The sequence below is a fragment of the Pongo abelii genome, chromosome 15 (genome assembly GCF_028885655.2).
Source record: "Pongo abelii isolate AG06213 chromosome 15, NHGRI_mPonAbe1-v2.0_pri, whole genome shotgun sequence".
Classification (NCBI taxonomy): Eukaryota; Metazoa; Chordata; class Mammalia; order Primates; family Hominidae; genus Pongo; species Pongo abelii.
The window spans coordinates 48,324,761-48,455,858 of NC_072000.2; the positions used below are offsets into that span (position 1 = coordinate 48,324,761).

At 37.4% G+C, this 131,098-nt stretch overlaps 1 long non-coding RNA gene across 5 annotated transcripts; it reads right to left on the reverse strand.

Moving 5' to 3' along the window:
- Positions 1 to 28,839: 28,839 nt before the first annotated feature.
- Positions 28,840 to 108,253, reverse strand: LOC129049759 (uncharacterized). 5 transcript variants are annotated; one of them, XR_010136970.1, is made up of 7 exons: positions 108,213 to 108,253; positions 106,336 to 106,462; positions 46,196 to 46,246; positions 44,931 to 45,099; positions 31,045 to 31,344; positions 29,911 to 30,040; positions 28,840 to 28,999 (listed from the first exon to the last, which is right to left on the reverse strand). It is a non-coding gene; the product is annotated as an uncharacterized LOC129049759 (long non-coding RNA). The 5 variants fall into 5 exon arrangements; XR_010136971.1 differs by lacking the exons at positions 106,336 to 106,462; positions 108,213 to 108,253 and adding an exon at positions 82,647 to 82,764 and having other exon boundaries at positions 31,242 to 31,344; XR_008513067.2 differs by lacking the exons at positions 106,336 to 106,462; positions 108,213 to 108,253 and adding an exon at positions 82,647 to 82,764.
- Positions 108,254 to 131,098: the final 22,845 nt, after the last annotated feature.

A 131,098-nucleotide genomic window follows, 5' to 3' on the forward strand; every position in this document is an offset into this window, starting at 1 on the left:
GGATTCTAAGTCAAACTTTAAAATATGTCTGCCAGAATGACGTCACTCTATTTTGAAACTTCATTTTAGCATTTTTAGTCAATTATAACCATTGTTTCTACAATCATCTGATATGATGACTTGAAACAACAAAAAGTGTGGCTAGGCAAATGTCCTATCAATTTTTTCCCAGTACTTGCCATTTCTAAGTGTAAAAACTTCCCCAGCAACACAGAGAGGTTAGAGAGTCCAAATAATGTGAGCTGTGAATAAATGGGGAGAACTACAAAGATTTTTCCCCAAATAGCCTCTCAGCTGCAGGTCTCTGCTGAGGCACAGCTCAGGTGAAGAAAGAGAATGTTTTATATAGGGAGTTTTGTCAGCCACAATCAGGAATTACCGTAGGCCACTATACAGAAGGAAGAACTAAAAAGAGAAAAAGAATGAAGATCAATGCTTCCAGCAGAGAACACACTGCAGAGACTGACTTCCTGCCATACTAGATCTTGAACAGTCTATTCCAAAAAGAAAAAAAAGAGATTTCATTAAGCCAGCAGGAAGAGACGACACATCAGCGAGCACTCGTCCTTTTGGCTCATTTATTTTAGCTGAAAGATGTTTCCAATGAGAAAGAAAAATCTATATGAAAGTCTTAAAGTAAGAAGAGTAAATTAATTTTGGAAATAAGCAACTAACATATAAACATTAGGCTTCCCTAAAACTTAGCAAGGAATAAATATCCATTAAAATATTTCTGAGAGTGACTAGAGTAAATCATAATGAAGACAGAGAGAAGACCCGGATTTATGCCCATTCCTGCTCCAGCTACGCACCACAGTGCTATAAATTTCCCTCTACACACTGCTTTGAATGTGTCCCAGAGATTCTGGTATGTTGTGTCTTTGTTCTCATTGGTTTCAAAGAACATCTTTATTTCTGCCTTCATTTCATTATGTACCCAGTAGTCATTCAGGAGCAGGTTGGACAGTTTCCATGTAGTTGAGTGGTTTTGAGTGAGTTTCTTAATCCTGAGTTTGATTGCACTGTGGTCTGAGAGACAGTTTGCTATAATTTAAAAGAGGGAATCCTCCCTAACTCATTTTATGAGGCCAGCATCATCCTGATACCAAAGCCTGGCAGAGACACAACCAAAAAAGAGAATTTTAGACCAATATCCTTGATGAACATTGATGCAAAAAATCCTCAAGAAAATACTGGCAAACCAAATCCAGCAGCACATCAAAAAGCTTATCCATCATGATCAAGTGGGCTTCATCCCTGGGATGCAAGGCTGGTTCAACATATGCAAACCAATAAATGTAATCCAGCATATAAACAGAACCAATGACAAAAACCATATGATTATCTCAATAGATGCATAAAAAGCCTTTGACAAAATTCAACAACCCTTCATGCTAAAAACTCTCAAGAAATTAGGTATTGATGAGATGTATCTCAAAATTATAAGAGCTATCTATGACAAACCCACAGCCAATATCATACTGAATGGGCAAAAACTGGAAGCATTCCCTTTGAAAACTGGCACAAGACAGGGATGCCCTCTCTCACCACTCCTATTCAACATAGTGTTGGAAGTTCTGGCCAGGGCAATCAGGCAGGAGAAGGAAATAAAGGGTATTCAATTAGGAAAAGAGGAAGTCAAATTGTCCGTTTGCAGATGACATGATTGTATATCTAGAAAACCCCATCGTCTCATCCCAAAATCTCCTTAAGCTGATAAGCAACTTCAGCAAAGTCTCAGCATACAAAATCAATGTGCAAAAATCACAAGCATTCTTATACACCAATAACAGACAGAGAGCCAAATCATGAGTGAACTCCCACTCACAATTGCTTCAAAGAGAATAAAATACCTAGGAATCCAACTTACAAGGGATGTGAAGGACCTCTTCAAGGAGAACTACAAACCACTGCTCAATGAAATAAAAGAGGATACAAACAAATGGAAGAACATTCCATGCTTATGGGTGGGAAGACTCAATACCGTGAAAATGGCCATACTGCCCAAGGTAATTTATAGATTCAATGCCATCTCCATCAAGCTACCAATGACTTTCTTCACAGAATTGGAAAAAACTACTTTAAAGTTCTTATGGAACCAAAAAAGAGCCTGCAATGCCAAGTCAATCCTAAGCCAAAAGAACAAAGCTGGAGGCAAACTATACTACAAGGCTACAGTAACCAAAACAGCATGGTACTGGTACCAAAACAGAGATATACACCAATGGAACAGAACAGAGCCCTCAGAAATAATGCTGCATATCTACAACTATCTGATCTTTGACAAATCTGACAAAAACAAGAAATGGGGAAAGGATTTTCTATTTAATAAATGGTGCTGGGAAAACTGGCTAGCCATATGTAGAAAGCTGAAACTGGATCCCTTCCTTACACCTTATACAAAAATTAATTCAAGATGGATTAAAGACTTAAATGTTAGACCTAAAACCATAAAAACCCTAGAAGAAAACCTAGGCAATACCATTCAGGACATAGGCATGGGCAAGGACTTCATGTCTAAAACACCAAGAGCAATGGCAACAAAAGCCAAAATTGACAAATGGGATCTCATTAAACTAAAGAGCTTCTGCACAGCAAAAGAAACTACCATCAGAGTGAACAGGCAACTTACAGAATGGGAGAAAATTTTTGCAATCTACTCATCTGAAAAAGGGCTAATATCCAGAATCTACAATGAACTCAAACAAATTGACAAGAAAAAAACAAACAACCCCATCAAAAAGTAGGCGAAGGATAGGAACAGACACTTCTCAAAAGAAGACATTTATGCAGCCAAAAGACACATGAAAAAATGCTCATCTTCACTGGCCATCAGAGAAATGCAAATCAAAACCACAATGAGATACCATCGCACACCAGTTAGAATGGAGATCATTTAAAAGTCAGGAAACAACAGTTGCTGGAGAGGATGTGGAGAAATAGGAACACTTTTACACTGTTGGTGGGACTGTAAACTAGTTCAACCCTTGTGGAAGTCAGTGTGGCGATTCCTCAGGGATCTAGACCTAGAAATTCCATTCCACCCAGCCATCCCATTACTGGGTATATACCCAAAGGACTAGAAATCATGCTGCTATAAAGACACATGCACATGTATGTTTATTGCGGCACTATTCACAATAGCAAAGACTTGGAACCAACCCAAATGTCCAACGATGATAGACTGGATTAAGAAAATGTGGCACATATACACCATGGAATACTATGCAGCCATAAAAAATGATGAGTTCATGTCCTTTGTAGGTACATGGATGAAGCGGGAAACCATCATTCTCAGCAAACTATTGCAAGGACGAAAAACCAAACACCTCATGTTCTCACTCATAGGTGGGAATTGAACAATGAGAATACATGGACACAGGAAGGGGAACATCACACACCGGGTCCTGTTGTGGGGTGGGGAGAGGGGGGAGGGATAGCATTAGGAGATATACCTAATGTTAAATGATGAGTTAGTGGGTGCAGCACACCAACATGGCACATGTATACATATGTAACAAACCTGCACGTTGTGTACATGTACCCTAAAACTTAGAGTATAATAATAAAAAAAAAGAACACTAGGGTAGCTACTTAGTCACGGAGTCAGTCCAAATTAATTTTTCCTTTCAATAAAAGCTAGAATATCTGCTTTTTGAGAAGGAAAAAGAAAAAAAGAATATGTAAGACACACTTTAAACTTGGATAGGTAAGATTTGGGAACACTCCTGTAAAATCAGTAGCTAATGATCACACCAACTTTAAAACCAAATTAATGTGAAAATTCTAGTTGCTCACTCTTTTAATGGTTCAGTTCCAGAAGTTTTGTTCAACTTGGTTTTATATAATTCAAAAAATTATATGTATTAACCAAGGCCTTCAAATAAACATGAATTTTCTGAATGCCAAACAAATAATTATTTCAGTTTTCAGTGTTCTGCTATATTAACTTCAAAGACTATAAGCCAGTCTTGTTCTTACAACTTAGCATTGTTTTCCTTTTTTTAAGAAAATGATTTTTTAAATAATCAAGTTTAACTTAAGTTAAATACACCTGTGCTATACTATAATTCTATTTTTTTATTTTAGGATGTAATTCAGTATTTTTCACATCAGAACAAGTAACCTCACCATTCACTTTTATAACATAAAAATTGGCATGAGATTCAAACCTATTGTACAAGCCATGATTAATTATCAATTTTGATTAATATTACTGCATTTTTCACTAAAGCATCAAAACAGTCTTGTTTTACTTGAATTAGCATTAGACCAGGCAGCTAACTATTGTATATCTGATCCTACATTCACATTGTATGAAAAGAGCATGACATCAGTAGACTAATAAGTTATGGATGGATAATGTAATACCTAAAGCAAACACTAAAAGATTATACAAAGAGATACACACAAAACATTACAGATAAGCAGAAAGTGAAATTTTAAAAAATGTTTAAGTATCCCACAGGAAGACAGAAAAATGATAGAGAACAAAAGAGGATAAACAGAAAAAAATTATAAATTTAAGCCAAAACATGTCAAAAATTACATTAAATGTAAGTTGTCAAAATATACCAATTAGAAAATCAGGGTAGATTTTTTATATGACTCAATAATGTGCTGTCCACAAGACATTCACCTCAAATATAATGATATAAGCACATTAAAACTTAATAATAGAAAAAATACACCAATCAAAAGAGTTTAAAAGACATATGAACATTTTTTTCAGTGGGCCATGTTAAACTATAGTGTCTAGGGATCTACACTTATTTGGTAAAACTAGAAAGAAATTCAAGGAAGTGATTGCTTTAAATGTCAAGATAGTGGTTGAGTTTGAAATGGGGCACTTGGTGGCAGAGGGGCTATCTGTGATGGTGGCTCTATTCCTTTCTGCTATCAATTTCTACTTCTTCCCTGGATGGTAGTTATAAGAGTGTTCACTTTATAATAGTTTGTTTTAATTTTCATGTGATTTTCTGTATTTGTTTTAAAATAAAAAGGTCAGTTTTCTTAAAGAAAAAGAAATATAGGATAAAGAATAATCTTATAATCAAAAGAAAATGCAAAAGATCAGGATTTTAAAAGTATAAGAATCACAGTGACTCAAGGAATTATGACACTTCAGTGAGACATTTTTTCACCATGCACCCTATGATTAATAATCTTCAACTGTTTTCTATTATAAGATCATATGACTCAGAGTTACATTTCTGGAGGAGAGGTTCTGATTGTCTTATCTTAGGTAAAATAACAAGTCTTTTTCCAGCAGGCTAGAAGACACTTTGATTAGCAGTTACAGTAAGATTGCACAAAATGAGATACGGGTACTTCCCTAGAGAAATCATGTTTCTCTTACAAGAATAAAAGAAAATAGAAATGAACTCCACAGTATCTTATAAATTGTAGAAATTAAGTGTGAGTAAAATATTACCCAGTCCTGCAAGATTTGTAATCTAAGTTGTTAAAATCTATTGCTAGCAAAATTCTTTGTGTCATCTTAATAATATCAAGGACTGTTAGAATGTCTAAAGGTATTTTATATTTATCTTCTAAACTCTTGCATTTTAAACTGAAAAACAACTAACCCTAGAACTATAGCAGTGTATCAGGAGAAACAACAGTAGACAAGTGGTGGCATTTTTCTAGATTTCTCCCACCAGCAGAATAAAGATATGATTGAGATTTATTTGGAAATTGACTACATTCTATATCTTATGGAATGGGGAAGGTTGAGGATAGATAAAAGTCTTTGAGTACAAAATATTATCCATAATATTACTTCAATGTAAATCCCCACATAAAATGTTAAACAAAAACCTATCTAATATCTCTGGAATAAAATCACAAGTTATAATACTTCTATTAAAATATAGACATGAATATGTCTTCCAAACTAACCAGTTAGTATACTTTCTCAACTCTTGTTTATTTTTAAATAAGAAGGGAAATGAAACTGCATCTTAGGAATTTTAATATAAAACATGTATTCACTATGAAATTCATTGGCAAAAGTTGTTCAAAATTCTCCTTCAAAAACCACTTGGCAAATAAAACTCTTATCTGCTCTTCTCACAAAAGAAACTAAATTTCTGTTCTCTCCTGCCCTTTGAAAACAGATAATTGAATGAGAGATTCATAATGGAATTCTTTTGCAGTGTGCCTAAATATTTGGCATCAGGCCAAACTGAAAGAGCTCTAAGGACTTTTAAACTGAAAAATTAACCTTAAGTTGAAAACAGGTGACTTTTGAAATGTTTAAAAGTATCTGAGGTGCTTAATATCATTCTATTCTCAATAAGTCAATTTTCCAAATATTAAAGAAACTTTAGAATTCTAGAGTAGTCCTAAATTCATGTTTCATGAAGGGAAAAAGGGCAAGCTAAAAATGCATTTCATGGTTAAACTACCTGATATGTCAGGACATCAAAGATCTATCTAACAGCCCTAAGGGAGAAGTGGTTAAGTTGAAAATACAAGCTCCATCTAATAAAACCAAAGGAAATAAAAAAAGAAAAGACACGACATTCTGAAGAAAGAGAAGCTGTGACCTGCCAGTCACTCAACAGAAACTACTGACTACTTAGCCAGCAAAAAATGGAGTCTGACTCAGAGAAAATGTTATCCTCTTAGCTTGACTGTCAGAAGAGGTGATGAAGCACCTAGAAAAAGAAAACAATTTACTGCATTTAATTGGGAATAAAACTTATCATCCAGTGTTATAAAGTAATAATATAGGCTACAAGACAGTATGTCCATCTATGGATGGATTGAGCTTTCAATGACAGTCATGGAAATATCTGTACATCTGTCAAGTCATGTTTGCATATAAGGAAGAGAAATTTCAAATTGACTCTAAAAATGGACTTGTAAAGAGATACAGATCTATCATAATCCTAGAAAAATCTGAACAATCTAGGCATCTGATTGACACAGCTTAGCCTATGGATTGATTTCTTTGGGACCAAGTATCTACCCATAGTCCAATAAGCTTTGGCCAGTGGTAGACAGATTCATGTGGCAGAAATAGTACAAAGGCAGGAAGAAAGCAAAGTTGGAGTGGATTGATCAGAAGTGGAATGAAAAAGACTGTTATGATCTGCTTATCTAGTACATTAAAACCTCTATGCTTGCCTTTCAAATATACTGCTCCAAATACTCAATAATTTTCTCCCCTAATATGATCTAATGACTACATTTGTAAGTGAAAAGACACTCTTCCCTCTGAATAGAATAGAACATAACAGATCACAGTGAATGGAACTTTATAAGGGTTAGTATTGTTTCTGGAAACTTGTTTCTGCTTACACATACACACACCCCATACAAATGTGTATGCTAAAGCCGAGGTAAAATGTGCTTATTATACATCAATTTCTGCAATTTCTTTTCATCAGTTTTGGTGCACCAGCTGCAGGCAGAAGGGAACTCCTGCACCATGGTTATAAAATGTGTTTCCTTTTGCTCCATAAGCCAAATATTTGGGGACATGAGTTTATCTGTCATGCTGTAATTCACCCAATGCTCCAAAAGGAACCATTCAACCTTACCATTCTTGTATTTTCCATCCGTTTAACTACTCTATAATAGTAAAAACGCAAGCATCGAAAGCCTGACCCTCCAGCTGGCACATGATCCTGATAAATCATCAGATCATAGTTTATCCATAAAGAGTGTTAGCTTTGCATTTTCAGATAGGAAGAGATGTTTCCTTATCCTTTATCCCAATAAAATCCAATAATAAATCCAAACATTGGATCTTCTCTATGTCCCTTACTCCCCATGATTATTCTCTGCCTTAGTCTCTCTTCACAGCAAGATATGAGTTTCTTAGCAGCCTTGAGCAAACAGAACAACCAACCCTTAGTAAGAATGGAGCCTGAAAGGCTGCAGAGAAATCGAATCAGGATTTTATGCACTTTCTCTTAAGAGACAGATTTAATGTTTAATATTCAATGTTTAACAAATTCTAAATTTTGAGTAGTGGTTAAAAAAAGAGGATTATCAGAAATTAGTATTAGTCATTCCAGTGCCAAATACAATTAAGCAAGACCATAAAATCCAAAACTGAAATCAGTGATCATTTCTCTCAGGAAATTTTAACCACAAATTTCCCTACGTCTTAGCAAGCAGGGACTAACAGATATTATTAGAAACACAAAGGATATAGTATTTATAGTCATTGTATGCCTTTATTATAGCACTTAACCATATTATAAAGAAATTTATACATATTAGTGTACATATTAGTGTACATATTAGTACACTGTGTACATATTAGTAACTCCTGCTAGACTATAAGTTCCTTTGGGCCTTATTCATCTTTGTTTAATAAAACACCAAGTATGTAGTAGGTGCTCTGTACTATCATTTATTCTAAATACTAAATAGCATATTCACTCTTAGGTAATCTATTTGCTGTACTTATAAGCCTTTGAACTAAAGAATTCTTTCAGATACCATTATAACTACATGCCTGGAACAGGTGGACCACAATTGACAATTCAATTAAGATTCTGATGCCCACAGAAGACAAACTAAATAAGAACACTCCTATAGAATGCCTATTGAGCACATCTTAAACTCCTTAGATTGACTTACACAAGTATAATAGCACCAGTAACCATGTTTCATCTTCCAAAGTTCAGGAGTCTATGATCTCCAAAGCAGCACATCACAGTTAAGAGGCAGAAAAAGAAAAAACTAGGTTCGAGTTCTAATTCCTTCACTTTTCAGCTGAGATAACAACTTGACCCTCATTTGGTTTCTTTATTTATAATAAATCAGGTATAATTAACGTTTATATCATACAATAAAATAATGTTTCATGCATGTAGCACAATATCTGACACATAGTAAACAATCAAATTTATAGTTTCTATCAGTATTATTACCACCACTATTAAAAGAGACGAAAAGGAAACAGAGGAAAGTACCCATATTATATTTTAAAATAGGTTAAGCAGTTTTTTAAAGAACAGTCCATGACTTTAGTAACTACAAAAATCTTGTTGGCATTTCATTAGAAAAGTTTGTAGTTATCAACATACACTATTATGAAAGAAATTATTGGTATGAGAAAAATTGTTGCTACAAGTACTTTCTTTTCAGATTCAGTAGCAACTCATATACTGATTATAGAGTGATATTTTCTTTAAAAAATACAATTAGCTATTTTCTAATTAAGCCTTTTATTAAGTCTAAAAACATGTTTTTGAAAAGTGAAGTTGTGAAACATTTATATCCAAATTGCCACAGTGACCAGAAGGATAGTATAATAGTTTTAGAAATTATATACAGGATTTGGAGCTCTCCAATAGACCACCAAATTATGAGAAATTCTACAGATATAAGATTATTCCCTGTACTCACAATCTTGAAACAAATAAACCTCAATTTCTTTTTGAATTCAAGGGATAAACAAACATATTTTAAGGTAGGCAATAAAATGGAAACTGAAATAGTTCTAGAAAAAAAACCTAAATATGAGCAAAGGTTATGAATAGGTATGTCACAAAATTTTGCAAATGGTCAATTAGCTCATGAAAAGATATGAAACTCACCTGATATGGTTTGAATTTGTGTCCCTGCCTAGATCTCATGGGAAATTGTAATCCCCAATAATGGAGGAGAGGTCTGGTGGGAGGTGATTAGATCCTCATAGGGACAGACTTCTCCTTTGCTGTTTTTGTGATAGTGAGTGAGTTCTTACAAAACCTAGTTGTTTAAAAGTGTGCAGCACTTCCCGCTTCACCCTCTGCCTCCTGTTCTGGCCATGTAAGATGTGCCTTCTTCCTTTTCACCTTCTGCCATGATTTTAAGTTTCCTGAGGCCTCCCCAGGCATGCCTCCTGTACAATGTGCCAAAATGTGAGCCAATTAAACCTCTTTTCTTTATAAATTACACAGTCTCAAGTAGTTATTTATAGCAATGCGATATGGCCCAACTGTCCCATAGAAGTGATGTTTATGGTTTCTTTTGAATAAATGTAGAAATTGACTCTACCAGTCTTAAAACTTGAGAAAGTTACATTTTTCTTATCTGAATTCCTTTCTCAGGAAATCAACCATCAAACTTCCTAGATACTATCAAGAAACTGAAACTTACCACAACACCACATCTGGTCAATGAGATGCCAGATTCTTCACTAATCATGATTGCCTCACTTCCTGTTCCTGCTTCCCTTCCTGCTTCCTGTTGACCAACTCCTCTTCCTTACCCCAAAGGAAGGGGTCAGAGGACTTGGTTTTCCCATACATTATTACATTTCTTCCCTGCTGAATAAATCTCTAATTTTAGTCAGAGAGGGAGATTTGAGACTGATTTCCCATCTGCTTGACTGCAGCACCCAAATAAAGCCTTTCTCCCTGGCAATACTCATTGTCTCAATGACCAGCTTTGTGTTGGGCAAGCAGCAAGACCTAGACCTAACTCTTGCTGTTTGGGTAACAAATAATATCATTAATAATTAGGTAAATGCAAATGAAAACTGCAATAAAATATTTCTACACACACACTACAATGGCTAAAATTAAAGCTAACAACACCAAATGTTGGTGATGATCTGGAGTAACTGAAATTTTCATACATAATTGATAGGAAAGTAAAATGATTCAAGCACTTGGGAAAAGGTCTAGAAATTTTTTACAAAAGTGGACATATACCTACCCTATGAACTAGTAATTCCAATGCTGGGTATCTACCCAATAAAAATGGTTTTTATAAAGGTTGCAAAAAAAAAACAAACCTTATTCAGGAATGCTTATAATAACTGTATTCATGATATCAAAAGATAGAAACAGCCCAGATATCCATCAATATGCAAAAGAATAAACAAATTGTTATATATTTATACAAGGGAATACTAATGATAAAAATAAACAATTTTTTAATACACATAAAATATAGGTGAATCTCATAACATTATGCTGTGTAAATGAAGCCTTACCCAAAAGAGTACACACTGTATGATTTCATTTATACTACATTCCATAACAAGCAAAATTATTCTGTGGTGAAAAAAACATAGCAATTATTAGTTTGCCAGGAGGTAGGGTGGAGTATTAGTCCGTTTTCACACTACTGATAAAGACATACCCAAGATTGGGCAATTTACAAAAGAAATAGGTTTTTGGACTTACAGTCCCATATGGCTGAGGAAGGTTCACAATCATGGCGGAGGGTGAAAGGCACATCTCACATAGCAGCAGACAAGAGAAGAGAGTTTGTGCAGGGAAACTCAGATCTCATGAGACTTATTCACTATCACAAGAACAGCATGGGAAAGACTCACCTCCGTGGTTCAACTATCTCCCACAAGGTCCCTCCCACAACACATGGGAATTATGGGAGATACAAGATGAGATTTGGGTGGGGATAGAGGGCCAAACAATATCATTCTGCCCCTGGCCCCTCCCAAATCTCACGTCTTCACATTTCAAAATCAATCCTGCTTTCCCAACAGTCCCCCAACGTCTTAACTCATTTCAGCATTAACTCAAAAGCTACAGTCCAAAGTGTCATCTGAGACAAAGCAAGTCCCTTCCACCCTTAACTCATTTCAGCATTAACTCAAAAGCCATAGTCCAAAGTGTCATCTGAGACAAGGCAAGTCCCTTCCACCCTTAACTCATTTCAGCATTAACTCAAAAGCCATAGTCCAAAGTGTCATCCGAGACAAGGCAAGTCCCTTCTGCCTGTAAGCCTGTAAAATTAAAAGCAAGTTAGTTACTTCCTAAATACAATGGGAGTACAGGCATTATGTAAATATAGCTATTCCAAATGGGAGAAATTGGCCAAAACAAAGGGGCTACAAGCCCCATGCAAGTCTGAAATCAAGCAGGGCAGTCAAATCTTAAAGGTCCAAAATTATCTCCTTTGATTCCATGTCTCATATCCAGGTTATGCTGATGCAAGAAGTAGATTCCCATGGTCTTGGGCAGCTCCTCCCCTGTGACTTTGCAGGGTACAGCCTCCCTCCTGGCTACTTTCATGGGCTGGCATTGAGTGTCTGTGGATTTTCTAGGCACATGGTGCAAGCTGTCAGTGAATCTACCATTCTGCGTTTTGGAGGATGGTGGCCCTCTTCTCACAGCTCCACTTAGGTGGTGCCCCAGCACGGACTCTGTGTGGGGGCTCTGACCCCACATTTCCCTTCTGCACTGCCCTAGAAGAGGTTCTCTATGAAGGCTCCACCCCTGCAACAAACTTCTGTCTGGGCATCCAGGTATTTCCATATATCTCCTGAAATTTAGGAGGAGGTTCCCAAACCCTAATTCTTGGCTTCTGTGCATTCATAGGCTCAACACCACATGGAAGCTTCCAAGGCTTGGGGCTTGCATCCTCTGAAGCAACAGCCTTAGCTTATCTTGGCCTCTTTTAGCCATGGCTGGAGCAACTGGGACGCAAGGCACCAAGTCCCTAGACTGCACACAGCAGGGGGGTCCTGGACCTGGCCCATAAAACCATTTTTTCCTCCTAAATCTCTGGGTCTGTGATGGGAGGGTCTGCTGTTAAGACCTGTGACATGCCCTGGAGACATTTTCCCCATTACATTGGTGATTAACATTCTGCTCCCCGTTACTTTTGCAAATTTCTGCAGCCAGCTTGAATTTCTCCTCAGAAAATGGGATTTTCTTTTCTATTGCATTATCAAGCTGTAAATTCTCCAAACTTTTATGCTCTGTTTCCCTTTTAAAACTGAATGCCTTTAACAGCACACAAGTCACCTCTTGAATGTTTTGCTGCTTAGAAATTTCTTCCACCAGATGCCCTAAATCACTTCTCTCAAGTTCAAAGTTCCAAAAATCTCTAAGGCATGGGCAAAATGCCACAAGTCTCTTAGATAAAACATAACAAGAGTCACCTTTGCTCCAGTTCCCAACAAGTTCCTCATCTCCATGTGAGACCAGGTCAGCCTGGATTTCATTGTCCATATTATTGTCAGCATTGTGGTCTAAGCCTTTGAACAAGTCTCTAGGGATTTCCAAACTTTCCCATATTTTCCTGCCTTATTCTGAGCCATCCAAACTGTTCCAACCTCTGCCTATCACCCAGTTCTAAAGTTGTGCCCACATTTTAGGGTATCTTTTCAGTAGCACCCCACTCTACTGGTACCGATTTACTGTACTAGTTTGTTTTCATGCTGCTGATAAAGACATACTTGAGACTGGACAATTTACAAAAGAAAGAGGTTTATTGGACTCACAGTTTCACATGGCTGGGGAGGCCTCACAGTCATGGTGGAGGGCAAAAGGCACATCTCACATGGCAGCAGACAAGAGAAGAGGGCTTGTGCAGGGAAACTTCCATTTTTAAAACCACCAGATCTCGTGAGACTTACTCACTATCATGAGAACAGCACGGAAATACCCACCCCCGTGATTCAATTATCTCCCACTGGGTCCCTCCCACAACACGTGGGAATTATGGGAACTACAAGACGAGGTTTGGCTGGGCACATAGCCAAACCATATCAGGTGGAATTGACTGGGAAAAGGGATAAGGAATCTGTCTGGGACAAAAGTAATGTTTTATATCTTGTTAGGGGTTTTGATTACACAAGCATACATATTTGTCACAACTTTGTTGATATGCAATTAAGACTTGTGTATATTTTATGTAACTTTGCATCAAAAGAAAGATTCTAAACAAATAATGAACTCTATTTCATTATATGCATGCTGAAGTATTTAGGAAAAACTGTAATAATGTTGCAATTTCCTTTTAAATGTACCCCAAAATAAGATGGATTGGTGAAAGTTTACAGTGATAGACAGGTGGATAAATAGGCAATAAAGCAAATATTGGTAAAGTATTGATGAAAGAATCTTTGTGGTGAGAGTACAAGTCTTCCCAATAACATTTTTTAAGCTTGCTAAATGATTGACATATTTCATGGTAAAATATTGGCAAAAAAAGACACTGCTTAAAGTTTAAATTTCATTCTTTTTTCTAGTAAAAATCAAATGTCAAATTGCTTGTTGTTGGCAGCAATTCACCATAAATGCACACTCGCTATAACTTTACAGTAATATACATCTTAAAAGAAAAGTAAAAGATATTTTATTTACAAATTACACCTGATCACTAACATATCACACTTGTTATGGTCAATGAAAGTAATATGTAAGTCAACAGAAGAGAAAAAACACCTTTTTTCCAATACTGAAAAGCTTTCAAACATCAACTGAACTTTCCCTTTGCCAGTACATGTTGGACTTTGTCCAGTATAATTACATACAGTCTACAGGCAGATTCAAAATACTTTAAAATTATTATCATAGTTTAAAACTAAATTATAACAATTACAAAACACGATTCTTAAAATTTTGTCTTATAGACAAAACATGAAGATGTTTTCCTCATACAGTATAAGGATCTACATAACAACTTCATGATTATAAAAATTAGCAACCACTGACAAAACTATTTTTTTAATGTGGCAAAATTTTGCCTTGATGTTGCATTGGCATTATAATTGTGTATTTACATGCTCATAAACTCCTATGGTGGTGTTGCACAACTTTTCCTTAGTTCAGCTAAAGACAGGGTTCTTTGTCCCATGGCCACAAAAATTCAGGCTCACAGACAATTTGAATGGTGAGTGAGACAAGGTTTTATTGGGTGAAATGGAAGAAAAGTGTGAAACAGGAACTCTCACTAGGCCAGAGTTCCTGCTAGAGTACTTACCTCTCACCATTCAAATCCCAAGTTCCACACAGGAACAGGAGGGGCCAGATTCCTCCCTGCTGAAAATGTTGTGAAAGTTATAACGCTCCACCTCAGTGGGCAGGCTGGCTGGAGGTTCTCTGGGGAACCCCTCCCACCTGGCTGTCTCATCCCTCCCTCTAAGGAAGTACATCTGACTGCCATTAGATTAGGATCCAGATGAAGACCGATCTTAACTGCTTCCTGCTGACAAGGTGCAGTTTTGGGGAAATGGCAGTCAGAGCTTCCCTAGAGTCCTATTTAAGGAGCCACCATCAGAGGCTCCAGTTGCAAGACTGTTTGGAGTTTGATGGCCTGAAGGCAAGAAGATAAGCCGGGTTACTAGAAAACATGTATCAAAACAAAACAAGCAGAGGTATAAAGACAGCTCAAAAATTCTGAGGCCTTTTACCAGTTTACACAGGGAAAGGGAGGCCAAAAGCCTGACTGGTTAAAAAAAAAAAAAAACTTTACCCTTTTGCTGCTGTGTTGGGCTTCTGGGTTCCCTTCACCTGAGCTCAATCCTAAGCCAACCAGTTTAAGGTTTAGAAAATTAACTCTTTCCAGATGAGGATGCATCTGAGGGGAGTACCTCATAGTATGAAGACATAATTACCTATTAATGAAGAGAGAATTGAGAAGGAGAAAGGAAAAAAGAAGGCGTTCTTTCAAGGAAGTCTCAGGTGTTCAGGATGCATTTGAAAGGGGTACAGACTGAAGATGAATGACTGCCCATCTAGAAAGAGGGGAGCAGGCATCCCTGGTTCCTGTCTCTTTCTAGCAAATACCCAGAGTACGTGAGGGAGAGAGGGAAGAGCATCCTCTTTCCTTTTCCCATTCTTGCATGCCCGAGTTCCAGCAACCTTGGCAGGCACTACCATGGGTATTAAAGTGGCTTGCACCCATGAAGCAGGGAGGCCTAGAGAATAGGAATTACCCACTCTCACCTATGTCTCTTTCCCACCTACTGTCAGTAGGCTTGGAGTTTCCTTTACCTCATTTATGCCATGGATATTAACGTGGCCTTTATCAATGAAACGGGAAGCTTGGGGTTGGCTTAATTGGCATGAATCAGCCACGCTCACCTGCGCTGTGCCTTGTAACCTCTGTTGTCATTTGCCTCTGGACCCCTCAGTATAGTTTTCCTTCCTAGGGCTTTGACCCCGAAGCTTGGAATTGATTTTGGGACAAAAATGTGTCTTGGGTGTTGCATGGACTCCTTATCATAAACCAAATGCTAAGGTGAAACTGTGAAACTGAGTCCTCCTCCAAAAAGGGAGAGGAAAGGATGTCTTGTGACACACCCAAATAAGTGGTGGCTATAGTTATGCTTGTTAAGATTTGGGTGCATGGTGCTTGGCTTTGGTTAGCTCCCTTGGCCTTACTTTTCCAAAAGGAAACCTCTGAATGATGGGCATCCTATTCATTCCCATCACCTAACACGATTTGCAGGATAATTGTTCAGAGCTAGAATACTGATCAGAATTTCTACATTACCTATCCCTCTTATTCTTTCTGAGCTGCAGCCAGGGATTGCTGGTTGGTTCACAGAAGCAAGTAGGGTTAGTCTAAAATGTAGGCAAAAAACTTAAAAACAACTAATGAGTTTAGAATTTAATGACAAATATATGACAAGTTTTGAAACATGATTTCTCTCTCTCCAGTCCTCATGTTTGTTAAAAAAACAAATCATCATGGGACTGAATAGGTTTTTTTTGCAAAATAGACTTTAGTCTTATACTTGGCCTGATTATTTGCATAAAGTGCAGCAAGAATAATGATTTCTACATAGACCTTTTGGATTGATTGGCTTTGATGGAAGTTTGTTCCACAAGGAATCTCAGATAAGACCTTTTAAAGCCTAGCCCAGCTATGGTTTATTCTCAAATACCTGTGAGTTGGGTGATCCTCTCCTCTTAAGGTCCCAAGATAAACTTGGAGCTCCTGGACCTGTTAGAAAGTGACATTCTTTACTGACCACAGATCAGGAACCCTGTACAGGACTGCATAGACGAGAGTATGAGGCCAGTTTCTCCCATGGGGCTTTTATCAGCTCTGCAAGTTTAGATTGACTCCTTAAAGGGGAGCATACCCTTTCAGTCAATGCCTTGGTAAAATAACCACTTTCTCCAACTGTGTCCTGTTCCAAAAGACAATGGATTCTTATTGCGCTGATGCAAACAAGAATATTGTCATAATAATACTCACAGATAGTTTCCAAATTCTAGAGGAACCAAGCAGAGAGAAAAAACATGCTCCAAATCTTGATCACAGGGGTATACCTACTTAATTATTAAGGCCATAAATAGTTCAAAGTTTCCTTGACTCCAAAAAACAAAACTTGGATCAGCAATTTTCCAAGCAAAGGTTAAAAAGATTTGCTTCAGTTTCCTGAGTTCAGTCCATTTATTTAACTCTTGTTTTGCTGGATATTCATGAGCATTTCAGCTCTTCATGAGTCTTGTACATTTTCCATTATTCCAATGTTACAATCTCTAAAGTTATCAGAAGGCTGTATTTAAGAGTATCTCTTAAACTTCTACAGGTCATTATGAGAGGTGACAGCATGCTGGCAGCCCTCACAGCCCTCACTTGCTCTCGGCACCTCCTCGGCCTTGGCGCCCACTCTGGCCGCACTTGAGGAGCCCTTCAGCCCACCGCTGCACTGTGGGAGCCCCTTTCTGGGCTGGCCAAGGCCGGAGCCAGCTCTCTCAGCTTGCGGGCAGGTGTGGAGGGAGAGGCATGGGCGGGAACCGGGGCTGCACACACTGCTTGTGGGCCAGCGTGAGTTCCAGGTGGGCGTGGGCTCAACGGGCCCCACACTCAGAACAGCCAGCCGGCCCTGCCGGCCTCAGGCAGTGAGGGGCTTAGCACCGGGGCCAGCAGCTGCTGTGCTCGATTTCTTGCCAGGCCTTAGCTGCCTCCCTGCAGGGCAGGGCTTGGGACCTGCAGCCCGCCATGCCTGAGCCTCCCTCCTCCACCCCCCACCGTGGGCTCCTGCACGGCCTGAGCCTCCCTGATGAGCACTGTTGCCTGCTCCACGGCACCCAGTCCCATCGCCCGCCTAAGGGCTGAGGAGTGTGGGTGCATGGCGCAGGACTGGCAGGCAGCTCCACCTGTGGCCCTGGTGCGGGATCCACTGGGTGAAGCCAGCTGGGCTCCTGAGTCTGGTGGGGACTTGAAGAACCTTTATGTCTAGCTAAGGGATTGTAAATACACCAATTGGCACTCTGTCTCTAGCTCAAGGTTTGTAAACACACCAATCAGCACCCTGTGTCTAGCTCAGGGTTTGTGAATGCACCAATCGACACTCTGTATCTAGCTACTCTGGTGGGGCCTTGGAGAACCTTTATGTCGACACTCTGTATCTAGCTAATCTAGTGGGGACATGGAGAACCTTTGTGTCTAGCTCAGGGATTGTAAATGCACCAGTCAGAACCCTGTCAAAACAGACCACTCGGCTCTCTGTAAAATGGACCAATCAGCAGGATGTGGGTGGGGCCAGATAAGAGAATAAAAGCAGGCTGCCCAAGCCAGCAGTGGCAACCTGTTTGGGTCCCCTTCCACACTGTGGAAGCTTTGTTCTTTCGCTCTTTGCAATAAATCTTGCTGCTGCTCACTCTTTGGGTCCACACTGCCTTTATGAGCTATAACGCTCACCGCGAAGGTCTGCAGCTTCACTCCTGAAGCCAGCGAGACCATGAACCCACTGGGAGGAACGAACAACTCCAGACACGCCGCCTTAAGAGCTGTAACACTCACCGCAAAGGTCTGCAGCTTCACTCCTGAGCCACCGAGACCACGAACCCACCAGAAGGAAGAAACTCCAAACACATCCGAACATCAGAAGGAACAAACTCCGGACACGCTGCCTATAAGAACTGTAACACTCACCGCGAGGGTCCACGGCCTCATTCTTGAAGTCAGTGAGACCAAGAACCCACCAATTCCGGACGCAATTATAAACCATCTTTTAGGAAGGATTAAAACAAGAAAACAATTGTCTGTGAATAGGAAAATGTCCAGGTTAGTTACAGTTAGAAACACAACTGACAAAGAAGTTTGGTTATCTCCATGGTTTATCATAACAAAATAAAAACCTTAATTATGATTGGTAGCATATACTTACACATTAGAATTTTAGAAATCCCATACAATTCTGGAACACATATTAGCATTATTCACCAGGATATAACCTAAAGGAGATTGAGCATCATTTTGACAACTTCATGTACCTAAATATGTCAAATAATCCTGTTTACCTCTCTTTTCTGGACATTCCAGGGGCCCTCTGGACTATCCAAAAAGTCAGGTGTCAGGAAAGACAGTTTTGAAACTGAAGTTTAATTTTGTGAAGGCTGTTAAATGTTCAAGGTTTAAAATACTTGATATTATGAAATAGAATTCCAGATTACCATAAGTTATTTATTTTACCAAAAACTATGGCTCAGAAATTTAAAGAAGCAAAAACCTTTCATAACCCCTTACAAATTTTGCCAAAGAGCAGATTAGTGCCTTAGGAAAACCTTGCTATGCTTTTATTTCAATACTAAATTTACAGAAAAACCATATGATACCCTTTTTTGAACTTAGTATGTTCACACAGAGAACCTCTTCTGCAAGATTAATTCCCACATTTCTTCCACCACTTCTTTGAACCTTTAGCTTTTTCCTAATTTAACTCATAACAATCCTTTAACTGGAGGCAAAAGTTTACGTTTCCATGCCTTCTTATAACTTTTATTAAAAAATACATTTTACTGTTCTTACACACTCTGCATGTAAATATATTTCTAGTAGCTTCAATTAACTCCTAGCAATTTTGAACTTTAAGGTAAAACTTGGTAAGTTGCTTTAATTGTGTGCTAACTGCAGCCAAGGTTTGCCTTATTAGTTAAGGGGTGGTTACTTCCATATGTCCCCAGGCCTTACCAATTGTAAAGCCAGCAAGTCGAATAGATCTCAAAACCCAAAAAGCAGTTTGTAACCTCAAAATACTTAGCAAACCTTGCACTTGACCTGCATTTCACCAATAGTCTTTAGGGCTCTTTTTATTTCTTAAAATCATCAACTGAAAGTTTCCACAGCTTTTAACTTCCCTTTAAAAAATATTAGATCCAACTGCATGTCTTTCTTTAGGCCAAATTAATTAAAGCTCTTTTGACAGAGATTACACACAGTATACACACACACAGGCTGAAGAAAACCCAGTTGCTAGGTGGGGCCCTTTAAGAGACAGGGCTAGGAAAACTTGCAGATATCAAACCAGAAAGAAATTTATTCCCTAAGGCAGGATTCCTAAACAAAGCCTTGCCAAGCAGTTACAGGCCATGCCCCCAGTGTGTAAAACAAGATGGAGGCTTGCAACACAAACCATACAGACATGCAAAGCTCACCGGACTGGCCACAGCCCAAGACTAGCCCCACAAACCCTTTTTCACAATTAAAGCTTTACAGAAAATATAAACAGGGATAGCTGGGAGGCCTGGCATAGCAAAACATCTTCTAAAAGGAAAAAAAAAAAAACTTGCTTAAAAACTGCTGATGGAGTGGAGAAGAGGAAAGGAAAAAAACAGTTTAAAAATGCCTAGGGAAGAACCTCTTAATCTTATGCAAGTGGTTCCTTCACCAGGGAAACTAGTTCAATTACTGCCCAGTGGAGTAAAACCCCTTGGCAGGGGAAGGGGAAGGCTCCTGCAAAAGCAGGTGGCTGGGACTGCCAGCCTGCAGTGCCAGATCCTTGGGCCATGCATCCCAGCCCCGGCATGGAGGGGAGAGCTGTGGGGAGCTGCTGCTTGCCAGTGCAGCCTGAAAAAGGAACGAAAAGACCATAAGGATGAAAAGGCTCAGAAGGGAGAGGGAAAAAAAATTGTTGGTTTGCATCTCACTCACCACTTCTCGAGCCCCCACGCTGCGCACCAAAAATGTTGCAGGACTTTTCCTTAGTTGAGTTAAAGACAGGGTTCTTTGTCCCACTGAGAGGTGACAGTGTGCTGGCAGTCCTCACAGCCCTCACTGGCTCTCGGTGCCTCCTCCGCCTGGGCTCCCACTTTGGCAGCACTTGAGGAGCCCTTCAGCCCACCGCTGCACTGTGGGAGCCCCTTTCTGGGCTGGCCAAGGCCGAGCCCACTCCCTCGGCTTGCAGGGAGGTGTGGAGGGAGAGGCGCGAGCGGCAACCGGGGCTGCCTGCGGCGCTTGCGGGCCCGCTGGAGTTCCGGTGGGCGTGGGCTCGGCAGGCCCTGCACTCAGAGCAGCCGGCCGGCCCTGTTGGCCGGGCAATGAGGGGCTTAGCACCTGGGTAGCGGCTGCAGAGTGTACTGGGTCCCCCAGCGGTGCCAGCCCACCAGCGCTGTGCTCTATTTCTCGCCAGGCCTTAGCTGCCTTCTGGTGAGGCAGGGCTCGGGACCTGCAGCCCGCCATGCCTGAGCCTCCCACCCGCTCTGTGGGCTCCTGTGCCACCGGAGCCTCCTCAACCAGCGCCACCCCTGCTCCGCGGCGCCCAGTCCCATCGACCACCCAAGGGCTGAGGAGTGCAGGTGCACCGCGCGGGACTGGCAGGCAGCTCCACCTGCAGCGCCGGTGCAGGATCCACTGCGTGAACCCAGCTGGGATCCTGAGTCTGGTGGGGACTTGGAGAACTTTTATGTCTAGCTCAGGGATTGTAAATACACCAATAGGCACTCTGTCCCTAGCTCAAGGTTTGTAAACACACCAATCAGCATGCTGTGTCTAGCTCAGGGTTTGTGAGTGCACCAATGGACACTATGTATCTAGCTACTCTGGTGGGGCCTTGGAGAACATTTATGTCTAGCTCAGGGATTGTAAATACACCAATCGGCACTCTGTATCTAGCTCAAGGTTTGTAAACACACCAATCAGCACCCTGTGTCTAGCTCAGGGTTTGTGAATGCACCAATGGACACCCTGTATCTAGCTACTCTGATGGGGACTTGGAGAACCTTTGTGTCGATACTCTGTATCTAACTAATCTGGTGGTGAGGTGGAAAACCTTTGTGTCTAGCTCAGGGATTGTAAATGCACCAACCAGCGCCCTGTCAAAACAGACCACTCAGCTCTACCAATCAGCAGGACATGGGTGGGGCCAGATAAGAGAATAAAAGCAGGCTGCCCGAGCCAGCAGTGGCAACCCGCTCGGGTCCCCTTCCACACTGTGGAAGCTTTGTTCTTTCACTCTTTGCAATAAATCTTGCTGCTGCTCACTCTTTGGGTCCACACTGCCTTTATGAGCTGTAACACTCACCACGAAGGTCTGCAACTTCACTTCTGAGCCAGCGAGACCACGAGCCCACCAGGAGGAACGAACAACTCCAGACGTGCCGCCTTAAGAGCTGTAACACTCAACGCGAAGGTCTGCAGCTTCACTCCTGAGCCAGCGAGACCACGAACCCACCAGAAGGAAGAAACTCTGAACACATCTGAACATCAGAAGAAACAAACTCCAGACGCGCCACCTTAAGAGCTGTAACACTCACCACGAAGGTCCGCGGCTTCATTCTTGAAGTCAGGAAGACCAAGAACCCACCAATTCCGGACACACCATGGCCACGAAAATTCAGGCTCATAAACAATTTGAATGGTGAGCGAGATAGGACTTTATTGGATGAAAAGGGGGAAACAGGGACTGTTGCTAGGCCAGAGTTCCTGCTAAAGCACTTCCTGCCCGCATTCAAATCCTAGGTTCACACAGGAAGAGGAGGCACCAGGCTCCTCCCTGCTGCAAATGTCTTGAACTTCCCAAGGCACCACCCCAGTGGGCAGGCTGGTTGGTGTCTCTCCAGGGACCCCCTTCCTACAAGGCTGTCTCAGTGGGACCAGAATTTTATTTTATTATTGGTCAGTTTCAGTTCCAGATTATAAAATCAATAACTGAAATTGGAAGGATCTGCCTCCCACATCAAGAAAATACCATAGAGAATTATACCTTACAATGAAGAATATCAGATTATTATACACAGTGAAAATTATTTATGGGTAAGTTCACAATTTACATCAGAAAGATTTAATGTGATGAATCATTTTAGGAGGGATATCTTTTCAGCTTTTTGCTTCTTACTCAGGTATTCAAAGAGACCAGCTGAGAAACGTATGTGATAATTGGACATCTTTTTTCAATAACATGTGATTTCGAATTCTGAGTAGCTCCTCCTTGCCCAGATATTTCAAAGGTTGAGGCTTAAATATGACTCATGTATTAATCAGCTTTGCTGAAGTAACAAGCAACAACCCCCAAATCCCAGTGGCTTATAAAATTATTTTTCACTCACATTGCCCCTAAATTATGAATTGGTTGTGGTTCTGCTAGATGGGACTTCTAATTCCTGAATCAAAGCAGGACTAGCCCCACTTTTAGATATGCCACAGGGAAGAGTGAGAGACCTGGCCAAAAACGTGTGCTGCCTTTTAAAGCTTCTGCTTCAGAAGCTCTGGCATATCACATCTACTCGTATGCAACATATAGAGAGAACTAAAGGACTCAAATGTGAAAGTCTTGAGGCCAATATATAATCAAAGGAATAGACAGCCAATAGTTTTTAAAGAAAAAACAAATTTTCTGGGTTTAGGGAAGAAATCTAATATAGAAAAAGAACTGCCATGAAAGCAATTTCTGATTTTCTTGTTATATCTCTGCTAGGATGCCAATACTATAAGAAAAAATAAAATATTATTGCCCCATAACATAGAATAGAAGGCAAAACATCAATAGGAGGAGTAAAAACCAAAAAAAAGTGAAAATAAATAAATAAAAGGAGACAGTGCTACAAGGCAGAAGGTAAGTATACAAGAAAAACAAGCTGCAGGAGATAGTACATGTATGGAAGAAATGTCATTTTCTCAAGCCTTAGAGATCTCCACTAAACTAAGCTCTTTGAAGAATAGACCAAAATTTTGAAGAAAATGAGCTCAATTAACAGTGAGAAGAATGGTGTAGACTGTATTGCATAGTAAGAAACTCCAGCCCTGTTACATGCAAAATCAAAATTTTAGATTAAAAAAAAGATCAGAGAAAGGCAGTCAAAGAAAAAAATGAGTTCTTGAAATACACCTCACATAAAAATCACTGACTTTCAAAACTCCTCTCAGAAATCTATAAGAAGATATCAATTATTCTGTTAACTGAAATAATTCAGTTATTTATTTTAAAATATATGTGTTAAGTACTATTGTTTTTCTTTTTCTTTTTTTTTAATGTACAGATGGGCTCTTGCTATGTTGCCCAGGCTGTCTTGAACTCCTGGTCTCAAGGAATCCTCTGGCCTTGACTTCCTAAAGTGCTAGGATTACAAGTGTGGACCAGGGCATCTAGCCTGCTCTTTTAAATAAAGATTTTAATGCCAAAAATAAAATTCTACTCTATATTTGAAGCTGAATTTGCAGCTTATCAATAAAAGAATTAAAATATAATAACTAATAAAAATGGGAGAGAGAGAGATTGAAAGAATGAAATGTTAAAAGAGTAAATGAGCCCCCTTCATTATCAATTTTAGAAAGTCTATAAATATTGCTTAAATTGACAATCAAGAAATAAAGTGTAACTCTATTTAGTGTTATAGACATAACCACCAAAAGAACTTAAAATACCATAAGTTGCTACTTCTGAGGAAGGGACTGATGGTGAGAGAAAGTAAGGAATCTAAAAATACTTTAACTTTTTATTAAACAATTTAATATTTTATGCCATTTTGGTCAGTTTACATTCTTATTTCTACACACATGTATTACTTTTCAAATAAGAAAGCATTAATTGGCACACCAGATTGGCCACAGCCGAAGACTAGCCCCACAAACCCTTTTTCACAATTAAAGCTTTACAGAAAATATAAACAGTGACAGTTGGGGGGCCCGGCATAGCAAAACACCTTCTAAAAGGAAAAAAAAAAAAAAAAAAAAACTTGCTTAAAAACTGCTGATGGGGTGGAGAAGAGGAAAGGAAAAAAACAGTTTAAAAATGCCTAGGGAAGAACCTCTTACTCTATGCAAGTGGTTCCTCCACCAGGGAGACTAGTTCAATTACTGCCCGGTGGAGTAAAACCCCTTGGCAGGGGAAGGGGAAGGCTTCTGCAAAAGCAGGTGGCTGGGACTGCCAGCCTGCTGTGCCAGATCCTTGGGCCATGCATCCCATGCCTCTAATTGGAGGCATGAAATTTTATCATGATATTTGAACAGAATGAATGCGTGTGTCTCAAATTGGAGCAAAAATACTTCTCAGTACCTTACACAACATCCCTTGGACAAGATACCAAAACACAATCTGAGTTTAAGCCCAGTAAATTAAAAAAGAAAACCTAATATCCTAATGCTTTCTCTAGTCAGAAATTAAAGTTCTGTTCTTTTGTAAATTTTTCCTTTTCTTCTTGGCTGACGGGAAAGTTAGAGCAAAGATCAGTGCCCTAGTTCTATCAACTCATGTTGGGTGTCTGTTCACCCCATTCCCTCTGCTATAGTTTAGATGATATCTGTTCATTCTATTTGTAACTCTCATTTTGTATTATGCCTAATCTCATAAGCCACTTCAATTTTTTTGAAAAACAGGAAGGATGTAAATTCTAAACAAAAAAGATAGAACAAAATATTTTGAAATTTTAGAAACTTTTAAGAAACTCTCTAATGAACTAAATGTAGCTGTTTTAGTTAAAAATTTGTAAAATACAGGAAATTTATATTAAAAATACAAAATGAAAAAGAGTAGCAGTGCTCATGTGCAATTATATAATCATTAATAAATTATAAATAATTTAATAGATATAATTATAGATTATATAATAGATACATAGATTATAAATAAATAAACAGCAAAATCAATATAGTGTTTTCAAATACTTTTTCAAAGTCACAATAGAAAAGGCCTACACATTAATTATTTTAAAAAACAAATTAGGTTAAAATTTACTAATTCTCTCACTTCATATATGTATATACACACACATATATACACACACACTTCTTTTCTTCACTTATTTTCTTCACTTATTTTCTTCATTTGCCAGAGCCAGTTTTTAAATTGAATTAACTATATTTGGGTTTATCTCTTTGTCGTGCACGCCATTAATAGCCTCACTACTGAAATAAGTTAGTTCTTTATTATTCCCTAAGGCAACAAGAGGCTGTAATTATTTTGTGAATCATTTTATCTTTAATTAATTTGTGTTGTCTCTTACATTAAAATTTAGTAGCGATAAGGTTGAATTGGAGTTTCTGTTTATAGGTTTTGTAAGCAGAGCTATTGACTCACAATTTTCTGATTAATTAAATGAAATATTATTAGGTAATGATTCACATGCTGGAAAAAATAAAGTTCTGTCCAAATATAACTGCTACTCTTTAAAAGTATACCACAATTTATTATTATTGCCATTTTTCAGAAATGATAAGCTTTGATTCTCATTCACTATGTTATCTTTAAAAATAGATCAGCTGAGCTTAAGAAAAATTCATCATTATTCAACACCTCTTTGGCTAGAACGATTTTAGTCCTATTCAGGCAAGCTCAGAAAGCACTTCCACTGCAGGAAATTGAAACCTTAGCTTGTGTTTAAACTCAAAAACTAAATCACCCTTGTAGTAATCATTCCAGTCTTTCCCCAATTAGTCACACAAACGATTGTATAAAAATCAACCAGTCTATGCAATAATTTCATAATTTATCAAAATGATAAAATGACCAGAACTAAATCAACTATACATAAGGTCATTTTTAGCTAATGTAGATTCATACTATTATAAGTATTAATCTATTAAAAATAATGCAACCAAGGATATTCATAAATGTATATATTATTTACATTACCTTCAAATGTAAAACTTAGTTCTTAAAAATTCAGATATAGGCCGGGCGCTGTGGCTCACACCTGTAATCCCAACACTTTGGGGGCCAAGGCGGGTGGGTCACCTGCGGTCAGGAGTCCAACACAAGCCTGACCAACAAGGTGAAACCCGATCTCTACTAAAAATACAAAAATTAGCTGGGCATGGTGGTGGCACCTGTAATCCCAGCTACTCAGGAGGCTGAGACAGGATAATTGCTTGAACCCGGGAGGCGAAGGTTTCAGTGAGCCAAGATCACGCCATTGCACTCCAGGCTGGGTGATGGGGCAAGACTCCGTCTCAAAAAAAAAAAAAAAAGAAGAAACAAAATCAGATTACTAGAAATTAAAGAATATGTAAGTAAAACAATAAAATTTATTCTTTTATGCAATTCTATTGTTTTCCTATCAAAAGTATATAATACAATATATTTAAAAATCCAATGAATATTTTTAATTACTTAACAGGATGATTGATAGTTGTTTTGAGTCTCTCTGCAACATCTAACAAATCAGTCACCAATTGCTACAGAAGTTCATGGTAGGAACTCAACATTGGCAAGTTACCAATTACTCCTTGGCATCCTCCTAGTCCTCTCCTTCTAGCTGGGGCTACCAACCCACAACCCTCTAGTTCAACCCCAACCCAGTATCTTGAACCAATTCTGATCTCAAGCAGAATAAGGCCTATCCTAACATTCTGAAATTTAGTATAAGATTATTGGTGCCATTTATTTTGCAACTCAGAATTGTTTTAGGCTTTTCCTTATAACCCAGAATTTTAGTCTTGATTATCCTGCATGGTTTCCTGTGTTTCTGTACATTTACTCTTTGATTTGGTTAACTAGGACACTACTGATTTGATTTAGATTCTACTCCTAGTTACTGACTCTCCACCATACACCCAGTCTAGGCTCCTTTGCTCAGACTCCTTTAAGAAGGAAGAATTAGATAATAAGGGAAGTAGACAAATGAGATATTTTATCCATTATTGATAGATTCATAAAGATACCCATCCCAGGTCCTTTGCCCATCTTTCTCTTAGCAGGGAGGATTGTATAGTAAAGGAAGGAGACCTATGAATAATTTTTCATCACTCTTATTAGACTCCCAAAGATCCATGACCTTGAGTGGAAACAAGGCACTTGTTAGGTAAGCAGCATCTAGGCAGCTGTTTAGTGGGTACATTCCAAAACAGTACCTTGTTTTCTCCTTGTCATCATGTGCAAAGCAAGTCTAATTAGGTGACATAGTACTTTAGGCAGACTGTATTACCTAATCATAACAACAATAGCTCCCATTCCACATCCCCTTGTGCAATATGAACTTGGTACTCCCCCATTGAGAAGTAGAATCTATTTCTCCACCTCTTTGGGTCTGATCAGGCCCTCTGCTACTTTGCCCAATAGAATACAATGGAAGTGATACTGCTCCAGTTTCACCATAGCCCTTAATTGGTCTAAAAGGGTCCAATTTGTGCATCTTGAAAGTCAGCTACTGTGTTAGCAGTGTGAGCACCTTGTAACACCATGCAACAAGAAGCCCAAGCCATGTGGAGAGGCCAGGAAGATGAGATACAGTGTGGAAAGAGAGAGGCCAAGAAGCTCCAAAGCACTAGATATGTGCATGAGAAACCTACCTTGGATGGTCCACGCAAGAAAAAGGAGTTTGCAGATGACTCTAGTTCTAGCTGCTATCTGGGTGTGGCAACGAGCAACACCCTGAGAACTTACCACCTAAGCCCAGGCAATCCACAGAATCATGGGATATAGTAATGTTATTGTTTTAGGTTACTATGGGGGACGTTGTTACATAGATAACCAGAACTGTGCTATTCATACATTCAAGGTTTTATAAAGTCTTACTCTTCATTGCCAAGGCTTCACTGAATATTTATAGGTTAAAATATTTGAAATTACAATTTCCCAAATAATGTTCTAAATATAAAGCCACTGAGCAATATAAAGCCACTGATGACTGTAGATGGACAGTCATCAAAAGATGATTCAGAAAAATGACATAGAACAATAAATTTTAGTGGCTCTCCACCTTCTTCAGCTGGAATACATCTGAGGGATACAGCACATTACTATCAATTGCATCAATTACTATCAACAACAACAGGAGTTTTAGTTTAAAAAGACCCAAAGACTATTTACTATCAGATCCTTCAGTTAATCATCATGAAAATATTAAATAAAAAATAACCATATTCACACTTTCTTGTCCATAGTGAACAGTGCTTGGTGAGTTTAAAGAGAGACTTTTCAGTGATACTCATTTATATAATTTCTTAACAAGATGATGGTCATCTTTAAACCAAACTTTATTTTCAGATGTTTGACTAGCTCTACCCATCGTGAAATGTAGTTTGTGAAATTGTGATGTTCACAGTCCCAAATCCACTTCTTTCCAGCTGTATGACCTTGGATAAGTTCTTTAATCTCTTTGTGCTTTAGTTTCTTCATCTGAAAAAAAAGGAATAATAATGGTATCTACCCCCTAAAGTGGTAAGGAGGATTAAGTCAGTTAATAATGCATAATAACAGTTTCTGGAAGTAGTAAGCATGATGTAAATGTTAGCTTAATTATTTTTTATCTCATTCATTATATTAGGAACACCTGATTGTAGAATGGCCATAACAAATCCTGGTATCAAATGGATTTCACTAGACAAATAGCCTAAATTCTCCTTAGAGTTAGATAAATGGAAAATACTTATTAAATAGGATTCTAAGTAGTGATTACTCCTATCACTCTTTTGATCAGTCTTATCAAAAGCAAGCAGAGCACTTTAATTCCAACTTATTGTGTAACTTTTAAGGAAGATACCCTAACCCAGAAATGTCAAATTGAGCTGACTTAATGAATTAGTACATTGCCTCATCCAAAATGAACACCATGATCCCAGCTAACTTGATGAGGAGTTTTAGCTGGACTTTCAGATTTACTCCCCTTTTAAAGGGGAGTAAAGCTGTTCATTGAAATTTACTTTGCCTGGTCAAATATTTGATGCAGTAAAAAGCAGTCATAAAAGCTGAAACTAAGACTCAGATTCATGCCAATCATTCTAAAAAAGCAAGCACCAAAGACTGTTTGCTAGAATTTTGCCATTTTTTAAAGAGAATATCATACAGATGCTATATTTGTAGTTTATGCTTCATGATTCAGTGCTTTTTCCTGCTAACTACTGAAGCTGAGAAGCTCAACATTCACACACACACACACACACAAATACTACTAACAATGACAGAATTGAAAGTTCTTTATCCAACATCTATTCTCCCTTCAGCCTTAGTAATTGAATTACAGTTTAAAAAACAGCAAATATGTATTATAAACATTTATTTTCATTTAAAATGTATAAGCAAAGACTAACTTATTCTACTGTCTTTTGATGTAGTGCCAAAGTCTTTTCTTTGCATGTCTCCATCAATTGCAATTCTCCATTGTCTTTCTTTCATAAATCACTCTCATAATTCATCTTCTACAATGTCCAGTTTCAATGTCTTTGAAGAGAAAAGAAGACATTTGTTAGGGAATTAATGCATATCGTTTCATAGTTTGACACCTTCCAGGCTTTCACAATTGCCTCCCCACATCTAATTTGGCAATATTTTTAAAAAATAAAATTTGCCTTCATTGTGTATTTCCAAAGAATAAACTTTATTTTCATTTCAACTACTTTACTTTTTACTAACTCTAATATTGTGGGTTTAGATAATATTTGTAAAATCACATAATTCTATCAAAATGTCTGAAATACGCAGGTTTGGGAACAAATATAACTGGATCTTACCAAGCCAAAAAAAAAAAAAAGTACTGAATAAGTGGGAATAAAAATGAGCAGTCACATTTGAGATGAGCCTCATAATTGTCAGGATTCAGCATGCACATTCATCATCAGAATATCTGATAGACATAATGTAGAGTTTAGGTTTATCTCTTAGTTTGGTGCAAAAGTAATTGTAGTTTTTGACATTACATTATGGCAAAAACCGCAATTATATTTGCACCGAACCAGTAGCAATGATTAAGTAGAAGTTGCATATGAGAGATTTCACCCCTAAAGATATTTTATAGATTTTTCAAAAAATATTCACCACCCTCTTCTTAATCATAGAAAATATTTTTAAAATATGTTTATTTCTAAAGCAGACTATCTTACTGTTTTTGATGTTGGTGTTTATAAAGAATAACAAACTATTGAGACATATTCACATGTCTTTATTCCTAGGAGGATAATCAGCTATTAGTCACTGTTATGGGTTAAATTGTGACCCTCAAAAAGTCATATGTTGAATTTCTAGTCCCAGTACCTCAGAATGTGACCTAATTTGGAAAAAAGATCATTGCAGGTATAACTAGTTAAGATGAGTTCATAGTAGAGCAGGGTAGGCCCTGAATCCAATATTGCTGGTGTCCTCATAAAATGGGGAAACTTGAAAATAGACACACACCCAGGAAGAATACCATGTGAACATAAAGGTAGAGATAGAAGTGATGCACCTACAAGCCAAGGAATGCAGAGATTTCCATCAAACACTGGAATCTTGTTTCAGCCACTCAGTTTGTGGTACTTGGTTACAGCAGTCCTAACAAACTAATACAGTCCATCTTTAGATCAATTTATCCTTAGCTCACAGTCATATTAAGCTTAAATCTGACTTCATCTGGTTTCTATTTATGTCCTTCTCTGCAGCTTCTTACAATTTGTCAGGTCTTCTCTTTTCTAGGTAGGTAGCCTCTTGACTTGAAAATGTTTCTTCATATGATATTATTTCACTATCCTGGTCTCTCTTCTAATGCATTCCTAAAAATACAGTATTATGCATAAAGTTAAAAATAGCATGTGGCCTGCCTAATGCAAAGTAAGGCAAAGAATAAATCAGCTTTCTTCCAAACATGAGTTTTTTGTAATGACACAGCCCAAGGTGCAATAATGGCAGCACATTAAACTGCTTACCCTCACTGAACGAAAATCTTAGTTTCCACACATGCTTTTTCTAAGCCATGTCTCTTCTGTGTTCTTTGTTGGAGCTGATTTTTTTGATCCAATGATAAAACTTTAATGTTTAATCCTGAGAAACTTCATTTTGCTGCTCTGCCACATCATTCTAGCACATCAAGTTTAGCTTAGAACCTGATTCATTTAGTTAAGTCATTAGGAAAAAAAAAGTTGAAATGTACAGGGAAAGGACAGATTCCCTAAGCCACATTACCAGAAACTTTCTTCAAGCCAAGTTGATCTGTTACGTAGCAATCTGGGATATACCTTATCAATCAGTTTCCAAGAAATGTAGCTGTACTAACACCAAGTGCATATCTCTTCAAAAGTTTAAAGAAAGGTTCTATTACTTTAACATATACAAACAAATTATATCTCTATCCTTCCCCTGATCTACCAGCCTAACAATTCTGTCAAAAAAAGGATATGAAGCTAATTCAGCATCACTTGTTTTTGGAGAAACCAGGCTGGGTCTTAGTGATCTCTGCTAAGTAATGTAACACATTTCTTCATTTCTTAAGAAATTGACTTCCAAATTTAGCTGAAATCACATTAGAATTCATTATATGACTTTTTCTTCATAAATCTAAATGAACTGCAAAGTTTAACATTTCAATATAATCATGATAAAATTAAATCTTAGTTCATTTTAGAAACTTAACTTGAAATTGCCTAAAGAATGAATAGAGTGCATTTTTCAATGAAAAATGTTTCTAGCTTGCAGTAATGCAGTTTTTTCAGTCATATAAATAGAAGCTACCAAATATGCTTTTGAAAAAATATGATTTATTTCAGAATCGAATTACTGACTTAGAACTTCAGTGCTGTCTTCATTATAGACATTTAGCATACTTTATCCTAATCTTACTTCTAATCCTTCATTTGTACTTTTTCCTTTGATTCATTCCCTCAGCTCCTTCTAGGACTTTGTTCAAAATATCTCCTGCCCCCTCCCTTTAAAATGCACACTCTATCATTTCCTATCCCCTTCCTTTATTTCCTTTATCACACTTATCCCTTGGCATTATTGATATTCATATAGTTTCCATCTTACTTGCTAGAATTTAAACTACACAAGAATAGGAAGTTTATCTGTTGCTTTAACAGCTACATACCCAGGTTTAGAACAGTACCCAGCACATAGTGAATTCTCAACAAATACTTGTTGGATGAGTGAATGAAGCAATGGAGAGAAGTCCCAATTATACTATTAAGTAAACATTTCACAACCAGAATACTAAGAGAAGAATGTAGGCAAGAGGTGGTAACTGAAAACACCAAGTCACAGTTGAGATAAAACTCACCTATACATGCTACAGATTTAATTAAACATAACATTGTGTAATTAAAATTACATCTAATATTTTAGATACATGTTTAGTCTTTTAGAATTATAACCCACAACTACAAAATAATAGTTCAACAACTCTAAATATCACATAAATTTCCTAATAAAATGCAGCCAAAATGTCACTATGTTTGTAAAAATAACTGTTTATTTTCCCACTCAATATATAATTTCCTTCTTTAATTCAAATATTCAAATAACCTGATGAGGGAAGAAGCATAGTCTCTGCAGCCCATTCTTGCTATCTGTTTTCCCATTTACCCGTTATTCCCATTCTCATCACCCCATCTTCACTATGCTGGAATTCACTCCCTTCTATACATCTTTATTGTCTATGCTATGAATAATTATCTTTTAAAATCAGAAAAAGGAAGCAATTATTTAAATGAGTAGTTATTTAAATAAATGTCTGTTTTTTTTTTTTTTGAGACGGAGTATCGCTCTGTCACCCAGGCTGGAATGCAGTGTCATGATCTCGGCTCACTGCAAGCTCCGCCTCCCGGCTTCATGCCATTCTCCTGCCTCAGCCTCCCGAGTAGCTGGGACTACAGGCACCCGCCACCACACCCAGCTAATTTTTCGTATTTTTTTTTAGTAGAGATGGGGTTTCACCGTATTAGCCAGGATGATCTTGATCTCCTGACCTCATGATCCGCCCACCTCAGCCTCCCAAAGTGCTGGGATTACAGGCGTGAGCCACCACACCTGGCCAAATGTCTGATTTTTGTTTGGTTTTAGTTTACAACATTTTTCTTTGCTTATATTGTTATCATTGTTTTTAATATTGATTAGAAACAAATAGTGCCTTGAACAGTAGATATTTGACTACCATTCTGCTACTGAAAAGGCCTCCCAGTGTCCAATGGTTCATTTAAAATAGAAGAAAATGTAGTTCTACTAAAGATTTCCATAAAACTATTTATAAAAAATTAGGATGTCTTCAATGAAATGTGTGAAAATATACAGAATTTACTTTAATGCAGTGCTTAAATTGAACCAATCAGCCAAACTGACTTCTAAATAAGCAGCTGATGGATATATATAGACAGAGATAGATATGTAGATATATAAATACATAATTTATTAATCAAATGACTGCAGTGTTAAGTAAACAACTAGTACTTTGCAATGTAAAAGCACATTACGGTTTACAAAATACGCCTACATAGCTTCAATTCCAATATGAGTTACTATGTCACTAAATGCCACTTTTGGAATCCAAATTTATCCACAATTTCCCCAACCTTTGCATTAGCAAAGCAGTTCTTACAACGTTGTAAGAGATTAGCCCTCAAAAAGCCTCATCTGCCACAAATAAATCAGCTCTTCAAGACAACAGAGCAATATGACTGAGCCACAGCTAGTATGACACTGAATGAAGAAAAACCGAAAGCCTTTCCTCTGAGATCTGGAACAAGACAAGTATGCCCACTTTTACCACTGGTACTGAACATAGAACTGGAAGTCCGAAGTAGGGAAATCATACAGGAGGCAAAAATGAAGGACATCAAAATTCAAAAAGAAGAATTCAAGTTATAGTTGTTTGCAGATGATATGATTTATATTTGGAAAAATCTAAAGACTCCACAAGAAAACTATTAGAACTGATAAATTCAGTAAATTTGCAGGATACAAAATCAACATACAAATATCAGTAGCATTTCTATATGCCAACAGTGAACAATCTACAAAAGAAATCATGAAAGTAATCCCATTAACAATAGCTACAAATAAAATGAAACTCCTAGGAAGAAACTTAATCAAAGAAATAAAGATGCCACAATGAAAACTATAAAACACTGATGCAAGAAATTGGGGAAAACACAAAAAAAGTAAAGATATTCCATCTTCTTGAATCAGAAGACTGAATATTGTTAAAATGTCCATGCTACCCAAAGCAGTCTACAGATTCAATGTAATTATTGTCAAAATACCAATGACATTCTTCACAGAAATAGAAAAAAAATTTCTAAAATGTATATGGAACTGCAAAAGACTGAGAATAGCCAAAGTTATCTTGAGCAGAAAGAACAAAACTGGAGGAATCACATTATCTGATAATATGGTTTCGCTCTGTGTCCCCACTCACATCTCATCTTGAATTGTAATCCCCATAATCGCCACATGTCCAGGGAGAGACCTGGTGGAAACGATTGGATCATAGGGGCAGTTATCTGGATGCTGTCTTCATGATAGTGAATTCTTATGAGATCTGATGGTTTTATAACTGTTTGACAGTTCCTCCTTCACATACTCTCTCTTGCCTGCCATCATGTAGGATGTGCCTGCTTCCCCTTCTTCCATGATTGTAAGTTTCCTGGGGCCTCCCCAGCCATGCAGAACTCTGAGTCAATTAAACCAATTAAACCTCTTTTCTTTATAAATTACCCGGTCTCAGGTAGTTCTTTATAGCTGTCTGAGAATGGACTAATATACCTGACTTCAAATTATACTACAGAGCTAGAGTAACCAAAACCGCATAGTAATGGCATAAAAACAGACAGATAGACCAATGGAACAGAATAAGGAACCCAGAAATAAATCCATACATCTACAGTGAACTCACTTTTGACAAAGGTGCTAAGAGCATACATTACGAAAAGGATGGTCTCTTCAATAAATGGTGCTGAAAAAACTGGAGATCCATATGCAAATTAATAACATTAGACCCTAGACCCCATCTCTCATCATTTACAAAAGTCAAATCACAATGAACTGAAGACGTAAATCTGAGACCTCAAACTATGAAACTAATAAAAGAGAACAAGGGAAATTCTCAGGGACATTGGTTTGGGCAAAGATTTATTGAATAACACCCCACAAGCAAAGGCAAATAAAGCAAAAACGGACAAATTAGATCACACACAGTTAAAAATCTTATGCACAGCAAAGGAAACAGTCCACAAAGTTAAGAGACAATCCACAGAATGGAAGAAAATATTTACAAACTATCCATCTGAAAGGGAGTAATAACAAGAATATATAAGGAGCTCAAACAACTGTACAGGAAAAAATATAATAATCTAAAAATCTGATAATCATTAAAATAGGCAAAAGATGAATAGATATTTCTCAAAAAAAGACATATGAATGGCCAACATGTATATGAAAAGATTCTCAACATCATTGATCAGAGAAATACAAATCAAAACTACAATGTGATATCATCTCACCCTTGTTAAAGTGGCTTTTATCCAAAGGACAGGCAATAATGAATGCCTATTGTTTGGATAAAAGGGTGTGGAGAAAAGGCAACCCTCATACACTGTTGGTGGAGATGTAAATTAGTACAGGCATTATGTAGAACAGTATAGAGGTTCCTCAAAAAACTAACAATAGAACTATAGTATGACACAGCAATCTCACTTCTAGGTATATACCCAAAAGAAAGGAAATCAGTATATTGAAGTTATATGTGAACTTACGTGTTTATTACAGCACTATTCACAATAGCCAAGATTTGGTAGCAACCTAAGTGTCCATAAGCAAACTAGCAGATACAGAAAACATGGTTACAGATACCCAATGGAGTACTATTCAACTATAGAAAAGAATAAGATCCTGTCATTTGCAATAACATGGATGGAGGTCATTATGTTAAGTGAAATAAGCCATGCACAGAAAGACAAACTTAGCATGTTCTCACTTATTTGTGGAATGTAAAAATTAAAACAATTAAACTCATGGAGATAGAGAGTAGAAGAATGGTTACTGGAGACTGGGAAGGGCAGCAGAGGTGTGGGAGACAGTGAGGATAGTTAATGGGTACAAAAATATAGTTAGATAGAATGAACAAGGTCTAGTATTTGATAACACAACAGAGTGACTACAATCAACAATAACTTATTGTATATTTTTAAATAGCTAAAAGAACATAATTGGAATGTTTGCAACTTTAATATAAATGCTTGAGGTCATGTATACCCCATTTACCCTGATGTGATTATGCACTGTATGCCTGTATCAAAATATTTAGTATACCCCATAAATATATATATACCTGCAACGTACCCGCATTTTTTAAAAAAAGAAAGACAACAGAGCACTCACATTCTTTGCTCATTTGCATTTCATGGAAAAGGGAGATGAAGGGAAGTCTATGTCATGTGGAAAAAGTGATATAAGGTCCAGGTAATGAAGGTGATCAACTGACTGCAATGAGATAAAAATCGACCCCTGCCCCACTTCTAGTTCCTTCTCTGCCCATTTTGACTGGGAACCTCAAGAACATATTGGCTGGTACTTGCATTATTGACAATTCAAGGACACCAGTTGTTCATGAACCCCACTTTAAAAAACATTGCGATAAAATGGTATTTAAGAGTGACTAACTGCATTATAACTAGAGAAGATAGAGGGATGTGAATATACAAATGCCTTCACCCACAAATTTTTTTATATAAAGTCATAACTCTTTTTAAAACACAGGAATCAAGTTCACATTTTCCATGCTGCAGAAAGGATTAAACACGTAGGACAGTTTATAGCTATTTATTGCCTCCTGAACATCAGCTTGATTAATGTTAGTATATTAACCCAGGTAAGTAAGTTTTAAAGCAAGGAAAAAAAATGGTTTTGCTATTGTCTATTTTACTCAACCACAGCAGAAAAAAGAGGGAAAAATTATTAGTATTGCGAAGTGCTGAGGAGAAAACATATTTACCCATCTATAAACCCTTTTTCAAGGTTTTTGGGTTTTTTTTATTTTAAAACAGCATTATTGATCAGGTTGTACTAACTTTGCCTTTTGGCAACTTATTTAAAAACAGACATTTCAGTTGCCATGATCTAAAGTAATGTTTACCACTATGGTTTACATTTAACATATTGTAGTAGTTATTTTAAAAATTATTTTATTTTGTCATGTAGAGATACTGTGTTTTTTTTTTATTTGAACTGGTTAGCTCTATAAATTCCTCACTTAAGCTTTCCAAATGGACCATTCTTTTTAAAAAGCCTATAAACAAATAAATAAATAACCTAAGAAGAATAAAATAATGAGCTCAAAGTGAAATAAGGAAATAAATATTACAGAAGGTTGCAGTAGATCACCAGTGAAATAAAAGTGTAAATTTCAGTTTCCCAGCCTAATAAAAAATTAGTATAAATGCCTATTTTACTGATCTTTAAGACTCTAAAATACTCTAGAGGAAACTGAATCCAAATTTTATTCCAAAAGTAAAAATAATAGAGTTAGTAAAAAATTTACCAAACATGATAGTAGAATCTCTCATTTCTATTTTTGGGAAGAGGAAAAGTTTATGGTTCATTTTAATTTTACATTGTTTCCTATCAATATGTATCTCATTTTTTTTGGAAATGATTTGGATTCTATGGATATGTTGTCATGAATGAAACTTTTCTTGATGGAAAGTGAAGTCATCATGTTAGAAGAGTCCCTTTGAGGAAATCAGTTATCTCCCTACTTGCAAGTAGCATACATTTTCTAGATTTTCTTAAAAGTTAGGCTTAAATATTTCCAGAAATAGATATTTCACCCTAGCAACAACCTCCCTTGCAATCAGTGCTACAAAAGGGAAGAACACAGTCTTTAGAGTCAAAGAGATCTGAGTGGCTGGAAGGAAAAAATATTCCAACAGGAAATAAAAGTGAAACATGTGGGAAGAGATAGGATTGAAAGAAACGAAGGTAAAGGAAAGAAGAGAGAGAGAGAACAGAAAAAGATATGTATGTGTTGTTATGAAACTAACAAAATCTAATTTTAATATTTATTTATATTTACGTTTTTCCCAAAAGCTTTACTAGGGCCAGAATATTTAGAACTATTAATGCCTATTAAATTTTTAGGAAAAAATAACCTGTTGAGATTATTACTGGCATTTCAAATAAAACTAGACTTACATTTCATTCATATTTAAAAAGTAAGGTAAACTTTTATAAAATAATCTACCACTCTGTTTTAGAACTCAACAGCTTATGGATGAAGAAATGGTTTATCACATGATTTTCTTGGAGAAGGATAAGCCAAACCTTAATGCCTTATTAAAGTGATTTTCTTAACTAATTTAATTGCTGCACAGTAACTTTTTAATCTCTCACATCAGAAATTATCCACAAATCCAGTAATATAGGAATCTGCCAGTCAATTTTTACTGTATTTTGACAATTTTCTCTTTTAGAAATGTGACAATAAAACTACATACTCTAAGGAAGACTGCTTCTAGTAGCATATTTTACCTACACTGGGTAAATTATTGCCTTTCCAGTAGAGAGAGAATGAAAAATCCTTTTGCTTAAAATATCACCTGCAGTCATTCAACCTTGCAAAATCCCTTCCTGGATGAGATGTATTTATTCAGGTTTTCACTGTAGTGAATTAAGTTAGGATTAAGAGTTCTACAGAAATTTCAATGACACAAAAAGGCATGTTTCCTTATCCTTGTAGAATCATGCAGTGACATGTAGTGGTGTTAGTTGTAGGACCTTGTAAACTTAATTTCTAAAATTGGTGAAGTGCTGGTTTTGTGTCATGTGCTTAGGGCATAATAATAGGCTGTCTTCACCTTTCAAGAACTCTGAGCCTTTCACATTTTAGTTGTGAGTGTGTAAGTGTACTTGTGCATGAAGGCTAACTACACTGCATGTCTTTATAAAAGAGAACTAGAAGCCAAGTAGAAAATCATTTAAATTTATTTCCTGGAGACACAGTAGGGAAGCATATAATGCCTAAAAGCTCTCCTGTCTTCTATGCTGTTGCATCATATTAAATAAATTTTAGGAGCTGACGAGCGCTTTTCAGTGCCAATCAACAATCAGAGAAAGAGGCGTTGCTATTGACAGCTGGGAAAGTTGTGGTGCTGAATTGCAGAAGCTGTCTTTTAAAGGGTTCCAGCCGTCATCATCACATCAGTGAAGCATATTAATCTGCTCCACATTGTTTGAAAAGGTGTAGGTAATTACCTTCTCTATTCCACAATGTTTTCACGGAAATCTTTTATGAGATGATATTGTTTAGTGGGAAACAATAGCTAACTTTTCCAACTAGGGGGGAGAAAGGATATATATGGCTCATAAAAAGCTGACATCCTTTTAGTTAGTGGTTTCCAGAATTTGAATAACCACCAAATATGTAACTCATGTGCCTTATGCAGTAAACAACCTGAACAACCATACTTGCCAGCCCTAGAGACTAACTTGTTACGATTACTGTTGTTGTTATTATTTAACAATAGGAGGCAATTTTTAAAAAATACCTTACAATTTCATAAAGACAATTTGGCCATGAACACCCAAAATAGGAAGTACATAATCTCAGAATGAAACACAGACTTACTTACTTTTAAATTAAATAATTTTAGATTCAAGAAAAACTCACTGCATTACCCTTATAGCATATTGTCATTACATGACAAACTAGTAAAAGAAAGTTATTATTATCTTTCATAAATTCGAGTTTGGAAAATAAAATTTGCTTTTAATTATTATTTTATAGAAAGCAAAAAGGCCTTTTAACATTTGGTGAAAATCAAGGTTTATCATTTCTGTAGCATGTGGCTATGTCCCTAAAAGAGTGACTTAACCTGCGGCTGCCAAAATCAGTGACAGATTTTGACACAAGCTGTGAAAGAAGCATCTGTGTGACTAATGGCCTGGCTCATACATTCACTTGGTGGCCGGGTGCCAGTATTTTATCTGGATGGTTTGCTTCAGACTCAGATGCTTCCACTTTAATAACTCCTGAATGAGACTCTGAAAACAAAGTAATTCCTGTGGATTATATATCGTTATCATCTCCAGAATGTATCTCCTTCTCACTCATCCCATTGACAAATGCTTCTCTTTTCAATTCCCCAGAAAGACTCTTCCCTTAGTGGAGGCCCAGAAGAAATAAAAAGTGGGTCACTAGAGGTGGAATGTCTGAGCCCCAGACAGACAATGACACAAGACTGAGACATGATAATATGACCTGGATTTCTATGAAATGTCATTTAAGCATGGATTTAACTGTGGACCCAAAGCATTATGCTCTACAAATCGAGTGAGTTCCCCTTCTTTTTCCAGGAACTACTGTCCTTCCAGACCTGACTGATCAGCTTTCCTTTGAAGATTTTCCTTATCTTTCTCCATCCAACTGAGAACAAAGGGTAAATCAGGTAAAATCAAACAAGGTGAAGCCAGGCATGTAATTAGCTCTCAAAATATATGTTGTAAACTCCTGCATGCTTTCCAGAAATGGTTTACAACTTTAGTTTTATACTTGCTAGCAAATAAAGGCATTGGCAGGATCAGTAATGGTTCAGTGTCTACATGCTTATAAATATACTGCAAAGAAGAACACGCTCATGGCTGGTACTGACATGAGAGAGAAGTTTCTCCTGTGGGCCCTCTTAAAGAAACAAGTGTGTAATACAGTGAAGAATCATTAAACGACAGCCTCATAGTAAACACAGTGGCTTTCAAAAATCTGTTTCTTCTAACATCACTCAGCATAAGCTTATGGCAAAATGCCACTCCACAATTTAGTAAGCACATTCCCACAGGAACCAGAACAGTGTTACAGAATTTTTGCTTGCCTGGCTTAGATAGGATAGATTTAAGAGGAGCTAGGTGAATGGACAGACACCACGTCCTTCAGACAATCTTTCATAAATATTGTTTCTCCCAGCTGAGCTTCTGATAAATGTTGAATGGCAGTGAGTTGAAGATCATATTCCCTGACAAGTACCTGGAGTGAAGCTATTCTGTTTTTCCGGTTAAGTGCAAAGCCATATGTTTTAACAGCTCCTCAACCCAGAGGCCGGATTGACATTTTCTTATGAAAGTTGACAAGTCTGACAAGAACAAATGCTTGAAGAGAAAGCCACTCCATCTGCACATAGAGATAAACAAGGGAGTACCTACGGGAAGGGCCAAGATTCTTTTCAAAAAGCAATTACTCTCCTGCTCACAAATAAAGGAATCATCAGAGTGCTGAAGATCGTTGCCATATGATAAGAGCATAATAATTTTAAGCTCGATTAATTTTAACGTTTTAACAAAATACCATGCACATTTGCCAAAAACAAATTTTGTTTCACCCTACTATTGCCATCTGCCTCCAAAAATATTTTATATCAATTTGTTCCAAAGAGAGGAGAGTGTTCCTCAAACAAACAAAAAAATAGATTTTTTGTCAATTATTCTAATGAGTGGGGCATTCATCATGATAAGGAAGTGAAGACCAGAAAAATGGCTGACTGTCTTCTTATACATGCTTGCTTAGGTTGCATATTACCCTTCTGAGAGAATCCCACCATTCCTCTCTCTTTTTCTTCTAAATCTTTCTCCCATACACCTGAGGTAGGAGGATCTGAGAGAGTTTTGGCTAGTACTGTTGCCCCCATAAAAATCCTGGTAGATTAAGCTGGCTCTTCTCTTGCTTTAAGGAAAATATATTTTACTCTTCCTACTGTCACTATAAATGGGCCAAAGGAGCTATCCATTTATCAAGTCTAAGTCATCAAAGTTCAACCAGGGATTTCGAACAAAAGCCTTTGCTGGGGGCTGGCCCTTTACATACTTATTGCCCACAGAGCCTTAAAGACAATATATAGAGATATACCTGGGAAAATACAATCATAATAGTGTTTGGCAGTGGTGAATAGTGAAATAACAGTGCCTAGGACTTCTAACCCCTTGGGAAAAGGCAAACTTATAATAAATGTATCAAGAAATAAAGTAATATAATTATCTATAATTTGAATGGAGTAAAGAATCATCCTCAATAAGCATGAAGTGATGCCCTGCTTTCAATAACGGACAGAACATTCAGAAAGAAAATCAATAAGGAAACAATGAACTTGAACACCACTATAGACCAAATGAGCCTAACACACATATGAAACATTCTACCTAGCATAAGCAGAATACACATTATTCTCAAGCACATATGGAATATTCTCCAGGACAGACCACAAAACAAGCCATAACAATTTTAAGTAAATATATTTTGAGAGATTGAAATTATATCAACATATTTTCCAACCACAATAATATGGAACTAGAATGTAATAACTTCAGGAAAATTATAAAATTTACAAATACATGGAAATTACACATTACACACCTAAACAACGAATAGGTCAAAGAAGAAAACAAAAAGAAAATCTGAAAAGATCCTGAAATAAATGGAAATAAAAATACAGCATATTATTACTTACTTAATAAAAGCAGTTTTAAGTGAAGTTTATAGCAATAAACAAAAAACAAACAAAAAACTATAATTAGATACCACTTCACAGTGTTATGATGACTGTTATCAAAACCAAACAAAGATAATAAAGGTAGGGGAGAATGTGAAGAAACTGAAACACTTTTATACAGTTAGTGGGCATGTTAAATGGTGCAGCAGCTATTTAGTGCAGTATGGAGGTTCCTCAAAATATTAAAAATAAATCTATCATATGATCCAGCCATTCCACTTCTGGGTATATATTCAAAAGAATTGAAATCAGGATCTCAAAGAGATACCTACACATCCATGTTCATTGCAGTATTATTCATAATAGCCAAAATATGAAAACCACCCCAAGTGGACATGGACAGAAGAATGGAAAAAGAAAACGTGGTATATGTATACAATGGAAACTTATTCAGTCTTTAAAAAGACAGAAATCTTGCCATTTACAACAACCTGGATAAACCTGGTGGCTATTACCCTAAGAGAAATAAGCCAGGCACGGAAGGACAAATAGTGCATGATTCCACTTCTGAGTTATCTATAACAGTCAAACTCATAGAAGCAGAGAATACAATAGTGGTTGGCAGGGGCTAGGAAGTGGAGAAAATGAGGTGTTCATTAGATATGAAGTTACACTTATGCCAGGTAAATAAGTTCTAGAGTTCTGTATTACATATTGCCTGTAGTTAATAAGATGGTATTGTGCACCTCAAAATTTGTTGAGTGTATATTTCTTATTAAATGTTCTTAACACATGCACACGCGCACACACACACAAGGGATGTAAGGAAACTGAGAAGTGTTGAATATGTCTATTACCCTGATTATGGTGGTGGTATCAGGAGTACTTTCCTATATCCATACCTATTAAAGTATACACATTAAATATGTGCAGTTCTCTGTGTATCAATCACACTTCAATAAATCTGTTTTTAAAATGAAGGAATGGAACAGAGATAAATCCCATCAGATGAGATCTACTCAGACAGTTGATAAAGTTTATCTAATTTCTCTATACCTCAATAAAGCTGTTTTTAAAAATGAAGGAATGGAACAGAGATTAAATCCCATCAGATGGGCTCTACTCAGACAGTTGATAAAGTTTCTCTAATTGACAAGACTATTAGGATTTATGAAAGCTTGGTCAGAAAAACTTTCACTGAGGTTATGTTTAGCTTGGGGTTTTAATTACTTATGTAATATGAAGTATTATGAAGACATAACCAGAAAAGAAGCTGGGGTATATAAAGTCTGGCACCATTCAATTTGGTTGGAAAAGTAGGGGGTAGAGAAGTTTCCTATTTTTTACAAATAAATTAATTTTAGAATCTCCCCTAGTAGACTCACAAACAGAAAAGCCATGTTCTAGAATTTGTCTACAGTACCAGTTTCATCAGCTAAACTCAGGTCTTACCACATAAATTTACCATACCAAAGTATTATAAGAAAAGAGAATTTGTAATGAAAGAAGAAGATGTTTATACATATATAACTTACCATTTCTGAAAAGATGCACAAAAAAATGGTACCAGTAATGGAAACTAGGGAACTCTGGCTAATGATGCTTAATTTTAGTGATGTTTAATTTTTGGCAATATTTAGTATTTATAGCATGCATATATGACCTCCAATATTATTTAAGATTTTACAACAGGAATTAAATTTGAGGCTAAAAATTTTAGTTCCTTCGTCTAATTTTAATTTCACAAATGACCACATTAATGAAACCAGAATTGAGTGGGGTTTTGTGCATGGTTGTTATTGTTTGTGGTTCTTATTTTGATACACAACCTTTATCAATTTAGAGATTAGGATGCCACATTTCAAATTTCCTTTGCCACAGTATGGAAAGAATTAGTTTACCTTTATTGACAGTCTGTGAATAAAGAAGGAAATAAAAGTCTACTCTTCACAGGGGCCGGACGCGGTGGCTCACGCCTGTAATCCCAGCACTTTGGGAGGCCGAGGCGGGCGGATCACGAGGTCAGGAGATCGAGACCATCCTGGCTAACACGGTGAAACCCCGTCTCTACTAAAAAAAAAAAATACAATAAATTAGCCGGGCGTGGTGGCAGGCGCCTGTAGTCCCAGCTACTAGGCAGGCTGAGGCAGAAGAACGGCGTGAACCCGGGAGGCGGAGCTTGCAGTGAGCCGAGATCGCGCCACTGCACTCCAGCCTAGGCGACAGAGCGAAACTCCGTCTCAAAAATAAAAAATAAAAAAAGTCTACTCTTCACAATACCCAAGACAGTTTAAAAATTCCTCCCTCGTCTCCAACTCTCCACCTTTGGGAACACTACCTAAAGTCTTCAATAGAGATTTTCTCAATGTCTCATTGGCAACACAAAGTACGTTCAGTTTGGTGGTATATGCAAAGTGAAACATGTAGGAAAAAGTCTGTTTATTGACGGGGAAGATTACAACCCATGGGCTGGGCTGGGGAAATAGTAAGCCCCTCCCATGCTACCTCCCTTTATTTAAATTTTTACATGAAGCCACACACTGTAGGACAAAAAAAAAAAAAGAAAGAACTTTTACATGGATCATACCATCACAGCTGAGTCAGGCGAGGTCAAAAATCAACAGGCAAGGTCAAAATCCCAGATTATTTTTTTTTTTTTTACTTCTGTTTAGCATACTTATGATTTAGATCTAGAAATCTCTGAACTTTCTTGGAATAACTGACTGATGTCACAAAGTGAATCCGCACACAAGGCTCTACATTATAGATCAGTCTTCTCTACATCAAAAGAAAACCCCCAAATTTACATACTTTATAAATAAATGTGTGTATATGCATATCTCTATATGTGTGTGTGTATTACAACATATTTTGTCTGCCTTTAAGTTTGGTCATAATCATATCAAAATGTTCATTCTATCCTTCTTTTTCACTTTCCATAGGATTAAGTTATTCATCTTTTCTTCGTCTTATCTCATTTTCTAAGTTACTAGAAAATTTGATCCATGGGTAAAATTTTAAAAGATAGGAAAATAGCTGCAAATTTCTATAAGCACTAGAATAATTTGCAGTCACTTTGTCAGTGATAGATCAGTTGTAGTCAGTTACCTCATGCTAAGGCATAAGGTAGGCTGTGTTAAACTGGGCTGTGGAATATGCACAATACCTGAGTTTCCAACTGTGGTTCCACTCGTTTCTTTACCATTCAAGAAACAATCTGCAATGCAAATAAGGGAGAATGACTTTACAGAGAAAACATGACATCTGCTTATTTGAAGACTTCAGAATTAAGTTCATATCAAAACTATGTAGAACTTCCCTCCCTGCAAAGACTATTTGTACCATTCCTTTCCTGGCTCTTGGCATGCTATTGGCACGTTACATTTGAGAAACTCCAAAAAAATAGATTTGAAGCATCTGCCATGTACATTTAACTTTTTACTTGAAAGAGTTTACTGACTATGAGAAACAGCATGTAGAAATAAGTTATACTACAGAATATGTTGCTTATATACCATGCAATGCAAGGGAGTAATTTCTGTTTCAAAAGTAGTTTATGTTACTGGAAAAACATAATGACATGTTGTCCTAAGAGCATCTCCATTTAACTAAGATGTGATAAGAAAATCACCTTATAATGTGCGCCTACTGCTAACCACTAGCTTGAAAGAAGGAATTTGACTCACTGTAAGAGTCAGCCTATCCATTCTTCATTCAATTATTCTCTATAATTATTACAAGGCATCCATAAAAATTAAAGTGCTTCTAAGTCACTAAAAAAAAAATGCATGTTACGATGAACTTCTTGGAAAATTCATTAAGTAAAGGATAGAATTAAATTTACTAAAAGATTGTTTCATATATTATAAATATAAGTAGCCAAAGTGGTATTAATCAGAATATTTGTTTCCTTTAAGAGTTATGTCACGTATAAAAATGGGACACAGGAAGGGGAACATCACACTCTGGGGACTGTTGTGGGGTGGGGGGTGGGGGGAGGGATAGCATTAGGAGATATACCTAATGCTAAATGACGAGTTAATGGGTGCAGCACACCAGCATGGCACATGTATACATATGTAACTAACCTGCACATTGTGCACATGTACCCTAAAACTTAAAGTATAATAATAATAAAATAAAATACAATAAAAAAATGTGGTAAGACAAAGGTTTTCTTTTCTCACCAAAACTAAAAATACTCTAAAATGTTTTGTCAATTAAGTATCAGCACATAATCAGCCAGAGGTCAGGTATCTCTAAATCCACATAGGAGCATAGTATTGGAAGAATTTATCTCAGTGCATCAACTTTGCTTTTCCTAATGCTCTCAAGAAGGAAAAATTGTATCTTCTTTAAAAATAATGTTAGAAAATAATCCAAACATAAATTAGTTATGGGAATTAATAAACATAGATTAGTTACAGGGATTACCCCTGGTGATAAAGTAGCATAGATGGAAGCAAAGAAATGAGGTAGGAAGGTTGCCATCAAAAGAGACTTACTCTTCATCACTGTCACTTGGATTTTTTTATTAGATGTACTTTTGTATTACTTGTATAACTGAAAGTAAACTTAATTGGGAAATATTAAATGAACACATACAGATACATGTATGAAGGAAAGAAAGATGGGAGAAGGAGAAAAGCGTGAACCTGTACTTCAGGCAAAGACCCAGGATGAAAGAATAGGGCAGAATTCCTAATTAGAATTATGTGATGATGTTACAGCAATTTTTTATAAAATCCATAACACCATTATACATTTATCCAAATAGAGAAATAAAATACAAAAGACAATCTTGTCTAAATATGGTCACTTTTCTCAAATAACCTTTCTGGACAGGTGTTCAGCTTCCTTTCATTTTCTCTTCCAAGTTTTTTAATTACCCCCCACTTTAATATCTCTCCTAATCTATGGAATCTTTTAAAAATCTTATTCTTCATTATCCCTAATGAGTAATCACTCTATAGCCATGTGGATCAGCCTATACTATTTATCTCACACTTACTTATAAGTTTATGTGTCTCCTCCAATGTTAATGATTGTAAAAGAAATAGACCCCTAGGACTCAGCTCCCATTGTAACTGGTGTATTACGTAGGAATAAGGAACAACTTTCTAACCAGGTTGCTTAGACAAGGCTTCAGATTTCACATATTAATTTAATGTGGACAACTTTTATCTCTTGGAATGCTTAATCAAGGTTTTATAGTTGCCTTTTAACTAAGACCTAAATTTAATATGTTTTTTGGAGTTAGGACCATTCCCCTCTGGCTTAAAGAGCAAGTGATCTTTTTTGTTTACAGATATAACATCCCACTTCTAAATCTTATTTTTAAACTGTTTATTGGTCAGATTCAGAGGTATTAACTATAAAGGACAATTTTGCACATTTAGAAAACATTTTGAAAGTTATTTTAACTAACAGATAACTGTATCCATAATAAAATAAGGAAAAGTGTTTTTTATTGGTGTATCCTTGGAGATGCATTTAAATGTTCTATAGATTTAGGAATACAAAGAATCCAGAATATTCATGTAATTCTCTCCTGAAATCATAAAGCTCCATATAATTTGCACGATGCATTCTAGCAATAAAACATTTAACATTTACTAAGTATTTAATATATGCCAGGCACTGAGCCATTGAGGAGGGATTCCAAAAAGCAAATTACAACCATAAGAATTCTTCCAAATGGATTTTAGGTAAAATCAACAGAGGGCATGAGCTTTCTAACCTGCCAGGCTAGAAAGAATTAGCTTAGAAGAAAATATGAATTTTGGGATTTACCTTACCACTTGTCCATGGCAGCCCTTCTGGCTGACAAAAATATTTTTGTTAGCTAGTCTACCGCTTTTACCTCCTTTCCATTCATTTCTCTTTAACATAGAAAGATTATATTGAGCCTCTAATAGACCCTAAAAATAAACAAACAAAACAGTTTCACGATGTTTCTGTACTGCTAAATGTTGCTCTCATAGCACTTAATCTCATTATATTTTACACTTTGAAAAGAAAAACCACCTTCATTAAATCCTTTTAGGACCAAATAAGAGTAGAAATGAAATAAATATTGTGAATTTGCAATCACTGTTGTTTTCCAAGTCTTGTACTTCTCTCTTTGCAGTTGTTATATCTAAAAGTTTTGGGTGTTCATTGTTCTGCAGGATTACACAAATTAAAATAAAATTAATAGTATAAGAATAAGAGAAGTAAGGCAGATTAAGATGGCCAAAGAGAAGCCTACACCAATCATCCCCTCCCCCACAAGAACACCAAATTGAACAAGTATGCACACAATGAGAGCACCTTCATAAGAACCAAAAATCAGGTGAGTGATCACAGAGCCTAGTTTTAACTTCATGTCACTGAAAGAGGCACTGAAGAGAGTAGAAAAGACAGTCTTGAATTGCTGATGCCACCACTCCCCCATCCTACAGCAGTGGGCCCCATGGAGTATAGAGATAAACTGTGCACTTAGGGAAGGGAGAGCACAGTGATTGTGAGACTTTGCATTGGAACTCAGTGTACCCTGTCATGGCAGAAAGAAATATCAGGCAGAACTCAGTCAATGCCCATGGAGGTTGAATTGAGACCAGTACTACACAGAGAGGAATCACTGATCTCAGTGGTCAGAACCTAAGTTCTGGCAATCCTCATCACTGCAAGCTAAAATGCTCTAGGGTTCTAAGCAAACTTAAAAAGGCAGTCTAGGCCAAAAGGACAGCAATTCCTTGGCAAGTACTGGTACTGTGCTGATCTCAAAGCCAGTATACTTGTGGGGCATGTGACCTGTAAGACACAAGCTGGGGCAGCCAAGGTAGTGCTTAGTGCCACCTCTTCCCTAACCTCAGGCAGTGCAGCTCCCAACTCTGGGATAGACTCCTTCTTTCTGCTTGAGGAGAGGACAGAAAAGAGTAATGAGAACTTTGTCTTACAACTTAAATATCAGCTCAGCAACAATAGGATAGGGCACCAAGCAGAGTTTTGAAGCCCTTATTCCAGGCCTTAGCTCCCAGATGACATTTCTAGACACCCTCTGGGCCAGAAGAGAACCCATTGCCTCAAAGGGAAGGGCCCAGTTCTGACACAATTTATTACTTGCTGACTGAAGAAACTTTGGTCTGTGAATAATCACAGCAGTAGCCAAGTAGTACTTGCTGTGGGCCCTGTGTGAGCTGGTTCATCCTCCCCCGGCTCCAGGAAGCTCAGCACAGAGAGAGAGAGAGATAGAGAGAGAGAGAGAGAGAGAGAGACTCTGTTTGAGAGAAAGTAGTGGAAGACAAAAAGAGACTCTTCCTGGTAATCAAGAGAATTCTTCCAGATTTTATACAAGACCTCAAGGGCAGACATCTGTGAGTCTGTAAGAACCACAGCATTACTGGGCTTGTGGTGCCTGCTAATACAAATATGGCTGCAGTGACAAAAACTTAGATTATAACACCCAAGTCCCTTTGAATAACTGGAAAGCATTGCCAAGAACAATGAGTACAGTCAAACCCAGACTGTGAATACTACAATAAATACTTAACTCTCCAATGCCCAGACAGTGGTCAAACATCCACAAGCATCAAGTCAATCTAGGAAAACATGACCTTACCAAAAAAACTAATAAGGCACCAGTGACCAATCCTGGAGAGAAAGAGATATGAGGTCTTTGAGAGAATTCAGAATATTTAAAATAGCTGTTTTGAGGAAATTCAATGAAATTCAAGATAACAGAGAAGGAATTCAGAATCCTATCTGATATATTTAACAAAGAGATTGAAATAATTAAAAAGAATTAAGCAGGAATTCTAGTGCTGAAAAGTTCAAGTGACATACTGAAGAATGCAACAGATTCTCTTAAAAGCAGAATGGATAAAGCAGAAAGAATTACTGAGCTTAAACACAGGCTGTTTGAAAATAAACAATCAGAAGAGACAAAAGAAAAAAAGAATAAAAAACAATGAAGCATTCCTACAGAATCTAGAAAATAGTCTCAAAGGGGCAAATCTTAGAGTTATTGGTCTTAAAGAGGAGGTAGAGAGAAAGAGAGTGGTAGAATATTTATTCAAAGGGATAATTAAAGAGCACTTCCCAAACATAGAGAAAGATCTCAATATTCAAGTACAAGGTTATAGAACATCAAGTAGATTTAACCCAGAGAAGATTACCTCAAGATATTTAATAATCAAACTGCCAAAGGTCAAGTATTAAAAAAGGATATTAAAAGCAGCAAGAGAAAAGAAACAAAATATAATTGAGTTCTAATATATCTGGCAGCAGACTTCTCACTGGAAACCGTTCAGACTACGACATACTTAAATTACTAAAAGAAAAAAACTTTTATCCTAGAATAATATATCCAAGGAAAGTATTCTTCAAACTTAAAGGACAAATAAAAACTTTTCCAAAACAAACAAACAAAAAAGTGAAGGAGTTCATCAACACCAGACCTGTCCTACCAGAAATGTTAAAGGGAGTTCTTCAATCTGAAAGAAAAAGACATTATGAGCAACAATAAAATATCTGGAGGCCAGGTGTGGCAGCTCACACCTGTAATCCCAGCACTTTGGGAGGCCGAGGTGGGTGGATTGCTGGAGCTCAGGAATTTGAGACCAGCCTTAGTAACATGGTGAAACCCCATCTCTACTAAAAATACATATATTACCCAGGTGTGGTGGCACACACCTGTGGTCCCAGCTACTGGGGAGGCTGAGATGGGGGGATCACTTGAGCCCAGGGAGGTCGAGGCTGCAGTGAGCAGTAATCATGCCACTGCACTCCAGCCTGGGCGACAGAGTGAGATCCTGTCTCAAAAAAAAAAAAAAAATTATCTTGAGGTACAAAACTCACTGGAAATAGTAATTACACAGACAATCATAGAATATTATAACGCTGTAATTGTGATATGTATACTACTCATATCCTGGGTAGAAAAACTAAATGATGAACTGATCAAAAATAATATGTAGAAGTTCGGTTAGGGTGGTGGGAAAAGTTGAAAGAAAAAAAGTTACAGGGAAAGATGCAAATCTTCTTGGAAGGCCGGGAGGTTTTGCCAAAGCTTCGGGAGAGGATTATGGCTGAAGGCAGCCAAGTTCTCTCATCTGGGGGCTGTGAGCAAAGGGCAGATAACAAGGGAATGTGAAGGAACTTATCTAGATAAATCTGTTTACTTATGTCTCCAGAAACCAACCTTTAATCATTCACGCACAGGACTGCTCTCTACTCAGGGGGTCAACAATGTTTATTACCCACAAATTGTGTTTGCTCCAAGCCTTTGTCATTAAACCTGTACTAAATAAATGCAACCATTGCTGGCTTAGGGGGACTGCTAACTCTCTTTGGACCCTAGTGCCGGCAGTCCCCTAGCCCGCTCTTTCACTGGATATCTGTGTCTGAGTACTCCTCTCATCCATCGCTCAGCCAGAGTCTACGGGACAGACTCAGCGGCAGCCGAGTGAGTGTCACCGTGTGAGGAACACTGCAACAGATCACAATAGAACCCTCAAAAATGAAGGTGAAGAGACTGCACAGTCAGTAAGTCATTGATGCCCGCTCGGGATTTCCAAGTCCGAGGGAATTGTTCAGGCTAGGGTTTCATCAAGGGACAACAGTTATCAGCTCAACAGCAACAGTATATAAAAGTATTGAAACAGCTGCTTAAAGCTAGTGGAGCCTCGGTTTTGCAGGCTCAATTAAGGGACCTAATGCAAACTGTTGTTTCCCATAACCCATGGTTTCCAGAAGAAGGTACACTAGACATAGAGCTCTGGGAACAAGTGGGGAGAAATCTTAATCATGTGCAAGGGCAATGGGTCCCAGTAACATCTTCAATGTTATGGGCTTTAGTTAGGGCTGCTTTGGTCTCACTCTACACAGAAGAGCCTAAAAAGGTAAGGGAGGAGGAACTGTCACCTACTTTACCACCACCTCCTTCTCCCTCAGCCCTGCCATTAAGGGGGAAAAATAACCAAGTGGAAATGGAGGTTTTGTCTGAGCCCTCTCAAATAAATTGGAAAAAAGACAAGGGATATGCTACAACTATGGGACCCTGTCTTAGGCAAGCAGCATTAGAAGAGGCGCTCTTAGCCTGCCCAGTAATGCAAGATTGACAAGCCAATCAGGTGTATGAACCCATTTCTTTTGAAGCTTATAAAAAGATAAGAAAAAGCATTAGAGAAAACAGAGCCATTAGCTCATTTACAAAAGGGTTAATTGAGGTCACTCTGCAGACCTCTTTCTAATTTTGGCCACTGTTATTATCCCTCCTCTACCTCTGACATGGCTCTCTGAAGATCCAATTTGGGTAGAACAGTGGCCTTTAAAGGGAGAGAAATTACAAAGAGCCCATGAACTAGCTGAGGAGCAATTAAAAGCCGGCCATGTAGAACCATCAAACAGCCCTTGGAATTCACCCATTTTTGTCATTCCCAAAAGATCTGGCAAATGGAGGCTTCTGAATGACCTATGGGCTATCAATGCTAATTTGCAACCTATAGGGTCCCTTCAACAGGGCCTCCCTTCCCCCATGACGATTCCTCAAGATTGGCCTGTAGTCATTATTGACTTAACTATTCTCCTTGCAGAACATAACGGAGAAAAAATTTGCATTTACAATATCAGCTATCAATAATGAAAGGCCAGCTCAATGATTCATTGGAAAGTACTTCCTCAAGGGATGCTGAACAGTCCTACCATGTGTCAGTATCATGTAAATCAGGCTTTGCTCCCCAGTAGAGAAGAATTTCCTAATTTCAAGATTATTCATTTTATGGATGATATTTTACTAGCACCCCCAACGGAGCCAGTACTTTTAAGTTTATATGCCTCTGTCGTAATGAATACACAGTTAAGAGGTTTAATCGTAGCACCTGAAAAAGTACCATTGTCCTCTCCTTGGAAATATCTTGTATACATACTAACTTCCTGGTCAGTAAGACCTCAAAAGGTTAAATACTAACGACCTACACACCTTAAATGATTATCAAAAATTACTGGGCAATATTAATTGGCTTCACTCCACCTTGGGCATAACTACTGATAAGTTACAAAACCTGTTTTCTACCGTAAAGGGCAATATAGCCCTACATTCTCCCAGGTATTTAACTCCTGCAGCAAAAAGGGAAATTGAGGAAGTAGAGCAAGCTCTTCCTCGGAGGCAACTAGATCGCATAGAGCCATGATATTCAGTTCAATAGTTTGTTTTTCCTACTAAACATTCCCCAACAGGATTAATAAGACAGATGGCCCCAGGGCTATGCTTCCTAGAATGGGTTTTTTGCTCACATACCAGGACTAAAACACTATCTCCCTATATCCAGCTAGTTAGTAAAGTTATCTATACAGGCCACAGATGATGCCAACAGTTGCTAGGTTATGACCCTGAGGTCATAAGAATTCCTTTGAGTAAAAAGTAATTCGAAGCAGTATTGCCCTTATCTCTAGACATGCAAATAGCACTCTCTGATTACACAGGCCATATAGAGCATGCTCTTCCTGCTGACAAACTAGTTCAGTTCTTATGTCATACTCCTGTAGTTGCGCCTACAAAAGTAGTTCACTCCCCCCCATACCTAACGCTTTAACACTTTTTACTGATGGCTCTGGTAAAAATGGAAAAGCAGCTGTTTGGTGGAGACCACCTAATTCCCTCACTTGTTCTGGATTTACTAGTCCCCAGAGAGCTGAAGTTGGAGCCTTAATATTGGCCCTGGAGACCTTTTCTGCTCAGCTTATCAATATTGTTAGTGCTCTGCTTGCTCTGTTTATTTATTGCAGAACCTTGAAACAGCCCTCATTAAGTCCACTCTCAAGCCCACCCTATGTGCACTTATTCTTCTACTTCAGCAATTGCTGAATCAATGTACACATCCTATTTTTATCACACATATTTAGCCCACAGCTCACTGCCTGGCACTTTGGCTTATGGCAATGAACAGGAAGACCTGCAAGTTATGACGTCACTGCTTGACCAAGCCACTCAATCTCATCAATTTTTCCACCAAAATTGGAGGAACTTAACTAAACAATTTCAACTTACCCAAAGACTAGCTAAATAAATTATCCTGCAATGCCCAGATTGCCAGCTCACAGGCACATCCCCTCCTTCAACAGGTGTTAACCCTAGAGGACTACAACCTAATCAGTTATGGCAAACAGATGTTACACACATCCCTGAATTTGTAAAACTAAGATATGTAACATGTATCTGTTGATACCAATTCTCACCTAATTAGCACACATGCTCTTCCTGGCGAGTCCACCCGATATGTCATTAAAAACATCTTCTCTTAACTTTTGTATTTATGGGGCAGCCCACAAAAATTAAAACTGATAATGGTCCAGCTTATGCCAGCTCACAATTTCAACAATTTTGTCACACATGGAACATCCAACATTCCACAGGCATCCCATATAACCCCCAAGGACAGGCCATAGTAGGATGTGTCCATTCCACTCCTAAAAATATGCTCACAAAACAAAAAATGAGGAATATGAGTAAGGACCTTGCAACACTGCTAGCACAAGGCTTATTTACCCTTAATTTTTAAAACTTAGATGATAAATTTCAATCAGCTATAGAAAAGCAGTTTGCTAAAACCTCTCAAGACATAAAACCTGCAGTTCTATGGAAAGATGTAAACAGTAATGTATGGTGTGGTCCAAATGAATTGCTAACATGGGGAAGAGGATATGCTTGTGTTCACACCCCCTCAGGTCCTCTTTGGATTCCAGCACGACGCATCAAACCATACCATGGCATGCCTAGGACCCAACCTGGTACCGGAAATGAAGGAAATGCCTCTGCAGAACCTGCAGCCCCAGACAATTCAGCTTCCTCAAATGACACAGGCCCTAGACATTATGCTGAAGAAGACGACTCAGAAAGCTACGCAAATCCTGCTCCAGACACAGACACCATTCACTCCATATAATTTGTTCCTTGCTATGCTTTATTAACCTTTTAAAATTCTCTCATTCTACCTGCAACTGGTACCTGCTACACTATATTGGGACCATCTTCTAAATCCACCTTTCTTCCGCACTGCTACCTGGGTAGGCACCACCTTCCTAGCCTCTAATAATGTAACTGCTTGGCTGGAAGGGGTTAACATACCCCCAGTGGGGTTCCTTAGTAATGGCACACATTGAACTGAGGTGCCAAGTAACACTCCTTGATTGGAAAAGAATGTTACTGATTATACTCATGTTTGTCTTATGTTATTTACTAATTCTAGGATGCAAAGCCAGAATACAAACAGTGACTGCAACACCAGACAAACCTGTTGTTGCACACATCTGTACTCTTCTATCAACAAAACCTGATGCAAAAAAAAAACAGAAAAGGGGGAGATGTAGGAGTTCGGTCAGGGTGGTGGGAAAAGTTGTAAGAAAAAAAGTTATAGGGAAAGATGCAAACCTTCTTGGAAGGCCAGGAGGTTTTGCAAAAGCTTCAGGAGAGGATTATGGCTGAAGGCAGCCAAATTCTCTTATCTAGGGGCTGAAAGCAAAGGGCAGATAACAAGGGAATGTAAAGGAACTTATCTAGATAAATCTGTTTACTTATGTGTCCAGAAACCAACCTCTGATCATTCGTGCACAGGACTTTTACTCCGGGGGTCGACAATGTTTATTACCTACAAATTGTGTTTGCTCCAAGCCTTTGTCACTAAATTTGTACTAAATAAATGCGAGCGTCGCCAGCTTAGGGGGACTGCTAACTCTTTTTGGCCCCTAGTGCTGGCAGTCCCCTAGCCCACTCTTTCACTGGATATCTGTGTCTGAGTACTCCTCTCAACTGTCACTCAACCAGAGTCTGCAGGACAGACTTGGCAGCAATAATAACCACAACTTTTCAAGATATAGACAGTACAATAAGATATAAACAGAAACAATAAAAAGTTAAAAATCATCCAGGCACAGTGGCTCACACATGTAATCCCAGCACTTTGGGAGGCTGAGGCAGGCAGATCACGATGTCAGGAGTTCAAGACCAGCCTGGCCAACACAGTGAAACCCCATCTCTACTAAAAATACAAAAATTAGCTGGGCATGGTGGCACACACTTGTATTCCCAGCTACTCAGGACACTGAGGCAGGAGAATCGCTTGAATCTGGGAGATGGAGGTGGCAGTGAGCTGAGATCACACCACTGCACTCCAGCTTAGGCAATAGAGTGAGGCTTCATCTCAAAAAAAAAAAAGTTAAAAAGCAATGGGATAAATTTGTAAGTAGAGTTTTTATAAGTTTTCTCTTTGCTTGTTTGTTAGTTTCTGCAATCTAGGCTAAGTTGTCATCAGATTAAAAGAATGAATTATAAGGTATTACTTGCAAATCTCATGGTAACCACAATTCAAAAAAAATACAACAGATACACAAAAAATAATAGAGAATAAATTAAAACACACCACCAGAGTAAATTCCCTTTACTGAAAGGAAGACAGGAAGGAAGGAAAGAAGGAATAGTAGACCACACAACAACCAGAAAACAAACAAAATGGCAGAAGTAAGTCATTACTTATCAATAATAACACTGAAGGTACATGGACTAACCTCTCCAATAAAAAAAATACAGTAGTTGAATAAATAAATTTTAAAAAGAACCAACAATTTATAAGGAAATGCATAGACTAAAAGTAAGGGGATGGAAAAAAATATTCGATGCAAATGGAAACCAAAAAAAAAAGATGTAGTTATACTTACTTCAGAAAAAAAGAGATGTCAGACAAAAACTACAAAAAGAGACAAGGAAGGTCATTATAATGACAAAAAGATAAATTCAACAAGAGGATAAAACAGTTTTAAATATATATACCTCCAACACTGGAGCACCCAGATATATAAACAAAACATTAATAGAACTAAGAAGAGAGATACACCATAATACAATAATAGTCGGAGTCATCAACACCCTTCTTTCGGCATTGGACAGATCATCCATACAGAACATCAACAAAGAAACACTGAATTTAATCTGCACTATAGACCAAATTGACCTTATAGGTTTTTTACAGACTATTTCATCATCCAACAGCTGCCAAATAAACACATTCTTGTCCTCAATACAGGGAGTAATCTCAAGAATAGACCATATGTTAGGCCACAAAACTAATCTGTAAGATTTCCAAAAAAATGAAATCATATCAAGTATTTTCTCTGACCACAACGGAATAAAATTAGAAATCAATTGCAAGAGGAATCTTGGAAACTGTATAAATACATGGATATTAAACAATATGCTTCAGAATGACCAGTGGGTCAATAAAGAAATTAAGAAGGAAATTTAAATGTTTTAAAACAAATAATAATGGGAACACAATATGTCAAAACCTACGGAATACAGTGAAAGCAGTACTAAGAGGAAAGTTTAGATCTACAATGGCCTATATCGAAACAGTAGAAAAACTTTAAATAAACTACCTAACAATCTTAAAGAACTAGAAAAGCAAGAGCAAACCAACCCTAAAATGATTAGAAGAAAAGAAATTAAAAGGATCAGAGCAGAAATAAATGAAATACAAATGAAGAAAAATATACATGATCAATAAAATAAAAGGTAGTTTTTGAAAAGTTAAACAAAATTGACATATTTTTAGCCAGACTAAGAAAAAAAGATAGATGCCTAAAATAAATGAAATTTGAGATAAAAAGAGGAGACATTACAACTGATACCACAGAAATTCAAAGCATAATTAGAGGCTACTATGAGCAACAATATGTCAATAAATTGGAAAATGTAGAAGAAATAAATACATTTCTAGACACATACAACCTATCGAGATTGAACTATGAAGAAATTCAAAATGTGAACAGGCAAATAGCAAGAAATAAGATCGAGGCCATAATAAAAAGCCACCCAGTAAAAAAAAAAAGGCTGGGAAATGATGGCTTCACTGCTGATTTCTACCAAACATTTACAGAATTAATACCAATCCTACCTACATTATTCTGAAAAATAGAGGAGGAGGGAATACCTCCAAACTCATTCTACAAGCCCAGTATTATCCAGATACTAAAATAAGAGGCACATCAAACAACAAAAATTACAGGCCAATATCCCTGATGAATATTGATGCAAAAATCCTCAACAAAATACTAGGAAACTGAATTCAACAACACATTAAAAAGATCATTCATTATTACCAAGTGGGATTTATCCTAGGGTGCAGGGATGGTTCAACATAAGTAAAGCAATATGATACATCATATCAACAGAATGAAGCACAAAAATATATGATCATGACAAATGATATTGAAAAAGCATTTGATAAAATTCAACATCCCTTCATGATAAAAATCTTCAAACAACTGAGTATAGAAGGAATGTATCTGTATTAGTCCATTTTCATAATGCTATAAAGAACTGCCCAAGACAATGTAATGCATAAAGTAAAGAGGTATAATTGACTCACATTTCCACATGACTGAGGAGGCCACAGGAAACTTACAATCACGGTTGAAGGAAAAGCAAACATGTCCTTCTTTAAATGGTTGAAGGAGAGAGAAGTACCAAGCAAGGGGGAAAAAGCCCCTTGTAAAACCATCAGATATTATGGAACTCACTCACTATCATGAGATATGGGGGGAACTGCCCTCATGATTCAATTATCTTCCACCAGGTCCCTCCCGTGACATATAGGAATTATGGAAATTAGAATTGAAGATGAAATTTGGGTGGGGACACAGTCAAACCACATCATTCCATCCTTGCCCTTCCCAAATCTCATGTCCTCACATTTCAAAACACAACTATGCCTTTCCAATAGTCCCCCAAAGTCTTAGCTCATTCCAGCATTAACTTAAAAGACCAAGTCCAAAGTCTCATCTGAGACAAGGCAAGTCCCTTCTGCCTGTAAAATCAAAAGCAAGTTAGTTACTTCCTAGATACAATGGAGGATACAGGAATTAGATAAATACACCCATTCCAAATGGGAGAAATTGGCCAAAATGAAGGGGCTACAGGCCTCATGCAAAATCAAAATCCACTGGGCAGTCACTAAACCATAACAAAATATCTCCTTTGACTCCATGTCTCACACCCAGGTCACAGCAATGCAAGAAGTGAGCTCCCATGGTCTTGGGCAGCTCCACTCCTCTAACTTTGCAGGGTACAGCCCCTTCCCAGCTGCATTCATGGCTGGTGTTGAGTGTCTGTGACTTTTCCAGGCACATGGTGCAAGCTGTTGGTGGATCTACTATTCTGGGGTCTGGAAGATGGTGGCCCTCTCCTCACAGCTCCACCAGGTAGTGCCCCAGTGAAGACTCTGTGTGGGGGCTCCAACCCCATATTTCCCTGCTGCACTGACCTAGCAGAGGTTCTCCACAAGGGTCCCATCCCTGCAGCAAACTTCTGCCTGTACAACCATACATTTCCACATATCCTCTGAAATCTAGGCTGAGGTTCCCAAACCTCAATTTTTTACTTCCGTGCACCTGCAGGCTCAACACCATGTGGAAGCCGCCAAGGCCTGGGGCTTGCACCCTCTGAAGCCATGGCCCGAGCTGTACCTTGCCCCCTTTTAGCCATGACTGGAGTGGCTGGGATGCAGGGCACCAAGTCACTAGGCTCACACAGCAGAGGGGGGCCTGGGCCTGGCCCAGGAAACAAATTTTTCCTACTAGGCCTCCAGGTCTGTGATGGGAGGGGCTGTTTGAAGGTTTCTGACATGTCCTGGAGACATTTTCCCCATTGTCTTGGTGATTAACATTTGGCTCCTTGTTACTTACACAAATTTCCACAGTCATTTTGAATTTCTCCCCAGAAAATAGTTTTTTCTTTTCTATTGCATCATCAGGCTGCAAATTTTCCAAACTTTTATGCTCTGTTACCTCTTGAATACTTTGTTGCTTAGAAATTTCTTCCACCAGATATCCTAAATCATCTATTTCAAGTTCAAATTTCCATAGATCTCTAGGGCAGGGGCAAAAAGCTGCCAGTCTCTTTGCTAAAGCATAGCAAGAGTCACCTTTACTCCAGTTCCCAACAGCTTCTCCATCTGAGACTACTTCAGCCTGGACTTCATTGTCCATATCACTATCAGCATTTTGGTCAAAGCCATTCAACAAGTTTCTAGGAAGTTCCAGGCCTTTCCACGTCTTCCTGTATTCTGAGCCCTCCAAGTTTCTAGAAAGTTCCAAACTTTCCCACATTTCCTATCTTCTTCTGAGCCCTCCAAACTGTTCCAACCTCTGCCTGTTACGAGTTCCAAAGTCACTTCCACATTTTTGGGTATTCTTACAGCAGCACCCCACTCTCAATACCAATTTGCTGTATAAGTCTGTTCTCACACTGCTATATAGAATTGCCTGAGACTGGGTAATTTATAAAGGAAATAAGTTTAATTGACTCACAGTTCTGCATAGCTTGGAAGGCCTCAGGAAACTTATAATCATGGCAGAAGGGGAAGGAAACACATCCTTCTTCACATGGCAACAGGAGACGTAAGTGCTGAGCAAAGAGGGAAAAGCCCTTCATAAAACCATCAGATCTCATGAGAACTCACTCACTATCATGAGAATGGGGGAAATTTCCTGACACCAGCTTCTTCCCTCGACACATGGGGATTATGGAAACTACAAAATGAGATTTGGGTGGGTACACAGCCAAACTATATCAAAACTTCAGCACAATAAAAGCCATATAGAACAGACTCACAGCTAGTATCGCACTGAATGTCGAAAAACTGAAAGCCTTTCCTCTAAAATCTGAAATATGACAAGGATGCTCACTTTCATCCTTGGTATGCAACACTATACTGGAAGTCCTAGCTAGAGCAATCAGACAAGAGAAAGAAATAAAGGGCACCCAAATTAAAAGGAGAAGTCAAATTATCCTTGTTGGCAGATGATCTTTTATTTGGAAAATCTTAAAGACTGTGCCAAAAAAACCTATTAGACCTGATAGATTTAGTAAAGTTGCAGTATACAAAATCAACATGCAAATATCAGTAGTATTTCCTATGTCAACTGAACAATGTGAAAAAGTAATCAAGAAAGTAATCTCATTTATAATAACTACAAAGACAATAAAGTACCTAAGAATCAACATAAGCAAAGAAATAAAAGATCTCTACAATGAAAACTAAAACATTCATGGAAGAAACTGAAGATGACACACAAAAAATAGAAATCTAACTCCATGTTCATGGATTAGAAGAGTCAATATTGTTGATATGTCCATAATATGCAAAACAATATACAGATTCAATGTAATTTCTATTAAAATACCAGTGACATTCATCATAGAAGTAAAAAAAAATCTAAAATGTATATGGAACAATAAAAGACCCAGAATAGCCAAAGCTATAAGAATAAAACTAGAGGAATCACATTACCTGACTTCAGATTATACTATAGAGCCATAGTAACCAAACAACATGATACTGGCCTAAAAACAGACACGTAGACTGATGGAACAGAATAGAGAAACAAGAAATAAATCATTCATTCATAGTAAACTAATTTTTGACAAACGTGCCAAAGACATACATTGGGGAAAGGACAGTCTTCTCAACAAATGGAGCTGAGTAAACTGAATATTCATATGCAAAAGAATAACACTAGACCCCTACCTCCCACCATATGCGAAAATCAAATCAAAATGGACTAAAGATGTAAATCTAAGACCTCAAACTATGAAACTACTAAAAGAGAACATTAGAGAAACTCTCCCGGACATTGGTCTGGCCAAAGATTTCTTGAGTCGCACTCCACAAGCACAGGCAAACAAAGAAAACATGGACAAGGGTTATCATGGCAATTTAAAAAGTTTCTGAATAGCAAAGGAAACAATCAACAAAGTGAAGAAATAATCCACAGAATAGGAGAAATTATTTGCAAACTAACTATCTGACAAGGGATTAATAACCAGAATATGTAAGGAACTCAACTCTATGGGAAAAAAATCAAACAGATTTTTAAATGGGCCAAAGATCTGAACAGACACTTTTCAAAAGAACTAATACAGATGGCAAACAGGCATATGAAAAGGAGCTCAACACCATTGATCATCAGAGAAATGCAAATCAAACCACAATGAGATACCATCTCACCCCAGTTAAAATGGGTTCTATCCAAAAGACAGTCAATAACAAATGCTGGTGAGGATGTGGAGAAAAGAGAACCCTCGTAATACTGTTGGTGGGAATGTAAATTTCTGCAACCACTATAGAGAAGAGTATGGAGGTTCCTCAACAAACTGAAAATAGAACTACCATATGATCCAGCAATCCCATTGCTAGGTATATACCCAAAGGGAAGGAAATCAATATATCAAAGAGTTATCTGTAATCTCATATTTATTGCAGCACTATTCACAATAGCCAAGATTTGGAAGCAACCTAAGTGTTCAACAACGAATAAATGATGAAGCAAATGTGGTACATATACACAATGGAGTACTATTCAGGCACAGGAAAGAATGAAAGCCTATCATATGCAACAACATGAATGGAACTGGAGGACATTACGTTAAGTGAAATAAGCCAGGCATGGAAAGACAAACTTCATGTTCTCACTTGTTTTTGGAAGCTAAAAATTAAAAACAACTGAACTCGGAAATTGAGAGTAGAAGGATGGTTTTCAAAGGCTGGGAAGTATAGTTGTGTGGTCTGGGAGTGGGGAGGAGTGGAGATGGTTAGTGGGTACAAAAATGTAGTTAAATAGAATGAATAAATTCTAGTATTTGATAGCATAATAGGGTGACTACAGTGAACAATAATTTCTTGTATATTATAAAATATCTAAAGGAGTATAATTGGATTGATCATGACACAAAGAGGATAAATGCTTGAGGTGATGAATACCTCATTTACACTCATGCAATTATTATGCATTGTATACCATATCTAGCTGTCTCATGTTCCCAATAAACATGTACACCTACTATGTAACCACAAAAATTAAAAATTAAAAAAATTAAAGTTAATAAAAAATCAATGTGTTTAAGAAAAGACTAACAGAAATCAAATTTAGCAGAGTCTAGTAATGAATCAAGATATAGAACAGTGAAAGTGAATCTCCAAACAGATTCCATTTCCTTCCTAGCCATTGAAACTCTTTTCAAATAAAGATTAGTGTTTGGTTGCAGCTGTAGTTTGGCAGCTTACAATTTCTCTCTTCCTGAATTTTGCAATTTACACAGGAACCTTCTTTCAGAAAATATTGTCAGTGGAATTGAATGGACATTAATTTTCAATTAAACTAACATGAATTTCCACTTGTCTATTGACAGTTTTCTAGCAAATAGAAGATTCCAGAGTGGGGAAAAAACTTTTTCAAGTTTATTACTGACAAAACCATCAATGTCAGTTATGGCCCAGAAAATCCAATTTAGGATTTGTCTGAAAGAAAGATACTGTCTCCTCCTCAGAAAAAGGTGAGCCCCATGGTGTAATTCATGATGCATACCAATGACTGAAGCAAAAATACATATGAATAATGCACTGTGTGCTGCCATCCATCGCAGGAAAATCTCTTAATTGAAAGGGGCCACAAGGTTTTATAGGGACTGTTAAGCCAATCTATTTTTAGCTGAGTAACTCTTCATCTGCCCATGCTAGGAAATTACAGCCTTGACATTAATTATGGCTACGGAAGTGTTACCTGAAAAATTAATTTTATGCTATGCAAACAGTTAGGTAGAAAATCCACGAAGAAAGTGCCACTGATAAGACAAGTAGTTCCTCTAGAGTCCAATGAGACCATCTGTGCCTTTTCCTGAGCTTTTTCCTTTGGTTACATTTGAGCTGCTACATCCACTAGTACAAAATGTTCTTATTTCAAAAAGGAACACCAGGGAAGAATGAAATAAAGTATTTTTACCTTGCAACTGTCCTTATTAGTATGTATGCCCAAATGCATCAAACTAATGAGGCAGTGTCATTACATGGAAAAGCTGTATTGGGTATTCTGAACGTTTTAGTACATTGGAAGGATAAAACAAAATAAAAGCTATTAGTTAAACACATGTGGTCATAAAGTAATAATGAAGATAGTCACACAATATGTTGACTTCACTAATAACTACTGCATGTGGTGTAAACGGTAGAATTTTAAGATATTCAATTTTTCCCCAAAAGCATAAAGTACCAAAAGCTATATTCCAAACACAGTACATGGTATAAAAACTCTTTACAATACAAATTGTGATTCCAGCACATTTAAGTTCTCCATTTTTATTTAGAAATAGGGCAAAATAAATATGAATTTCAATATTACCTGTATGATGCTTAATTCATTTGCTTAATCTAAAGGTTAAAACAAATAATATCACCATTTTGCACATTAAAGTAAAAATCTACTGAAAAATAACAAACTTTGGAGAAAATAAAACAAAAATCCTTAATCTTTATCCTCAGAATATGATGGTAGTAAAATTAAACATATTAAATCATACCATGAGCATTCTAAAATTAAGCAGAAAAGACAATTGTATAATTAGAAATGGGAAACAAGAAACATTTAAATTCTTCTTGGCATTGTGGCTTAATATATTCCATTATTAGTTGAGTTTTTAAATTGAAATAATCATACAATCCCTTCTGGTCCCTGTAAACACAGCCTACCTAGTATAACATCAGACACAGCTCAGTAAAATCTCAACACCAAAACTCTCCAAATCTACCAAACGTGGGAATAAGAACAGTATCTTTTCATTCCACAGACTTGAAATTTTACAGAGTTTCACCCTCAATCACAGAGGATTGGAAGCCTCTTTCAGTGGAACTTTCCCTGATATAGATAGAATATGCTGAGGGTTATTTCTCCAGAAACTGTATCTATATCTACTATCTGAATATTTAAGGAACAAAATACCCATTTCCAACCTATGCAATACAATGTACTACTTCAGATCCTCTGAATATGCTAATCTTCAGCTTTATCATGATGTCTCTAGTTTTTTTTTCTAAAAGTTCAGCATGGGCAGGTCTAGACAAAACTGTGAAGTTGGTAATTTATTGACACTACCTCCACCTAAATTCCTATTTTGTATCCCACTTTCGCTTTCCCCTACTACCCCACCCAACTCCCTCTAAACCTTTGAACCCTCATATTCTTCCCTGAATGTGAGAGTTGTCTCATCCCAGATTTTATATCCCAGTTTGTTTATTTATTCAATATTGATCAAGCACTTACTAACAGAGCAGGAGCATTGCCATCTTGGACAAGCCCCTCATTCTAAAGTTCACCTTAATAAAAAACCACCTAAATCCAAAGGGCATCAGTATAATGGCTAAGGTCAGCATGACCATAAACCACAAATAACATCTCCAACCAGAAACATTCCAAACTCCTCCCCAACCAGAGACATGCTGGCCCCTAGATAAGCCCCTCCAGCTGGGAAGATGCTAGCCTCGAGATAACCCCCCTTAGGACCTGAAAGATGTCTGCCCCAGATAACCTCCCCTCCTCCCAGAGAGATTCCAACCCCACTATAAACTTCTCCACACAAATAAACATTCCAAGCTTATGATAAACCCCCCTCACCCTAAAATCAATATATACTCTTAGTCTGTAAGAGAAAGCACTCCTGACCTCAATCGGCCAGGAGCACCTCTCAGGTTTTAACTAAAGAAAACCTGTCTTTGACTGCCAAGCCACGTTTCGTGTTTCCTTCTTTTTTTTTTTTTTTTTTAGTTCATCAAAGAGTGTTTATTTAACATTTTCTCTTTTTTTTTTATTATACTTTAAGTTATAGGGTACATGTGCACAACATGCAGGTTTGTTACATATGTATACATGTGCCATGTTGGTGTGCTGCACCCATTAACTTGTCATTTAACATTAGGTATATCTCCTAATGCTATCCCTCCCCCCTCCCCCTACCCCATAACAGGCCCCGGTGTGTGATGTTCCCCTTCCTGTGTCCATGTGTTCTCATTGTTCAATTCCCACCTATGAGTGAGAACATGCGGTGTTTGGTTTTTTGTCCTTGCGATAGTTTGCTGAGAATGATGGTTTCCAGCATCATCCATGTCCCTACAAAGGACATGAACTCATCATTTTTTATGGCTGCATAGTATTCCATGGTGTATATGTGCCACATTTTCTTAACTCGAAGGATTATAAATCATGCTGCTATAAAGACACATGCACATGTATGTTTATTGTGGCACTATTCACAATAGCAAAGACTTGGAACCAACCCAAATGTCCAACAATGATAGACTGGATTAGGATTAAGAAAATGTGGCACGTTTCGTGTTTCTTACCTCTTTCTTTAACTCTTACATTTGGTGCTAAAACCTGGGACGAGTGCTGGGGGCAGAGGCTCCCTTGCAACCCAGGAAGCAGTGGGCAATGGCCGCTCATCCTAAGTTAACTCCTGGATCTTGAGGGTCTCTGGCCACCTGCCCTGTCTTTTCTCTCACTTCACTTTTCCCTCATCCTCCCTTTCTCTCTCTCTCTCTCTCTCTCTCTTTCTCTCTCTCTCCCTCGTGCAGCTGCAGTCCAAGAGGCCCTTTGCTGATTCCAACCGGAACATCCAACATCGGACACTAATTCAGCTGACTGGTAAGATCTGCCCTCCCCTGGCTTTCTCACGGTACCCGGGAAAAGTCAGGTCCACTGTCCATGTCCTCAGAGGACCAGCGAGACTAAGCTAGAAGAAATCTTGGGGTTGCCCAGTTTTCTTCTCAGTTTGACCGTCCTCTTTAGAAAGAGGATTCTGGGTCTCTGTCTTTTGTCTGGGGATGCCTAGAACAAAAACAGACACCCTGGGATGCTTCTCACCAATCCACATAGATGCTAAAAAATCCCACATTCCTATACCCTCTCCACTGTGCTGTCTCCTTCATGACCTCGCCAAACTTGGCTTAAGTGTTTAGTCTTTTACTGTAACACGGCCTGGCACCAAAACACATTAGATAATGACAGCCAATGGCCTGAAAATGGCACCTTTAACTTGCAAATTCTCAGGAATTTAACAACTTTATAACCAGGAATGGCAAATGGCAAGAGGTTCTCTATATTCAGGCCTCCTTCTGCTTTTACCTTAAATATCAACCCTCCCTGTGTCAAGCTTGCATCTCTCATAAAATCTTTCTTCTTAATAAAAACCCTCCCCAGGTCTCTCCTTCCTCCAAAACTCCCTTTGACCCTGCAGATAAACCCCCTCTGTATTCTTATCCCCCTGCATCCAATCCTTACCCATCCAAATCCTCCACCCTGGTGGCCCCTCCTGCTTCCAAGCATTCAGCCCCAAACCCCACTCCTCCTCCTTCTCCACCTGTTACCCATTCAAAAACCACCTCTGCCATTCATACACTAGGACTGAAATTGGGCTGGAATACAGAGGTGAGGTCAATACTCTGAGGACTGACTCAGCTGCAGAGAAAAGTATGTGAACCCAGAAAATCTGAGACAGGTCTCAGTTAATTTAGAAAGTTTATTTTGCCAAGGTTGAGGACGCACCCATAACACAGCCTCAGGAAGTTCTGACGGAATGTGCCCAAGGTAGCTGGGGCACAGCTTGGCTTTATACATTGTATACATTTTAGGAAGACATGAGACAATATATGTAAGAAGTACATTGGTTCAGTCTGGAAAGGTGGGACAACTTGAAGCAAAGGCAGGAAGACTGGAAACAGGGAGGTAGCTTCTAGGGCACAGATGGGTGAGACACAAGTGGCTGCATTCTTTTGAGTTTCTGATTAGCCATTCCAAAGGAGAAAGAGACATGAACACGAGCAATGCCTTTAACCCCAGCCACTTCCCAGAGAGGGAGAGTGGTTCTGCTTGGATGTTATAGCATTTATGGTCCTGATAAGAACAAGAAGGCAGGCCAAATTTAGCAATTTGAGGAAGGTTTGTTTACAAAGTGACTATTTACAAAGTTGTAGGGAGGGGATGGGGGATCGAGGGTAGTTAGTACAATGACTCTGGGTCAGCAGCACCAGAGCTGTTAAGACCTGCAGGTCCAAAACGGTAAGGGGAAGAGGCAGTTACTAGAAACTGGAAGGAGAGAATCATATAGATGAGGCCACCAGGAGAATAGTGGTAACATGTGCTCGGGTAAGTAATACAGAGAACCTGAGAAAAAAATAGGACTGTGAGGAAGCCAGGAGAATAGATCTAAAAACTTCACTTTCCTTCCCTCTCCCATCTGTGAGCTCCCCATTGACTGAACATAATCGAGAGCCAAAGGGCATAGAGATCTACCAATGAAATGAACATAGATCAGTCTATTGGAGAATAGGGTAAAGGAGAAGAGTAGAAGAGGATTCTGGAAAACAAAGAGAAGTTATTCACTGATGTGTAATACGTATCTCAAAATGAACATTTCTATTACTATCACACTAGTCTTTAAGTAAAAAAAATAATAATAACATTTCTGAAATTCAGTATTTGCCCTGAAAAAATGCTTCATCTTTAGTCTTCCTCTCTCACAGGATGGTGACTCCATCTTTCCAGTTGCTTAGGTCAAAATCCTTAGGGTCATTCTTGATGCCTGTATTTTTCGTAAACTTAATCCAATTGTCAGGAAATCCTGTGGTCTGTACGTTCAGAATATATCTGGAATGCTACCACTTCCCGGCACCTTTGCAAAACCATTACCTCCTGAGACTGAATTTCTGCAACAACAGCAAAGTAATATTGTACAAAACTTTTTGTCTCTAATTTTCCAAAACACCTGATGACTTATCTATGTAGGCATATAAATGTGATCCCTAGTTTCAAGACTTATGGTAAAAATTACGTGCAATTCTGCCTTTTGTATGGGATTCCTGAGCCAATCTATTACCTATCCTTTTTTTAAACACACACACAGAATTAATACAAGTGAGAGACTGAAAACTGCCCTCAATTACATACTTACAGGTTCACATAAAGATTTGAAAAGGTCCAGAGAAATTACATGTCTGCCTCAGCAAGTTCGTAACAGCAAATGAGGAATTGGGGCAGATTACTAAAAATAAATTTAAATAATCCTGTTTTGTAAACTATACTAAGCTTTGCCTGTTTAAGTCAATTTTGGCAAAGAAATTCTGACTATCACAGTGAAAATATGTGAATTTATTTTGAAACTGTTCCAACTCCAGAAAATGCCAAGATAATTAACAAGTTCACAAACTTTAGAAAAGGTACCACGTTTTCTAAAACAGTACAGTAAATGTAACAAAAATCCTTTCCACCTTACTGCTTGTCTATTTTTGGAAAGCAAGTTGCTGTAACTCTTAACACAAATTTAAGTGAAATAATCAGTTAATTTCTTCATAAGAAACAGTTATCACTTCAACTGCACATTAAATTGGAGGTGTGTAAAATAAAGACAAAATTAATATTATTCAGAAAAAAATCAACAGCCTATATATATTTGGTGTATTACATTAAATATAAACTTAGCAGCTTTATGTATACTTATTAAGCTTTAAACATATACTTAAGCTGAAACTGAAGTTAAGAAAGGAAATGGCCTTTAAAAGCCAGCTACCAAAATCAGTCCTCCTTGGGCTTTAAAACAGAAAATAAAAATACTACATCATAGGAAGGTGCAGAGTATGTCAACTAGTGGCAGGCCAGGTCTCGCTAATGCAGGCCTCCATTACAACTGTTTTAGCACTGACTGAGTAGTTAGGTTAAATGTTAACAGCTGATAGAGCCAGTGCCCTCATACAAAGGCTGGAATGTAACAAAAGCCCACCAAGAGTTTGGCTTTGGCCTTTCCTGGGCCTTGAAACGTGACAAGATAACAAAGGAATTATTAACAGAACTCGTTTAGGATTAAAAAAAATTTTATTGGTGATCTGAAGGAATTCCCCAGACCTCCACAAACAAGCTTTATTGGGGACTAAAGGAACGCCCCAAACCTCCATGATTTAGCAGGAGACAAGATAAGGGTAATCACCCCTGGCGCCTGGACCCATCTAGATTAAGTAAACTTACTGGGGCTCCAGAGGAAGGCCTTCAGGACTCAGATCTTGGTTTTAGATTAGAAGAAGTTAATCACTTATGTCTTTAGATTAATGCACACTTACATGTAGACATGTAGCTTAGAAGATATACAAGCTCTGGAAAACTTTGTAATTTTGAGTTGGTCTGGTGATAATTTCCAGGCCTTCTCCCTGTAACCAGTTACAGAAATGAAAACCTCCCTTCTTTCCCAGTTCATCTACATCTCATTATTGGGCTGTGAGAATAAGCAGCCTGACCCTCGGTTTGGTCCAGGAACAAACTTACATCTTCACTATGATACATCAAACTCCTTTGCAGTCATGCATTCATTAACAGTGATATGATAGCTCCTTTCTTGTCAACTATCTGTTTTCTATTCAAAATTCATCAAATTTAATTGATTTAAAAGAAATGTACAAAATAAAAACAGGTTGATCCTTCACGTTTATGACTGCAATTTTAGGGCTGATTTACAGTAAGATTATTGCTCTCTCCCTAGGCTCTCTGGAAATTTAGTTAAATAATTAGCAGTTTATTTATGTTACATATGAACTTATTACTATAAAAATATTAAAAATAATAAACTTTATTAATTGCCTGTTATTTCTCAGCCATAATGCAAACCAGTTTAAGTACATTAGCCACTTAATGGTTATAACAACCCAGTGAGGTAGATATTAATACCCCCATTTATTTCAAAAGGACTTTAAATAGGAGTTATCTACCAACAGGCTATTTGAGAAAAGTGTTGGTTATGTTCATGAGGGCATGGTTAAAATAATGATTTATTAACTAACAATTTCTGTTACACTACTTTCTGCAAAGAAACTACTTGCCCAAGGGGTATACACTATTTCTAAGTGAATGACAGAATGGTGAAATGTCCACGTTTTAACAAGTGAGTCATAACTGACAGATGCTCTGAGAAAGAGCAAGTTCAGAAGAGTGTGGTGTTCTCAGTCTCCTCGGGGAGTGATGCCTCCACTCGGAATTCTCATTTCAGTTTCTGTTACTAAGGAAGAAACGCAAAACCTGACAGCACAGCCATGGAGGAGAATGAAGGAGAAACAGGGCTGCGAATTCTTAATTAACGGGATGTTCAGGGATGCCAATGCAAACTTTATAAAAGCGCTGTGGAAGGTTGCGTTTAGAATAGATACAGAAGCTACACACTGCTATCACCAACTTCGGGAGTTAAAATGGCAGTTTCCAAAGTTCTAGTCAGTGGTGAGAAGGGAAATTATTTTCTCTGGATCTATCTCCCTGAAAACACTTTCATACTGCTAAATGACTTGGTTAATAGCATGGCTCAGAGGTCCAAAACTCAGTTTCTGAAACTAATTCAAAATGTGCACTCAAGAAATGAAAAGAAACAATCATAAGCAAAAATACTAAAGTCCTAATGATTTCAACTAATGTTACATTCCCAGAAGAATCAGGGAGCTTCCTAAATATTTCAGGAAAAGTAAAAGTAACGTAGGGTCTCCTTTTTTCTAAGAAAAAATGTCTAATAATTTAGTGACATTTTCATTTTATTATTTATCCATGGAAACATATTGAAATTTTAACAGTGCTAGGCACAGTGTTAGGCACAAGAGCTCCTAAAAAACAAAGGCATATCTCTGAAATTAAAGATACCATAGCCTATTTGGAATGAATACCAAAACCTCCTATGGTTTTATAAGGTTAGCCAAAGAAGCCAGAAGGCTTTACAATAATGATTTAAGGAGGTAAGCAGCACATGTAATCAACAGTGTTATGACTCTCTCAAGATGTACACAAACTGGAACAAGCATAAAATATCAATACTTAAAGAAAGAGAACAATCGAATTTTTAAAAAATACGCCAAGATATATTTTCACAAATAACATTTTTTGTAAGGTGGATAAAAATTGCTGGAGACTAGTTTGCAGTCACAGTTGTCCTCAAAGTTTTGATGACTTGTCAGAGATTAGTCTTGGTCAGTGTAATTGTGATACGTTAACATTATTGGGGCAAGTAAACGATTATGGTAATTGCAAGGATAGATATACGATCAAGCTGTGATGAGAGCCTGTCTTAGTCCATTCGGCTTACTCACTACTATAAAAAAAAAATCCTATATACAAACTGGATGGCTTATGCACAACAGAATTTTTTTTCTCAGAGTTCTAGGAGGCTGGAAAGTCCAAGATCAACGATCAGCAGATGCGGTGTCTGATGAGGGCCTGCTTTCTTGTTCACAGATGGCGCCTTCACATTGTGTCCTCACAGGGTGGAAGGGGCTAGCAAGCCCCCTTGGGCCTTTTTTATAAGGGTATTAATCTCATTTATGAGGGCTGTACCCTCATGAGCTAATCACTTTCCAAAAGTCCACCTCTTAATATCATCACCTTTGGTGTTATGATTTCAACTTATAAATAAATATGTGGGGAGACAAACATTCAGACCATAGCAGAGTGAAAAGAAGAAACTCTACAACTAGGGTATAAATAATGAGGAGACTATCAGTAGCTCAAAGTTAAAATGCCTTGCTGTATATCAGAACTGTTCAAAAGAGGAATCATTAATCCTGCTGTACAGGGATCCATTCGAGCTCAAGAGATGTTAAGGCAGAGGCCAACTGTCAACACATTGTAGAAAAATTCTAAAAGATGAAACTAGGAAATAATCAAGACTTTCCAAATGGATCTAATCCAGAATTTCCAATTCTGGTTTCCAGGCTTCAGCACAGACTTGCCCACAAAGGATGTAAAACTCTCCATCGTGGAACAATCTATACTGGGACAGCTGGGCCCTATATCATCACATACCAGGCAGCTCCATGGCAGTCATCAAGGTGACCTTCCCTTTTGTAACATGACTTTCCTAAAGATGAGAATTTTCATCACCCTCATAAACTGTGCATACTTTTCCAGCCACATTAATTTTAGAGGCATCCTAACAATTGGTCTTTACTCTTCAATACTGATGTCTGGCACAGTTGGCAATTTCTTTCCTACTGTTTGCCCTATCATAAGTTTTCTTTAATCACAACCCAAACCTTTTGTTTTTCAGAAAGTCATCCCAATTTATTACATTTATTCACAGCCTCCCACAGCAAATACTGACCGCAAAGATGTGAAATCCTAAAAATTTGGACAGGGACATGCTTTTATCTTCAAAATCAAAAGTAGAAGAGGGAGATCTTTTTCCAAGCCTGCATGCTCATCTTTAATGGTAATAAAACATCATTTATCAAGTGGTCTCTCTATGCCTAATACCATTCTATACACTTTACAGGAATAACCTCATTTAATCTGCTCCACTGAGTGTGAGTCAAATACTGTCAATATTTCCTTTTGACATAGGAAACAGAAAGGCAAATGACTTGCCTGCAACTGTCCATCTATGTAACAGAGCAAGGGTTTAAACCTAGGCAATGTGGATTTAAAGACTTAACCATTACTCTATTCTCTCTCCAGTATATGACAGTTCTTACTATTATGATCCCTGTGGGCACATAAACAAGGTAATTTATTCATTAACTAGCTCTGGTTATAGGAAATAAATCAGAGACGATGGAGGAGAGGAAGGACTAATTGCTAGATTAGCAATGATAATCCCATAAATTAGATGCTAGAGCTAGTCCAGACATGGATCTACTTGGAGAGAGAATGAAAAACACATAAAGTAGATCCACTCTGATGCCACAGGTTTAAGAGAACTAAGCAGAATAACTGTAATCCCAAAGAGACTGACAGAGAATAATAACTAAGCCGATAAGATACGTGGATTCTTTCTGATGTGAAGATGGCATGGGAGAGAGAGCGAAGCCCTCCACATGTGAACGATGACCACCTTTTAAAACTACACAAAAATATACTGCTAATGCTTTCACAGCAGTATATTTTGTCTACACTATTATTATGACCTACTTATATAATGTAACATGGATGCTGTTCCACTCTATTAATATCCACCCATCTATCATTGTTCCCAAATTTTATAACTAGCAAAAATTTACATATAACTAACATAAAAAATTTGAGGAGAGTCCATGTTTTGTCCTTTCCTTTTATCTCCCAAAATCTCCTGGAACAGCATCTTGGCAATAATAAGCACTGAATATGCTGAAGTTAAATCTATTAAAAATGTAGATACCTTTCATGGGAGGAAATATTTTCCCAGAACATTTGGAAGAAATTAGATGAAAGAGGAAATGGAAAAGTTGATTTTAATTAACTCAGAAAAATGGCATACAGCAAAGAAATGAAAGATATTAATAATTCTAAAAATATTAAGAGAAAATTTTAGAAAGGAAAAGTATCATCATGAAATAGGAAATGAATCAGAGAATGCAAAATTTATTTCAGACGGATACAAAAGAGATGGATCTTTAAAATGCAAAGTTGCTTTAGAAACAAAATGACTTTTTATAAAGCTTCTAATCTTTTATTTTTATTTTATTTTTATTTTTTATTTTATTTACTTATTTATTTATTTTTTTTTTTTGAGATGGAGTCTCATTCTGTCACCCAGGCTGGAATTCAGTAGCACGATCTCAGCTCACTGCAACCTCTGCCTCCCAGGTTCAAGTGATTCTCCTGCCTCACCCTCCCAAGTAGCTGGAATTACAGGCATGCACCACCATGCCAGGCTTTTTGTATTTTTAGTAGAGGCAAGGTTTTGCCATGTTGGCTAGGCTGGTCTCCAAGTCCTGACGTCAGGTGATCCGCCCACCTCGGCCTCCCAAATTGCTGTGATTACAGGTGTGAGCCACCGCACCTGGCCTAAAGCTTCTAATCTTTAACCCCTGGCACAAAATCAAACTGGAGGCTGGCTTTTGGGAGAGGATATATCTTGGCATCTATGCTGTTGTATTTTAACATTTTTAGAGCTACCTGTTGTATCATGCACCTGTCTGCTCTCAAGTGATTTACTAAAATCAAGAGTTTATGTGTATTTTCTAGCTGCCTGAATTTAGCCTCCTCTTCTCAAAAGATTTGAGAGAGAGGAGAGAGAGCTCTTCATTCCCATTCCACGCCCCATGCCCTCAACAATGATTGCTTTCTCAATTTCATCCTACAAATTTGAAAGTAGCCAATGTAACTAGCATGATACAGTGTTAGCAATCTGTTCTCTGAAGAGAAAAATTGCCCTAGCCAGATAAATTGGCAATACTTGGTTGGCTTTTGTTCCATCATCACATGATAATTACACCATGTATCTCTAAGAGCTTACTTTGCAAAATGAACTTCTTATCATTGCACAGCAAGCGTAGGCTACCATTGAGAGAAAACAAGACTTTTCTGGAAAACAGTGATGCTTCCTTTGCTTTGAAAGGAAATGGAGGATATGGGAAATAATTACAAGTAAAATTACAAGTAGAGTATGGATTATTTATATCCTTACAAACAAAATATAGGCCCACCCCACCCTTCTTAAAATTATCATTAGCATTTGCTAAGTAAGGATATATATCAAGCTAAAAAACAATGTTACAAATTATTTTCAAATGACTCTTTAAGAATTAAAACATCGTGATACCAATGCTTATATTTTAAAAAGACAGTTTGAAACTATTTCAGGGCTCATCTTAGGAAATTGCTGTTTCTAGTTTACGAATGGTAAGGGCTAACCAAACATACGGCCCACAAGGACCAGCAGAGTTCCAAAGTGTGGGATTTATTGATTTAGAGAAGGAATTTGCAAATGCCTGTAAAAGACCAGAGAATCTCTCAATGATTACTACAACTATACTAGTTAACATTTCTGAAAAAGAATGTATTTTAGGCTTTATAGGTCATAAATTCTCTGTTGCAAGTACTGAACTCTGCCATTATAGCACAAAAGCAGCCACAGATAATACATAAACAAATGGGTATGCCTGTGTTTCAGTAAAGTTTTATTACAAAAACAGATGGTGAGTCAAGTGTGGCTCATGGATTATAGTTTGCCGATCTCTGATTTAGAGTCACAAAGACAGCTGACAGAAATTGGACATCAATATCACCATACATGGCAACAGAGAGGATATTCCCTCTGAAAATAATAAAGGGAAAAAAAGTGACACATAGAGTTTCTAAGCTGAAATTAATATATAAGTGGTATCCTTGGTATATTTCTTAGATTTTACTTAATGCTATCTACATAGGCAATAGTTAAATGATTTATTAAAGGTCAAAGTAATTTATTTACATGAAATGCCATCACCACAACAAAAATTCAATAGGCATGGTATTTGCATATAATGCCACTCACTAAAAAATATTTGGAGGGAAGGGGACCCTGGGAGGAATCTCTCAATGATTACTACAACTGTAACATTTCTGAAAAAGAAAAATTTGTTTTTATTTATTATAATGACATAACCAATTATGTAATATAAGCTAAATTATTTAACATAGTCCCATCAGTCTTCTGAGCAACATAACAAAACCAAAAGTGTGTATGTGTATACATATAGATATACCCCTATCCACACACACACATATTCTTTGTAACAAAGCAACCAATTACAATGATGCTGCTAATGTTGATGATAGTGATGAAGGTCCTAACCATGTAGTTATCAGTGAGAGTACTTTCCTACCACATTTTGGGAATTATGCTAGACCATTTTACACAATTATTTCTAATCACTGGTATTTCTATGAAGTAGACACTATTACCCCAACTTACACAGATGAGGAAATGCCAACTCTAGGTTACAAATAATAATAAGTTAGCCAGGCATGGTAGCATGCACTTGTGGTCCCAGCTGCTCAGGAGACTGAAATAGAAGGATCCTTGAGTCTGGGAGGTTAAGGCTGCAGTGAGCCATGATTGTGCTACTAAACTCCAGTCTGATTGACAGAGCAAGACTCTGTCTCAAGAGAAAAAAAAATACTAAACATAAAAAGATGCAGAAAAATGTAACATGTAAGTAAAAGAAAACTAGTCAATAGAAATAGACCTAGGAATGACAGAGCTTATGGAATTAGTAGACAAAAAGTTTTGAAAAGCTATCATAAATATGTTCAGAATTTTTTAAATGTGAAGATAATGAGGAGACAAAGGGAAAATTAAAAAAAAATCTAGAGATGAAAACCATAATATTTGAAATTAAAAAACTACTGCATTTGCTTGACAACAGATCGTATACTGCACAGAAAAGATAAATACAAAACACTGCTGAAAGAAATTACATATGACACAAATGGAAAAATATTCCACGCTCATGGATTGAAAGAATCAATATCATTAAAATGGCCATACTTCCCAAAGCAACCTACTGATTCAAAGCTATCCCAATCAAACTACCAATGGCCTTTTTCATAGAACTGGAAAAACTATGCTAAAATTCATATGGAACAAAAATAAGTACAAGTAGCCAAGGAAATCCTAAGCAAAAAGAACAAAGCTGGAGGCAGTTTTATATATATATATATATATATATATATATATAACTTCAAACTATGCTAATGAAGCTACAGTAACGAAAACAGTATGGTACTGGTATAAAAACATATATACCAATGGAACAGAACAGAGAACCTAGAAACAAAGCCACACACCTACAATCATCTGATCTTCAACAAAGTTGACAAAAAAAGCAAAGAGGAAAGGACTCTGTATTCAATAAATGGTGCTGGGATAGCTGGCTAGCCATATGCAGAATAAAGCTGGACCTCTACCTTTCACCATATACAAAAATTAACTTAAGATGGATTACACAATTAAATGTAAGACCTCAAACTATAGGAATCCTAGAAGAAAACCTAGGAAACATCATTCTGGACGTCAGCCTTGGGAAAGAATTTATGACTAAGTCTTCAAAAGCAATTGCAACAAAAACAAAAATTGACAAAAGGGACCTAACTAAACTAAACGGCTTCTTCACAGAAATAAAAACTATTAACAGAGTAAACATGTAAGCTACAGAACAGGAGAAAATATTTGCAAACTATGAATCCAACAAAAAACTAATACCCATAATCTATAAGGAACTTAAACAACTCAACAAGCAAAAGCCAAACAACCCCATTAAAAAGTGGGCAAAGGACATGAAAAGACACTTCTCAAAAAAAGACATATGAGCAGGCAACAAACCTGAAAAAATGCTCATTACTCATTGTTAGAGCAATGCAAATCAAACCCACAATGAGATACTATCTCATGTCAGTCAGAATGGCTTTTGTTAAAAAGTCAAAAAATAATAGATGCTGGTGAGGCTGCAGAAAAAAAGGAACACTTATACACTGTTGGTGGGAATGTAAATCAGTTCAGCCAGTGTGGAAATCAGTTTGAAGATTTCTCATAGAACTTAAAACAACTACCATTTGACTCAGCAATTCCATTACTGGGTATATACCCAAAAGAAAATAAATCACTCTACAAAAAAAACACATGCATTCATGTATTAGGGTTCTCTAGAGGGACAGAACTAAAATTGTGTGTATATATATATGCCCTTTTATTTATATATATATATGCCCTTTTATATATATATATATATATATATATATATATATATACGCCCATATTTATATATATGAATGAAGGGGAGTTTATGGCTGTCATATGTAATATATATATATTTTATATACATAAAGAGGAGTTTATTAAGTATTAACTTACATGATCACAAGATCCTACAATAGGCTGCCTGCAAGCTTGAGGAGCAAGGAGAGCCAGTCCGAGTCTCAAAACTGAAGAACTTGAAATATGATGTACGAGGGCAGGAAGCACCCAGCACAGGAGAAAGATGTAGGCTGGGAGGCTAGGCCAGTCTCCCTTCTTCACTTTTTTTTGCCTGCTTTATATTCACTGGCAGCTGATTAGATGGTGCCCACCCAATTAAGGGTAGGTCTGCCTTCCCAGCCCATTAACTCAAATGTTAATCTCCTTTGGCAACACCCTCACAGACACACCCAGGATCGATACTGCATCCTTCAATCCAACCAAATTGACACTCAGTGTTAACTATCACAACTCATGTTCAGTGAACCACCATTCACAATAGCAAAGACAGGGAATCAACTTAGATGGCCATCAATGGCAGATTGCATAAAGAAAAAATGAGGTACTTATAACAAAATCATGCCCTTTACAGCAACATGAATGCAATTAGGGGTCCTTGCAACTAGTCAAGGTTCTCCTACCAAAAAAGACATTGGTAGTTTGATTGTGATAGCATTGAATCAGTAGGTTGCTTTGGGAAGTATGGCCATTTTAATGATATTGAGTCTTTCAATCCATTATCCTAAGTGACTTAATGGAGGAACAGAAAAACAAATACTGCATATTCTCACTTAGAAGTGGGAGCTAAACATTGGGTACACAAGCACATGAAGATAGAAACAACAGACACAGGGACTACTGGAAGCAGGAGGGAAGGAGGAGTGCAGGGACTGCAAAACTAACTATTGAGTACTATATAGTACTCACTACCTGGGTGATGGAATAATTTATACCTCAAACCTGAGTATCATGCAATAAACCCATGTAACAAACCTGCACATGTACCCTCTAAATCTAAAATAAAAGTTGATATTATAGTACTCTAATGTACACTCATGACAATCCTAAGGCTTAAGTGATTATAAATAAAAATAAATAAACATGAAAGCAATAAAAAATAAAATACATAAGCCCTAAAAAAAAAACCTATAAACCCACAGACCCTCAAATATCAACAAACCTCAAGCTGGATAAAGAGACAATATTAAGGAGCCGGAGAAAAAAAGACAGTTTAAATACAGGGAATAAATATAAGACTTTATTTAAACAATATAAGTTGGAAGAAAACAGAATAACACCTTTCATACATTAAAGGAAAAACAAGTTGGTAAGCCAGTTTAAAAAATAAAAACTCTCTGGAAATTAAGGCAAATAAAGATATTTTCAAACAAATAAAGACTTAGAGAATTCATTGCCACCACACCTGCACTATAATTAATGTTAAAGAAAGTTCTTCTGACTGGTGGAAAATTATACCAGATAGAAATTTAAATGTGCACAAGGAATAAAGAGTGCTGAAAGTGGTAAGTATGTGAGTAAATATCTTACTCATTTTAAAATTTACTTAAGTGATAACTGTTTAAAGAAAAATCTATAAATTATGTTTATAACTTGTGTAGAAATAAAACACTTGATAATAATAGCACAAAGGACAGGAGGTAAGAATGAAAACATACTGTTCTTATACTATGAAGTGCTAAAATATCATGTGAAAAGTTAATATTACATTATGATAAGTTAAAGATGTATATTGTAACCCTCTAGAAACTACTAAAAATAAAACAAATAAGTATAGCTAATAGACCAACAGTTGCTATAAAATAAAGTACTAGAAGATACTGAATCCAAGAGAAAGCAGGATAATACGGGGGAAAGGAGATAATGTTGGACAAATCAAAGCTACTGGCAAGATCAAAAATTATCCCCACTATTTTGATCATCCAATTAAATGTAAATGGTCTAAACACCCCAATTTAAAAAGCAGATTGTCAGGCTGTAGAACAAAGCAGGAGCAACAAACTACATGCTATCTACAAAACAAACAAACAAAAAACCCATAGAAACACACACATTTTTAAAATAAGCAAATAATAAGGTCTAATGATATTAAACAGTCGCCTCCAGAAACCCTAAAACCAACGAAAGGACTCCATCCTTAATACTCCGTTCCTCTAAAACCACCCCTGCAACCACAATCTGTATTAGTCAGGGTTCTCTAGAGAGGGTTATCTAGTTCTCTAGTTCTCTAGTCAGGGTTCTCATAATTAGTTTGTGTAAAGTGAATTTGAACATTCATTTTACAAATGAAGATATACAACTGGCCAATAAGCCATGAAAATATACTCAACATCATTAGTCACCAGGAAAATGTAAATTAAAACAATAATGAAATAACAGTACACACTTATTTTAAAAGACTGACAATACCAACTGATAGAACTAAAATTCTGGTACATTGCTAAGTAGAATGTAAAATAGTAGTATAACCACTGTAGAAAACAGTTTGCCAGTTTCTTAATAATGTTGCAAATATACAAACCATATGACCTAGCACTTTCATTCTAAATATTTCCCCAAGAAAAATGAAAATCTATTCCCATAGAAATACCTTAGCACTAGGCCTGGCACAGTGGCTCATGCCTGTAATCCCAGCACTTTGGGAGGCTGAGGCGGGCAGATCACGAGGTCAGGAGATCGAGACCATCCTGGCTAACACAGTGAAACCCCATCTCTACTAAAAATACAAAAAATTAGCTGGGCGTGGTGGCGGGCGCCTGTGGTCCCAGCTACTCAGGAGGTTGAGGCAGGAGAATGGCGTGAACCCGGGAGGCGGAGCTTGCAGTGAGCCAAGATCGCGCCATTGCACTCCAGCCTGAGCAACAGAGCAAAGCAAGACTCCATCTCCAAAAAAGAAAAAGAAGAAAGAAAGAAATACCTTAGCATAATGTTTGTAGCAGCTTTTATTAATAATAGCCTAAAATTATAAACAACTCAAATCATCATCAGCAGGTAAATAAATTAGCAAACTATGGTATATTCCTACAATGGAATATCACTCCATAAATAAAAAATAAAAATGTACACACTACTAATCCTTACAAAAATATGGAAGAATCTTAAAACATACTTAATGAAAAAGCTATATACAAAAGCTTACATACTGTATTATTTCAGACAGGCAGGATAATTTATAGTGACAAGTGATTTGCAGTTGCCTAGGGTTGGGTAGGGAGTGAAGATCAAAGCAAAGGAGCATGAGGAAACTTACTGAAGTGATGAAGCTGTTCTATATCTTGATTAGAGTGGTGGTTATAAGGGTACAGTTGTTCCCTTTTATTCACAGTTTTCTCTTCTGCAGTTTCAGTTATCTACAACACTGCTTTCTGAAAATCGTTAAGAATGTATAAGATATTTTGAGAGACATAAACCATGTAATATAGTATATTGTTATAATTGTTCTTTTTTAAGTTATTGTTAACCTCTCACTGTGGCTAATTTATAAATTAAACTTTATCATAGTAAGTATGTATAGGGAAAAAACATAGTATTTATATGGTTTGGTTATATCTGCACTTTCAGGCATACACTGGGGGTCTTGGAACATATTTCCTGTGGGTGACGGGGGAGTACTGCATACTTTCGTTAAAACTAATCTACTGCAAACTTAAAAATCTTGGCTGTATGCAAATTATAGTAATAAAGTTGATTTTAAGAGAAAAAAGGAGATACCATTATTATAGAACTCCATCTGCTTGCTAAATATACACAACCTTGGAAAAGTTTTGTATTACTGTAAGTACCCTCTTATGTAGTATTATGTAAAATAGGTCCAATAATAACCCCTAATTCTTATATTCTCCCTCTACCACTTGTTAGTTCTCATCATGGTTATACTTTGTACTTTTTGATCAATGCAAGACAGGTGGAAGTAATTGCCAAATTCATAAAAAGCTGATATACATCCTAACCATCCCCCACTTCAGAGCTTTTCTTTTTTTTTTTTTTTTTTGAGACACAGTCTTGCTCTGTCACCAGGCTGGAGTGCAATGTCATGATCTTGGCTCACTACAACCTCTGCCTCCCGGGTTCAAGTGATTCTCCTGCCTCAGCCTCCTGAGTAGCTAGGATTACAGGCATGCGCCACCACACCCGGCTAATTTTGTATTTTTAGTAGAGACAGGGTTTCACCATGTTGGTCAGGCTGGTCTTGAACTCCCGACCTCAGGTGATCCACCTGCTTCAGCCTCCCAAAGTGCTGGGATTACAGGCATAAGCCACCACACCCAGCCTAGAGCTGTTAACTGTAGGGATCTCATACTAATAGTAGGATCCAAAAAAGTAATGTAATGTATGATGGGACCCAATATTAGACAATAGAAATAGATTGGGGACCAATATCAAGATAACTTTTCAAAAAATTTAAAAATAACTTACATGCTGTCCAAAATAAGCAAGTTTTTTTTCAAATGCTAATAAGAAATTTAGTATATAAATTCTATTTTAAAGCCAGATTTTCAGGAATGATTAGTCCAAAGAAAATGCATATATCTAAAGTAACCAAAAAGATTCCCTATAGGTTATATTAAATTATGGGTTTATAAGTTATTAATAAAAAAATTTGAATATTTAACTATGAGATTATGAGAAGGAAATGAAGTCAGGTGACACTAAGGAAAATAAGACTTGAGTCAGCCTATATTTGAGTTCTTCATAAAATGTAGATGAAAAATTCAAAACAAAAAAGAGACATTTTAAGCTGGGCATGGTGGCTTACACCTGTAATTCCAGCCCTTCGAGAGGCCAAGGCAGGAGTCACTTGAGGCTCGTTCAAGGCCAACCTGGACAACATAGTAGGACCCCATTTCTACAAAAATTTAAAAAATAAAAAATTATCTGGGCATGATGACACACAAGGCTAGTCCCACATAATTGGGACACTGAGGCAGGAGGATCACTTGAGCCCAGGGTGTCCAGGCTAAAGTGAGCCATGATGATGCCACTGTCCTACAGCCTAGGTGACAGAGTGAGACACTGACTCGAAAAAAAGAGAGAGAGAGAGACATTTTTGTCCTGATTTTGAACTTGGTCTAAATGATTCGGACGACCCATCTCTCTTATCTCATGTCTCTTTTATATCACTGCAGGAAGTATTCATACAAAAAACAACAATAGTAAGTCATCCTTCCAAGTATACTATGAGTCTAGACTTCAGTTTCCCTGTGATCTCTGATTCCCTGCTGCTGACAATGGCCACATCCCAAAGTCCTGTTTCATCCACAATAGGAGGGCTTAAGTTGCATCGCTTTGTTTTCAGAAACTGCAGTGCCTTTGTAGAAGCAACTAACACAGAAAAATTAAGAAGTTCAAGGTTACATAAAAAACAGGTGGGTGCTCTGGAAAAAAAATACTGATCCATTAATAACTGAGAACAAAACACTGCAGGTAAAAGAGAAATCTTTGTTAAACACCCCAGGTCAAAAAACTAGCTTCCTTAAAAATAACAGAAAATTACATTTGTGTTTGCTCCTACGTGATCTTTCTTGTACCTAGATCTTATTTATTTTGCACTATGAATCTTTTTGGAATTCATTTATTTGACACAATTATGAAGCCATTTGCTAAACATTTCAATTTTAGGCACTGTACTAGACATAGGTAAGAAAGAAATGAATATGAAATTGTGGCTTCTGTGGCTTTTGTGGCTTTTGCCATTGAGAAGCTAGAAATAACCATTGGCAGCCCTGCTTACCTAGTGCAAATTCCACATGCTAACATTATCAATCAATATGACTTAGGAACACTGAAATCAGTCTTTTCAGTTTAAAAGATTTGGGAGCTGCCAGAATATCCTGTTACACCTTAGGCTGGTGACTGTGAAAGAGCACAAAACCCATTGCACATGGGTAGGAATTAGGAATAATTAAGGTGCCTTTTCAGACCCTAGCAGGAAACATTGATACGACCTTAAGGATAAATACCCACCAACTCCTGCTGAGATACAAAAAAGCACAATATGTTTTAGGCAAGGCATCAGCACTCAGCTATTGTTACAGGCACAAGTGGCAGTTCATTCACAAGGACTCAAATATGGAAGTATGGAGTCCTTCTCAGGCCATATTTAGTTTGCTTTAACAGTGGATTCAAAGATTTTCTGATTGGCAATTGTCTAAAAAAGTTAAATTATTATCTAAAGACCTGATTCAATAGAAAGGAGTGTCTGGGTTAAGACCATGGGTTGTGGGCTGGGTGCGGTGGCTCACGCTTATAATCCCAGCACTTTGGGAGGCTGAGGTGGGCAGATCACCTGAGGCCAAGAGTTCGAGATCAGCCTGGCCAACATGGTGAAACCCCATCTCTACTAAAAATACAAAAATTAGCTGGGCATGGTGGCAGACACCTGTAATCCCAGCTACTCGGGGGGCTGAGGCAGGGAAGCGGAAGTTGCAGTGAGCCAAGATCGTGCCATTGCACTCCAACCTGGGTGACAAGAGTGCAACTCTGTCTCAAAACAAAGAAAAAAAAATAGATAAGGGATTGTAGAGACCAAAGTCTTTATTATAAAGATAAAGTCTCACAGGTGGCTGCCCTTAGAGGCAAGAGATACCAAAAGTTTCCTATTCCGAACTTTAAAAAGTGTTAGACTCTCAGCTAATCTCTTCGGGATCAGAAAAATACCTGGAAAGGGGATTCTCTACAGAGCATAAATATCCTCCACAAGAGAGTTTTGTGAAGCCATTTCAAAATATGTCAAAGAAATAAATTTTAGGGTAAAATACTTTGATTTATTTCAGGGCCTGCTATCTGTCATGTGATGCTATACTAGAGTCAGATTGGAATTTTTTATCTTCTTACCACAAACAGTCAGTTTTGTCACTCTAAAGATCCCTGTTTTAATGTTAGTGCTGGTTGGTTGTGTCTGAATTCCAAAGGGAGGAGAGTATAATGAGGCATGTCCAACCCCCTTCCCATCATGGCCTGAAATACTTTTTCAGATTTCTTGGGAATCCCGTTGGCCAAGAGAGGAGTCCATTCAGTCTGTTGGAGGGCTTAGAAATTGATTTTTGGTTTGCAGAAGAATGGAGAGAAGCTGAGTTCTCAGTTAAAGGAGGGGATGGAAGGCATTGGGGAGTGTATGACAGGAAATACAAAGATAGGCTTCTGGATAAGTTACTACAGGTAGCAAGTTAAGAGTAACTACTACTCATGTTGTAGAAAATCAGGAGGGCAAGGGAGACCTCAGGGTATAGCAGGAGAATCTTTTATTGAGTGCACTCCAGGCCAGCTGACTCAACGTCCAAAAAACTGGGCCCAGAACAAAAACAAGGTTTTGCTTATATACCTACTCCTAAGTGGTGGAAATGCGAATGTACAGAGGCAAGACAAAGGCCGTTAATCAAACTAAGACAAGCTTGTAACTCAGGTTTAGTATACTCCTTACTATGCAGCCCAAATGGTCGTTATCTGGTTAGTTCAAAGAAGTTTCACAAAGACTCATCTTGCGACCCCTACCATGGCGCCTAGCTGGCTACAAGCTAGACCTGCTCAGGCTATACTGCTTAGATGAAGAAGCAGGAACCTACAATCGTTAATTATAGGAAAAACAGAAACTCCTAAAACTTACAGAGCAAGGAGCAAGGTATAGTTTACATAGCAGAGGGGATGGGATTCGAGGGGGAAGTTTACTTACACTAAAGGAGAGATGGGAAAACTTATCTCTTCACATCCTTATGTTGAGGGAGTGTTGGGAGAGTCTTCAGAGCACATTCCTCTGAGCTGTGGCTCTTAGATAACGTTATCGAAATTTTGCCTGTTACTGCCTTTGAAATGAATCAGCCTAACACAGGCAGCTTGTTTTTTTCTCTTTTTTAATCTCTATTTTCTTTCTTTCTTTAATTTTTTTCCCTTTTTTTCCTCCTCACTTATTAAATATTTATGACACTGTTAGAAATGCAAAATGCTTGCTCCTTGGTGCCATGAAGATATAGCACTTGAACGTAAATTTAATTCTCTCAGCAAGGCAATTTTTACTTCTATAGAAGGGTGTGATTCACGAATGGAGTTGTGGCGAAAGCACACCTGGACAGGGGAGGGGAAGGAGTTCTTATTCCTGACGCAGGTAGCCCCTACTGCTGTGTCGTTCCCCTACTGGCTAGGGCTGGACCGCACAGTCTTAGCTAATTCCAATTGGCTATTTTAAAGAGGGCAGGGGTATAAGCCAGAGTGGTGGGGTGAGTAGTTTGGAGGGAAGGATGGTTAGGAACAGGTAACTAGAGGTGACTTAGGTTAGAGCAGGTGACCAGGAGTGACTTGGGTCAAAGCAGGTGACTGGGATGAGTCAGGACGGGGCAGGTGACCAGGGGTGACTTAGGTCAAAGCAGGTGACCAGGATGAGTCAGGACAGAGCAGGTAGCCAGGGAACAGATGTGAACTACTGATTAGGACTGGCAGGAAAATTGTTTACTGAAACTGGAAGCAAGGAGGTAAGAGAACCAGGAAGTTAAAATGGAGAATCAAAGAATAAGAGAGCTGAACATACTAACACACTGATTCTTTGAAGAGAAACTTGAGGATCATTATATTTAACTGTCACACGCATCCATGTGAAGAGACCACCAAATAGGCTTTGTGTGAGCAATAAAGCTTTGTAATCACCTGGCTGCAGGCGGGTTGAGTCCGAAAAGAAAATCAGCAAAGGGTGGTGGGATTATCATTAGTTCTGATAGGAATGGGATAGGTGGTGGAGTTAGGAGCAATTTTTTCGTGGGCAGGGGCTGGATCTTACAAAGTATATTCTCAAGGGTGGGGAGAATATTACAAAGTACCTTCTTAAGGGCGGGGGAGAATATTATAAAGTACCCTCTTAAGAGTAGGGGAGGATATTATAAAGTACCTTCTCAAGGGTGGGGAGGGTGTATCATGTAAAGTACATTCACAAGGGCCGGGGAATATCACAAAGTACATTATTACATTATTGCAAGGGCCTGGAGGGTGTATTGTCACAAAGTCAATTGACAGGGTGGGGAAGGAACAAATCACAGTGGTAGAATGTCATCAGTTAAGGCAGGAACTGGCTATTTTCACTTCTTTGGTGGACCTACAGTTGCTTCAGGCCATCTGGATGTATACGTGCAGGTCACAGGGGATACGATGGCTTGACTTGTGCTCAGAGGCCTGACATTAACAACACTGTGTTTGCTGAGTGTTATATACTTAATACATCCTCTGAGGAAGGCACTATTAATTATTACTATTGTCAAAGAAACAAAGCTTCTATCATGTTTGGATCTGAATACACTGGAAGTACTTTATGTTATTGCTATTGCTTGCTGAAGGCCCTCAGGGAAACTCAGGTTGGAGCCCATTCTGCTTACCCAAGGCTGGCAAGTTCATTTACAGCTCAAAGGAAGAAATGTCATTTCCTAAACCAAATTTATCTGATAAATTAAATGAAAATATAAGGCTTCCCAGTGCTTGCCTATGAAGGTTAAGTTCCAGAAAAATTAAACAGGGAATTGTAAATGTCTTAAGAAGAATTTGTCTTGTCTTCTTAAAAAGGAAGCATCTACATTCCTTCTCAAGGTTATATCAAGAGACAGAGTCCATATATATTTAAAGTTAAGTATGGCCTTTTCCCCACATGTCTGCTCTTATAGAAGTAATCATCTTTGACTGTGTACCCCTGTGATATCTTTGACTGTGTACCCCTGTGATACCCCTGTGATATCTGTTTGGTCTGTATCCCTGTTTCCTGGTATACAACTTTAAAAATCCTTGGAATTTACAAAGTGCTGTCTTTTTGCATGCTAATGTTGGCTAATAGCTTCAGGGTGGGGATGGACAAAGGTATAATTAAAGGGTTGGGACTTTCAGCCCCAACCCCCAGACTCCTGAGAAAGGTAAGGACTGAAGGTCAAGTTGATCAGCAATGGCCAATGGTTTAATTATTTAGGCCTACTTAGTGAAGTCTCCATAAAAACCCAAGAGGACACAGTTCAAAGAGCTTCTGGATAGGTGAACATATGGAGGTTTCCGGAGGAGCGTAGGCCCAGGGAGGACATGGAAGCTCTGTGCCCCTTTTCCCATACTTCATCCTATGAGTCTCTTCATCTGTATTCTTTGTAATATCCTTGACAATAAATGATAAACCTAAGTGTTCCCTGATTTTTGTGAGCCAATCCAGCAAATTAATTGAAACCAAAGAGAGGGTCATGGAAACCCCAAACTGAAGACCATCAATCAGAAGTTCCAGGCCAAGTGTGGTGTCTCACACCTGTAATCCTAGCACTTTGGGAGGCCAAGGCAGGTGGATTGCCTGAGCTCTGGAGTTTGAGACCAGCATGGGCAACATGGTGAAACCTCGTCTCAACTAAAATACAAAAAATTAGCCGGGTGTGGCAGCGTACACCTGTAGTCCCAGCTACTCGGGAGGCTGAGGCAGGAGAATTGTTGAACCCAGGAGGTGGAGGTTGCAGTGAGCCATGATCGTGCCACTACACTCCAGCCTGGGTGACAGAGTGAGACTCCGTCTCTAAAAGAAAAAGAAGTTCCAGAGGCCAGAGGCCTGGACTTGTGACTGATGTCTAAAGGGCAGTCCTGGGGACTGAGCCCTCAACCTGTGGGATCTGACACTATTTCCATGTAGATAGTGTTAAAACTGACTTGGAGGATACCCAATTAGTGTCTGTTGTAGAATTAGTTACTAGCTTGGTGGTGGGGAAAAAAACCACATATTTGGTCACAAAAGTCTTCTTCTGTGTCGATGATTATTGTTATGGTGGTGTGACAGGAGAAGAAAAGCAAGGATTGAGAGTTTTTCTGAAACTACTTGTGATCACAGAATATAATTTTTTTTTACACTCCTTGCTCCACCCCTTGTAGGATGGGGAGCACAGGTGAGCAGGTGCAGGAGTGAGGGCAAGCACTTTTGGGCTCTGGCAGGGGCAAAACCCCATGCGTGCCCTGCAGCAGCATCTAGTGGGTTGCTCATGACCCCTGAAGCCCCAGAAGGAGTGTTACAGTGCCTGTTTCGCTTTTCTGTCCACAGACAGCTTAAGTGTTAACAGCTCAATGGAGGGTTAGTGTGACAGCCTTTTGCACCTGCACTCGTGGCACCCAAGTTCTTGTGCAGTGTCCAGGAGGAATGAGGTCGCGTGAATAAACTGAAGATGGTAAACACGGGGGATTTTATTGCTGATGAGAGTGGCTCTCAATGGGAAGAACAGAGCAGGAAGGTAATCTTCCTCTGGAGTCCAGCCATCCCCGGACTCCTCTCTGAAGCTACACCAGACTCATCTCTGAAGCTACACTGTCAAGCTGTCCCTCTGAAGCCAAACTGCTTCTCTCCAATGTCCAACCATAGTTTCTGTCATCCAGCTGCTTCTCCTGTCTCCTGGCTGAGTTCTGGGGTTTTTATAGGCACATGATGGGGGCAGAGTGGGCTATGGGTGGTATCAGAAAAGACAACATTGAAGCAGGAAAACAGGGATGTATGTTCTCACTTTGGGCCGAAGTATTAGGCTTTTCGGCTTGAGGGTGGGGCCCTTGTCCAGGACTAGCCCTCTTGTGCCCAGAATTTCCCTGCCTCCTGTCTCTATCATTATCTCATCAGCACATTACTTGTATTTCCAAAATTATTTCCTCCTAAACCTTATTCTTTAGCATTATTTGTGAAATGTGGTTTCTTTTCTTTTTAGCCAACACTGAATCAAGTTTTCTGTTTCATAAGTTCTATTTTCTCAGCACATTACATATGAAAAAATTGAAGCACAGAGAAGGTGAATATACCAAAATTCACACATATCTTAACTACCAGGTTAGAACTGCAACCCAGACCTGAGTCCCAAGTGATTCCCTGTCCCATTATATGACTCTGCCTCCCTCAAGTGCTGGTAGAACAGCTAAAGCAATGGGAAGTTTAATGTGAGAAAGAAGTGCAAAAGAGCCAACAGGCTGGATATGTTTCTACATGGGAGCTGGCTGTTCAATTCCAAGCTTTGGAACACAAGATATGCTAAAGACTCCAAGTTTGTTTCTGTACCTAGAAGGTACATGAAAAGTTTCAGCAGCTATGCAAAAATATCTGGCATGAGAAGGCTGTGCCACTATGACTCATCTGAATAATGCAAGCCCATTAACAGTATAGTCAGGGCACATCTGGCAAGGTGAGGAAATGATCAAGAATAAATGTATGAAGTCCGTCAGAGGCAGCATTGTGTAGTTGTTAGGAAAGCAGATCTTGAAATCAAACTACCTGGGTAAGAATTCATTGTTCACATCATTGTATTCTTGTGACCCTGAGAAAATTATCTAGTATCTCTCTGCTTCAAATTATTTACAAGTAAAATAATAAGAAGAATAGTATCTACCTCACAATTTTGTGTGAGGATAAGTTAATATACCTAAATTGTTTATAAACCTGCTTACTATTTAGCAAGCCCTCAACGAGTTATTCTTATTGTCAATGAGGAAAATGAAAGTAGAGATTCATCTACCTTTTATTCTCCTTTTACCATCTTAGACTATCACGCTTGAGGTACTGTAAATGGGTACATTGAATAATCAATAAAGTAGTTAGCAAAAAGAAGAGGTTTTAAAAATGCACAGATGCTATAGCAGGTAAGATAAGTATGGAAAGGCAGATGCCCACAACTAACATCTTTACTCAAAGCCTGGAAAACCTGACAGGTAATCTACCTAACTTTAAAAAAAAAAAAAAAAGGCAAATTCTGAATGTATTTCCATAACGGATTAGGGTCAGAATGGTTCAATGGTCACACAGGTACTTATGCTGAACAAGCTGAATACTTGGATTCAAGGCAGCAAGACTCATCCCGTGTAGACTGACAGCATTGAGGCCACTAAGAATCACTCAGACTCTTTTAGGATATGCTTAGTTCAATGCACATTTGGTATATTTCCCACCAAGCTTTTACTGGTGTTATTTGGGGTACCACACCCTGAATTTCTTTAGAGAATGACACCCAACTGATTCTCAATCTGTCTGGTTCCAGTGGTGAGCCAACCTCAAAAAGGAGGCAGAAACCCATGCCCTACTAGTTCTTTAGCTCAAGGTTAGACGTGTACCCAGGTTGTTCCAATCAGAATGAAGGCCAGGATTTTATCAGAATACTCAGAAAAAGACGCTTTCACTTCTAATGGGATTTTAACCCAGGAAAATGTAGGTTTAAAACTTCTGTGTGACAACTTCCTTCTCCCACCCCTGAAGACTAAGAATGAAACCAACAGGGAAAAAGATAAGAAATAAAGAGGAGAATAAAATCTTGATCACATTGTTTGAGCCTATAACTAGGCCACACTTAAAATGAAACTATCCTCTGGATTTTCAAGTTATATAAGCCAATAAATCCCCCATATTTTTAAAATCAGTTAGTATTCTGTCTTGTGCAACAGAAAGAATCTTAGCTGATACACTTAAGAACTGAAAGGGAAGACTTAGATGAAGGCTGATTTCTGTAGCTGGCAAAAACTAGAATAGAAAAGTCATGGAGTGACATCAGTGAAATGCCAACTAGAGTTACCTGGCTTTCCCCACCTCAACAAAAAGGGACCAAAACAAAAAACAAAAAACAAAAAAAAAAAACTATATTTTGAGTGGAGTGACTAATCAAGTACCCTAGAGAATGCCAAGGAGTGGTAAAAACCCTGTGGACCACAGACACTTAGGATACCACCATAGAGGGGGTGCAAGCTACCCCGCCACTTTACAATGTCTCCCCCACCAGGATAAGCTCGGAGATGGAGGGATTTCTTCTTACAGGAAAAAGAAAAGTTGAACCAGGAGTTCCATTATCATCACAGATGCTGGTGGTCCTTTCTATAGAAGAATCCCCTAGCCCTCACAGGACCCAAACTCACTTTGGAGAGTTGCTAGAAGTTGGCACACCTGCATTGCTCTGCAATAGGAACCCACATTGTGAATTCCCCACTCTTGTGATGTAAACTGTACTACATAGCACCATCTTAACACCAGACCAACTGCTAGAGTGTGTTCTGCCCTGGGGGCCAGAACACATTGCCTTTATCCATTGCCTAGGTCCCAACATAATTCTTTCATGTTCACATGCATGCCTGAAACACTATGACCCTGGGTACTAGTAGTATAGGCTGGACAAAATGATTAAAACCCCAGTGTTTGAAACCATATGGCAACCAGCTCCTCTGGGAAATAAGCAGACTTGAACAACAGGGACACCATCAAACTACCAGCCAGGTTACTGCTCCCACATGTGCCCCCGTCAGGCAGCCAGGCAGTTTACACTACATGTGAGAGCCTGTGGACAGTTTAACAGCCACTTCAGCAGAGCCCTGCTTTGCCAGAGGGTCCATCACTAACAATGGCCTAACACATCTGTGCCCACACTGACAGCCAGTCTGTTGGTAACCCAGCTCTGGGAGAAACTGCCACACTGCTGGCCGACCAACCATGCCTGCATGTGTCTGTCCCTGCAACCAGCTTGGCACCCCTTCCCCCAGCAAAAATGCATCCTTGCTGTCACAAACTCCCACAGCTAAGGCACTGAGGCAAACACAAATATCAGCCAATGAGAAATACAGTTAAAGAAACTACACAGAGACCACACTACTGCGTCCACACAGACACAAAGCCAATGCACCATACTCAACTGACACCCAGGATCCTCTATGGAAAAAAAAAAAAAACTTCCACCTACAAAACCATTCCATAAAATTGGAAAAAGCAACCTGTTCCACTAGATGTGTAGATATCAGTAGATGTGAGAAACAAACAAACAAAAAAATCCAGGAAACATGATGCCCCCAAAAGAACACAATAATTCATGAGTAGTAAAACCCCCACAAAGGATATTTACAAAATGCCTGAAAAGAAATGCAAAATAATTATCTTCAGGAAACTTAGCAAGATACAAGAGAATACTGACAAACAATTCAATGAAATCATGAAATCAGAAAAGCAATTCATGATCTGAATGAGAAATTCAATAGAAAGAAATAAGAAAAAAAGAAAACAAAAATATTAGAGCTGAGGAATTCAAAAAGTAAATTAAAAATACAGTAATACAATTAAGACCTTCAACAACAGACTAGATCAAGCAGAAAAAAGAATTTCTGAACTTGAAGACAACTCTTTTGAAATAACCCAGTCAGAGGGAAAACAGAAATAAGAATAAAAAAGAATAAAGAAAGCTTATGGGACTTTGGGAACACCATTTACAAACATATGTTCACATTACAGGAGTTCCAGGGGAAGAGAGATGAAAAAAAGGTACAGAAAACCTATTTAATAAAATAATAGCTTAAAACTTCCTAATCTTGTAATAGATATGAATATCCAGATCTGAGAAACCCAAAAGTCCTCAATTAGACTCAACCCTTTTCAAGGCACATAATAATTAAACTTTCAAAAACAGAGAATTCCAAATGCTGCAAGACAAAAGTGTTAAGTTACATATAAGGGAATCACCATTAGACTATCAGAAGATTTCGCAGCAGAAGACTTACAAGCCAGGAGAGAATGGGATGATATATTCAAAGTGCTGAAGGACATAATTGTCAACTAATAATACCATATTCAGCAAAACCATCCTTCCAAAATAAGAAGAAAATAAAAGCCTTCACAGATAGGCAAAAGCTGAAGGAATTCATCACCGCTAGACTGGCCTTATAAGAAATGCTTAAGGGGCCAGGCATTGTGGCTCATGCTTATAATTCCAGGACTTTGGGAGGCCAAGGTGGAAGGATTGCTGAAAACCAGGAGTTCAAGACCAGCTTGGAAAACAGAGTGAGACCCTGTATCTACAAACAATAATAATAATAAGCTGGGCATGGTGGCATGTGGCTGCAGTTTCAGCTACTCATTAGGCAGAGGTGGAAGGATTGCCTGAGTCCAGGAGGTCGAGTCTGCAATAAGCCATGATCACACACCACTGCACTCCACTGTACACTCCTGGGTGGCACAGTGAGACCCTGTCTCAAAAAGAGAGACAGAAAAAAAGAAAGAATGAAATGCTTAAGGGAGTTCTACAAGTGTAAGCAAAACAACAATAATTACTATCATGAAAACATGTGAAGGTATAAAACTCACCAGTAGAGGAAAATTCATATTCAAACTCAGAATATTCCAGTACTGTAATGATGCTTTATAAATCTTCCAATTTACTAGTATGAAAGGCTAAAGACACAATATTAAAAAAAATAGCTAGCACATAAAAATGTAAATTTAAAAATTTTAGGGCAACAAAAATATAAATTGTGGGGCAGAGGAAAAAATTCTAAAGTATTTTCGTGCAACCAAAGTCAAGTTGTTATCAGTGTAAAATAGCCTATAATAATTACAAAGACTATGTTAGTCCGTTGTAACTACAAATAAAAAAAAGTTATAACTGATGCACAAATCAGAAAGAGAAAGAAAACAAAGTGTAGCATCACAGAAAACCCAGAAACCAGAGGTACACAATAAGAGAAAGAACAAAGGATTTTAAAACAACCAGAAAACAATAAACTTGGAGAAGTCTTTACCTACCAATATATTTCTAAATGAAAATGAATTAAATTCACCAATTAGAGAAGCCAGGCATGGTGGCTCATGCTTGTAATACCAGCACTTTGGGAGGCCGAGGGGGGTGGATCATGAGGTCAGGAGGTCGAGACCAGCCTGGCCAACACAGCGAAACCTCATCTCTACTAAAAATACAAAAATTAGCTGGGCGTGGTGGCAGGCACCCATAATCCCAGCTACTTGGGAGGCTGAGGCAAGAGAATCACTTGAACCTAGGAGACGGAGGTTGCAGTGCGCTGAGATTGCACCACTGCACTCCAGCCTGGGCAACAGAGCTAGACTCCATCTCAAAAAAATAAAAAAGAGTGGCTAAATAAATTTGTTAAATGCCCAACTACATGCTGCCTACAAGAGACTCACCTCATTCTTAAAAACAAACAGTGAAAGTGAAGAGATGGAAAAAAGACATTCGTCATACATGAAAACCAAAACTAAGCAGGAGTGACCATAACAGATAAAATGAATTTTAACTAAAATACTGTAAAAATAGGCAAAGTCATTTCATAATTATATAAGGATTGATTTAATAAGAGGATATAATAAATGCAAATATATATGCACCCAACACTGGAGCATGCAAATATGTAAAGCAAATATTCTAGTACTGCAAATGTAAGGCGTTATGTTCAGCTTAGTGCCTCAGAACTGTTTTCTCCCTAGCTGAAGCATATGCCAGTCCATTTAAATAACGGACAGATCATCTAGACAGAAAATCAGCAAAGAAAGACTGGACTTACACTGCACCACAGATCAAACAGACCTAATAGACATTTACAGAACATTCCAACCAACAGCTACAGAATACACATTCTTCTCAATTTCACATGAAATGTCCTCCCATATAGATCATATGTTTGGTCACGAAACAACTCTTAACAGATTAAGAAGATAGAGATCTCTCTGATATGATTTGGCTCTGTGTCCCGACCCACATCTCATCTCAAATTGTAATCCCTATATGTCGGGGTAGGGGCCTGGTGGAGGGTGACTGACTCATGGAAGTGGACTTCCCCATTGCTGTTCTCATGACAGTGAGTTCTCATGAGATCTGGTTGTTTGAATGTGTGTGGCACTTCCCCCTTCACACTCTCTCTCTCTCGGCTGCCACCATGTGAAGAAGGTCCCTGCTTCCTCTTCACCTTCCACCATGACCGTAAATTTCCTGAGGCCTTTCAGTCACGCTTCTCATTAAGCCTGTGGAACTGTGACTCAATTAAACTTCTTTTCTTCATAAATTACCCAGTCTCAGGTAATTCTTTAATAGCAGTGTGAAAATGGACTAACACAATTTCCTCTTTTCTAAGTAAAACCATGTACATCTGGAAATCAACAAGGTAAATTTCAAAAACTTTGCAAATACATTAAAATTGAACAACATGCTTCTTAATAAGCAATGGGTCAATAAAGGAATTACAAGAGAAATTTAAAACTTCCTAGAGAAGTGAAATGAAAACACAACATACCAAAACTTGCAGGACACAGCAAATTCAGTTGTAAAAAGAAAGTTTATACCAATAAATGCCTACATATAAAAAAATTATAATAAAAAAACCTAAAGATGCACTTCAAGGAACTAGAAAAACAAGAGCAAACTAAACCCAAATGGTAAAAGGAAATAAATAATGAAGCTCAGAGAAGATGTAAATAAAATAAAGACTTAAAAAATTCAAAAGATCAATGAAATAAAGAGTTGGTTTTTGGAAAGATAAAAAGAATAAATTTTTATCTAGGTAAAAAAAAGAGAGAAGGTGCAAAGAAATAAAATCAGAGATGAAAAAGGAGACATTAGAACTGATATGACAGAAATACAAAGGATTATAAGATACTGTTATGAAAAACTATACACCAACAAATTTGATAACGTAGAAGAAATGAGTTAATTCCTGGACACATACAGCCTACCAAAATTAAATTATGAAGAAATAGAAAATATGCACAGACTAATAACAAGTAAGGAGATTCAATCAGTAATAAAAAGTCACCCTTCAGAGAAAAGCCCTGGGCCTGACGTCTTTACTGCTAAATTCTTCAGAACCTGTAAAGAACTCAGCAATTCTCCTCAAACTACTTCAGAAAACTGAAGAGGAGGAAATTATTCCAAACTCACTTTACAGGAATAGCATTACCCTGATTCCAAAACCAGACAAAGACATAACAAAGAAACAAAACTACAGGTGAATATCCTTGATAAAACATAAATGCAAAAATTCTCAGCAAGATTTTAACAAACCATATTTAATAGCACATTAAATATGATCAAGTGGGATTCATCCCAAGGAGTCAAGGATGGTTCACCATACACAGATCAATAAGTGTTATATATTACCTTAATGGAAAGAAAGGCAAAAACCATGTGATCATTGCAACAGATGCAGAAAAAGTGTGTGACAAAATTCAACAACCCCAACAACACTTCATGATAAAAACTCTCAACAAACAGGGTAGAGAAGAAATATACCTCAACACAATAAGGGCCATATTTGACAAACCCACAGTCAATACCATACTGAATGTAGAAAAATTGAAAACTTTAAGATTAGAAACAAAACAAGGATGCCCACATTGCTATTCAACATTGTACTGGAAGTCCTAGACAGAGCAATTGGGCAAAAGAAGGAAATAAAAGGCATGCAATTTGGAAAGTAGGAAGTCAAATTGTCCCTGTTTGCAAGTGACATTATCTTATATGTAGAAAACCCTAATAACTCCACCAAAAAAAAGCATTAGAACTAATAAAGGAATTCATAAAAGTTTCAGGATACAAAATAAACACAAAAAAATCACTACCATGATAAAAATAAAAGATCTGAAAAAGAAATCAGGAAAACAATTCAATTTACAATAGCTACAAAAAATAACCTAACTAGGAATAAAGTTAACTAAGGAGGTGAAAGATTTTCACATGAAAAACTATAAAATACTAAAAGAAATTGAAGAAGACAGAAATAAATGGAAAAAATATCCCATGTTCATGTGTTGGGACAATTAGTGTTGTTAAAATAACTACACTACCCAAAGCAATCTACAGATTTAATGCAATCCCTATCCAAATACCAATAACATTCTTCACAGAAATGGAAAAACAATCTTAAAATTTATATGGAACCACAAAGACCCCAAATAGCCAAAGCAATCTTTAACAAACAGAAAAAAGCTGGAGCCATCATACTACCTGACTTCAAAATATACTATATAGCTATTGTAACCAAAATATCATAGTACTGACATAAAAACAGAAACATAGACAAATGGAACAAAATAGAGAACTCAGAAATAAATTCACATGCCTAGAGCCAACTGGTTTTCAACAAATGTGACAAGAACATACATTGGGAAAAGACAGATTCTTCAATAAATGGCGCTGCGAAAATTGGATATCCACATGCAAAAGAATGAGATTAGACCCCTACCTCTCACCATATACACAAATAAACTCAAAATGGGTTAAAGACTTAAATGTAAAGCCAGAAACTATGAAACTATTAGAAGAAAATATAGGAGAAATGCTTCATGACATTGGGCTCGGCAAGGATTTTGAAATAAGAACTCTAATGCACAGGCAACAAAAGCAAAAACAAACAAATGGAATTATATCAAATGAAAAAAGCTTTTGCACAGCAAAGGAAACAATTAACAGGAGAAACAACCTACAGAATAGAAGAAAATATTTACAAACTGTACATCAGAAAAGGGGTAAGTTTCCAAAATATATAAAGAATTTAAACAGTTCAACAGCCAAAAAGAAAACTCATTAAAAAACGGTTGAAATACTTTATGAGACATTTCTTCAAAGAAGACATACTAATGGCCAATAGCTGTATGAAAAAAAATGCTCAATATCACTAATCATTAGGAAAAGGCAAATCAAAACTATAATTAGATAATCACGAATCACTGAGATGTTGTCACAGTACATTCTTGTTTAATTATGCATAATCAAGTTTTCCTTTATTTTATTATAGTGTAGTTTAATATCTCATTTATAGATACTTGTAAGAAGAAATTTTTGTCTAATCTCCCCAAAGCCTTGCAGTGATAGCACTGAGGGAAGCCGGTAGACCTAGAGGCCACTACCAAGTTCCCCTCCATGTGATTTGCTGAATTCCAGGTGGGTGCTCTAATTTTTTTTTTCTTTTTATTATTATTATTATTATTATTATACTTTAGGCTCTATGGTACATGTGCGCAACATGCAGGTAAGTTACATATGTATACATGTGCCATGCTGGTGCAGTGCACCCACCAACACGTCATCTAGCATTAGGTATATCTCTCAATGCTATCCCTCCCCCCTCCCCCCACCCCACAACAGTCCCCGAAGTGTGATGTTCCCCTTCCTGTATCCATGTGTTCTCATTGTTCAATTCCCACCTATGAGTGAGAATATGCGGTGTTTGGTTTTTTGTTCTTGCGATAGTTTACTGAGAATGATGATTTCCAATTTCATCCATGTCCCTACAAAGGACGTGAACTCATCATTTTTTATGGCTGCATAGTATTCCATGGTGTATATGTGCCACATTTTCTTAATCCAGTCTATCATTGTTGGACATTTGGGTTGGTTCCAAGTCTTTGCTATTGTGAATAATGCCACAATAAACATATGTGTGCATGTGTCTTTATAGCAGCATGATTTATAGTCCTTTGGGTATATACCCAGTAATGGGATGGCTGGGTCAAATGGAATTTCTAGTTCTAGATCCCTGAGGAATCGCCACACTGACTTCCACAAGGGTTGAACTAGTTTACAGTCCCACCAACAGTGTCAAAGTGTTCCTATTTCTCCACATCCTCTCCAGCACCTGTTGTTTCCTGACTTTTTAATGATCGCCATTCTAACTGGTGTGAGATGGTATCTCATTGTGGTTTTGATTTGCATTTCTCTGATGGCCAGTGATGGTGAGCATTTTTTCATGTGTTTTTTGGCTGCATAAATGTCTTCTTTTGAGAAGTGTCTGTTCATGTCCTTCGCCCACTTTTTGATGGGGTTGTTTGTCTTTTTCTTGTAAATTTGTTGGAGTTCATTGTAGATTCTGGATATTAGCCCTTTGTCAGACGAGTAGGTTGTGAAAATTTTCTCCCATTTTGTAGGTTGCCTGTTCACTCTGATGGTAGTTTCCTTTGCTGTGCAGAAGCTCTTTAGTTTAATTAGATCCCATTTGTCAATTTTGGCTTTTGTTGCCATTGCTTTTGGTGTTTTAGACATGAAGTCCTTGCCCATGCCTATGTCCTGAATGGTATTGCCTAGGTTTTCTTCTAGGGTTTTTATGGTTTTAGGTCTAACATGTAAGTCTTTAATCCATCTTGAATTGATTTTTGTATAAGGTGTAAGGAAGGGATCCAGTTTCAGCTTTCTACATATGGCTAGCCAGTTTTCCCAGCACCATTTATTAAATAGGGAATCCTTTCCCCATTTCTTGTTTTTGTCAGGTTTGTCAAAGATCAGACAGCTGTAGATATGTGGCATTATTTCTGACGGCTCTGTTCTGTTCCATTGATCTATATCTCTGTTTTGGTACCAGTACCATGATGTTTTTGTTACTGTAGCCTTGTAGTATAGTTTGAAGTCAGGTAGCGTGATGCCTCCAGCTTTGTTCTTTTGGCATAGGATTGACTTGGGGATGCGGGCTCTTTTTTGGTTCCATATGAACTTGAAAGTAGTTTTTTCCAATTCTGTGAAGAAAGTCATTGGTAACTTGATGGGGATGGCATTGAATCTGTAAATTACCTTGGGAAGGATGGCCATTTTCATGATATTGATTCTTCCTACCCATGAGCATTTGTTTGTATCCTCTTTTATTTCCTTGAGCAGTGGTTTGTAGTTCTCCTTGAAGAGGTCCTTCACATCCCTTGTAAGTTGGATTCCTAGGTATTTTATTCTCTTTGAAGCAATTGTGAATGGGAGTTCACTCATGATTTGGCTCTCTGTTTGTCTGTTATTGATGTATAAGAATGCTTGTGATTTTTGTACATTGATTTTGTATCCTGAGACTTTGCTGAAGTTGCTTATCAGCTTAAGGAGATTTTGGGCTGAGACAATGGGGTTTTCTAGATATACTATCATGTCATCTGCAAACAGGGACAATTTGACTTCCTCTTTTCCTAATTGAATACCCTTGATTTCCTTCTCTTGCCTAATTGCCCTGGCCAGAACTTCCAACACTATGTTGAATAGAAGTGGTGAGAGAGGGCATCCCTGTCTTGTGCCAGTTTTCAAAGGGAATGCTTCCAGTTTTTGCCCATTCAGTATGATATTGGCTGTGGGTTTGTCATAAATAGCTCTTATTATTTTGAGATACGTCCCATCAATACCTAATTTATTGAGAGTTTTTAGCATGAAGGGTTGTTGAATTTTGTCAAAGGCCTTTTCTGCATCTATTGAGATAATCATGTGGTTTTTGACTTTGGTTCTGTTTATATGCTGGATTACATTTATTGATTTGCGTATATTGAACCAGCCTTGCATCCCAGGGATGAAGCCCACTTGATCATGGTGGATAAGCTTTTTGATGTGCTGCTGGATTCTGTTTGCCAGTATTTTATTGAGGCTCTTTGCATCGATGTTCATCAAGGATATTGGTCTAAAATTCTCTTTTTTTGTTGTGTCTCTGCCAGGCTTTGGTATCAGGATGATGCTGGCCTCATAAAATGAGTTAGGGAGGATTCCCTCTTTTTCTATTGATTGGAACAGTTTCAGAAGGAATGGTAACAGCTCCTCCTTGTACCTCTGGTAGAATTCGGCTGTGAACCCATCTGGTCCTGGACTTTTTTTGGTTGGTAAGCTATTGATTATTGGTGCTCTAACTTTTGGACCATACTCTGAGATTGGCATCTTACAAGGCCAAGATGGTAGTGCCTGTCCTTGTGCCTGATATAGACTTTGGTTTTGCTATTTTATATCAATTATTTGATGCAGTCTCTTCCTAGTCTCGATGGTCTTTACATTTTGGCATGATTTTGCAGCGTCTGGTACCGGTTGTGCCTTTCCATGTTTAGTGCTTCCTTCAGGAGCTCTTTTAGGGCAGGCCTGGTGGTGACAAAATCTCTCAGCATTTGCTTGTCTGTAAAGGATTTTATTTCTCCTTCACTTATGAAGCTTAGTTTGGCTGGATATGAAATTCTGGGTTGAAAATTCTTTTCTTTAAGAATGTTGAATATTGGCCCCCACTCTCTTCTGGCTTGTAGAGTTGCTGCTGAGAGATCAGCTGTTAGTCTGATGGGCTTCCCTTTGTGGGTAACCCGACCTTTCTCTCTGGCTGCCCTTAACACTTTTTCCTTCATTTCAACTTTGGTGAATCTGACAATTATGTGTCTTGGAGTTGCTCTTCTCGAGGAGTATCTTTGTGGTGTTCTCTGTATTTCCTGAATTTGAATGTTGGCCTGCCTTGCTAGATTGAGGAAGTTCTCCTGGATAATATCCGCAGAGTGTTTTCCAACTTGGTTCCATTCTTCCCGTCACTTTCAGGTACACCAATCAGACCTAGATTTGGTTTTTTCACATAGTCCCACATTTCTTGGAGGCTTTGTTCATTTCCTTTTATTCTTTTTTCTCTAAACTTCTCCTCTCACTTCATTTCATTCATTTTGTCTTCCATTGCTGATACCCTTTCTTCCAGTTGATCAAATTGGCTATTGAGGTTTGTGCATTTGTCACATAGTTCTTGTGCTGTGGTTTTCAGCTCCATCAGGTCCTTTAAGGACTTCTCTGCATTGGTTATTCTAGTTAGCCATTCATCTAATTTTTTTTCAAGGTTTTTAACTTCTTTGCCATTGGTTCGAACTTCCTCCTTTAGCTCGGAGTAGTTTGAACTTCTGAAGCCTTCTTCTCTCAACTGATGAAAGTCATTCTCTGTCCAGCTTTGTTCCATTTCTGGTGAGGAGCTGCGTTCCTTTGGAGGAGGAGAGGTGCTCTGATTTTTAGAGTTTCCGGTTTTTCTGCTCTGTTTTTCCCCCATCTTTGTGGTTTTATCTACCTTTGGTCTTTGATGATGCTGATGTACAGATGGGTTTTTGGTGTGGATGTCCTTTCTGTTTGTTAGTTTTCCTTCTAACCGTCAGGACCCTCAGCTGCAGGTCTGTTAGAGTTTACTGGAGGTCCACTCCAGATGCTGTTTGCCTGGGTATCAGCAGCAGTGGCTGCAGAACAGCGGATATTGGTGAACCGCAAATGCTGCTGCCTGATCGTTCCTCTGGAAGTTTTGTCTCAGAGGAGTACCTGGCCGTGTGAGGTGTCAGTCCGCCCCTACTGGGGGGTGCCTCCCAGTTAGGCTACTCGGGGGTCAGGGACCCACTTGAGGCGGCAGTCTGCCTGTTCTCAGATCTCAAGCTGCGTGCTTGGAGAACCACTACTCTCTTCAAAGCTCAGTTGGAAATGCAGAAATCACCCGTCGTCTGCGTTGCTCACACTGGGAGCTGTAGACTGGAGCTGTTCCTATTCAGCCATCTTCCATCTTTCTTAATTTCTCATATATCATGTACCCAGTGTTCCTCCTCCTTAGCATCCTGGTGTTTTAAATTGCTATCTCCATTTTCCTATATTCTTTGTCCTTATAGAATAGTCTATTTTATTACTTATTTACAAATCTAGTATAAAAGTTAGCTCTTCCAAAATACCTCACCTGATTAACCCTTTCATATAGATCTTTTATAAACTCTAAGCTCTCAGACACCAGGACAGTTTCCTTATAAAATGAAAAACAGCATATGACTTCATATTAGAAATGCATTAGGATAAATTGCCTAAAAGCATAATTGCCTTAAGGCAACTTATCAGTACCCTTCAGGGTTTGTTTCTGCAGCATGAAACCAATAACAGCAGAGAATAATTTTTAACAGTATATACGGACAAATATTTTTCATCCTTACATTTTTGTGTGCATAAATAGCATTTCTTGAGATCAGAGCATTTTGCACTATCCCAAGGTTTACACTATGAAGATAAAATGTACAAGTAATTCCTGCTTATTTATCACATCTTTCTGGAAATTATTTTGTGAATAAGATTTTCAAAAGTGAATCAAAATTGCCCATTGAAAGACTACCATACCAGTAGTGAACCTGACAAAGACTCCAGCATCAAATAAGTCATAGATATAACTAACAGTACTTTGAAGACATAGTAAGAAGTTTAAAGTTTTTTAACATTAAAATAATATTTTAGTTTAAACAATAAAATATAATTCATGTTCTATAAAATTATTTAAAATCTCTAAATAATACTCTAATCATTAAGGATTCTAAATGACATGGAAAATATTTCTGAAAAACTGAATCTACTCTTCTGGATATGATAATATTTAACAGTTATGCTTCAAGAAATTTGGCGGGTGACTCCCATGCAGGGACAATGGCTAAGCCTTGGGCCTGGCAACACGTTCCCTCCATGCTAAATAGCAAAAGGCCCTTAATTTGAACTCTGTTATGAGATCTATAATCTGTAGGTCAGACGGTGAAATGCAAAGATGAAGAGGCAAATGTTGTTCTTTCCAAATAGACAAGAATACAGACTTTCCTATTTCCACCTGGGTGTACATTCTACCTTGTAGCTGTGCAAATGTAAGTAAGCTCTTTAAACTCTAAACTCTTGTTTCCATAGCTGCAAATTGAAAACAACTATACTTAATAATAACCAAATTAATGTCAAAAATTAAATGAAATAAAGTGCATAATGTGCTTAGCAAGTATCAAGTATATGTAGTAAATATTCAGTAAAATCACTATTATGATATCATTATCATTATCATCACATAGGGTACACTCGCCCACTGACACATTGTAGATTACCTAATACATGCAGTCCATTCCTACCTCACACCTAGGAGAACAATTAAGTGCTCTCCTCAATACTAGGAATATGATCTAATAGACTCACACTGGTCTCAAGAGACAAAGGGCCTGGTGAGCTAACAGCAGAAGGAATGCTGACTCTCATAAATTTTGACAGATATTTGTCATATGAATTGACAGAAAACCTCCTTTAGTTACTGAGGAGTAATTTAAGCAATGTATCACTGTCCAGCCACTATAATTAAAGTTAGATATCCTGAGTAAGTTTTTTTTATGGCCTAATGATCAATTAATTATTTCTGCATGGGAAATATTCCAAACTACAATAGTCTTAAAGATGCTCTAAGGGTTTAAACTATGAGGATTCAGTCTTTAATTTGTTCAAGTGTTGGAGCCAACACAAAAATGAGTCTAGTTTTAGGAATGTTTTAATTTGCCTATGGTTGGAACTACAGACTGCTATCTCTTCAATACAGAGTCTTAAACTCCTTTATTTTAATAGAAGTATGAGAACTTTATCCTGTACTCAGTAAATATTTAAGACTTATGAATCTTCCCACCATCACTAACATAGAATAACAATACTGAAAGATTTGCCAGAAATTACCCGGGGTACCTTTCTGCTGCATCCTCAGAGGCCCTTGTAGAGCATGGCCTGCTACATGCATGGTACAATTCTGCCACTCTCTTGTTCCTCTGTGTTTATCCAATCAATCAATCCAGACTATATTGTCTAGACCTTCCTAGACAATAAAAGAATCACTTTTTAAAATCTGTGCTTTTGTTTAATGACGTATCCTATATTGAAAAATGCTATAAAAATGTTGTAAGAAAATCTTGTTGCACACTGTTTCATTCTGTCTCCCTTGCAACAACTATGGGGGAATTTCCTTTAGACTTCAAGGCCACAGCCTCCCCTCAAGCTGGTATATGTTATCATATGGACAATTTGAATCTTGCAACTTGTCCTGATTCCCTCTTGGTTTTGGCTTATTAGGAAATTCAAAATTGATGTGGTGTCCCACCTTCAGACACTGTGAGAATTTTATAGCACATATCTCTAGTTCTCTCTCGTAGCCCCATTTTATTATTCTTCCTTATTTTCCTTTCACCTTGTCTTTTATATTTTTTTCAGTCATTATGGCTTATGCACTATACTTTTGCTTGTCTCTTTAGAACTTAGGAGAGGTATTTGTAAGAGTTTCATGATGTTTTTAAAAAAAGAAAAAAAGGCTCTCCAGGGAAATGTTTCCCAGATTCTCAAATGTATTGCCAATGAACCTCCTCTGACAGTACAGAACCATTGACCCCAATTCCTGCACCAATTCTTACCAAGCTAAATATATCACTTGTCTACCTGGAATTATATTGCGAATGAGTCCTAGATTCTCTTATGGTATGTATAGCTTGTAAGCTTTTTCTTCATCATCATTTTTACCACCAAGCCCTTGCCACTCCTATCAGGCTACCACTGGGTGTCATTCTGCCTTGAATGGACAGATCATCTAAGTAAAAAAATGTCATTACCTATCTTATTTCAACCACCTGAATATTTTCTGTTGCTTGGCTAGTACCAGCCAGATTTCAAGTAGCTATCAGGGTGTTACCATAGAAGACCCAATACACACCTGGTCTTGCTGCACACATTATGCATTGTGCATTGAACTACCCTGTGCCTTGTGACAAATGGCTTGTAAAGGCCAATTAATTTTCTCAGCACCTATCTTATCTGGTTCCTGCTTTATCCTTCTACACAGGAATCAAATCCCCACACACCTGGCACTAAAAACCTCTACCACCACCAAAATTCAGAAACGTGAAATTGACCACCCAAGTGCTCCATTCAGAGATTATAACTGACATTTTTAAAATAGCCTATGGTTCCCTTATGTCAACACTAGATAGAGATTGGATTCCTGGGCTGAATAGAAAGATTACCTTTGTTAGAAAACTGAAAACAAAATGTAAAAAGCAACGAAGCAGAAGTGGATTGCTCCTATATATTCATATCTATGAAATGTATACATATTTTCATATACGGTATAAATACAGTTATAATTTTAAGGGCACATCCTAATGTCAACAGTAAAGAGAAAGAATAGTAAGTTCATAATATTTCCTTTATTGTGTTTCCAAAGCTGTTGAGTAAGTTATAATGCCATAATTCTGGCAGAATTGTCTATTTTATATAAAATTTTTAAGATTTCCCCACAAAGAGCCAGGTTCAGACAACATATTGATGTAATAAAAATGTGTCCTAGAAATAGGAGTGCTTTTTAAAGATATTACTAATCCACAAAAATTACTCAACATTCATTTTCAGCCATAAAACATATTTACACATACTTATACAATACTAACTATGGAATTTAACCCAACGGTTTCCAATTATTTACATTAAGATACACAAGAAATCACTACAAACTAAAACTAGCCCAATCCTTGAAGATAATTCTTAAAGTGTGGTCTACAGACCACCTGTTTCAGAGTTACCTAGGAAGTCTGCTTAGAGTGCAAATTCATGGGACATAGTCAGACTTCTAGAATTAGAATTTCTGGGGTTGGAACCCTGGAATCTGATTTCTTTATAAGTTCCCTTGATTCTTGAGTGCAGTAAAGTTTAAGAATCACAGCACATGGAGAAGGCAAGTGAAATAAAAAACAGCCAGACTTGTAGTGAGAGTCCTCGTAACAGGCACTGCATAGCACACAAGGAGTGAAACAAGTTACTGCAGTCCACGTAGGCAGTTGGCAAAATGAGGTAGGGTATCCACAACTGCATCAACGCAATCGGGTTTGAAGCTTCACTACATGCTAGCTATGTGAATTACAAGGTTTTTCTTTTAACTCAATGACTTCTGCATTTGTAAAACAAGAATAATAATCTAACTTAGGCGTGGTTGTAAGGATTAAACAATTTAACACATGTAAAGTACTTAGAGCAGTGATCTGGGAGAATATCACGTAGGAAAGAATCATTCTAAAATGACTATGTCATTACCTATCAATACTACACTGCTAGAGGTAAGTAACCATGATTATCCATATTCTGGGCTGTTTAAGCAAAACTGTGAGATGAAGTTCTTCTTCATATCGTCCCCTTCCTTTTGGATATCTTCCATTCTTAGTATAAAGATCTGCCCTTCCTAACCTATACACTGTGTTTGTTCTCACCCACCCACAATGGTGGTTGTTACAGTTTTACCCCACTGGAAATTATCTGTTGTATATTACATCATCTTATGACTTAGTGTTTCAATAATGGAGCTAAAATGATGTACTAGGTTTTTAGAGGGACCATTGTCAGGTACACATATCTAACGGAGGTTTGAGGAGACTAATAGTTTCCCCCATAGTTTTCTAATGAACTAAAGAGTGTAATGGTGAAAAGCAAAGGAAGGTGAAAAAGATATTTCAGAGTAGGCATATCTCTTAGCAACCATCCACAAACCAGGCGTTTCATACCTGTAAATAAAACCTTGCAAAGAACAGTACACCAGGAGAAAAGCTACTTATACCAGATTAATTTTACCATGAAGAGTTTTTCTTTTATCAGCTTTCCCACTCCCATTCAACTCAGGGATTAGGCATACTTTTTCCTTTCCTCCTGAATTTCACTCCTTCACTCTGAGTACATGATATTAAGAGTTATCAAGTAACATATATTTCACCTTCCTGCTCTGCAACCTTAGAAGCTACCTGTGCTGCTCCCAGCTATTCCTCTTTTCCCTGAACCTCAGGGTAAAACATCTTCTTCCTCCTTTTGAAAGTTGTTTCCACTTGGACTCTGAGTCCGATGTATTTTGATCTAACTTGCAGCTTTTTAAATTTAATTCCTTCTCTCTCTTCCTTGTCTTCAGATGACTCCTTCCCCTTATGCTATGTTCAATCTTAAAAATTCCCTTGATTTTTCACCCATTCAAACCTTCTTTCCCACAGCTTTCCTTACCTTCTATCAGATTTTCAAATTCCCAACACCCTGTTTTTGCTTTTATCATTCAACACACACACATACACACACACACACACACACACACCATGACACTTAAACTTGATTGGCAGTGGCCACCACTGACTTTCACGTTGCCAAACCCAACTGACTGAAAATTCCAGCATTTGACACTGTTGACTAGTGTTTCCTTCTAAAAACATTGTTCTCCCTTGACTTCTCTAACATCATCCAAAAATAAAGATATTTATTTTCCATCTCTTTTACTAGATCTTTTGATTCTGCTCATCCTTAAAATGTTAGTGCCCACTTGTCTTTTCACCTTACAATTATTCCTTAATGTTTAAATTTAGTCTCATAAATTTACATCTATAAATGTATGACTCTCAAATCAGCACCTCTAGCATCAGATACTTCTGAACTCCACAACCAAATATCTAGTAACCCACTGTAATCTTTACCTTGATATCTTTTGTCCTGTGGGTCGTATCTTGATAAAAGAAATTATCTATGTAATCACTCATGCCAGAAATCGGGGAATCATTTTTGAACCCTCATAATTCATCACTTCCCATATCTCATCAGAGCACTAGGTCCCGTCAGTACAAAGCCTGTACACTAGGTCTTGTCAGTACAAAGCCAGTACACTAGGTTTTGTCAGTACAAAGTCAATATAAAGCACTCTCTACTATATTGCCTTCCCTCCATCTGCGTGTGCTACCACTGCCTTCATAGGAAGCACATTGTCTCTACACTTGGGACAGACAAGTTAAAAAAAAAATTTAAGGTAACATGATAACTTTCATACAACTATAAAATAAACATGTGTCATAGATTTTATTTAACTAATTAACGAATGAGGGAGCAAGTAAGATGTTTCAATGAGTTCAAAGGAGAAGTTAAAGTACCACACTTACATAGGTTAATAAGGAATGCTGAGAAGAATTTACCAATATATTCAAACCTGGCTTTTTCCACAGTAGGGAGGAAAATTAATTTTCCATTCTCCAGACAATTCATTTGCACATCTATGGACAAGAGTCATTTGCATCGACATGATCTGCAATTTACAGAATTTTAAGTAGCTCAAAGACAATGAAAGATGCAAACCCCATAGAATCAAATAACTCAGAAGGGTGTGCTCTGTCCTTTAGACAACATATATTTCGATTGAAGACACCTAGTAAAGTTTTTTGTCTATTTCAAAGTCTTTCACAACTTTTTCTGAAAGACTTTCTCATCGTTTGTAAAACTAAAGTCTAATAAAATCTCTCCCCAGTTAAAAATTCCTCATTGTCTCCCTACCAACACAAAATATCTAGCCTAGCTTTAACTGGCCATTCTGATCTCCTGCCTCACCACCCCACCCCACCCCACTTCACCCCCACTTTATATCAGTTAGAGAAATAACAAAATGCTCATTCTTTCCCTAATACACTTTGCTGTTTTATACTCATTCTATTTCACATGCCAGATTTTTCCTGGAATGTACTTTTGTCCAACTAATAAAGCCTCATTATTGTATCTTTTTTGAATTTTTTTATTTTTAATTTTTATGGATATATAGTATGTGTATATATTTGTGGAGTGCATGAGATGCTTTGATACAGGCATGTGGCCAGGCGCGGTGGTTCATGCTTATAATCCCAGGACTTTGGGAGGCCAAGGTAGGCTGATCACCTGAGGTCAGGCATTCGAGACCAGTCTATCCAACATGGCAAAACCCCATCTCTACTAAAAACACAAAAAAATTAGCCAGGTGTGGTGGTGGGTGCCTGTAATCCCAGCTACTTGGGAGGGGGAACAATATACAGGCAGGCAATGTGAGATAAACACATCATGGAGAATGGGGTATCCATCCCCTCAAGCATTTATCCTTCATGTTTCAAACAATCCAGTTATACTCTTTTAGTTTATTTTAAAATGTACAATTAAATTATTATTGACTATAGTCACACTGTGCTATCAAATATTAGGTCTTACTCATTCTTTCTATTTTTGCACCCATTAACCATCCCCACCTCTCCCCCAAGTCCCCATTCCCCTGTCCAGCTTCTAGTAATGATCCTTCTACACTCTTTACTCATGTGTTCAATTGTTTTGACTTTTAGATTCCACAAGTAAGTGAGAATACATTATATTTGTCCTTGTGCCTGGCTTATTACATTTAACATAATGATCTCCAGTTCCATCTATGTTGTTGCAAATGACAGGATCTCATTCTTTTTTATGGATGAATAGTACTCCATTGTGTATAAATACCAGATTTTCTTATCCATTCATCTGTTGATGTTCACTTAGGTAGTCTCCAAATCATGGCTGTGAACAGTGCTGCAATAAACATGGGGGTACAGATATCTCTTCAATATACTCATTTCCTTTCTTTTGGGTATATACCTAGCAGTGGGATTGCTGGATCATACAGTAGCTCAATTTTTAGTTTTTTGAGGAACCGCCAAACTGTTTTCCATAGTGGTTGTACTAATTTGCATTTCCATGAAAAGTGTACACGGGTTCCTTTTTCTCCACATCTCACCAACATTTGTTATTGCCTGACTTTTAGTTATAAGCCATTTTAATTGGGGTGAGAGGCTATCTCATTTTAATTTTGATTTGCATTTCTCTGATGATCAATTATGTTGGGCACCTTTTCATATGCCTGTCTGCCATTTGTGTTTTGAAAAGTGACTGTTCACATCTTTTGCCCATTTTTTGATAAGATTATTAATTGTTTTCCTATGGAGTTGTTTGAGCCCTTTGTATATTCTGACTATTAGTCCCTTGTCAAATGGGGTCAAATGAGTAGTTTGCAAATATTTTCTCCCATTCTGTGGATTGTCTTCTCACTTTGTTGATTGTTTTCATTTCTATGCAGAAGGTTTTTAACTTGAGGTGATCTCTTTTGTCCACTTTGCTTTGGTCATCTTCACTGGTGTGATATTAGTCAAGGAAGTTTTGCCCAGACCAATGTTCTAGAGAGTTTCCCCAATGTTTTCTTGTAGTAGTTTAATAGTTTGATGTCTTAGATTTAAGTATTTAATCCATTTTGATTTGATTTTTGCATATGGTGAGAGATAGGGGTCCAGTTTAATTCTTTTGTATATGGATATCCAGTTTTCCCAGCACCATTTATTGAACAGACTGTCTTTTCTGCAGTGTATGTTCTTGGCAACTTTGTTGAAAATAAGTTCACTGTAGGTGTGTGGACTTTTGTTTCTTGGTTCTCTCTTCTGTTTCATTGGTCTGTGTGTCTGTTTTTATGCCAGTACCTTGCTATTTTGGTTACTACTGCTCTGTAGTATAATTTAAAGTCAGGTAATGTGAGTCCTCTGGTTTTGTTCTTTTCACTTAGGATAGTTTTGGCTAGTCTAGTTCTGTTGTGGTTCCATATAAATTTTATAATTTTTTTCTATTTCTGTGAAGAATATCATTGGTATTTAGATAGGGATTGGATTGAATTGGTAGATTGCTTTGGGTAGTATGAACATTTTAACAATGTCGATTTTCGCAATTCATGAACATGGAATATCTTTCCATTTCATGGTGTCTGCTTCAATCTGACTATTTACAAAGCCAAGTTCAGACGCCATATTTTTCAGGAAGACTCCAGTCTCTCCAAATAAGCATTTCCTAACAATGCCAATTATTCATTTTCATATCTTACTTTTCTTACAGACTGAGAGCTGCCTAGGGACAGAGACTGAAAAGCCTTTTTTATTGTATGGTGAGTAACAACAGAGACTTTACAATCAGATCTGGATTCAAATTCTGAATCCATCACCTACTAGTTGAGTGGCACGGGCAAGTTACTCAATCTCAATTTGCCTAAATTTCTTCCCCTGGAAGTGAAAGCATTATTGTTCAGAATATTGGTTTGAATTAGAACAACTGTTTGAATGTCTTTCACTCTTTACAATTACTCTCCTCCAAGGAAAAACACTTATCCTCGTTCCCTCAATTTCTTGATCTGTAAAACTCAGTTGATAATAATACCTCACAGAGTTGCTAAGATACAATATATGTAAAGCAGAGTGGTGATTAACCTTATGTGTCAACTTGGCTAGGCCATAATACCTAGACATTTTGTTAAACACCAGTCTACCTATTACTTTGCAATCTATCTTTGGATAAAATTAACATTTAAATCAGTAGCCTTTTAGTGAAAGCAGATTACCCTCCATGGCAAGAGTGGCCATATCCAATCAATTCAAGACCATAAGAGCAAAAGATTTAATTCTCCTGCTTCCCCCACAGAGGAAGAGGGATTTCTGCCTTTGGACTTGAGCTGTAATGTCAACTCTTTTCTAGGTCTCCAGCCTGCTTCTTTCTCTGCAGATTTCAGACTTGCCAATTTCCATGACCTCATAAGCCAATTTTTAAAAATAAATTTCCCTCTCCCTCTCTTTCTCTAACTCTATCTTAATACACACACATACATGCACACACTTACTGTCATCCTTCAATATCCATGGGGAATTGATTTCAGGACCTCTCACACATACCAAAATCTGCAAGTACTCAAGTCTCTGATATTAAATGATACAGCATTCATATAACCTATGCATATCTTCTTGTATACTTTAAATCATCTCTATATTACTTATAATGCCTTAAAAATGTAAATGCTATGTAAATCATTGTTATGCTTTATTGTTTAGGAAATGACAAAAAAACTACACATGTTCAGTATAGACACAATTTTTTAAAAAATATTTTCAGTGTGAGGTTGGTTGAATGCATGGATGCAGAATCCATGTAGGGCCAACTACACACACACACACACACACACACACACACACACACACCCATGTAGGGCCAACTACATACACACACACACATACATTCAGTTGGTTGTTTATCTAAATAACTATTTTATACAATCAGTCATGCAATATCTAGTGCATTGGAAGCACTTAATACATGTAATTTTTATTATTAGAGCTTTCCAGAATAAATGAATTAATGTATACGAAACACAGCACATGTAGAACATGAGTCAATAGATATTATATATTCATAGTTCTTTATCATTTTTTATTTCCAGGGCCTAAAATAGTACTTAGTATAATTAATTACTGGAAGTTTGCTCACTGAGCAAATAGATGAATGAAAAAAATAAAATAGGCAAAATATAACAGTCACTTTTTTAAAGCTCACATATATAGTATATATTTTCATGTTTATTATATGGTATTTAATGTTAAATACTAAAGGTTTGTGTATTAGTCCATTCTCACACTGCTATAAAGATACTACTTGAGACTGGGTAATTTATAAAGAAAGGAGGTTTAATTGATTCACAGTTCTGCATGGCTGGGAGGCCTCAGGAAACTTACAATCTTGGTGGAAGGGGAAGCAGGCACATCTTACATGGCAGCAGGAGACAGACAAGAGAGTATGAGAGAGCAGGGAAAAATTACCACTTATAAAATAGCAGATCTCGTGAGAATTCACTCACTATTACTAAAACAGCATGATGGAAATCGCTGTTCCAATCACTTCCCTCCCTCAATACATGGGGATTACACTTCAAGATGAGATTTGTGTGGGGACACAAAGCCAAATCATATCAATTTTACTCAGCATATTCTCCCTGTGGAGTATAAGAAACTCAAAGAGATGAAGTGCTTGCAGACAGGTCAAAAGGTCAATTGTATTTTGTAGAGGACTGGGCTGGGGTTAGAAATAAGCTATGCAAGTATATTTTATTTTAATTATTTTTTTATCGTAGATTCCAGGGGTACATGTGCAGGTTTTTTTACATGGTTATATTGCATAATGCTGGAGTTTGGGCTTCCAGTGAACCCATCCCCCAAATAGTGAACATTGTAACCCATAGGTACTTTTTCAACACCTCATGCCCCTCTCATCCCCTTTATGGATTTCCCAGTGTCTATTATTTCCATCTTTATGTCCACATATACCCATTGTTTAGCTCCCACTAATAAATGAGAACATGTGGTATTTGATTTTGTTTCTGAATAAAAAATATTTATATATTGGCTCTAACTCCATCCATATTGCTTTGAAGGACATGAATTGAATAAAAATACATGAATATTAATGAAAGATATTATTTTATTTTCTGTGTCCATGCAGTATTCCACGGCGTATATATACCACGTTCTCCTTATCCAGTCCATCACTGATGGATACTTAAGTTGATTCCATGACTCTGCTATTGTGAACAGCCCTGTAATAAATATGCAAGTGCAGGTGTCTTTTTGTAAAATTATTTATTTTCCTGTGGGTATATATAGTGGATTGCTGGGTCAAGTGGCAGTTCTATTTTTAGTTCTTTGAGAAACTTTCATACTGTTTTACACAGGGATTGAACTAACTTACATTCCCTCCAAAAGTGTGTAAGTGCTCCCTTTTCTCCATATCCTCGCCAATATCTGTGTATTTTTTGACTTTTTAATAATAGCCATTCTGACTGATGTGAGATGGTATCTTATGATGTTAATTTACATTTATCTAATAATTAGTGATTTTTTTCATACATTTGTTGGCCACTTGTATGTCTTTTTTGAGAAGTATTTGTTCATGTACTTTGCCCATTTGTAATGAGGTTATTTGTTTTGTTCTTGTTTTTTTATGTTCTTTATAACCTCTGGATATTAGTTCTTTGTTAGATGCATAGTTTGCAAATATTTTCTCCCATTCTGCAGGTTGTCTGTTTATTCTGTTGTTTATTTTGCTGTACAGAAGCTCTTTAGCTTAATTAAGCCCCATTTGTTATTTTTGTTTTTGTTGTATTTGCTTTTGAGGTCTTAGTAATAAATTATTTGCCTAGGACACTGTGTAGAATTTTTCCTAGGTTTTCTTCTAGGATTTTTATAGTTTCAGGTCTTACATTTAAGTCCTTAATCCACGTTGAGTTATTTTTTGTATATAGTGAAAGGTAGGGATCTCATTTTGATCTTCTGCTTGTGGCTAGTCACTTTTCCCAGCACTGTTTATTGAATAGGGTGTCCATTCCCCATTGTTTATTTTTTGTCAATTTTGCCAAAGATCAGTTGGTTGTAACTATGGCTTTATTTCTGGGTTCTCTATCCTGTTACATTGATCTATGTGTCCATTTTTGTATCAATATCATGTTGCTTTGGTTACTATGGCCTTGTAATATATATAGTTTGAAGTCAGATAATGTGATGCCTCCAGCTTTATTATTTTTGCTTAGGATCGCTTTGGGCATTCGGCTATTTTTCAGTTCCATATGAATTTTACAATTGTTTTTTCTAATTTTTTCAAAAATGATATTGGTAATTTGATAGGAATTGTATGGAATCTGTAGATTTGGGCAGTATAGTTCATTTTAATGATATTGATTCTCCCTATCCATGAACATGGGAGGTTTTTCCAATTATTTTTGTCATGTACGATGTCTTTCAACTGTGTTTTGTAGTTCTTCTCGTAGAGGTCTTTCACCTCCTTGGTTAAATGTATTCCAATGTAGATCTGCCAATTTCTTCTTCTAGCCATGGCCCTCTGTTATGCAGGAAGTATATAGTTCTTTTGGTATATGCTTGATCTCAACATTGGTAACCTCTGTGTTCTATATCTCCTTATATTAATATCAATTATTCCCAATCCTTATACTATCTACCTCTTAATTTAAGCTCATCACCATTTGTAGATACTTGCTCCCTAAAGCGAACTCTCAGGTTATCTGCTTCACCAATACTGTGGTTCTGAAATCTGAGTGAATCTGAGAATCACCTAGAACCACTTGTTAAAAATAAAATTTCTTGAGTTCCATGTCTGGAGATTCTATATTTTCATAAATACTCAAGATAATTCCAATGGATCTGATCCTAGAACTAGAATTTTAAAACCACTTTTAAGGGAAAGATTCTACTTTGACTACTTTTTCATTTTGTCACCGATATTGTTAGCTATACATTTATTTCCACTCTTTTTTCTTACTGGTGATAGACAAGTAAACTTCAGATAAGTTCTGCAATTTGAGTTACAAAGCCCAAGTTTTCTGGTTGTAAAATTATAATACATATGTCTTCAAGAGCCCAAACACATTTTTCTCTGAAATGTTTCCGTGTTGAAACAACTGCAGGACATTGAAAAAGGCATCAAAGAAAACTAGCTAAAAATCTGCATGAGATTTCTTTTTTTCAACTTAATACAGAAAAGCTATCTGCTCATTAAACTTTGTGAATGTATTAAAACTATCTGAGTCACTCAATAGCTACTAGAACTGATAGCCCAGAAAATTTTTAATAATTTTAACTACAAACTGCACAAGAAGACAGCAATCAGTTTAAGTGGGATAGCAGAGGAGGACAATGGTCTTGGAAAATGACATGAATTTTGGTCTGACAAGTAATAGACAAAGTTTGTTTTTGTGTAAACATTAAGATCAAGTTTTTTGTTGTTGTTGTTTTTTCAGACGAAGTCTCACTCTGTTGCCTAAGCTGAAGTGCAGTGGCGCGATCTCTACTCACTGCAACCTCCGCCTCCCGGGATCAAGCGATTCTCCTGCCTTAGCCCCCCGAGTAGCTGGGACTGTAGACACGCGCCACTATCCCTGGCTAATTTTTATATTTTTAGTAGAGACAGAGTTTTATTATGTTGGCCAGGCTGGTCTTGAACTCCTGACCTCGTGATCCGCCCACCTCGGCCTCCCAAAGTGCTGGGATTACAAGCATGAGCCACCGTGCCTGGCTAGGACCAAGTTTTAAAATAGAAAGTCATGAGTGATTCTCTAAGTCACAATAACTTTAGATTCAGAAGGAATGTGCTGTAATAGTGATGTAAATTAGGATAATTACCTTAACACTATTGTGTCCAAGATTCAGTGGAGGCATAGAAACACATCTTTAGCAGTTAAGTAGTCAGTAAGATTGTGCTGCTTTGTAAAGGTACCATCATGACCCAAATTTTATTCAGTCTCTGAGAAGACAAAACCAGTCTGTCCAATGACAAATACAATCACAAACCAAAACTATGTAGGCCTGGGCACTAGCCAAAACAAATTTTCTGATTCGCCATATGGACATTCATTTTAGGCACATAAACAAAATGCTTCTCAATTGCCTTTATCATGTCAGGCTAACAGAAGCCTTTCTAAGCATCTATTGAGTCCCAACAAATCACTGGCAATATTTTCCAAAGGCTGATCATGTGTTCTCAGCTGATTCCAGGGTCTTGTGAATAATGCCTTTCATGATGTTTGTACAGCTTTGAGATCAAAAGAATCCCTGGAACTTAAAAAGCTAGGTTCAAATTCTGGCTCATCTGTTACTAGCTGTGTGATTTTGATCATGGGTACTTATGATAATTTAAAGTTTTATGTTAAATTTAAATATTTTAAAACTATGATGAATATAATTTATGTGAAACATTGGTCTTGAAAAATGGAAAACTGGTCTGACAACTCGTCGTAATAATGGGAGACATTCTACCACTATTTAAATACAACAGCTGATTTAAGTTTAAATTTTAAAAAAATAGTAATAATAATGCTAGTTAAGCATGCATAATCTGAAAATGTAATATCTGAAATGCTTCAAAATCTGAAACCTTTTGAGTAGTGCCATGACACCACAAGTGGAAATTTCTACACATGACCTCATGTGAGGGATCACATTTAAAATACAGTCAAAACTTCTTTCATGCACAAAATTATTAAAAATATTATATCAAATTACCTTCAGGCTATGTATATAAGGTGCATATAAAATGTAAATGAATTGACTGTTTAGACTTGGGTCTCATCTTCAAGATATCTCATTATTTATATGCAAATATTGCAAAATCTGAAGAAAACCTGAAAAAAATCTGAAACCCAAAACACTTCTGGTCCTAAGCATTTCAGATAAAGGATATTCAACTTGTACAACACATGAGATAAGACTGTTATACTTGCGGCCTCTAATATTATGGCTTATAAATAGATGTAGGATTTCAAGAATAGTATGTGTGGAAATATCTGAAGCATAATGGATTCTTAAAAATTACATACATATGTATCATACTTAGGCTGTATAAATAAGTTTGTATTGCTCAAATCTGCAGTAAAGAATTCGACCTTGCCCAAAGAAAGGCCTGGCTTTTGCCTTCAATTTTTGGGATGTAATGTATGTCATAAGTGAGAGAAGTATCTTTGCCTGGGGTAGGGGCTGGCCACACCCTGAATTTTACACCCTATAATATGGTTGTCTTTGGAGTGTGAAATTTGGGTCATGCATCTGTCAACCTGGCAACTGAAATCAAACACAAGGGCAATGAATCAATCAGTCATGCCTATGTAATGAAGCCCTAGTAAAAACTCTGAACACTAAGGCTTGGGTGGGCTTTCCTGGTTAACAGTACTCTGTGCATATGGTCACACAACAATGCTAAGAGAGTAACATATCCTGAAGACACCAGAGGTTTCACATCTGTAACTGTCCCAGACTTTTCCCTATTTGTCTCCTCCTTTGGCTGAATTTGATTTGTGTCCTTCATCTGTAATAACCCATAATCATGAGTATAATAGCTTTCAGTGAGTTCTGTGAGTAATTCTGGTGAATTCAAAACTGAGGGTGGTTTTGGGAGTTCCCCAAAGATGCAATTGGTGTCAGAAGTAAGGACAGTCTTGGGGACTGTATCCTTAAAGCTCACATTTTGCTAACTCTGAGTAAAATGATATTGTATCATTTAAGTTCATGTAAATGACAACCCTCGACACAAACTTTACCATTTGTTGTAAAGCCTTAAACAAAGATAAAATAAGTGAATTACTGAACATTTCTTAAACATTACTGTTCTACCAATTATACATTTTTATTATAACTATAAGTTAACCAATAAAAAGATAAGCCTCTAATAACAATCTTTGGTTGGCTGAAGATATGTTTATTTAATTGTGTCTGAAGGCCATTCCCATAGGATCAATCCAAATATTCAAGTTTTTGCATAATCAAAAAAGAGTTAAGCCAACAGCAAAATTTTGTCTTTCTATAGAATCATGATGAATTAGTCAAAGTTGCCATATGCAGGCCACAGTCCTGTGACACCTCGCAGATTTTTTATATTCAGGAAACTACATCCTATCTACTTCTTTTCTGTATTTGGAAAGCATTTACATCCCACGAAGGTCAACCTTCACAGTCTATATAATGTCCTGGAACTACCTAGAGGGGTAACAAGCTAAAAGACCAGATGATTACTATAGTTTTTTTTTTTAATTTTCAGTACAAAGATTGTTGAAGTTTTATTAAATTACAATCAATGCTGTAGCATTTCTCTAGAGTAGTGGTATTCAAATGAGTGTGATTTTTCCCCCAAGGACATTTGGCAAATCTAGAGACATTTTTGGTTGTAAAAATTAGGTGGTGGGTTCTACTGTCATCCAGTGGATAGAGGCCTGAGATGCCACTAAACATTTACAATGCACCAGATCACCCCTCCACAACGAAGAATTGTCCAGCCCCAAATGTCAGTAATGCTAGGTTTGAGAAACCTTGCTCTTAAGATAAGTCTTAGTTTCAAACTGAACTTTCATCGCCAAGATTAGTACAAAGAAATTTTTTCATGGTTCTTTCTGAATATATCACTCTTCCCTTATACAAAGGGGGCAATTTTATCTACAGACCCAAATCAAATATTCTTTCTTATTTGAAATAAAATTCTGAAGTATTTAAGCTTCACAGGGGCTACACATCAGTATCTGCTGAGGAAATTGAAACTAGATTTCTTGGCCCAGGCTCAGTGGCTCACGCCTGTAACCCCAACAGTTTGGGAGGCCAATGCAGGTGGATTTTATATATATATAAATATATATATAATATATATATTATATATTATAAATATATAATATATATTATATATATATTTATATATATTTTTATATATAGCCAAATTTGGCCCATCAAATCCCAGAGGAGCTGGGACCATTATTTTTTTGGTTACAAAAATAAATTGAAGTCTGATAGGACTCCACAGGATAAAAGGCTTGACCTCTCCTCTCTGGAGGTGTTGTCCCTGGTTCTGTTATAAATGTACTTTACACAGAGAAGTGTCATCAGTAACTTTTCCTTCTTATGGATATTGTCAGGAGAATATTTAGCCACTACTTTGGATTCTATAACTAGAATTGTAAATATTAACATAATGGTCAGTAAAGACAATTAAGAAAATCAGACAAGGGCTCATGACATGCTCAACTCTTCCAGTGTCGAAGCTCTTCAAAATTAGAATTCCCAAGTGAGCTTATTAGACATGGGTGCAATAACTCAGCCTTGAAGTACACCTCTGCTAATATTTCTTACTCAAGCACTTCAGACACAGCTCAGTACTGATGAGTATCTAGACAGCTCACTTGTGTCAGGCTTCCTACCATCTGATTAAGATCCTATAAATGAGTCATATTTCATAAGCAGTGGCCATATCCAGTACTGGGCAGCCATAGAAAATAAACTAATCATCCAGAGGCCAGCTTTCCCATAAAGCTATAAGAAGCAGACAGTACTCATTGAAAACTAATGCTGTCGATCTTCAGTATGTGGTCAACTGCAGACACACAATATCAGCTTGAAAAGAATATGAGCTATCATCTAATTCAGCCACCAGATGTTCAAATATTCACTACATGAACCAGCTCAGTGGTCCCAAATCTGGCTATGTGGCAGATTTTGTTTTTGCTTTGTTTTTATTTTTAAAGATTTACCTTATTTTTAATTGATGAATAATTTTGCATCTTTATGGAGCACAAGGTAATATTTTGGTACATGTATGCATTGTGAAATGATCAAATCAGACTAATTTACATTCTATTATCTCAAATACGTATGATTTATTTCCAGTGAGAACATTTAAAATCTATTTTTTAGCCATTTTTAAATATAGAATACATTAACTATAGTCACCATGCTGTGTAATCACCTGAACCTATTCCTCCTAACTGAAACTTTGTACCTTTTGATACACATTCTCCAGCCTCACCAGCTCTGCTACACTAAAATTCTCCAGAGGTGGTAGAATATCTAGCTTAAGGCTGCACTTTCTATCTTTAGGCAGCTTTTTAAAATGCTTCATTATATAGTCATAAAATGGTTCTGCACAATTTCCAATCATTGGTTCATGTTCAATCACCTGAGGCCTGTTCTGTTTTCCTTTCTCTCAACCAAACGTTGCCAATCTTTCCACTCTTCAATATGTGACATAATATTGAGTCAAGTTCTTAACATCTTCTTGGTCTCCCATGAATGTTTTCTAGTTAAAGTATTATAGCCCAGAAGAAATGAACATTCTAGTACAGAGTGGGGCAGGAAAGGCACCTCCCTCACACTCTAGATACCCTGCTTCTATTAGCACAACCCAGCTGTTCCATTTAGTTATCACATTCACCTTACCTTAGCTACAGCTGAATGTCTCTTTGCAATCATTTTACATTTTCTTCTTTCCCATTTCACAATGCACACTAGTCAAAGTCTTTAACATTCTATTTAAGTCCCACCTCCAATCCCTTTCTCTTAGCTGAGGGCACAGTTTTCACAATCTGTGGAGAAAATACATGTATCCCAACCCACCAAATTAAAATACCCTATCCTAATCCACCCAGTTAACATCTGAGCACCACAATGAGTATCAAATTACCAAATGAGAACCACAAATATCAGAGACCTTACCTGGCAGCAAGTTTTATCAACAATGTCAAGCACATAAGCAATCAAGAGGCACAGACAAAGGGAGAAATCAAGAACATCCTGCGTGATTTCTCAGGTCCTTTCTTTCCACATTGGACAGGAGTCATCTGGCCGAGAAGAACAGATGAGGTCTCTAAGTGAGTTTTAGTGATCACTTCCACATTTGGGGGAGTATGATTACAAACCATTTCTATTTTATGCCCTCAGAGAGTTGTAGAACATATGCGATAGTTTTCATGCCTTACAAATCCGTAAACTATAGATGCATTTATTATAAGCAATCTGAAGTCAGAGACAACCTGTAAAGGACATTCCATAGGTAAGAACTCTTCTCCTAACAAATGTTAGTTTATTTACCCAAAATATAGTTACCATGTTTACATGGAGATTTGACTGGCTCAAGAGCCTTCTTTGCTTTCCCTCAAAAGCATCACTCTTGGTAATCAGGGCAGAAATGAATCATAGGTCTACAGCTTTAACTACTTCCTCCCCCCAAATCTATATTTATCCACATCTATTCTTGTCATAACGGAAGCAGTCCTGCTTTACACTAATCAGGTGCTCTGAATACAATTCCCTCAGCTATTCTCCTTCATTATACCTTCTGATATAATTTTGTTTTCATTTTTATTATGTTCTCTCTTTTACTGTGCCCTCTGATATAGCTTTAATGTATTCCTACCTACAAACATCTTTTCCTTATCATATAAATATATTAATTATCTCTCACTTAAAAATGATTCCTTAATGGTTATTATTCCAGAGACATCTAACATCTCTCTCTCTTTACTATTACAACTAAAATTGTTGATACTTGCTTAGACCTAAATGTGACTGTTATCCCTAATATGGAACATTTATTTATGTGTTACTTAAACCACGAAGACATTTTTAACTGCCTACTGAATACAGTCATCCCTCAGTATCCTTGGGAGATTGGTTCCAGAACCCCATGGATACGAAAATCCATGAATGCTCAAGTCCCTTAAATAAAATGGTGTAGTATTTGCATATAACCTATGCACATCCTCCCCTATACTTCAAATCATCTCTAAATTACTTATACCTAACACAATGTAATGCTATGTAATAGTTGTTCTACTCTATTTTTTATTTGTATTATTTTTATTGACAATGAGTACATGTCAAAGAAGGTGGCCACTTGATTCAAGGGAGTTCTCATAGAGAAGATACTGGCTGAACTAAGAGTTGAAGGATAAATGGGATCACATAAGTTGGAGGCAATGTTGACAAAAGCATTTAAAATAAGAAAAACAAGACTTTTAGTTCTAACAAGATTTCTCTCTGTTTTACCATGCTAAGTACAACTATAAACACTGGAAATAAAATGAGACAACCAAAAGATAACTTTGAAAAGTAGAGAGTGAAAGGCAAACTCGTTAGCCACCCCAGGACTAAAGGAAAAACACAGTGGCAGAGCATCTCTTACCCCCACCCAACTGAAGAAGGTGATGTGATGCTAGCCCAATATTTCCCAACTTCCCACATAGCAACAGAAGGCAGCCCAGGTAGGGTCCTTCCTCCCCTGGATGGAAAAAGAGTTCTACCCACAAGACCAGGCAAGTACTGCAGGCCCCACCCCAGCCCCAGCAGTGCAGATCAATCAGAAGCCCCAATGATAATGAGGAGCCAGAGGAAGCATTCTCTGTCCGATCTACACATACACATTTCCCTACCTAGAAACACTACTGAAACTGACAAGGGGGAATTCTGCCACAGAATTGGCTAGCCCAGAAGCCTCTTTGTCCCCAGAGGCCTCCTCACACAATAAGAGACACAGGGTGGATGTGCCCATATGGGAAGCTTCTTCTTTTTGGTGGAAATGAAACTTCCCTCCCCAACTTATAGGTTCCAGGCAGCCTGACCAAGGGATGCTCCTTCTGCCCCCTCAGATGGCACCAGCAGGAAACACTAGGAGTCTCAGGTAAATTAAGCTGACCAAAATAACACCACAAAGGCTCTGATAATTAAATTTTCATTGGAACCACTGTCCACAAAAGATGGCCAAGACCTGTATGCTAAAACTAAGCATGTCTGCTAAAATCAAAAATTTAAATAGGACCCAGTGTGTCCTAACATACTAATAGCAAAATGTCCAGGATACAAATGACTAAAAGACAATGAACAAAGAAGAGGCCTGGGAGTATAAAAACCATTGTCAAGTACAGCAAGAATAGAAAAAGGATATCACAAGAAAGAAAGTATCCAGGTAATAATAATGAGAGCTAAAGCCACATTTGTTGCTGATAGTGTACTGGACACTGTTCTAGGAACTTAAAATGAAGGAACTCTTCTGTTAAAACCATTCTATTGATTAGGTATTGTTCTTATTATTTCTGTTTTTGCATGGATAAACTGAGGCATAGGGAGGTTAATTAACTTGAACTAGCCAAACAGCTCATAAGTGATGGAATCAGGATTTACAAACTTTCAGTCATACTCTCAGCTTCCACTCTATACTTAGAGTGATATAAAGTAGGATAGAGTAGATTGTGAATGGCCATGACTATCTTTTTAAGGGATCTAGATTGTATTTTGTAGGAAAATGACTACATGAGCAAATCTGTGTGTTAAAAAAATAACTCTGGAAATAACAAAAAGGATTAATTAGAAGAAGAAACACTAAAATAGAAAAAGCAGATAATGGCCATAAGTAAGAAGGAAAGGATATTAAGAATCTAAACTACACAAGTAACAATATCACTGAGGAGAGGCTATTAACAGGGATAAAAGGAAACTTTAACAGGAAGACATACTAACTCTAAACATTTATACAGCTAATATCAAAGGTTCAAGACACCTGAAGCAAAAACTGATAGAACTTCAAGGTGAAATAGATGAATACATATTATAGGCAAGAATTTTTTTTTTTTTTTTTGAGACAGAGTCTCGCTCTGTTGCCCAGGCTGGAGTGCAGTGGCACGATCTTGGCTCACTGCAACCTCCGCCTCCTGGGTTCAGGCCATTCTCCTGCCTCAGCCTCCCGAGCAGCTGGGACTACAGGCGCCCGCCACCATGCTCGGCTAATTTTTTTTTTTTTTTGTATTTTTAATAGAGACGGGGTTTCACCGTGTTAGCCAGGATGGTCTCGATCTCCTGACCTTGTGATCTGCCCGCCTCAGCCTCCCAAAGTGCTGGGATTACAGGCATGAGCCACCGTGCCCGGCCTATAGTCAAGGATTTCAACACACCTCTCTCAATGATCTATGGAACAGGTGGATAGAAGTCAGTAACGATATAGAAGAACTGAACAACCCTATCAACCAATTTTTGATTCTAAAGTTGATATTTATAAAACCCTTCAACCAAAACCAGCAGAATATTTTAGAACACAGAGCACTTACCAAGAGAGGTCACAAGTTAAACCATAAAACAAGTCTCAATAAGTTAAAAAGGTACAAATTAGACAAGTATTTTATTACAAAGAAGTAATTAAAGGGAAAACTAATAGCAAAAAGAAATCTGGAAAACCCCAAAATATTTTAGAATAAAATATACCCTCTTAAGTAACACATCTGTCAAAGAATAAATCAAACACAAAATTACCAACTCTTAACTGAATGAAAATGCAAATACAAAGAATTGGAATGTATAGAATACAAATAAAACATGCTCAAAGAAAAATTAAGACCTATATTAGAAAAGCAGTAAATATTAAATTATTAACCACAGATTTATCTGAAGAAATTAGAAAAAGAGGACATAAGTAGAAGTAAGTAGAAAAATATAAATAATAAAGAGTGGAAGTTAATGAATAAGGGAAAAAATAAATAGCAAAACCAATAAAACCAAAAGCCAGTTCTTTGACAAGATCAATAAAACTAGTAAACTTCAACCCATACTAATTTGGGAAGAAAGAGAGACAGAGAGGCAGAGACAGAGAAGATAGAAGTTACCAACATTTATCCATATAAGATATGAATAATTATACCGTAAGTAGAAATAAAACATCATTATAGATCCTATAGACGTAAGAAGGATAAAAGGAAGTAACAAACAACACAAAAACCCTATTTTTATTAAAGAAATCAAATTTTAGCTAAAAATTCTCCCAGAAATAAAACTCCAGGCCAAGATGGCTTCCCTGCTGAATTCTGTAAAATATTTAGCAGAGAACACATACCAATTCTGCATAATACCTATCAGAAAAATAAAGCAGAGGAAACACTTCTCACTTCATCATGTGAGACCAGCATTATATTGATACCCAAACTAGACAAAGACATTCAAAGAAAAAAAAACTATAGATCTATTCCTCATGAACATAGTTATAAAAATTACTAACAAAATTTTAGCCCAATTAAATCCCCAAATATATAAAACAAATAGCACATTATGACTGTATTAGTTTGTTTTCACACTGCTGATAAAGCATACCCAAGACTGGGAAGAAAAAAAAAGATCTAATTGGACTTACAGTTCCACATGGCTGAGGAGGCCTCAGAATCATGGTGGGATGTGAAAGAAACTTCTTACATGGCCGCAGCAAGAGAAAAATGAGGAAGAAACAAAAGCAGAAACCTTGATAAACCCATCAGATTTCATAAGACTTAATTCACTATCATGAGAATAGCACGGGAAAGACCAGCCACCATGATTCAATTACCTCTCCCTGCATCCTTCCCACAACACGTGGGAATTCTGGGAGATACAATTCAAGTTGAGATTTGGGTGGGGACACAGCCAAACCGTATCCATGACCACATAGGAATTTTCCAGGGAATGAAAGGTTGTTTTAACATTTGAAAATCAATCAACAAAATTCACTGCATTAACAGACCAAAAACGGAAACCATATGGTGATCTTAATAGATCCATAAAAAGCATTTGCCAAAATTCTACATTCATTTCTAATGAAAAAACTCTCAGCTAAGTAGAAACAGAAGGAAATTTCCTCAACCAGAGGAAAAAGGCATCTATGAAAAACTTACAGCTAACATCATACTTAAAAAGTCCTAATGATTTCCCCCAAGATCAGGAACAAGGTAAACTGTTTGCTCTCACCACTTGTATTAAGAGTTCTAGCCAGTACAATAAGACAAGGGAAAGTATTTAAATAAGAAAGGAAAAATTAAAACATGTATTTGCAGATGATATGATTGTCTATATAGAAAATTCTGAGTAATCGGCTTGGCTCGGTGGCTCACGCCTGTAATCCCAGCACTTTGAGAGGTAGAGGCGGACAGATCACAAGGTCAGGAGTTCGAGACCAGCCTGACCAAGATGGTGAAACTCTGTCTCTACTAAAAATATGAAAATTAGCCAGGTATGGTGGCATGCACCTGTAATCCCAGCTACTTGGGAGGCTGAGGCAGAGGAATCACTTGAACCCTGGAGGCGGAGGTTGCAGTGAGCCGAGATTGTGCCATTGTACTCCAGCCTGGGAAACAAGAGCAAAACTCCGTCTTAAAAAAAAAAAAAAAATTAAAAGAAAATTCTGAGTAATCTACAAAAAAAGCCACAAAAGCTAATAAATGAGATTGGGAAAATCTCAGTATTCAAAGCCAACACAAAAAGTCAATTGTATTTCTATACAATAGCAACAAAAAATTGGAAGGTAAAATTTAAAAAAATTTAATAGCATCAAAAAAATAGAATGCCTGATAAATTTTATAAAATCAAAAGCTACAAGTCATCTGAGAGAAACTAAAGAAAGCCTAAATAAATGTAGATATATATTAATAAGTGTATTCATGAATCAGAAAATTTGTTATTAGTAGGATATCATTTCTTTCCAAGTTGGTCTTTAGATTCAGTGCAATCCCAGCAAGCAGTTTTGTGGAAATAAACTAATTCAAAAATTTGCACGAAAGTGCAAAAGACCTAGAATTGCTAAAACAACTTTTAATAAGAAGAAAAATATTGGAAAACTAACACTACCTTATTTCAAGATTATAAATCTACTGGTTTCAAAATAATGTTAATTGATGTAGAGATAGACATAAAGATCAGTGGAACAAAATAGTGTACAAAAATATACACCTACATATATGATCAATTAATTTTCAACAAAGGCTCCAAGGCAGTTCAATGAGGACAAGATAATCACTTAAATAGTGTTGGGAGAAGGGGCTACCTGTACGTCTAAAAAAATAAAAGTCAACCTCATATCTCTTCTCACACCACATAAAAAGATTACTGATGACAGATCTTAGAATTAAGTATAAGATACAGAACAATAGCATTTTTAGAAGAAAACTTAGGAAGAAATCTTCGTAATACTCAGTTTGGCAAACATTTCTTAAATTTGACACATGAGAAAGCATGGGCTTCACCAAAGAAGATATGCAGATGGCAAATAAGCACATAAAAGGATGCCCCAAATTATTAGTCATTAGAGAAATGCACATTAAAAGTACAAGGAGATAGCACTATCCTCCTAGTAAAGTGGATAAAATGAAAAAGACCAACCAGCCCAAGTGTTGGTGAGGATGTAGAACAGCTTTAACTCCAACAGCTGTTGGTCAGAAAGTAAATGGTTTGTCACTTTGGAAAACAGTTTGGCAGTATTTTAAAGTCAGACATACACCTATCACACAGCCTGACCATTCTATACCTAGGTATTTTCTCTAAAGAAATAAAAGCATATGTCCACACAAAGACTCATACATGAATGTTCATAGCAGCTTTATGTAGAATAGCAAAAACTGGAAACAACCCAAATGTGTATCAAATGAATTTTAAAATTTTGCAATATTCATATAATGGAATACAACTTCACAATAAAAGTAAAAATATATTTTTACTATTTATATAACAGTCTAGAAAAATGCATAAAAATTTCCAGTGACAGAAAACAGATCAGAAATTGCTTGTATGTATGGGGTGGAGGGTGGAAGCAGGGAAAGAGAAGTTACAAATGATCATAGTGGGAACTTTTGACTTATAGCCATCTTCATTGTTTTCATTGTGGTGATGGTTTCACAGGTGTATACATGATGTCAAAACTCATCGAATTGTACAATTTAAGTAAATGTTATTTATTTTATGTAGGTTATATCTCAGGAAAGCTATCTTTAAAATATCTCATATTTAAGAAAAAAAATTTAATGGTTAGCAGCCTGACGTCATTCTTACATTTGGTAGACTATCACCTGTATGTGTTTCTATTCACACTGAATTTTTGCCAATGTTCAATGTATTCAGATTTTCTTACTTATACCTCTCTCTTAGAAGCATCAAATCAATGTTTCTTGCCCTAAATTTTCACAGCTACTCCTGTCGGAACTTATATTTGCCGCATTTTTTAATTTGATCTCCAGAATCTCACGAATATACTTGTTTACTATTTATACAGTGTACTATATATATTCAGATAAATATAAGCTCCCCCTCAGCTCCAGAAACATCCAACTTTTAAGTGTTGAAGGTTTTCTCATGTTGCCAGTTGACAGATCCCATCTTTATTAAACATATTCTCATTCTAGCATAATTCTGTACTCTCATGTGGCTTCCGAATTTAAAAAGAAAACAAGCCACAATAGAAAATCCAAAATCGAAACAAAAGACCTAATTTAGAAAACCAAGTTTAACTGGATTTAAGTATCTCAGAAAACATAAAATGGAGGACTTGTACATTGCAAAAAAACAGCCCTCATTCTACATAGTCAGAATAACATTTTCAACCTCAAATTTGGCACATACAAGAAAGAGTGTTCTTGCAATAATTTTTATAAAATTCTCAAAAACTTACTTAAAATATCATATACTCTTGATTACTGAGGTAATGAAGAATGTGACAAAAATCCAACAATGATAGG